Source organism: Coenobita brevimanus, chromosome 33 (genome assembly GCF_032717465.1).
Source record: "Coenobita brevimanus isolate Jiangsu-jjx chromosome 33, ASM3271746v2, whole genome shotgun sequence".
Taxonomy (NCBI): Eukaryota; Metazoa; Arthropoda; class Malacostraca; order Decapoda; family Coenobitidae; genus Coenobita; species Coenobita brevimanus.
Window position 1 is genome coordinate 11,042,158 of NC_136986.1, and position 144,179 is coordinate 11,186,336.

A 144,179-nucleotide genomic window follows, 5' to 3' on the forward strand; every position below is an offset into this window, starting at 1 on the left:
ACTCTCTAATGCAAGAGTTAACCATTACTCCCAGTCCTTCATTTATGCAACAGGTCACCTCAGGAACTGTCTCCCACTGTCAGTATTTCCTACTTCCCATGATCTCCAGTCTTTCAAACGCAGTGTGTTCAAGCATCGAAATGAACAGATCTTGAATTTGGCTCTCTTTTGTATTTTTTTTTTCTTGGAAGGAACTGTTTTTGGGCTCCTGGCGTTTGGTTCCTTCTTTCTTGCATAAGAAAATATGCATGAACATAGATGGTGTGTGTGTGTGTGTGTGTGTGTGTGTGTGTGTGTGTGTGTTGTGTGTGTGACGTGGTAAGCGTTATGCCGGGCATTACACTGGCCTGCGGCAACATGACTGGAAACAAGCTATTGTCAATTGTCGGCAAAACCTAAAGATCAACAAACAAAACATACACCACTGGAATCAGCATGGAAAACTTAGTATAACAAGACCAAAAAAATCAAATAAACAAATTCTTTGTTATACAGTGTAATTTATCAAAGCAGTTACTAAACTCACTCTTGTATCTCTGGAGGCCTTCAGCAATCACTGGTCGACATCCAAAATGCTTTCAAAACTTACATAATTAATTTACACCCGGAAATACGTAAATTCTTTGACATTCTCAAATGTCAACATTCTCGAAATGGTAACAAGTTGAAGTTCCTGTTCTTGTATGATTCATATGTTGTTGCATAAATTCTGTAACTCTAGATTTACACAAAAACAAATAGCATATTCGGAACCTATGCATTGACATTGATCAGAAATAGCGTAAAAATCAACATAAACAAAAAAATGGTTAAACTTACTAGACAGGAGTGTGCTGTTGCAGATGACTGCGTGAAGACCATGAGTGAACAATTATATAAAAGAAGATGATGCCCTGGGATGAGGAAAATATGGGAAAATAAAGCAGTTGAACCTGATAATGAACATAGTGAAGAGTGTCCTTCAAGGTATAATAAGGGAAATGGTGAATATTCATGAAATGCAGTTTGGGTTTATGTCAGACATAGGGGCCAGTGATGCAATATTCATTGTCTAATACCTTCAGGAAAAAATATGATAGAAAGGAAGAGGGAGTTGTACTTTGTTTTTGTTGATTTGTAAAATGCTCTTGAAAAAGTGCACAGGGAGGTGGTGAAGTGAGAAGTTTTCAAAAGCTTTTCAGTTAGAGTGGTTAAGGCAGTGAACGAGAGTGCTGAGAGAAGTGTGGTATGAGTGATAAGTTTTCCATGAATATTGATGTGCATTAGAGGTCAGTTTCAAGCCGCTTATTGTTTATCGTGGTGCACGAAGCTCTCTCTATCTCATTACTACAAAACTGGATTCCTTTGATAAGTGTTGTATGCTGAGGACTAGGTGCTGATCACGGAGAGTGAGAGAATGATAGATGAGATTCAAGAGGTGGAGAAAGGAATGGGGCACAAACGTTCGAAAGTTAGCATGGATAAAACAAAAGTTATGTTTTCTTGTACAGGTGGTGGTGCTGTCAAAGCAGAAGGAGTAAGTTTAAGCTCAGTTTCCCACTAGAATGTGGATATAAATCCACATTGTGCAGTGATCATGATAAGTGGTGCATAAGAGATGTAACATTACTAGAGGCAGGCTGTGAAATACTGCTGATGTGGAGTGTGCGGTATGAAATTGAGAGAGGTGGAGAGACTAATTTTACTCAAGAGTATCCTGAGTGTATGCAGGAGATTTGTTATATGAAGGACATGATGTGTGCTGGAGGCACGATTGGAGCTACCCCAGCATCAAGGGCAAGAAATGGTAGAAAGAAGTTTAGGGACTTGTTGCCCCTCTTGGCACTGAGAGGGCTCTTCCATCGTGTTATGCGTTCCTTGTATGCAGCATGTGTTAGGAATTTAATGCTGTGAGGTGGTGAGATTCGGGCAGTAAAGCAGGAAGATATTGGTCTGAAACGTACAGAGATGAAAATTATGAGAATGGTGTGTAGTGCATCCTTGAATGACAAGCCTGGGAGGGCCGGGGTAGGACTGCGAATGAAGAGTTGAGGGGAAGGATGGGACTTAAATGCATTATTGTTGTGATGAGAAGGTAAAGATTGAGGTGTTTTGGGCAAGGGAAGAGGTTGGAAGAAGACAAATGAGTGCAGAGGGTGAAAGTTTGGAACAATGATAGTAGAGCTGCTAGAGGTAGATCGAGAAATACTTGAACGAGGATAATTAATGTGACCTTGGGGTTAAGGGACGGAACAGTCAGGCTGCTAGAGGTCAAGCAGCTTGATGAGGCGCCATTACGTTACCAAGGCTGATGCAAGCAGCCATGTCAGAGCCTTAATATGTGAAGCATTAGGCTATTTGGCCATTATTTTTAGGGTCAATAAAAGAAAGTGTGAATCCACATCTTTATTAGAGGAATGAAATATATTACATAGCTACACAAATGAAAAACGTAGGTTTCACTAGATCTTTACTCGAAAATCGTTTGCAAATTACAGAAGGTTTTGTTCTCACTTTTGTTTAACCTTCGAAATTAAAAATATTTCAGTATCTCCAGTCTACAGGCTAATATACAAACTGAATATGTTTATTATAATATTAAAGAAAATGCATATAAACAAAAGGAGGTGGTGGGACGTGCCACACACCTTCTTCAAGAAGTAGAGATCTATCTATCTATATACTTAGGCTGCTTCCCCCAAGGAAAGGGAGGTAGCCCAGACAGGACGACACATTCCCCACTTACTCATCCATTCAAACACATTCATTCGCATCTTAGCCCCAAAGGGGAGAAGGGACAGATCCTCACTACACCAAACCCCACGAGGGTCAACTGCGCAATGCAAACAGGGACATCCGCAGCAAGGCCCGACAGCAGAGCTGGTTTACCCCTGCCACATCATAATAAACCCATCCCCTTACCCGCACATGCCTAGCTAATAAAGTGAAAAAAAAAAATCATAAGCTATTATACATAACAGATTTAATATAGTAATGGTAAATTATTAAAGTCCAAGGTGTTATACACTGAGCAGTTAACAGAGGGGGGAAATAATACAATTCCATGAATCATATACTGAGTAAGCTAAATACATCCATTGGTGCCTATGGGTATCCTACTCACAGATTAGTCTATGACTGGCATAAATATGGATATATATCAAATAAATCCATTGGTGGCTATACGTATGCTACTCAGGGGTCTATCTATTACTGGCATAAAATGGATCATATATTTAGAAATATTGTTAATGCAGTGCTGAAATTTAATAAGTATATGTGCCATTAAGTAATTCAGAAAGAATTCTCTACAAACTTTGTGCAGATTCAGGGTATTTACGAAGAATTAACCCACGGCGTCCCGACGACGTTCTTTAACGTCCACATGTTTTGTAACTGCCAATCCCGTCGACGTACATAAATGCGAAAAAATTGCAAGGTCCCTAATTTGCACAATTTTCAATTTTCGCGAGTCATTTTGGTACATATACACATGACACCTTCCTCAACAAGATGCCAGGCAGGGACAATGCCTTACCCAGCATGACCTCGTCCCCCCCCCCCTTGCATGCCATTGTCTCAGCAATTCACCTGTTATCAGTGACCTGGCTAGTATAGCCATATCATGCCACGGTACGAAATTCAGGGCCAGAGTGATTCCCCAATCAATGACAATGTGGAGGACAAACTTTACATAGCATTAGAGGAAGAAACAGTTAGAAATGATCAGGTAATGTGGGAAAAAAAGGTCAGGTATTAGTGGGTGAAACAATGCTTATAATGCCTATATTACTGCTTGAAAACCAATATACTCTTGTACTACATATAAATTCGTACCAAGTAAATAAATAAATACCATTTATGAGTGGTGTGAAATATTTATCCTCCCACAGAACTCGTTTTCTTTGGTGCCAGCCTGATAGAAAACCCAGTAAGGTAAGGAGGTACTCCTACCTGTAATGAGTATTTTAAACCTCAGGTGAGCGATTTCTCTATGAATTTTCGATGTTTCTCACCAAAAGCGAAGGTTTGATCCAAGAAAAAATTTTTCCTAAAATGGTCGGGATTGGGGGGAGTCAGTGGTGGAAAAGTGGTCGGGATGGGGCGGGTTAAAATTAATATATTCTTCATTATTAGCCACGGAATTTGCAGAATGACTCATTCACACTGAGGAAGTCAAAATTTGGAATAATTAGAATTACACTTTGTTTACCTCTGGGGGTAGGGGGTGTTTTCAAGAATACTCCCCCAGTATCCCTGGTTGTCGTAAAAGGTGACTAAAAGGGTTGGCAGAGGGTTAGTGCCCCTTCCCAGAAAACAACTAACTAAAAAGACAAACAATAAGCCTCGAACAAGGACTGACCAAAAGATGATGACCAAGGACAGGACAAAGGACATGGTAATTGGAATGTGGAATGTAAGGGGAGCAAATGATGAGGTGAAAGAGAGAGAGATTGTCAAGGTACTTGAGGGTGCGAAAGTTGATGTATGCGGAATAACTGAAACGAAATGGAGAGGAGAGAGTGTGAGAGAATGGGAGTATGGATGGGGTATATGTGCAGGAGTAGGTGAGAATGAGAGGGCAAAAGAAGGAGTATGTATAGTTGTGAGTAAAAGATGGAAGAAGAGCATAAGAGAGTATGGATCAGTTGGGTCAAGGATTGTGTGGATAAGATTGCAAGTTGGAATACAAATGTGGGCGATTGTGTGTGTGTATGTGCCAATTCAAGATCGTGCAAGCAGAGTAAGAGAAGTGTTCTGGACAAATGTGGAAGTGTGCATGGAAAAGTTTGGAAGGAATGAGAGAGTGGTTTTGATCGGTGATATGAATGGTAAAGTAGAGAATATGAAGGTGGATGGAATAGTTGGTGAATGGGTTGTGCCTGCTGAGATAGATGAGAATGGGAGTGCATTAGTGGACATTTGTGCTGGGAGGGGGTTGGTGATAGCCAATACCCTCTTCAGGCACAAAATGATCCACAGGTATACATGGCGAGTGATGAGAAAGGTGGGTGGTGAACTGAACGAAAAGAAGGCAATGATTGATTATGTGTGTGTGGATGAAAGGATACGAAAATGTGTAATAGATGCAAGAGCTTATAGAGGATGGGGGAGTGGACTTTCTAACCACTACTTGGTGGTGGCCAAAGTCAAGGTCAATTAGGATGGAGAAATAGAAGAAGGGAAGGACTGGAAGAAGGAGTATTTGTAAGGAGAGTGGAAAGGTTACAAGAGGATGAGAAAAAGGCAGAGTATAAAAGAGAAGTGGTGGAACGATTGGGCAAATATAAATTGGAGCAGATGGGGGACGTGGAAGGTGTGTGCAGGATATTTACAGAAGAAATATGTGCAGCATGTGATGTCATGTGTGCGATGAAGAGAAGACGGAAGGGTGTGAAAGGAACAGCGTGGTGGAATGAAGAGGTGAGGTAGGCTGTGGCACAAAAGAAGAAAGCATACAATGAATGGATGAGAAATAGGGGCGTGGAAGAAGTTGAGAGGCGGAAGAGAGAGTTATATGTAGAAAGAAAGAGAGAGGTGAAAAGGTTAGTAAGAGAGAATAAGAAGAGAGCAGATGATTTTGGAAGGAACTTGAGTGTAAAGTGGAGGGACTGTAAGAAAATGTTCTGGAAAGAGGTGAAAAGAGTAAGACAGGGTGGAAGTGAAGTTAGCAGGGGAGTGAAAGATAAAAATGGTAGATCACTAGTGGAGAAGGGAGAAAAAGTGAGCAGCTGGAGAGAACACTTTAAGGAATTGTTGAAAATAGAGGATGGAAGTAATGCGAATATAAGTCGCTGGGGAAATGGCTGCGAGGAGGAGGGAGGTGACAAGACAGGAAGAAATCAGTAGGATAGAAGTTGTGGAAACAATGAAGAAAGTTAAATTGGGGAAAGCCCCAGGAATTGATGGAGTGTGTGGTGAAATGATGAAGTATGGGGGAGAGATAATAGTAGAATGGATGTGGAAGATGTGCAGAATGGCCTGGGAGGAAGGTAGAGTCCCTGAGGATTGGAAGTCAGGTACAATTATTCCCTTGTACAAAGGAAAAGGGGGAAAAGAAGTGTGTGGTAATCATAGAGGCGTCTGTCTTCTTACTATAATAGGAAAAGTGTATGGTAGGATACTTATTGACAAAGTTAGAGAAAGAACAGAGGAATTAGTTGAAAAAGAACAGGGAGGCTTTAGGAAGGGAAGAGGTTGTGTAGATCAGATATTCATTCTTAGATCTTTAGTGGAAAAGTTTCTGGAGTAGGGAAAAAAGTTGTATGCGGCTTTCATGGATTTGGAGAAAACATATGACACGGTGGATAGACAAGGATTGTGGAAAGTATTAAGAATATATGGAGTACATGGGAAGTTGTTGAATTCTGTGAAGGGTATGTATGATGGTGCTAAGGCTGCAGTGCGTGTGGATGGTGAACTGAGTGAATTTTTCTCTTTGAAGGTTGGGTTGAAACAGGTATGTGTCATGTCTCTATGGTTGTTCAATCTGTACATGGATGGGGTAATAAAAGAAGTACAAGGTAGGGTAGTGGATGTGGCCTTGGTGAGAGAGGATAGTGTTTGGAAACTCCCTGTACTGTTGTTTGCAGATGATACTGTGTTGTTGAGTGAAGACGAAGGAGAGCTGCAAGGCTTGGTGGATGAGTTTGGGAGAGTGTGTAAGAAACGGAATCTAAAGGTGAATGTAGGGAAGAGTAAAGTGATGGTCTTTGAGAGAGGTGAAGTCAGTGAATGTACAGCGAGGTTGGTTGGTGAGGAATTGGAAAATGTGAGTACGTTTAAGTACTTGGGTAATGTGATGAGTAAGGATGGAGGTGTGGAGGGTGACGTGCTTGAAAGGATACAGCAGGGAAGAAAGGTTGCTGGTTCTTTGAAAGCAGTGATAAGAAGCAAGGAAGTGAGCAAGGAAGTGAGCATGGAAATGAAAAAGTTACTACATGACAGTATTGTGATATCAACTCTAACATATGGAAGTGAACCTTGGACGTTGTTGGAAGGACACAAGTCAAGAGTGAGAGAATTGGAAATGAGTTATTTAAAAGGACCCTGTGGGGTCACATGGAGAGACAGGCTTGCAAATTTGGATATAAAGGAGCATTGTGGTGTGGATGTGGATGTGATAGGAAGCGTTAGGAGGAATACACTGAGGTGGTTTGGCCATGTGGAGAGGATGGAGGGTTAAAGACTGTCGAAGAGAGTGTATGTGAGTGACGTGAAAGGGAGAAGAGGGAGGGGGAGGCCGCGGATGAGATGGAGGGATGGGGTAGAGATGTATATAAGAGAGGGGGGTGTGAGTTGGGAGCGGGGCAATGAAATGGCGGGGGACAGGGCGACGTGGAGGCGATTTGTTTGTGGCCACCCCGAACGTGATTGAGGCGTCTGGCAATAGATAGATAGAATAGACCCTTCGTTTCCAGTTACTTATGGCACGCAGATGATGTCCATTCTTTACATTAAAATGATGTTCCTTCTTTATACAACAGTACAGTTCAAACTAGAAGAATCTGGTGTCTCTCAGGAGCCAGTACCAGTCTAGTCGATAATCATTGCTGTTTCCCCATCAGCGCCTCCTTTTCCTGCCTCTCTACGTCCTCGTCTGTGAGGCCAACAACCAGGTTATCCGAATACTCCACTGGTGGCAATCAAATGCTTATGCACTTGAATTTCTGTGAATGGGACAAACTGTGAATGCTGTTGATAAGTACTTAGAACACTTTGAAAAACTGTTGACATTATTACACAGTACTAACCACATAGCCGAGGTTACACTTTGGATAAAGAAAAGTACTGATCAGGGGGCTCGTCATCGTGGTAAGTGTTCTCGTCGATGATGTAGAAGCTGCCTCCCGGCTTCATCCACCTCTGTGAAATACATTGTGTTAATGACCAGCCTCTCGGCAACAGTGTCAGTGACTCATCTCTGTGTACCAAACTGTCTTACTGACCCAGCTCTATGTAACATACTCTTACTAAACTACCTATGTATAACACTCTCTGATCCTGACCCACATCTGTATAATACACTACTTCTAAAGAATCTGTGTATCACATTCTAACACAATGAACAGAGTCCGTGTTAAACTCTGTTAATGATAAAGCTTTATTTTAGGCTGTCAGGTATCATGCTCTGTGTAACAGTTACTGATCCACCTTTACTGACATACTGATACTGACCCACCTTTGTTGAATCGCTGTTACTTACCTAACTCTGTCTGATAAACTTATATCCATCTCTCCATAGCACACTGCTCATCACCCATATCTTTTTAATATTCTGCTGTTTATCCAATTATTTCCAACAATCTGTTACTGACCCAACTCTATGCTACAAAATTTATTTTCAATCAAGTGATTCGGATCTGCCTAATACTGACTCATCTCTGTATTATACAGTATGCTGGTTAACTAGCCTGTATGGTCCATCTTGTTACTCAGCCAGATCAATGTAGCACATTGTTACTCATTTGCATTACTCAGGTCTCCATTACACACTTTGTACAGACCCAGCTTTATGGATCACGATGTTTTAGTCACCAAACTGTAAAACAACTTAATCCAGCTGTATGAAACTTGTTGGTGACTCATTTAATTCCTGGAAACAGCTTTTAACCCGCCACATCCCGTCGACATATGGGTAAGTTGCAACGATTTGCATTTGCCAGTCCCGGCGATGTACCAGTACGTCGTACAATTGCAAAGTCCCTAATTTGCACAATTTTCAATTTTCGAGCGTGATTTTTCGTATGTATACACGGGACACTTTCCTCTATTCCTCTGCAAGATGCCAAGCAGGGACAATGCCTTACACTGCATAACCTCCCCCCTCCCCCCCTCATGCCATTGTCTTGGCAAAGGAGCTGTTACCAGTGACCTGGCTAGTAAAGATATTCAGGGCCAGAGTGATTCCCCAATCGATGACAATATGGAGGACAATGTTTACATAGCATTAGAAGAAGAAACAGCCAGAAATAATGATCAGGTAATGTGGCAAAAAAAGGTCAGGTATGGTGATTAGTTAGTGAGTGAAACAATGCTTATAATGCCTTTATTACCGCTTGAAAACCAATATACTCTCATACTACATATACATTCGTACCAAGTAAATAAATAAATACCGTTTATGAGTGGATAAAATAGTTACCCTCCCATAGAACTCGTTTTCTTTGGTGCCTGCATGTTAGAAAACCCAGTCAGGTAAGGAGGAACTCCTACCTGGATTGGGTACTTTAAACCTCAGGTGAGCGATTTCTCTATGAATTTTCGATGTTTCTCACCAAAAGCGAAGGTTTTAGCCAAAAAAAAAAAAAAATTGAAAATACCTCGGGACTTTGGGATATCGGAGGTGCGGAAAACCTCGGGACGTGATGGGTTAAAGCCTCATTCTGCATAAAAATGTGGTGTTCGCATCACCCTAACCTCTGTGTAATACATATTAAAGTCATTCTTCAGATACCTGGTCGTTGAGACTGTGGACGTATGGAAACCAAGTGTAATTCTATTTGCACAAAAGGAGGAGGGACACCAGCTATGTACTGTATGTCCCGTTTCCAATGTGCTGCTTTGCACAGGACTGTAGTTTCATCAGTATCATACTGATGAAAGCATACAGCAGTAAATCACATTGCAAACACACACACACACACACACACACACACACACACACACACACACAGAGGCAGTCAAAGGAGGCAGACGTGCGACATCGGCGCTCCATACTGAACCAACATAGCCAGTGGCATTACCTAAATTAGTATCTCTGTATGAGTCAAGCTCTGTACCAGGTTAAACTAAATGATTTTTCATTATTAAAAGAAAAAAATAATAAGAAGGTTAAACAAGACTTGTTCAAACAGAAAAGAGAACCAAGACGAAAGAATGATCTCAGTCAGCTGAGGTTTGTTTACAGCAGCACGGGGAATGTAAGTACATACTCTGTACTTTTAGTATTGCAAAATGGATACATACTTTAGTAAAGCAAATTTGGGAAAGAAAAGGGATAAAGGTAGAAAGCAAAACGATGATTTCTACCAAGAACTGGTTGAAGTGGAGACTCACAATAGACTGGTTGAACGTGTACACAAACTAGAAATGGCTTTCAAAAATGAAATTGATGAAATAAAGAAGCAGATGCACTTGCAAAAGGAAGAAATAGAAAAACTAGGAAGGGAGGCCAACAAGAAAGACTCAACCATCAGTGTACTAACAGTGGAACTGAGTACACTTAGGAAGAAAATGAGTGAAATGGCAAGTACAGTAGTCAATCACGAGAGTGTTATGGAAGAGTTCAAAAATGACACAGAGACAATTAGGCAAGTAAGCAGTCTTATAGACCAGAGCAGTGATATTGAGGAGAAGATAACACAGGTGAATGAAGCTGTGCAAAGCTACAAAAGTGATGTGGAAACCACGTATGCTGAAATGGTGAAAGTAAAGAAAGACTTAGAAACAAGGGTGAAGGAAAAAAGCATTAAACAGGAAGTGAAAAGTATAATCCAAAACAATCCAAAGTTAGTCAGAGATTCAGTAGATATAAATAAATCTATAGTAATCACTGGTATAGAAGAGGAAGAAGTAAAAAACAAGATCACAAGAGACAAAAAGGAGATGGCAAATGTAATGAGCTTACTGAAAGAAGTATCAGAGGAAATCTGTAGTAAAGACATAGAGGAACACAAAAGGTTAGGGAAATACGAGAAAAGCAAGACAAGACCTCTAAAGGTGACTTTCCAGGGTGTAAACACTGTGGAGGAGATACTAAAAAATGCAAAGAATCTTATGGAAAAAGAGGAGTTCAAAAATGTATGGATAAAAAGAGGCCTACCACAAGAGGAACTGGAATTACTGAAAGAGAAAAGGGAGGAAGCAAAATCAAAAAATGAGGGAAGATCAGAAGAGGAGAAGAAGAAATTTTTTTACAAAGTAATAGGATTGCAGGTACGAAAGTGGTACACAAACAGGATGGAATAAAAAGGAGGAAGATAGTAAAACCACGTCATGACAAGTATATAAACAAGATGATAAAGTTGATGTACTCAAATGTGGATGGAATGGTATCTAAATTACTAGCGACGAATGATTATGTCAGAGAAAATGAACCACAAATAATATGCCTAACTGAAACAAAATTAACACCAAGGATATCCAGTGACATACTAAACTTAGAGGAATACAATATATGGAGAAGAGACAGAAATTTAAAAAAAAGGAGGAGAAATTATAATATTAACTAAGAAAAATCTAAAAGTCAATGAAATAAAACTAGATATACCATCACAAGTAGAACTGATTGCAGTAGAGATTAACACATCTGAAGGGAAAGTAATTGTAGCCAATTTGTACATGCCACCCAGATTGAACACATGGGAAAGAGACGAATATGAGGACCTGGCACAGAGTACAATTCAGAGTTTAAGATCATTACTACATAAAATGGAAGAGAAATCGGAAAGAATTATACTAACTGGAGATTTTAATACAAATATAAATTGGGATACTCTAGATATAATTAGCCAAGAAAGCTGTTGGGACCAAAAGCTCCTGGATCTCGTGCAAGAGTTTTTCCTAACGCAACATGTGAGGGAAACCACAAGAAAAAGAGGACTCGATGTACAAATCAGGATATAAAGGAGCGTTGTGGTGTTGATGTGGATGTGATAGGAAGCATTATGAGGAACACACTGAGGTGGTTTGGCCATGTGGAGAGGACGGAGGGTGAGAGACTGACGAAGAGAGTGTATGTGAGTGAGGTGGAGGGGGGAAGAGGGAGGGGGAGGCCGAGGATGAGATGGAGGGATGGGGTGGAGAGGTATATGAGAGAGGGGGGTGTGAGTTGGGAGCAGGGCAGTGAAATGGCGGGGGACAGGGCGACTTGGAGGCGACTTGTTTGTGGCCACCCCAAACGGGATTGAGGCGTCTGGCAATAGATAGATAGATAGATAGATGTACCTTCAGTGCTAGATCTAATATTTACTAGGCAAGAAAATTATATTGACAGTTTAATATATCTCCCTCCACTCGGCAAAAGCGATCATGCAGTACTAAATTACAACTTCAGGATAGCATATGACATAATTAACAGCAATGAAAGTTACAAAAAGAGCCTAAACTATAAAAATGGAAATTATCAAGAGCTAAAGAAGTATTTCTTAGAAGTTGATTGGGAAAATGAGCTTAGAGGACAAGATTTAAATGCTGTATATAAAAAAATCTGTGAATTTTATGAAATAGGAGTCCAGAAGTACATCTCACAGCACAAAGAAGCAGATAAGAAAATACAGAAATGGTTCAATACGGAATGTAAAAAATCAAAAGAAAGAAGAGATTTATTGTGGAATAGATACAGAAGACACAATAGTGAAAGGGCGTATAATAATTACAAACAGGCAAGAAACGATTATACAAGAATAAGGAGGGAAGCCCAAAAACAGTTTGAGAAGGATATAATAAATAAAAGTAGTGATCAACCAAAGCTGTTTTACAGCCATATCAGAAGCAAAACCAAAGTAAAAGATATAATACAATCCATTACGGACGAGGGAATCACTTATACACAAGAGAAAGATATTTGTGAAGCACTAAATAAGAATTTCCAATTAGTTTTTACAGAAGAAAAAAATTTTGAGAGGGACTATGTGGAACATGCATGTCCACACATACTACCAGATATACAAATAGCAGAAAAAGTAATACAGGAGGAGTTAAGTAAATTAGACAGAGGAAAAGCAAGTGGTCCTGATGAAATTTCATGTTGGGTACTACAAGAATGTGCAAAGGAGTTAAGTAAACCATTATTTTTAATTTTCAAGAAATCCTTGAGTCAAGGTAAACTACCTGATATTTGGGAAAAAAAAAAATATTGTCCCCTTATTCAAGAAAGGAAATAGACAAAATCCACTGAACTACCGACCAGTATCACTGACCAGTGTTGTAAGCAAGGTATTAGAAAAGCTTATAAGAAAAGCTTGGGTAAATCATCTAGAAGAACACAGTATGATAACAGAAAGACAGTTTGGTTTCAGAAAAGGAAAGTCATGTGTAACTAATCTGTTGAGCTACTATGACAGAGTAACAAACACAATACAAGAAAGAGAAGGATGGGTTGACAGTATCTATTTAGATTTCAAGAAAGCTTTTGACACAGTACCACACCAAAGACTTTTATGGAAACTGTACCATCAAGGAGGAATTCGAGGCAAACTATTTTGTTGGTTGCAAGATTTTCTCATAAAAAGAGAAATGAGAACAGTACTAAGAGGAAACTCCTCATCATGGAAAGAAGTGACTAGTGGAGTACCACAGGGTTCAGTGCTGGCACCAATCATGTTTTTAGTGTATATAAATGATATAAACAGTAACACTGGAAATGAGAGCTATCTGAATATGTTTGCAGATGATGCAAAAATACAAAGGACTAACACAGACTCTTGTAAAGAGCTACAAGACGAATTAAATAAACTTCATGAATGGAGTAATACATGGCAAATGGAATTCAATGTGGACAAGTGTCATGTAATCAAGTTTAGTAAAAGTGGAAAAATACCTGATTGGGATTATAAGTTAGGAAATAAAACCCTATACACATCAAAAAGAGAGAAGGACCTAGGTGTGATTATCAATAACAGACTATCTCCGGCTGACCCCATCGGCGAGAAGGTACGGAACATGTATACACTGCTTGCAAATATGAGAATAGCATTCACATACATAAATGAAGACATGTTAAGAAGGATAATAACATCATTCATTAGACCAACCCTGGAATATGTATCGGTAGTCTGGAGTCCTCATCTCAAAAAACACATAGACAAGATTGAAAAAGTTCAAAGGGCCACTACAAGATGGATACCAAGCTTAACCCCTACACCGCGGGCTTGTTTACCAATGACTTGCTTGTCCCGCGGGGTTATTTGGGCTCCGACAGACTCTCAAAAAATATTTGCCAAAAATCAGTTATTAGTCCTAGAATAATAAAATTACATATGCTTATGGCACATACCTTCAGCTTTCTCCTGGAATGATTGTTGAGCCTTCGTCGGTTACCGTAGGACTTGTGGAGACCTCTGAAGTAGGGTAACGAAGTCTCCACTTTACACTTCCCGACAACCCGTAATATGATTACCACAGCCAGATACAAACACTATTAACACTGTTCTACAATTTTCAAGTAGTTTGGGATCATACTAAAAAAAAAAAAACACTGTGAAAGCAATGGAAATTACGAGCGCGTCTGATCGTCGCACTGGCACTAGTTTGCTCTTGGTACTCTGTCATTTATTATTCATAAAACCCCTCACACTTTATATTTCTATTACTATATAACACATATATATATCTACAGTCTTTATCCATAAGTTTCCTTCAGTAGTATTAGTTTATTGTCACTGTAGGGATTCAATTTCTTTCAGTAAAATACGTAGCATTCACTTTCTCGTCCTGTATACTGGCATTGAGAGTGAATGTCACTTTAATCTTCACTCTCATAACTCATAGCATTCAGACATGCTAGAGTGAAACTTTGACTTTCATTACTCCTAGGGTATATACTCGTATTCTTATAATACTACTCATTTACATTTCTATTTACGTTCTCTATTTTATTTACGTTATTTACATTTCTATTTTATTTACACTGTGTTATGCACTGTCACTTGAAATAACTTATAAAACTATTTTCCATTGTTCACGTATACTTACATTCATTACATTCACTTGCTGTTTACACATTATTTACACATTATTTACAATTCCACTTGCACTGTTTTACTCAATAGAAAGATCGTAGTCACTCTTTTATCAATTGTCAGCCCTTTACCTCTTTCCACACGAGGTTTAGTAGGGAGTAAAGGTCACAGGGCCATTTGCATGGGGGTGAAAAAAGGCCTTGAAGTCAGCAAGAAGAAACATACGTACCCTTGCTTCGGAAGATGAGAGTAAACTGATAACGGAGGGCCAGGGTGGAGGCCTGCTTAGGGGTTATTCAGAGTTACCAATATTAGTTCTTGAAACAGCTAAGTCTAGCACTGAAATGATTGGCAGGAAATCTAGACAATATATTATAAATTTGGTAGTTCCAGGTGAATGTAAATATCACTTAGGCTTCTCCCTTCCCTCCTTACATGTATATTTATTACGAAAATAGATTAGAGGCCTACTTAGGAGATATATATTCAGAGCTACCAATGTTAGATCTTGAAACAGCTTTGTCTAGCACTGAAATGATTGGCAGGAAATCTAGACAATACATTATAAATTAGGTAGTTCCAGGTGAATGTAAATATCACTTAAGCTTCTCCCTTCCCTCCTTACATGTATATTTATTACGAAAATAGATTATACGGCATATTTCAAGGGGGAAAAAACAGCGAAAATTAGCGAACGAGTGCACGTGAGGTGTTGTCAGGTGATAATTAGCCAATTCCAGGTGTATGGCACTCTCACTCACCTTATTTCTTTCTTGTATATATTATTTGGTAGAAGAATAGGACATAGGGCTTATTTCAATGGATGAAATCAGTGAAAAGTTCCAGGGAAGATTTACTTAGCGTAGCACGGCCGGGCAGGCGAGAGGATAGGGTAATGGAGGGGGGGTAGGGAGGGGAGTCAAGAACGGGGAGAAATGGCTAAATTGTTAACAATGGATGGGAGTACAGCTGAGATTAGGAGTGCTGACTAGTGTTGGATATTGGCAGTACTGATAGATGATACAAGCCCCCACTTGGAAGCCCGGGTGAATTCAAAATAACACAGAATCACAAAAGCGACGCCCCGCGGTATGATCCCTTGCTCCCAAGCGTCGCGAAAGTGACGCGGGCGTGACGCCCCGCGGTTAAGGGGTTAAGGGACCTAAGCCACGAAGAAAGACTAAATAAACTGAATCTACCAACACTACAGGAGAGAAGGAAAAGAGGTGACATGATAATGCTATATAAGTGCATATCAGGGAAGGAGAAAATAGACATAAATGATTACTTAACATATGGAGAAGCATCAGCAAGAGGACACTGCAAAAAACTGCATAAGAAGAGAGGTGATAAAGACGTAAGGATATTCAGTTTCCCAAACAGAGCAATTGATCAATGGAATGCACTACCGAATGAAATAGTGTGTGCCAAAACAATTCACAAATTTAAGGATATGTACGATAAATATGGTTTAAGACACGGGACAGTACGAGCTTGACTCATTCCTGTTAAGATACAATTAGGTAAGAACAATTAGGTAAGAACACACACACACACACACATATATACACCACATACACACACACACACACACAGGCTGTGATCGTACCTGTTCTCCTCTCTGCAACTCCATCTCCTCTCAAGAAACACTACAACACTGCTAGAGGACGTGAGAAACTAGCTTAGTTGTCTAGTTTTTATACTTGTGTATTGTAAGATATAAATCGTTTGTTTACCATATACTTCTTATAGGGAAAATGTGGTGCATTTCATTGCTTTTCTGTCATTTTACTCGTAAAGTATAGGTCACATCAAAAAACTGAAGAAAGCATGATCAAGCTGATAATTTCTTATGCATACTTTTGTAAAGCAATGTAACCTATGTGTGCAAATAGTTATTTAGGGAAAAGATCCGAAAGACGAACATACTCAGCCTACGGGCTGGAGTGTACGAGCTGTCACCGCACGCAACCCATCATAACTTTTCAAAATGCATTGTCTCAGCGACAATGAGGGTTATAACACTGTGAATTATATCAAGGGCTTCCTTAAAATTTTGGCTAATAAATTGGATAGAATTTACATATATGTTTGTTACAGTGTCACAAATAACGTAAGAAATTACTACTATTTTCGTAGTTTTTTTTTTCGATTTACCTGAAAACTATTGGACGTATCAACTCAAAACCGGACTCATTTGAAAGATTCTGAAATTCTGCATATAGACATGTCCTCTGCAACTGCGCATCACGGGAACAAATTTTCAAAGTGGTGTTGGGAAGTTATCAAAAGCTAGTTTTCACCTAAATAAGGTTTATTCTTCATTTCTGTACATTTATTTATTTGTTTTATGTTTTTTTTTCTTATCTGATAGTATAGTCATCAGCGAAGATGATGGGATGTGATTTATAACAATATATGCATTTTCTGAGGGTAAATTTGGCCACATAATTTTTTTTCTTTTATGTGCGAGTGGAGGCAGCCTGAATGGGGTTTTGGTTCTGTGTGGGGAACCAAAATTGGAAACATATGGTGCGCAAGAGGGTTAACATCAGGCCCTATATCCCCAACCCAATTTGCTACTCCAAATGCCAACTTCATGGGCATAATGAAAAGTCGTGTCGGGCTGACAAACTCAGTGTCCAGGAAGAATGCAGCTGTTGGTCATGATGTACACAACTGTACATCTTAGACACAATGTTGCTTTCACTGCAAGGGTGCTCACTCCATTTCCTTGAGGGGCTACTAGAAGTGGACGGAGGACAAGGAGGTCTGCACAGTGAAGGCAATGGAGAGCAGATTCTGATGCAAGGAAGAAGTGTGAGAACTTCATGATACTCTCAAGCCTAATGTCTCCTATGCATCAGCAGTTGTGTCCTGTCAGCAGCTGTGTCCTTCTGTGAGACCCAACTCTCTTATTTCGCTGATTTTTCCGATCCTAAATTTGCTTCTTACATTTCCACTAAGTGAAAACAGAAGCCAGACAAGTCTGGTAAAGTAAATCTCACCTCCATTTACCCCAGGTCACGTTATCATGTCTTACCAGCTCCCACGAGGGAGTGAAGAGGCTGCTCTTCCTCAGGGGAGTCTAGGAGCTCTTAACCCTTACACCGCGGGCATGTTTCCCAATGTTTTGCATGTCCCGCGGGGTTATTCGGGCTCCAACAGACTCTCAAAAAATATTTGCCAAAAATCAGTTATTAGCCCTAGAATAGTAACATTAAATATACATATGGCACATTCCTTCAGCTTTCTCCTGGGATATTTGTTGAGCCTTCGTCGATTACCGTAGGACTTGTGGAGACCTCTGAAGTTGGGTAACGAAGTCTCCACTTTACACTTCCCGACAACCCGTAATATGATTACCACAGCCAGATATTAACACTATAAACAGTACTCTATGATTACCAAATAGTTTGGGATCCATACTCCAAAATAAAAAACACTGTGAAAGCAATGAAAATTCCGAGCACGTATGACCTTCCCACTTGCGCTAGTTCGCTGTTGGTATTCTGTCATTTATTCATAAAACCCTTCACACTTTATATTTCTAATACTATATAACACTTATATATATCTACAGTCTTTATCCATAAGTTTCTTTCAGTAGTATTAGTTTATTGTCACTGTAGGGATTCAATTTCTTTCAGTAAAATACGTAGCATTCACTTTCTCGTCCTGTATACTAGCATTGAGAGTGAATGTCACTTTCACCTTCACTCTTATAACTCATAGTATTCATATATGCTACAGTGAAACTTTCACTTTCATTACTCCTAGGGTATATACTCGTATTCTTATAATACTACTCATTTACATTTCTATTTACGTTCTCTATTTTATTTACGTTATTTACATTTCTATTTTATTTACACTGTGTTATGCACTGTCACTTGAAGTAACTTATAAAATTGTTTTCCACTGTTCACGTATACTTACATTCATTACTTTCACTTGGTGTTTACACATTATTTACACATTATTTACAATTCCACTTGCACTGTTTTACTCAATAGAAAGATTGTAGTCACTCTTTTATCAATTGTCAGCCCTTTACCTCTTTTCACAAGAGGTTTAGTAGGGAGTAAAGGTCACAGGGCCCTTTGCGTGGGGGTGAAAAGTTCCTGAAGTTAGCAGGAGCAAACAGACGTACCTTCACATTGGAAGATGAGAATGAACTGATAAGGGTGGGCTGAGGTGGTGGCCTACCTAGGGAAATGCATTACTGCCAACGTTAGCATCTGGACAGCAGCTAATATATAGCAGTGAAATGACTGGCAGGAAATCTAGACAATACATTATAAATTAGGTAGTTCCAGGTGAATGTAAATATCACTTAGGCTTCTCCCTTCCCTCCTTATATGTATATTTATTACAAAAATAGATTATACAGCATATTTCAAGGGGAAATAAACAGAGAAAATTAGCGAACGAGTGCACATGAGGTGCTGTCAGGTGATAATTAGCCAATTCCAGGTGTATGGCACTCTCACTTACCTTATTTCTTTGTTGTATATATTATTTGGTATAAGAATAGGGCATAGGGCTTATTTCAATGGATGAAATCAGTGAAAAATTCCAGGGAAGATTTACTTAGCGTAGCATGGCCGGGCAGGCGAGAGGATAGGGTAATGGAGGGGGGGTAGGGAGGGGAGTCAAGAACAGGGAGAAATGGCTAAATTGTCAACAATGGATGGGAGTACAGATGAGATTAGGAGTGCTGACTAATGTTGGACATTGGCAGTACTGATAGATGATAAAAGCCACCACTTGAAAGCCCGGGTGAATTCAAAATAGCACAGAATCACAAAAGTGACACCCCGCGGTATGATCCCTTGCTCCCAAGCGTCATGAAAGTGACGCCCCACGGTTAAGGGGTTAATAGATGAAGCAATGGAGGTTTCCATCAGGAACCACTGGGGCAAATCCCCCAGTGGTCACTCACCTGAGGGCAGTTGACATAAGCAAGCTAAGTGCTACCATTCTCTCCAGAACTTCTATTCTGCTGACAAACAGAGTGGAGAGTGGACAGACAGGCTTAGTGACTGACAAGCAGTCAGAGACAAACAAGTTGAGGGGGTAGTTGACAGACAGATTGAGTGTGACAGACAGTCGGGTGTTCAAACTCAGTATATATATATATATATATATATATATATATATATATATATATAAGACTCTAGTTATCCGCGGGGGTTAGCTTCCAGAGACCCCCGCAGAAGGCAAATTTCATGTATACTCAAGTCATGATCACAAAATGGCATATTATTTCCACATAAGCTAAGCACATCCCTGAAAAAATAAAAACATGTTTTAGAATATTACAAATACATTTTAGCACTCACCAAATGACTGTGTGTTCTCTTCATAAACTTCGTACAATTATGACGATTGCTGTATGACGATGATGATTGCTGTATAGATGACGATAATTGCTGTATGATGATGATGATGATTGTAGTGCAGTTCCTACAGTGCCAATATGGTGAGGTGACAAGATGTGTGGAGGCACTGTTGGTAAGCTGTGAATCTAGTCTGACCCTTTTCTCTGCCAATGATAACACCTTACACTCTGTCTTTGGCTCACTGTAGAACGAATGCTCTTATCCTTTACTTGTTTCTTGGGAGCCATTTTTCTCTTACACAGTGAAAGTACAGTAGAGTTGTAAACACGAGAAGGGCAACGACGACTGGTGTTTACAATAAGATTGGCAGAGTGGCGGGAATGCCTGTGGGTATGGCAACGGTTATGCCAACTACTAACTGTAGCGACAAAAGAAGTGTGCATTGAGCAACAATTTCAAATTAATTTACAGTGTATAGTCCACTGTTAAAATGAGTTTGATCCGTGGAAACTTAAATCCGCGGATACAAATTCCGCGGATAATTAGGGTCTACTGTGTATATATATATATATATATATATATATATATATATATATATACCAAATTCCTGGTGTCCTCCAGTCATAAAATATCTGTAACAGCTGGACTTGAACAGCTGTAGGTTGAAATTTTGGAGGGGAAACAACTCCGGGGAAGCGACTTCCAGAGAGATGCAGTTTGAGAAATAAAAGAATTCTGGTAAGCAGAAGTTCTGGAATATGGCTGTGTGACATTCCACTCATGAACACTACCAGATGCCAGTGTAGCATCCACAAGGGGTGGACACAAACAAATCTCCTCCATGTCACCCTGTTCTCTCTCTTGACTTGACTTGTGTCCTTCCAACAAGGTCCAAGCTTTGTGGCCCCCCCCTGGGGGGGATCAAGTTACTCAATTATATATACAGAATATAATGTTTGGTCTTTGAGAGATAATTTCTCTCAAAGACCAAACATTATAATCTGTATATATAATTGAATAACTTGATCCCCCCCAGGGGGGGACCACAAATGCCCCCACCATCCGCCCCTCTCCCAGTGACGACTCTTTGAGCTGCCTGGATCCACTGTCTGACTCCCTTCTTCATTTCTGCAACATTCACGGCCTTTCCTCTAACTTTCTGTCTGTTGAACAACACCTCTCCTCCTCTAAACCTCACCTTCTCTTCCTTACTGATACTCAGCTGTCTGAGGTAACTGACAGCAAACCCTTCTTTGTATCCTACTACTTTCGCTATACTCATTTCAAAGCCAAAGGTGGATGTTGCGTATATGTACGCAAAGACCTGTCTTGCTCTCATGATCCTCAACTTCATTCTTCTGAATTTTCTACTCTGTGGCTTCGGCTCCCCTGTCATTCTCTGACTAAATATATCTGTGCTGTTTACTTATCTCCTAATTCTACTATCAAGAATTCTTCGACTATCTTACTTCTATGACAGAACACATTCTATTCATTTCTCCTTTCTCTTAAATATCCTTTCTAGGAGATTTCAATGTTCACCACAACCTTTGGCTCTCCTCTCCTTTCACTGATCCACTGGTGAACAAGCCTTCATCTTTTCATTCCTAAATGACCTAGAGCAGCTTGTACAGCACCCTACCCATGTCCCTGACCGCCTTGGAGAGAGCTCCAACATACTTGGCCTCTTCCTTAAAATTAATCCTTCTCCTTACATTGTTAATCTTTTCTCTCCATTGGCCTCCTCCGATCATAACCTTGTTAGTCCTGTCACTCCAATACGGCCTGTGGACCCTCCAAAGAAACGTCGTCTGTGGCACTTTGGAGCTGCGGATTGGGAAGCCCTCAGGCAGTACTTCTTTGACTTTCCCTGGAATGATTATTGCTTCCAAGACCGGGAGCCATCTGAGAGTGCCTTGCACATTACGGAGGTTATTCTCTCGGGTATGGAAGCATACATTCCTTTCTCATATCCTTTGACTAATGCAAGAAAGCCTTGGTTTAAACACGCTTGTTCCAATTCTGTCCGCAACAAGGAGAGGGCCTATAAAAGGTACCGAAGCCAACCCACCCCTGAATCACATCTTTCTTATGTTTCTGCCCAGAATCATGCTAAGTCTGTTCTTCACTCTGCTAAAAATAATTTCATCCGTACTAAATGCTCTCAACTCTCCAACTTGAATTATTCCTGCTCTTTCTGGCACCTTGCCAAAAACCTTTCTAACAACTTTACCTCATCAACCTTCCCTCCTCATTTCTACTCTGATGGCTCTAGCTATTTCTTCTACTGATAAAGCAGGTCTCTTTGCTCAGACTTTCTCCTCCAATTCCACCTTAGACGATTCCGGTGCTGTTCCTCCATCACTTACCCCCCCTCTAACTTCCTCATGACTGACATTAAAATTTCTTCAGCTGATGTATTTTCTGCCATCACTGGCCTCAATACTAACACGGCATATGGACCTGATGGAGTCCCTCCTGTTGTCCTCAAAAACTGTGCTTCTGTGCTTACACCCTGCCTAGGTAAACTTTCGCCTTTGTCTTTCAACTTGTACATTTCCATCTTGCATGGCTGGAGGCCGTCACTGGTGTCTTGTCCTCAGGACTGCTACCGACCCTGCGGGTAGTCCTGGTGGAGCTGCCTAAGGGTGTTTCAGTAGGTGAGCAGCTTGAGGCCGTCTCTTGTGAGGTGCGGCTTGAGGCTGTCTCGTTTGAGGAGCAGCTTGAGGCCATCTCTGATGTGGAGGGGCTACAGGCCGTCTCTGATGTGGAGCGGCTAGAGGCCGTCTCTGATGCTGTGTGGCTGGAGGCCACCTCTGACGTGGAGTAGCTGAAGGCCATCTCTAAATTGGAGCGGCTGGAGGCCATCTCAATTCTGGAAGGGCTAGAAGCCGTCTCAGATATGGAGTGGCTAGAAGCCGTCTCTGATGCTGAGTGGCTTGAGGCCACCTATGATGTGGAGTGGCTGGAGGCCATCTCTAAATTGGAGCGCCTTGAGGCCGTCTCCGTGGGGCTGTAGGGAGCATAAGGTTCAGCTCCATTCCGATCCTGACACAGGCTGGGCTGGTGAGAAGGTAGTGTGCCCGGAATGGGGTGTACAGGTCGGGTCAATTCCGAAGAATAGGGGCGCATGGCAATCCAAGACTTGTGACCATATGGTATGGACACCCCGTATGTTGCATCTAACCCTCTGTTGTCGCCTACTGAGAGTGTCGTGTCGTCTTCTGCTGTTATCATTTCAATTTGGTTTTGTACAAAACTTGATGTCACGACCTCCCAAGCTCTTATCGATTCTTAGTGTCAAACCGACATGTTAGAAGTGTATTTCTTTACATGATCTTGATTCGTTATGAGATACTTAAAGTGTGGAATATGAGGTAAGAAATGAACATTCATCTATCGAACACACACACACACAACACACACACACACACACACACACACACACACACACACACATGCCAGCTGCATGAGGGCATTGCTACCTGTCGGTAGTTCTGTAGTACTTGTGCGATATAACGCGAATTATAAATGGCATGTTCCATTGTGTCCTACATAAATATTTTGCATGAATTAACCAAATGAATAATCTGTTAGTCACTACTATGCATATAATTTTGGAACAAGCATAACTACATGGAGAAATAAAACTATGTTCATTTACATTTACATGACAACGTACATGAGCTGGACTACGACAGATGTGTGGCCAAAAAATTCCTCCAAATACCATAGTATTTATTTTCAGGACTCGATACACTAAAGGAAGAATAAAAACATCAATGATCATTTCTCTTGGGAGACATTTACTGTTTTTTCTAAGGTAAGTGTGCTGTTTTTTTCCTCATCACATTGTTTATTCATCCCGGAAAACAAAATGTCAACCCAAGGCAAATGCGGCAGAGCAGAGCATGTTCTGCGTCGTCACTCTGTGCCTGGCGCTGATGTATAAAAGTGAAATGATCGAGAAGACACTCAGTAGGGAAGGTATCCGAGAGATGGAAGTTTCAGCTGTTTGGAAACCTTACAAAGACAAGGTAGGCCCTGCCATGCCCTTAACTCGCCGACTTCCATTGACGTATGTATACATCCATACGTATGTCACTGTGGCTCCCGTTGATATATATAAACACGCAACAATTGCAAGGTCCCTAATTTGCATAATTTTCAAATTTCATGAGTGGTTTTTGGTACATATACACTGGACACCTTCCTCTACAAGATGCCAGGCAGAGTCAATGCCTTACCACACATGACCTCCCCTCCCCCGCATGCCATTGTCTTGGTAATTCACCTGTTACCAGTGACCTGGCCAGTAAAGACATGTCGTGCCACGGTACGAAATTCAAGGCCAGAGTGATTCCCCAGTCGATGACAATATGGAGGACAAAGTTTACATAGCATTTGAGGAAGAAACAGTCAGCAATGATGATCACCAAAAAAGCTCAGGTATGTTGATGTGTTTGGTGAGTGAAACAATTCTTATATTGCCTCTATTACTGTGTGAAAACCAATATACTCTCTAAACTACATATAATTTCGTTCCAAATAAATAAATAAGTACCGATTATGAGTGGTGGGGAATAGTTACCCTCCCTCAGAACTCGTTTTCTTTGGAGCCAGCCTGATGGAAAACACAGTTAGGTAAGGGATACTCTTACCTGTATCCAGTATTTTAACCCGCCCCATCCCGACGTTTTTGGACCTTTTTTGGGGGAGTCAAACATCCGCTTTTGGTGAGAAACATGGAAAATTCATAGAGAAATCGCTCACCTGAGGTTTAAAATACCGGATTTAGATGCGAGTACTTCCTTACCTGACTGGGTTTTCTAACAGGCTGGCACCAAAGAAAACGAGTTCTATGGGAGGGTAACTATTTTATCCACTCATAAACAGTATTTATTTATTTACTTGGTACGAATTTATATGTAGTACAAGAGTATATTGGTTTTCAAACAGTAATATAGGCATTATAAGTATTGTTTCACTCACTAACTCATCACCATTCATGACCTTTTTTTTCCCACATTACCTGATCATCATTTCTGACTGTTTCTTCCTCTAAACTTTGTCCTCCACATTGTAGTCGATTGGGGAATCACTCTGGCCCTGAATGTCTTTATTGGCCAGGTCACTGGTAACAGGTGAATTGCCGAGAGAATGGTGTGCAGGGGGGGAGAGAGGTTATGCGGTGTAGGGCATTGTTCCTGCTTGGCATCTTGCAGAGGAATAGAGGAAGGTGTCCCGTGTATACGTGCCAAAAATCACGCGCGAAATCACCCGCGAAAATTGAAAATTGTGCAAATTAGGGACCTTGCAATGTTGCCGCGTTAATTCACGTCGCCGGGACGGCGCGGGTTAAACCTCAGGTGAGCGATTTCTCTATGAATTTTCGATGTTTCTCACCAAAACCGGAGATTGGAGCCAAAAAATTTTTTTTCCAAAATTGTCAGGATTGAGGAAGGGTCAGTGGTGGAAAATTGGTTGAGACGGGGCAGGTTAAAGAGGTGTGTTAAAACTTCATGTTGTGATTTTTTTACAGTCCCAACAGTCCCAACATCTCTCTCTCTCTCTTTCTCTCTCTCTCTCTCTCTCTCTCTTACACACACACACAGAAAAAAAAAATCCAATCACACATTGATGTAACGGTTGGCTGTATTATTGATTTTACAGTACGTCGCCAAAATTACTGGTGTAATTTTTCTGTTGTCATGTAACTGGCTATGTATGCAATGAGTATAAATATAACAGACTGGAAGCAAATCTATTAAGTTAGTAACGAACCTAGTTAGTTCATCGTTAACATATTCCCAAATATATACACAATACTCCAATCTGCAGTGGGGAATCATATGTCAGCCTTACGAACGGGTATTATTTTCACTTCTTTGTTTGTCTGTTAACAATTTTACACAAAAACTACCAGTGCGATTTTGGCTAAAATTACAGGGATGTTGGGCTATGACGTTCTGATCACCTGATTAAATTTGGGACCTACCTGGGCCAAGGCCCAGGCTGTACGCCTCCCAAATATAAAATGTATAATTTGTCTTTTCAACATAACTTCTTTCAAATTCGTCATATCGACATGAAACCAAAACCTAAAGATGCATCGTTCAAATCTACATCCTATAACATGCCTTATTCCATCAAGGGGGTCACCACCCAGTTAGCGGTAGGGAGGTCAGTGTCCGGTATGTCAAATGGACAAAATCGCCAATTTCCACCAGATTTACTTGATATGTGACATCTTTGACTAGATATCCTGTTGTGTTTATATGCCAGCACTAAAACGACTGCCGGGGATGGGTTTGCTGTGCCAGGCACCGCTTCTTGTTTTATCATGTTTATTCCTTGACCATACATAGACTTGAAACTTCAATTTAGACACCGTTGGTTGTAATGCCGTTTCATCTGGTCGCATGATCTCTCTCTCTGGTTACAGAATGTTGACCGCAACTCTCAACTGTCTCTCCTCCCCAGATATCAGTCCATTCCATTCCGTTTTGCTTCATACCCGCCTCACCTCCCCCTAGATATGCGAGACTCTGTACTTCGAAGCCTCTGCCTCTTTCACACCGTCATTCCATCTCCTCTTCAGTATCGCTTTTCCGTCATTGCCTCTATGGCTAATTGTCTTTTTTCTCTGGTAGTCTCTCATCACTCTTATCACAAGGCCCCTGTCAGATGTAAGCCTGTATTCTTGTTGGTTAATGAAGTTCTCAAACACCTCTGCCTTAGCGATATAATTTTGGATATGGCTAGTTAAAATCACTTCCTACATTTTTTATGATGGATGTCGTGTTATTTCAGTGATTTAAATGACTTAGAAGATGATAATAAAGACTAATATGCAAAATAAATCACTTAGATGATGTTAGGGAGCTTCCTTAACCGATGGGAAAACAGGCTATAGTGTTACAGGGAAAGGAATCGCACTATGAATGTTGACTATTCCAGTTCAATACAACTGTACTAATATGCATAAAGGAATGAAATTAACCATTACTAAATTGATTTAAAATATGGGCAAAAGAAAAAGAGGACAGTGTATAGACTGATAACTGTTTCTGACCCGGTTTTGATGCAGACTGCTTCTAACACAATCACTATGAAGGTTTTGATTACCATTAATAATGTCGCCTGAAGGTACAAGGAATACAAGTACAGAAAACACCATATTATTGAACAATCGAATATGAAAGCAAGCAGCAACAAAAGAAAAAGTTAGAAGAATGGTGTCTTCATAGCGAAACAATAGTGAAGTATCATTACAGAGAATTGAGTCCAAGATGTGACATGTGATGGTGTGTTTTTCTCTGGCAAAGTTTATGCATTGCTGAGTCTGTGTTCAAAGTTACATAAATGACTATCCCCTTACCTTTAATGGAATGGCTACTATGTGCATCAAAATCTAACTCTCCTTATTTTATTAATTAATTCTGATAAATGTTCTCAGTGTTGTACTGTCTCTGGGAAAGGTAATATTATTGCTCTTGAAAATTGGACTTCAATGAGATTGTGGGTACTGGGGGTGTGGATGCTTGGTATTCCTCCAGATCAACGTTTCTCAACCGGGGTTCCCCGGAACCCTAGGGTTCCGCGAGAGGTCGCTAGGGGTTCCCAGAGAAATAGTGATAATAGGCTAATCATATGTAAATGCATTTCTGAGTCCTTTTTGTGTTTAATTTCATTTTCGTAATTTTACTATACACATACGGCGTATTCTCGGAAAATTCTTAGGTATTATAGTCTTAACCTGTTATATCATTAAAAAGTATAATAATTACAGGAAATATTCCTAGCGACGTCTTTACGGCACCAGTTAAACCGCTTTTAGTGGTCAGTAGACTGGAGCTACACATGACGGATTCGTGTATCATCAAGTGACTCACTCGAGTACAGGACACATGCACTGTCTCCATCAGTCCTGTATGTACTTCCTAGCGTGCTGGTACAGTCCCTTATTCATCCACGTTATTTAGTAAATGTTACCCATGATTTAGGGATTTTATATGAATTTTAACAGTTTAATTATGTTTATGATTTTGTTGTTAGTTGATGAGAAGCTTGTGTGCTCTCTCTCTCTCTCTCTCTCTCTCTCTCTCTCTCTCTCTCTCTCTCTTCCAAGGTTAGTTCTTCTGTTTGCCTTTATTTTCTCAATTTTTTTTTTTTTTGGTTAAGTTTTATTTATCAGGTTATTGTAGTAGTAGTAGTGGTTATTATCTATTTTCATTCATTTATATGTGTTCTATATGATATTGGTTATTTACGTTTATTATTTTGTGTGAATGAAAACTTCCGTATGTCTCTTGAACAAGCAGTTTGATTTCAGTTATTTATTTGTATGTATTTATTTATTTATTTATTTTTTGCAGTCAATAAACTTGAGATAAATGGAAGTTATTTTTTGCTTAAACCATTTCAGAAAAAATATGTTCTCCTTATGAACTTTATACAAGAGAAAGAAAGATAATAATGATATATAGAACTTTTTACGTAAGGGTTCCCTGAGACATGAAATTATTTGAAGGGTTCCATAAGGGTAAAAAGGTTGAGAAACGCTGCTCTAGATCCTTCATAATGACCTACTCTATACAGGATCCGTATTCTCCCTTGTGGAGTGTACGGATGTCGTGTATGGGTCATATCTGCTTTATAAAACATGTTGCCCTCTAAGGCTTTTCCATTCATGGACTTCAGTCCTGTCTTGGACATTAATACTGAATCATCTATACGCAAACATTCTAGCTTGTATGTGATGGAATTAACGGGGGTAGCCTATATTACATGACGTGCCGGTTACTCCTTTGAAAGTTTAGTAAACAGTCGCAAAGAAATGCAACTCCTTAACTTATTCCGTGATCCAGCTGGGACTTATCTCACGATCTTACCATCAGAAATCCACTCCTCTCGCGTACTATAATCAACCTTCTATATATATATATATATATATATATATATATACAGCACATTTTCTGAATTGTGAATGAATTTGAGACAGTGTGTAGGAGGAGGAATCTGAAAGTTAATGTAAACAAAAGGAAAGTTATGGTGTTTGAGAGGAATGAAGTCACAGAGTGTGCAGTGAGGTTGGATGGTGAGGATATGGAGAATGTGAGTGTATTCAAGTACTTGGGTGGTGTGATGAGTAAGGATGGAACTTTGGGGGATGAAGTGCGTGAAAGGGTACAGCAGGGAAGGAAGGTTGTTCGTACACTCGAAGCAGTGCTGAGAAATAGGGGGGTGAGTATGGAAGTTAAGAAGTCACTGCACGATAGTATTGTGATCCCTACCCTGACGTATGGACGCGAGGCGTGGACCTTGCAAGAGGGGACCAAGTCAAGAGTGAGAGCAGTGGAAATGAGTTACTTGAGAGGAGCATGTGGAGTGACGTGGAGGGACAGGTTGACGAATGAAGAAGTGAAGGAACGTTGTGGGTGGATGTGGATGTGGTTGAGAAGATTAGGAGAAATACACTGAGGTGGTTTGGACATGTGAAGAGAATGGAGAATGAAAGACTGACTAAGAGGGTGTATGTAGGTGAGGTGGAGGGAGGGAGAGGGAGGGGTAGACCGAGGATGAGGTGGAGGGATGGAGTAGAGAGGTATATGAGGGAGGGGGGGTGAGTTGGGGGGAGGGTAGTCAAATGTTGGGTGACAGAGTGACTTGGAGGCGTTTTGTCTGCGGCCACCCTTTGCAGGATTAGGGCGTTGGGCTATTGATAGATAGAGACATTACCTGACATATTTTTTTCCCCTTCCTTAACTCCCATATGAAGTTTTATCACTTATTTGCTGCGACATGTCGACCAGACTTCGTTACCTCTCATAAGCTCCGCTAAATTCTTGTTTCACACACATATGAGGTCTTCAGAATCATTATAAAGAAAAAAATACCATGTCACTAATAAATAAAGTGGGTGGATGGAAGAAACATGAACAGAAATTATAAAATAACCATTAAGCAACGACCAACGAACTAGGCCACAGATCCTCTCAGATATCGATATTCTCTTATTCATTTTACAGGGCAAACGATCCACAGAAAACTGGACTTCAAAATGGCTGTGAAATAAACCAATGCCGTCGATTGCCAGGTTAACAAGTGGATACAACCCTTACTGAACTTGGCAGCCGACGGTGTGGCTCCATCCCACAAGCAGAATAACGTGGACAAAGAAACCAAGAGGAACAGATGAGATTATTAAGGATAAGGGTTTTACCTGTCTCGGTGACCATTCATATTCTCTGACTGCCTGCTGCCTAGGACTCGGAAGGAGGGAAACTGGGCTGCGTGATATTCAATATATCACCTAGCCAACGCCTCATATGAAACTAAAAATAATAATAATAATAATAATAAAATAAACAGTGGTTGGTTAATTCGGTCTTGTGATTCCTAGCACCTTAATTCAACTTGTGACTCTTAATATAAAACCTTTCGATACTATTGTTATTTTTTTTCATAGAAGCTTTCGGCTCACAGCTGGGAGAACCTGATTTTTTATCACCACTGTATTAGGGACCTGGATGTAAACTGATACTGCGGGTCATATCCTGTGGGAAAACAGATACGGGGATAAAAGTTGTCTGCCTTAACCATCCTCGAGCTGTTAATAGACAGATCTAAAGCTCGTACTCTGGAAGCTCCCTAACACCTTTTCTTATCGATTTAATTATGGATATTGGTGGTTAATATTTTTTTTCATTATTAATGCTAAGTATGGAGATACTGAAAGTATTTAGGTAACAGCAGAGGACAGTAAGGTGTAAAAAACAGAATTAATCGCCTACGTAAAGATGTTAAGGAGCTGCCTCAGCCGACGAGATGCGGGCCTAAGTCGTTTAAATATTTCATCACGGTACCGTCTTAAATTAGTTTTCCTGCTGGCAGGTAATATTATTTTGGGAGAGACCACTAGTAGAGGTGAAGTTAATAAAGACTATATTTCACTCTCCCAGGGTCACGTTCTCGACATGTAAGGCAGCTCCCTAACACCTGTTCCTTAACAACTTATTTTTGAACATGGCTGGTTAATATCAGTTTCTATGAAATTTGTGCTGTAAATGATTGTATTTCAATTAACTTAATGAACAGAAGAGGACTGTAAGGAGGATCTTGATAAGCAATATAAATTGCCAAGGAGCTTCCTTAACAGACGAGAATACTATACAGTCACCAACATGAAAAGTTTATACTATTGCGAAAAGAATTATCTGGAGCTGCGAAAGTAAAAAAAAAAAAAAAAAAAAAAAAAAAGTCTTGGTAGTTAAGGAGTAAACAGAGAAACTTTGGTTTTCCAGGTATAAGAATATATATCTTTCATAATAAGGTCTTGAAATCTCCGGGCGATTTTATGGAGGCTGGGAGAAAAAAAAAAATCATAGCCTGTACTTGGGCAGTCAGATGTATGTTTCGTGAACCCCTTGAATAAGAGAACTTCTTCCTGAGTTTAATATTATTTTCTGGAGGCAACCATGAACTTATGACACAATCGTAGTAACCAGGTTAATCATCTTGAAGGCTTTATGTAGATTATAATAGACAAGATGTAACCTTCATTAAACTCTTCAGTCCTTCGTACTTGCAGTGAAACTGTTTAGTGATTGTCTGATAAATCTGAAAAAGACATCATCGGATTGAGGTTAACCCTGTCCCTCATGTTACGTCTCCTTTACGTTATTACTAACACAGCCCGGTGCTTGGAGAGGATGCTTGTGCTATGGGGAGGGATGCGGGAATCCTCTTCCTTGTGCAGACACCCAGACTAATTCGTAAGTTTTAGTGTTTACCGCACTTAGTGTTTTACTTTTATTTGTTTTACTTTATCATATCGTTTTTTTTTCTCTCTCTCTGCTGTCCAGTGCCACATGAGGCAATTGCGCCACCATTTACTCAGTTTCATCAATCAATCGCTCAATCCTAAAGGCAGCACACGATTTCATTAAGTATTAGGAGTGGTTTCCCAATCTATCTTGACTGGATATACCAGTAAAAAACTCCGTCATAATTTGACTAAGTTGAAACTATGTTATTTGGATTGATCACAAATACACTGAAAGGGCGACGGTGGTCAGGAGACAAATACAATATTTTATGGCAGGTCTGCCCGCATTTTCGATGCACAAAGTTTTTCGTCATCTTGATCAGCAGCAGCATCACTATCTATACCTCTTTTTCCCTCCCTACGAAGGGGTGTGGCTAGGATCCACAGAACAATATATATATATATATATATATATATATATATATATATATATATATATATATATATATATATATATATATATATATATATTGTTAAACATCTTGAATCCAACAACTTAATTAGTGATAGACAATACGGTTTTCGCCACGAAAGATCCACCATTGACATACTCAATCTCTTAACTCATACCATCCGTCAATCAATTGATCTTTTTCGAGAAACTCATGCAGTAGCTCTTGATATCTCTAAAGCTTTCGACAAAGTATGGCACCGTTCCCTGCTGTCCAAACTCCCTTGCTATGGACTAACGTCTTTTGTTCCTTTGATTTCTTCTTATCTTAGTGACAGGAAAATAAGAGTAAAGTAGATGATGTATATTCGAATTTCCACTCAATTAACGCCGGCGTGCCGCAGGGATCAGTTCTGGTGCCAACACTATTTCTGGTTCATATTAATGATCTCTTATCTGTCACTCACAATCCCATTCACTCATATGCAGATGACTCAACACTACATAGTTCATTCACACTCAGACATCCATTTACAAAGTCTAATATCTCTACCTCTCAACTCAGTACAGCCATCTCCATAAATCAAGATCTATCTACAATCAGTGAATGGAGACAAAACAACCTTGTCTCTTTTAATGCTAGTAAAACTAAATATATACAGTTTACTAATAGACAGATATTACCAGATTCGTACATTACCTTCAGTGCTACTAATATTCCCATCTCCAAAAATATTGAAATTCTTGGTGTCTCACTTAACAGTGCCCTCAGCTGGACTTCTCATGTCAGATCACTTGCTAAAACCGCCTCAAAGAAACTTGGATTATTGTACAGAGTCCGTAACTTCTTCGCCGATGAGCAGTTAGCTATAATTTATAAGAGTCATGTGCGCTCTCAGCTTGAATATTGCTCACCATTGTGGAATGGTTGTGGAGAGGTTGCATTAAGACAACTAGATAAAATTCAGAATAAAGCTGTTAGAATCATTAACAACCCTGCCATTACATACAAACTACTTCCCCTGCAAGTAAGAAGGAATGTTGCCTCCCTTGCATTATTTTACAGATATTTTTTTTTTGCAAATGCTCAGACGAAGTTGCGTCCATGGTGCCACCTCTCCATGCCTTCCCTCGTGCTACAAGGGCATCTGGTAGCGCTCATGACTGGAATGTCATTCAACTATACTGCAGAACTTCTGCCTATCAGAATTCTTTCATTCCCCGAACTGCATCTCTCTGGAACTCGCTTCCCCAGAGTTGCTTTCCTCCAAATTTCAACCTACAACTGTTCAAGTCTAACCGTTACAGATATTTTATGAACAGAGGACACAAGTAATCTGGTGTATGGATTATTTTTTTCTCCCCATTTGTTTTTCCTTCCTCCGTTCTGTTATTTAAAAAAATAATATATATACTTTGGGAAGCGTTCACCAAGCCACTTGCTACTTTGGCGGACACAAGGGGTGCTGTGGTTGAACCAGTGTCGCGTACTAGTATGGTTGCACCCAATCGGCTTAAGGCGGGTCGCTTACACTTGGTTCACAGATTACACACACATCCAAAGCCACTACAATACTACAATCACACTCACAAGCACTTCTCACCCTACATACAGTCTCTACCAGACAGACTAAGCCACTAGGTAGAGATACATTGGCTGTATCGTCCCTGCTTCGGTAGGGATAAGCCGGTCCTGCAGTGAATCTCAACGGCTGGTGATGATGATTATATATATATATATATATATATATATATATATATATATATATATATATATATATATATATATATATATATATATACACACTCTTATGTTGATGACTCGACCTTTCATAGTTCTTTCACGTTTAGTACTTCCTGTACACAAATTGATATTATAAATTCCCAAATAAACACAACAATTTCTTTGAACCAGGACCTTTCTAAAATAAATCGATGGGGACAAACAAATCTGGTCTCATTTAATGCTCAGAAAAGTAAATACATTAATTTCTCCGAAAGAAAGAATCTCTCAGACTCTTACTTAATTTTAAATGATGTCATTATTCCCATATCCACTACAATTGATATCCTAGGTGTTACTCTAAACCCCTACCTAAGCTGGACAGCTTATATTAAATTCCTTGCTAAAAATGCTTAAAAAAAATTGGGACTTATGTACAGAGTTCGTGAGTTCTTCACTGACGAGCAGTTGGCCACGATATACAAAAGTCATGTGCATTCTCGGATCGAATACTGTTCACCACTTGTGGAGTGGATGTGGAGCGGTTGCATTGAGGCAATTGGACAAAATTCAAAATAAAGCCATTAAATTAATCAAAAATTCTGCCATCACGCATGACCTTCCTCCATTATCAGTACGTAGAGATGTTGTTTCTTTAGCATTATTTTATAGATATATTTACCGTAAGTGGTCTGACGACCTGGCTTCAATTGTTCCCCCCCTTCACATTTTCTCCCGAAATACTCGGGCAGCTGGGAGCGCCCATGAACTCACACACTCTCCCCCGCAATGCAGAACCTCTGCTTATCAAAATTCATTTATCCCCAGAACTACTACTCTCTGGAATTCACTTCCTGGGAGTTGTTTCCCACAAACTATCCACTTCAATTCAAATCCAGTTGTTATAAATATTTTATGAATGGAGGATGCCTTTAGGCACATGGACTTATTTTTTTTCCCTTTGTTTTTCCTTCCTCCATTCATTATTAAATATATATATATATATATATATATATATATATATATATATATATATATATATATATATATATTCAGTATCCAATCCTATATTGCCTCATGAGGAGCGTAGGAGCCCAGGGCTAGGCAGTTTGTTCCGACATTTAAGATGAGAGTGACCAACCTCACTCATCCGTGAGCTGCATTACATGAGCAATCAACCCCAACCATCCCTTGGATATAAACCTTCACTGGCTCAATCCGATTGGAGCGCAAAAATTACCCACTAAGCCAACAGGCGCCAAAGTTTGTTTATATGGATACCACCAAGCGTATTAAATGGTTTCCTGGTGTGCAGGAAACCATTTGGCTTGTCACTCAGTGTAGAGCCACCCACTGGCAGAAGGAAGGGGAAACGATGAAGGAAAAAAAGACGGAAGAGGGAATGTAATGTTAATGAAAGAATGAAGAAAAGGGAGACAGAAGAGGATGGAAGAAAAGAAGGTTGGAGGAGAAGAAAGGGCAGACACTCAACAGCAGCACTACATCAAGTGAGTGGATGGTGAGCGCCCCCACCTAGCACTAAATATATATATATATATATATATATATATATATATATATATATATATATATATATATATATATATATATATATGAAGCATAGACTAACCAAAGTCTGCTCAGTTGAATGGGCCTCATTCACATTCACTCACTGTTAAAAGTTTTGGAATCCTGACTCCATCTCACAGATATCAACATCCACATACGTCCCTCTTCAGCCAAGAAACACGCCTCGCCTGATGGCTCAGAAATATCGAAATTCGCCAATTCGTATGGTTCGTCCTCCAAAACTGACTCCATTTAACTGCAGCAAACAGTGTAAGTAGGCCAATTGGTTGTAATGCTCATCGGTTTATATAAATTTGCCATTTGGCCCACTATTTTTTTTTTTCATTTGAAGGTCATGTTCATATTACTTTGGAATATAACTCTGGCAGTTGCGCTGCAAGATTTTATTTCAGTTAATCAGTCAATCAATAATTTATTTTTTAACAGAAATCTGTCAAGATTTATTGCCTGAATGTGGTGGACATAATATTTAGGAGGGATGGTTCTTAGCCTACCTTTCTTCACCTACCGGCTCATTGTTGATAAGCTCATTTCTTCAAATGTCAGTGATCCTCACGTTACACAGAAACCCTCAAAGAAAGGAGTATTCCTTCCTGAGCAGTATAGGGATAACATTAACAACACAACAGCACCAATTTCACACACCTCGAAATTTTTTTTTTTTTTTTTTTTTTTTTTTTTGCGAGGAAGAAAGAACCAAAGGCCATGAACCCGCAATAATACAGTTTCCTCCAAGAGAAAAACAAAATACAATAGAGAGCCAAATTCAAGATCCGATCATTTTGAGATGCTTGGACACACTGCGTTTGAAAGACTGGAGATCATAGGCAGCTGGAAACACAGACAGAGGGAGACAGAGAAGGACTGGGAGTAACGGTTAACTCTTGCATTAGAGAGTTGGACAGAAAAGGGATGAGAATTTGTTGCTAGATGGGTGCTACGCGCCAGTCGTAGAGGTGGAGGGATGCATACAGACAGTTCAGAGGAGCAGTGACCCCTAAAGTAGCGATAGAAAAGAGATAACGATGCAACAGTGCAGCAAAGAGACAGAGGCTGAATGGAGTCAGTAAGAGGAGGAGAGATAATGAGACGAAAAGCCTTTGACTCCATCCTATTGAGAAGAGCTGTATGTAGGGAGCCTCCCCACACATGAGAGTTGTACTCCACACAGGGGTGGATAAAACCCCTGTATGGAGTCAAGAATTGTGCAGGGGTAAAGAAAGAACGGAGTCGGCTTAGCACACCTAGTCTCTTGGAAGCTGATTTTACAAGAGATGTAATATGATCTTTCCAAGTTAAGTCCCGAGTAAATGAAACCCGAAGCATGTTCAAAGATGATGCAGGATTAAGCTGAATATTATTAAACATTAATGGGTATACCTGTGGAAGATTTTGATGGGTTGATAGGTGTAAGAACTGAGTCTTAGATGCATTAAAAACAACCAGATTATTTTTACCCCACTCAGAGATACGAACCAAGTCAGACATTACGTGTGCCATAGCCTCATCCCTTGTTTGTTGAAGTAACTGCTAGAGATGGGCGTTGCGTGAACCGAATGGAACGGTGAAGGGTGGAGTCATCAGCGTATGAGTGGATAGGGTCAGATGTACAGCTTAGAAGGTCATTGATGAATAAAAGGAAGAGAGTTGGTGATAGGACGGAGCCCCGAGGAACACCACCGTTGACAGGTCTAGGAGATGAACGATGGCCGTCCACAACGGAGGCCACAGAACGAACAGAAAGGAAACTAGTGATGAAGGCACAGATGGAAGGATAGAAACTGTAAGAGGGCAGTTTGGAAATTAAAGATTTATGCCAGACTCGATCGAAAGCCTCAGAGATGTCCAGTGCAATGGCAAAGCCTTCACCAAAGTCCCGAAAGGAGGATGACCAGGAGTCTGAAAGGTAGTTGAGAAGATCACCAGCAGAGCATCCCTGATGGAACCTGCACTGATGATCAGAAAGAATGTTGTTATAGAAAAGATGCCTTAAAATTTTTCTATTGAGAAATTGTAATGTAAGTGCTTGTTACTCCAGGTTTATCAGATTGGGAACCCGGTGAACTGCAGGATGAAACTGTGTTGTATGTAAAGTCCACCATCCTCGTGTCGTGTGACAGGGAGATTAGCTGAGTAACATTTTAACAAGGAAGTGGAGTCACCCAGTCATATAGCTGTAACCGCGCCAATATATCCCTGTGCCAATAGGGAAAAAAAAAACAGACTCTTACTCTTAGTGGAGTAGGATATTCTCTGAAAGAGTGGAATATGTTTCCTCTATTTTCCTCGAGGATCAGAGGTCAGACTTAGGATTAACCCTGAAGATTTATTTGTCATTAGACAGATCTGTTTCTGCAGGAAGAAATACAGGCATAGGGAGGTTGTGTACTCACATTTCCTTATCCTTAAACAAAGAATAGGTAATACTAGTATTGTTACCTCTATATCAATGCAGCAATATCTCCTTGTTCCAGCTTAGTATGCATTGTACATAAATAACCTTTAATTTACGGTAAGTTGGAGGAAGTAGTCGAGTGATGGAGTAGCTTAATTAGGGTTAAGGCACATTCAGATCTTTTGAACTTGAGATAATCTGCATGAGCATAGATGAATATATGCATATACCATACTGTATATACCGGATCTGATACAACTTTGGCACAAGTGAACCTAAACCTGGTGGACAGTAGACTAATGTTTCTTCTACTGTAGTCTAGTATCCAGTGGTAGGATTGAGAGTGAGTTAAAGGAAGTTTGTGCCGTGCATGCTTTCTTTGGCTTCATATCACCAGCACCAGATGTCGCAGGGCGTTTACAAGACATCACGGTGGTGGCACTAGGGGGGCAAAATATGAAGAACAGGAAAAACAGTAATATCCTGAGCACTGATGCACACAGATGCAGAGGTTGTATGCTGAGTGAGCACGTGGGTGGGACTGGCAAAAGCGCGGGAAACTGTGTGGGCAGGGCGGGTATGCCACACAACTCTTAGCTGATCTGCCTGTGAGCGCGGTATTTCCACATGCCCAATCGTAAATGCGAGGGAGCTCAATCGTAAAATGAACACTAAGAAGGATCGTAAATGCGAAATATCGTAAAACGATACAGCGTAAAACGAGGGAGACCTGTATGTATATATATATATATATATATATATATATATATATATATATATATATATATATATATATATATATATATTATGTGAGGAAGAAGGAACCAAAGGCTGAGCCCACAAAAGGTTCCTTCCAAGAAAAAAAAAAATACAAAAGAGAGCCAAATTCAAGATCCATTTCATTCCGAGATGCCTGGATACACTGCATTTGAAAGACTGGAGATCCTAGGAAGTAGGTAATACAGACAGAGGGAGACAGTTCCAGAGTTGGCCTGTTGCATAAAAGAAGAACTGGGAGTAACGGTTAACTCTTGCATTAGAAAGTTGGACAGAAAAGGGATGAGAGTTTGTTCGTAGGCAAGTGCTACACACCCGTCGTAGAGGTGAAGGGATGCAAGCAGACAGAGAAGCAGTGATCATTGAAGTAGAGACAGAAAAGAGATAAAGAGGCAACAGTGTGGCGAAGAGACAGAGGTTGAAGGGAACAGTAAGAGGAACAGAGTTGACGAGACGAATAGCCTTTGACTCCATCCTACTGAGAAGAGCTCTATGCAGAGAGCCTACCTACACATGGAGTTGTACTCTAAACAGAGGCGAATAAAATTCGTTTATACTATAGAGTCAACAACTGTGCAGGGGTAAAGAAGGCACGGAGTCGGCTTAGCAACCCAATCTCTTGGAAGCAGATTTTACAAGAGATGCAATATGATCTTTCCAAGATATGTCCCGTGTGAATGAAACCCCAAGCATTTTCAAGGATGATGCAAGATTGATCCGGATATTATTAAACATTCGTGGGTACTCCTGTGGAAGATTTTGACAGGTTGATAGGTGTAAAAACTGAGTCTTTGATGCATTTAAAACAAGAAGATTATTTTTACCCCAGTCAGAGATACGGGCCATGTCAGACATTCGGTGTACCATAGCCTCATCCTTTGTTTGTTGAAGTCACTGCTGAAATGGACATTGCGGAAACTGAATGGAAAGGTGAAGGGTGGAATCATCAGCGTACGGGTGGATAGGATTAGATGTACAGCTTAGAAGATCATTCATGAATAAAATGAAGAGGACTGGTGATACGACAGAGCCCTGAGGAACATCACTGTTGATAGATCTAGGGGAAGAACGATGGCTGTCTACAACAGCAGCTATAGAATGACCAAAAAGGAAGCTATAGATGAAGGCACACATAGAAGGATAGGAACCGTAAGAGGCCAGTTTGGAAATTAAAGATTTATGTCAGACTTGACCTAAAGCCTTTTAGATGTCAAATTCAATGGCAAAGCTTTCGCCTAAGTCCCGAAAGGAGGATGACCAGGAGTCTGAAGAAGAGGCGGTGGCTGAATCGGTAGAGAGGCGGCCTGCAGTCCTGATGGACTCAGGTTCGAATCTCGGCTGTGGCAGGGAACATTTAAGGATTTGAATTTCGTAAAAGCAGACTTTTCTGATCTACCAGATGACCCACCGACATGTCATAAAAGTATCTCCGTTAATACCAATGCACCAGTCCTGTATGACAGAGCCCTAGCATGTATTCAATATGGACGGTGGGTGTTAGCGCTGAAGTGGTGACATGTAAAGGTGTAGAAGGACTACTGGGCCTTGGGATAGGCTACTGCCCCAGAGATATAGGCACTGAAGCCTTTGCCAAGAGTCGTACACATTAAAAAAAAAAAAATTGAGATCACCAGTGATGGATACCTGACGAAACCCATACTGACGATCAGAAAGAAGGTTGTGATAGGAAAGATGGTTTAATATGTTTCTATTAAGAATAGACTCGAAAACTTTTGAGACACAGGATGTTAAGGCAATTGGACGATAGTTAGAGGGTTGGGAATGGTCACCCTTCTTTGGGACTGGCTGGATGAGAGCAAACTTCCAGCAAGAAGGAATGGTACAAGTTGAAAGACAAAGGTGAAAGAATTTACTTACGCAGGGTGTAAGCACAGAAGCACAGTTCTTAAGGACAACAGGAGGGACTCCATCAGGCTCATATGCCTTATTAGTATTGAGGCAAGCAATGGCAGAAAATACATCAGCTGACGATATTTTAATGTAAGCCATGAGGAAGTCAGAGGGTGGACGTGATGGAGGAAGAGCACTGGATATATCTAAGGTGGAATTGGAGGAGAAAGTCTGAGCAAATAGATCTGCTTTATCAGTAGAAGAAAGAACTACAGAGCCATCAGAGTAGAAAAGAGGAGGGAAGGATGATGAGGTAAAGTTGTTAGAAAGATTTTTGGCAAGGTGCCGGAAGGAGTGGGAAAAATTCGAGCTGAAGAGTTGAGAGCATTTAGTACGGATGAAATTATTTTTAGCAGAACGAAGATCAGATTTACCAGGATTCTGAGCAGAAACATAAAAAAGATGTGATTCAGAGGTGGGTTGGCTCTGGCACCTTTTATAGGCCCTGTCCTTGTTGAGGACAGCATTAGCTCAAGCGTGATTAAACCACGGCTTTCTTGCATTAGTCAAAGGATATGAGAAAGGAATGTATGCTTCCATGCCCGAGAGAATAACCTCTGTAATGTGCAAGGCACACTCAGATGGCTCCCGGCCATGGAAGTAATAATCATCGTAGGGAAAATCAAAGAAGTACCTCCTGAGGGCCTCCCAGTCCACAGATTCCTAGTGCCACAGATGACACTTCTTTTGAGGGTCCACAGTCTGTACCGGAGAGATAGGACAGGTTAAGGTAAAGAGGTTGTGATCAGAGGAGCCCAACAGAGAGAAAGGATAACATTGTGAACAGAAGGATTAGTTGTAAGGAAGAGGTCAAGTATGTTGGAGCTCTCTCCAAGACAGTCAGGGATATGGGTAGGGTGCTGTACAAGCTGCTCTAGGTCATTAAGGTGGTAAACACTGAAATCTCCTAGAATAATTTTTGATAGTAGAATTAGGATATAAGTAAACAGCGCAGATATATTTAGTCAGAGAATGACAGGAGAGTCGAAGCCAGAGCATAAAGAATTCAGAAGAATTAAGTTCAGGAACATGAGAGCTAGATAGGTCGTTGCATATATATATACACAACACCCACCTTTGGCTTTGAAATGAGTATAGAGAAAGTAAGAGGGTAGAGAAAATGATTTGTGTCAGTTGCCTCAGACAGCTGAGTCTCGGAAAGAAAGAGAAGGTGAGGTTTAGAGGAGGAGAGGTGGCGTTCAACAGAAAGTTAGAGGAAAGGCAGCGAATGTTGCAGAAATGAAAAAGTGAGTCAGACAGTGAATCCAGGTAGCTCAAAGAGTCATCACCGGGAGAGGGGCGAATGATGGGGGCATTTATGGTCCTCCCCCTGGGGACTCCGAGGCATGGTATGGGTGCGCCACTTTCCTTTTATTTAAATATTGAAAAGGAAGTGTAGTGTGTACTGTGCATGTAGATTGGAGTTGACAGTTAGAGAAACTTGTCTTGGAGAGCATGCTGGCCTACTCTCTGTGTTAATGAAACACTGAAAAAGTTCACCAAAGGGGGATGGTCAGGAACTAGACCTGAGGGCTGATGAAACGGGAGCTCCAGCTCTCCCTGTCATCAGCTTTCTATCCACCGTGGGAGAACTGCCCTGCTCGACTGGTGCTACAGTCTACTCCTCACACAAACACACACACACACACACACACACACACACATATACATACACACACACACACACACACACACACACACACATATATATACAGTGTATATATATATATATATATCATCATCATCATCCGCACCTCTTTTCCCATCCAAGGGCAGGGTGAGGAGTAGCAATGCCAAGACAGCACAAATTTGCCCAATCCAATAATCCACGCTTCCATTCACTCATCATTCAAGCCCCCGGAATCCTGGCTCTATCAGATACGCCAAAAACATTCACCACATTCTGCAGCTTCACAAAAACGCATCCGATTGAGTCAATCTGGACGCTGCCATGATCATAAGAGGTGCCAAAATCCCTGATCATGCACTTTTCTCAACATTCATCCAGCCAGCTCGATCTCATATCAGTTCCCTAGCCTCGCTGACTTCCAAACCTCTCTTCCTCAAACACTCATCCACCATATCTCTACACCTTCTCATTGGCCTACCTCGCTTCCTCCCTCATTCAAATTTCCTCAGGTATACCTTTATCACCACTCTACTGTTATCCATTCTTTCCACATGACCATACCATCTCAGGACACTCTCTTCGACTCTGATGTCCACTGATTTCCTCACTCCACATCTTTCACGAATCACATTATTTAGTATCTTATCCACCCTCTGTACTCCACATACATTCCTCAGCAGTCCCATCTCCACTGCACTTACTCTTGACTTTTCATTTTCATGCTACACCAGTCTCACATCCATATGTTAAAGTTGGCACTAACACTCCCTCATGTAAGTCTCGTGAAGCTGCAACACTCAAGCCTGTGTTTCTTATCAAGGCCTTCATTGCACCTGCTACTTTCTTCCTTGTGTCACTCTACTTTCAAATACTTTTGCACATTTTCCTCTCTTTTCTATCACTGTACCCAAGTATTTGAACTCTCTCACCAATTCCAGTCTCCATTCACTGTGACATCACAGTGGGAGTCACCTTCTCTCTTAATAACCATCACTTTACTCTTCTGTACATTTACTCTCAAGGCACAACGCTCACAGACATCAGCAAAACTCTACACTAGCCTACCAAGTTCTTGTCCGGTAATTGCAAGCAGTACTGCATCATCAGCATACAACAAATTTGAGATATTCCATCTATCACTATTCATTACCAACACCATCCCTCTCTCCATTACTCGTGTTTCTACTTTTCTCATCATCTCATCCATATATATACTGAACAACCTTGTCGCACGCCTACACCGATCGTGAACGATTCACTTAGCTGCCCATTAACCCTTAGACATGCTTCGTTACCATCATAAAAATTCTTGACAGCACCTAGCAGCTTACCATGTACACCATACATGCGCAAAACTTTCCACAATCCCTCTCTGTCTACTTTGTCATACAGTTTTTTCCAGATCCATGAATGCCATAAAAACCTAATGTCCTTCTCACAAGCCTTCTCTGCTATCTGTCTCACTGTAGATATCTGATCCACACATCTGCCACTGCTAAAGCCACCTTGTTCATTACTCACTAGGACTTCTGATATCTCTCTTACTTTCTCTATAGTAATTCTTCCATATTCCTTCCATACCATACTCAATAAATTAATGCCACGATAATTCTTGCACTCACTTCGTTCACCTTTATTTTTGTACAGGGTACAGTCACAGCCTTTTTCCATTGTGCTGGCACAGTTTCACTCATCCATGCCTTCTTACATATCTCCAACAAGCACTTCATTCCACTCTTTCCACTACACTTAGGCATCTCTGGATACACCTCATCAACACCAGCTGCTTTCCCATTTTTCAGTCATTTCACAGTGCTCTTCACTTGTGCAAGTGTCACGTCTCCTGGTACTACATTACTTCTCTGCACACCCCCAATACCAATCATGTTTACAGCCGCTCTACTCTCTCTCTATTCCCATTCATCAGGCTTTCAAAATATTCTTTCCATATGGTCCTTACTTCATCTCCATGGGTTAGTAACCTACTACCTGCATCCCTCACACCATCATATTTCTTTCCGCTTTCGCATCTACATTTCCGCACCTCTTTTCCAGAATAACTTCCTATTTTCAGAGTAGTTCGCATTCATCTTTCTTCCCAGATCATCATTTACCTCCTTCTTTTTCCTCTTCACTAGTCACTTGACATGCTCCTTGCTCTCGATATACTCACTTCTTATTTCAACTGAACCCCTATCTTGTAACCACTTTAGCCACTTTTTACTCTTTTCCTCCACCGCTCTCTTAACCTCCTCATCCCACCATGCCGTGCCCTTCTTTTTTGTTGATACTCTTGCCACACCACACACCACTTTAGGATTCCTAACTAAGCAATCCCTATATGCATTCCACGGGCTGTCCACATCCAATTCATTCCTTTTCACTGATTCTAACTCGTTCTCTACATTGGTCCTGTAATCATCTGCCATTTCTTTGATCCTCAGCTTCTCAATTCTCAGTCTTTCTCCCTGACTGCTCCTCTCTCTCTTGATCCATCTCACTCCTCTCAGTTGATCTTGCATACCACGATCATACAGTATGATCTGACAGACCTCCACATCGTCCTCTCACAGCCCTCGTATCAACAGCCATTCTCATCATCGACCTCTCTACGAGCATGTAATCAATCAGGCTTCTTTCAACACGATCCCCATTTCCTTTATACCATGTAAATTTACGTGCATCTATGTGTTTGAAATACGAATTACAAATGCACAACCTCCTCTCCTGACACATATCCCTTAGTTGATGCCCATTATCATTTTCTCCTGGCACTTCATAACATCCCATTATGTCATCCTCAGGACCAGTGCCTACTTTTTCATTCATATCCCCCATCATGATCTCTTTACAGCTCCTGGGCATTACTCCCACTACTTCACCCAGCTCGTCCCAAAACCTGTCTTTCTCTCTCTCACTCCTGTCCTCACACGGTGCATACCCTACAATCACTGCCACTTTCACCTTCTCAAACTTGAACTTGACCATCCACCTCGAGCTGAGACAGTTATAGTCTCTCATTCCACTCTGCCTCACCTCATTCATCAACAAAGCAACTCCTTCCTTACATCTTCCTCTCCTATTCATTCTCAATCTTACACATTTCACACCCTCCCACTCCTCCACTTCGCACCCTTTCATCTTCGTTTCACACAATGCCATCACAGCATATCTCGTACTCTTGAACACATTCATCATTTCCACCCTCTTGCTCTCCTCATTCACACCTCTTACATTCCACATGGCCACGTGAGTCAGCCCATTTGGTTGGGGCCCTGGGCATGTATTGGGCCCTACGAGGCTCTCTGAAATGACTGCCATGGTTAAGTGATTTTGGATAGGGGAATCTGGGGGACATTTAACCCTGCCAGAAACCCCGGTTATATGGTTACCACCCAGCGTAGTAAATGGTTTCCTAGGTACAGGAAACCATTTGGCTTGTCACTCAGTGTAGAGCTCATAAGGCAGCACTCCACATTGAGTGAGTGGATGATGGGTACCCCCACCTACCATTCAGCTACAAATTGTTCTAAGTACCACAAAGTGATAAGACCACTTGCTTGAATTATTTATGATATTCATGAATGTTTGGTAAATAGTACTGTTTCAATTTCATTGTGACTTACTTGGTGTTGTTAAGCCTGTAGAAGTGAAGTTTCCCATGGGAGGTTGAAGAGAAGGTCTTCCCATCAGATAAGCTGACTCCCCCAGTAGTCCAGGTAAGGAAGCAAATATTGACCGTGTATTGTTGGGTGGTGTGGCCATGAGAGAGAGAGAGAGAGAGAGAGAGAGAGAGAGAGAGAGAGAGAGAGAGAGAGATAATTTTTATTTAAAATAGGTAATGTGTAATTGAATAAATTAATAAATCTTATGGAACATATATTACAGTGTAAAGATCGAAAAATAAGTCGTAAATGTGTATTATTTATCAAAACTGACAAGGACATAGTGTTTTATAGTGATGTTCGGGAGCACATCTACGCAAAGGCACGGAGTGGTCACGTAACATGCAACGTGTGGGGGTGGATTGGTCTCCATGGTGTTGGTGAGGTCACAGAGATAGAGGGAAGGTACAGGGCTGAGCAGTATCTGGAGATACTAGAGGAGGTGATGCTGCCTACTGTCCACGCATAAACCCTTCTGTATCCTGAGAACATCATTTTCATGCACGATAATTGTCCGGTGCACACAGCGAGAGTTGTGCGAACATGGTTTGGGGATCAACGCCACCTAGAATTTTTGCTTTGGCCTAGCAACAGCCCTGAACCAAATCCCATTGAGAACGTTTGTGCCAATATTGTTAATGTTTGGGAGCCCAACAAGGAAAGGACGCCACAGCGACTGCTGCGCCACCTGATGAGGGAGTGGCAGGTCCTCAGGAGAAAGCCTCACATCAATCAAAGTCATGTGGCGTCACTACCTGACCGCCTTCACGATGTCATTACCAGCAATGGTCTCTGGACAAAATATTAAGTGTAATTAAAGTGGCAGATTTATTTTGAGTTAATTATTTCATCCAATGATGTTGTCATGATATATTCGTTTGGACAGTTTTCCGAATAAAACAGGAGTATTATTTATTTTCATATATAGATCACACGTCATTTTGGAGACAATGTTATTTCATAATGTTATGAGGAATGAATAATTTGTCAGGGAATAAACTTACTGTAAATTATTATGATTTTGTTCAATGCCTACCGATGATGAGATATAGAGAATAAACTTACAGTAAAATATATAGAGAATAAACTTACAGTAAAATATTATGATTTTGTTCTATGCTTACCGATGATGAGATATAGGCTAGTAGAGCTGAAACATTATCAACATTAGTGACGAATATATGGCAGGAAAAAAACAAACCCTCATAATTGATTATCATGCCGTCCCTGTATTCATTTTCACAACATTAGAAAACATGTCCTATTTAATGATTGCGATGGGTTTTCTTGGAAAAGATAAGAGATAAAACCATTGTGATATGTGTTGGAATCAGTGCCGTGCTCACCTCGTAGCTATATCGCACACTGTAAACATCCTGGCAATCGATAGTGATGCCGGTAAGCGATACACAAATATACTAAGCAACATATCAATGCAATCATATCATCTTAAAGCCCGTCATCGAACACTTTGTGACAACTTTGATGGGCAAACCAGCGGACAGCCAACGCCAGTAGCTGAGGGAAATCATCAGACATTTGTCGGTGGTCTGGCGCCGGGCATGAGCCAAAGACCTTGCCATTCTCAGAAAGTTGCCTCTTAAACCATATTGTTTTTCTGCATTCTTCATTGTTTCTTCATTTTCCAATTATAGCAATTTATATGCCATACTGAGTTATTTCTTTTTCTTTTCAACAGCATTGCGCATGGTCTGGTCATATCCCACTCAATCGCTGCCGACCACCTACTGACTACTGGTCGACTTTACTCCCTGACCAGCTACTCAGCAGTTTGGACAACATCACACTTATGCCTGACAGACTGTCCTCGATGAGGGCACAGTCCACCAGTTACTGCCCGATAGGCGAGTGTGGATTGGGCTTTACAACTTCGCCTACATCCGAGGACTGACTAACGTCAAGTAACATAATTATGTATTCAGATGAGGAACAACCCCACGGCTGCCAGTGTTAATTGACGCTAGTTACCCATTTGGTAACCTCTTCATTCCACTGTCTTCATTGCTGTCTCTTTTCTACCATCTCGAAACACTGTGGGGGAGGGATCGGTGTGGGTTAGATGCTGCATATTAAAAGCTACGGAAATATGATAGGGGAAGAGAAGGACAGAAGGGGAATAGGCGGAAGGGAAGAGTACACTCAAGGAAGAAAATGGAGAGAAGGCAGAATGAAAAGTTCACATAGGAGATCGAACATGGAAGGACAGGTTAAAAAGGGGACATAGGGAAACAAAGGAATTAAAGTAAAAGAAAAACGACAATTGGACAACGACAATGACGACGACAACGAGGAAGATAAGAATAAGATTAAGAATATGAGGAAGATGAAGAGGAAGAAAAAGAAAATGAAAAGAAAAAGAAATAAAAGAAACAAAAGTAAAGAATAAAAGGAAAAAAGAAAGAAAAGAAAAGAGGAGAGAAAGAATAAAGAAAAAGAAAAGAAAGAGAAAACAGAAAGAAAAAGAAGGAAAACATGAGGAAGAAGAAGAAGAAGAAGAAGTGGGAGAGCGAGGAGGAGAAGGAGGGGGAGGTAGATTAGAGTGAAGGATAACATTAATAAGGCAACTCTAAGATGGAGGAGCACTAAAGTTATGGGGAGAGGGAGAGTTTAAAAAATGAGACAGAAGAAGGTCGTGAATAAGAGGGAGGGGGTGGAGATTGGTGTGTTTGTAGGGGAGGGGGTCAGGGGCGTGGGTGTTCAAGGGGGTGGGAGGAAGGGAGTACTAGAGAGTAACAGGGGGAAGGAGAGAGGTAGGATAAGGAGAGTGAAGCGAGAAGTGAGGCAGGGGATGGAGTTACAGAGATACAAAGACCACACAGACAACATAGTCGCAACGAGGTCCAGTTTTATTTATTATTACGTTATTCTTACGCTGTTCAAAGAAATAATGTCAAGAAAACAACACGATTTCCCCAACACCCAAACTTTCAGGCAATGAGCCACAGATAATGAAAAACAAACATGTAGCATTCTGTAGTATGAAAATACCGAACTCAAACTTAGGAACGGTTGAGGTAGCCTACTATATGTGAATATTGCTACTACGCCAACTAAAAATCAATCTTGCGGGCTTCCAGCCTTTTGTTCCTTCTTTCTTGCATTAAAAAACCAAGATGTATTCTGATGTACTAATAACACATACTGTACACATACACCCTTTACCGGTGAAAGCGTAAACACGTATACGTGTATCTAGATGCAAGGATGATGAGGGAGAGGTGGGTCACAAGGCAAGCAAAGAAATAAGGACTGCTGCTGTACAATGTAAACTTGAACCCCACAACTCCTCAGATGGTGACGGAGGGGAGAAACCTTCCCCTCCCCTCCCCCTCTCTCTCTCTCTCTCTCTCTCTCTCTCTCTCTCTGGATTCCTGATGTTGTTTACCTGTTTACCTTTGGGGAAGGGAAGCGAGAAAACAAACAGAAACAAAATCTGCATGATTCCTTACTGCTTTAGATCAATTTGGTTTGAATGTTTTCAGTTGGAATGTGTATGTACGCTGTGAGTACCGTTTGCCTGTGTCCTTATTGCACGCACGCGTGTGTGTGTGTGTGTGTGTGTGTGTGTGTGTGTGTGTGTGTGTGTGTGTGTGTGTGTGTGTGTGTGTGTGTGTGTTAATTTAGAGAAGCAGTAAAGTAAAACGATGGTCGGAGGAAATGAGGAAGGGAAAAGGGGAGAGCTAAAAGTGATGATGGGAATTGGTAATAATAACAGAAATGGATAATTACGCTAATGAAGAAGGCGAGAAGATTGGAGAATGAAGAAAGTGATTAAGAAAAGGCCAAAAGTAGCATTAATTACATGTGTAATAATAATGTAGTTACATAAATCCGCAAATGGGTGTAAGTTAGAGAGAGAGAGAGAGAGAGAGAGAGAGAGAGAATGATGACTGGGAGGTTGGTAGGTACTGGTGTGTAGGTAGATAGGTCGGCTACTATTAATAGGTCGGCAAGTAGGAAGGTTGGCTGGACGGTAGGTACTGGTAGTTAGGTAGGTAGGACAACAGGTTGGTTGGTTGACTGGTATATAGGTAGGTCAGGTTACTTGGTTGGTTGGTAGATGGGAAAGTAAACAGTATGTTAATTGACTGTTAGGTAGGTAGGATAGTCATAATACTAATAATGATACAAATAAAAAAAAATAATAATAATAATAATAACCTATCTATCTATTGCCAAACTCCTTAATCCCGTAAGGGGTGGCCACAAACAAATCGCCTCCATGTCGCGCTGTCCACCGCCATTTCACTGCCCTGATCCAAACTCACACACCCCTCTCTTATATACCTCTCCAATCCATCCCTTCGTCTCATCCTTGGCCTCCCCCTCCCTCTTCCCCCCCTCTGCCTCACTCACATACACTCTTCTCGTCAGTCTCTCACTCTCCATCCTCTCCACATGGCGAAACCACCTCAGTGTTTTTCCCCTAGTGCTCCCTAACATCCACATCCACACCACAATGTTCCTTCACTTCCCCATTGTCATTCTGTCTCTCCAAGTGACTCCACATGCTCCTCTCAAATAACTCGTGTCCACTGCTCTCACTCTTGACTTCTGTACCTCCAACAAGGTCCAAGCTTCACTGTATACGTTGGAGTTGGTATCACAATATTATCATGTAGTAACATTTTCACTTCCATGCTCACTTCCCTGTTTCTTAATACTGCCTTCAAGGAACCAGCAACCTTTCTTCCTTGTTGTACCCATTCAAGCACTTCACCCTGTAAATTTCCATCCTTACTCATCAAACTACCCAAGTACTTAAAAGCACTCACATTTTCCTTTTCCTCATCATCCAATCTCACTGTACATTCACTGACTTCACTTCTCTCGAAGACGATAACTTTACTCTTCCCTACATTCACCTTTAGATTCTGTTTCTTACACACTCTCCCAAACTCATCCACAAAGCCTTGAATCTCCCCTTCGTCTTCGCTTCACAACACAATATCATCTGCAAACAACAGTACAAGGAGTTTCCAAACACTGCCCTCTCTCATTAGGGTCGCTCCAACATCCACTGCCCTATCTGGTACGGTATCTTTTTTATAACCCCATTCAAATACAAATTGAACAACCTTAACACATCCCTTTTTCAATCCAACCTTCAAAAAGAAAAATTCACTCAGTTCACTATCCACACACACTGCAGCCCTCGAACTCTCATACATACTCTTCACTGCATTCAACAACTTTCCATCTGCTCCATATATTCTTAATACTTTCCACAATCCTTGTTAATGCACCCTGTCATATGCTTTCTCCAAATCCATGAAGGCCGCATACAACTTCCTTCCTTTCTCTAAAACTTTTCCACTAAAGATCTTAGAATGAATATCTGATAACACAACCTCTTCCCTTCCTAAAACCTCCCTGGTCTTCTCCAACTAATTCCTCTGTTATTTCCCTAAGTCCATGTACCCTTCCTAATACACTCAAAAGACAAATGCCTATGATTACCACACACTCCTTTTCCCCCTTTCCCTAGTACAAGGGAATAATTATACCTGACTTCCAATCCTCCGGGACTTTACCTTTCTCCCAGGCAAGTCTGCACATCTTCCACATCCATTCTACGACTATCTCTCCCCATTGATTCAGCATTTCACAACACACTCCATCAATTCTTGAGGCTTTTCCCGTTTTGACTTCCTTCATTGCTTCCAGAACTTCCATCCTACTGATTTCTTCCTCTCTTCTTACATCCCACCTTCTCCCAGCCATTCCCCAGCCACTTATACTCACATTACTTTTATTCTCTATGTTCAGCAATTCCTTAAAGTGTTCTCTCCATCTGCTCCCTTTTTCTCACTTCTCAACTAGTAATATACCACTTCATCTGTCGCTCCCCAACTAATTTCTTTAACACCCAGTCTAACTCTCCTTAATCTTTTCACTCTCTCTTCCTCTCTACATATAACTCTCTCTTCTGTCTCTCAACTTCTTCGACGCCCCTGTTTCTCATCCACTCACTATATGCTTTCTTCCGTTTTGCCACAGCCTCTCTCACCTCTTCAGTCCACCATGCTGTTCCCTGCATCCCTTTTCGTCTTCTCTTCATCCCACACACCACCTCACATGCTGTACAGATTTCTTCTGTGAATATCTTGCACACACCTTCCACGTCCCTCATCTGCTCCAATCCATATTTACCTAATTGCCTACCCACTTCTCTCTTATATTCTGCCTTTTTTTCCCTCCTCTTTTAACCTTTCCACCCTCCTTGTATGAACTACTTCCTCCTGTCCTTTCCCTCTTCTATTCCCCCATTTCATTTAGACTTTGATTCTCACCACCCCAATCACTATATGTTCTTGCATCCATTACTCACTTTCTCATCCTATCATCCACACACAGAAAATCAGTCATTGCCTTCCGTTTCTTCAGTTCACCACTCACCCTTCTCATCACTCGCCACATATACCTAAGTATCATCTTGTGTCTGAAGAGGGTATTGGCTAACACCAACCACCTCCCAGCACAAATGTCCACTGAAGCACTGCCATTCACATCCATCTCTGCAGGCACACCCCACTCACCAATTACTCCATCCACCTTCACATCCCTACTTTCAATTCATATCACCAATCAAAAACTGTCTCATTCCTTTCAAACTTTTCCATGCACACTTCCACCTTTGTCCAGAACTCTTCTCTTGCTCTGCTTACACGATCTTGCATTGGCGCATACACACACGCAATTGCCCACATTTGTAGTCCAACTTTCAATTGTACCCACACAATGCTAGAGCCAACTGATCCATACTCTCTAATATTCTCCTTCCATGTATTACAACAATATACACTCCTTTCTCCCTCTCATTCTCACCTACTCCCGCACATATACCCCTTCTATACCCTCATTTTTTCACACTATCACAAAAACCATTTAGTTTCAGTTAATCCACATATATCCACTTCTGCACCCTCAAACAATTGGACAGTCTCTCTCTCTTTCACCTCATCATTTGCATCATTATTATTATTTTTTTTTACACAAACCAAGACCAGAGCTGTAATTAAACATAAGGAGATATATATATATATTTTTTTTTTATGCGAGGAAGAAGGAACCAAAGGCCATGAGCCCGCAGTAACAGTTCCCTCCAAGAGAAAAACAAAATACAATAGAGAGCCAAATTCAAGATCCGATCATTTTGAGATGCCTGGACACACTGCGTTTGAAAGACTGGAGATCATAGGCAGGAGGAAATACAGACAGAGGGAGACAGTTCCAGAGCTGACCTGTTGCATGAATGAAAGACTGGGAGTAACGGTTAACTCTTGCATTAGAGAGTTGGACAGAAAAGGGATGAGAGTTTGCTGCCAGGCAGGTGCTACGCGCCCGTCGTAGAGGTGGAGGAATGCAAGCAGACAGTTCAGAGGAGCAGTGACCATTAAAGTAGCGATAGAAAAGAGATAAAGATGCAACAGTGTGGCGAAGAGACAGAGGTTGAAGGGAGTCAGTAAGAGGAGGAGAGTTAATGAGACGAAAAGCCTTTGACTCCACCCTATTGAGAAGAGCTGTATGTGGGGAGCCTCCCCACACATGAGAGTTGTACTCCACACAGGGGCGGATAAAACCCCTGTATAGAGTCAACAATTGTGCAGGGGTAAAAAAAGAGCGGAATCGGCTTAGCACACCCAATCTCTTGGAAGCAGATTTTACAAGAGATGTAATATGATCTTTCCAAGATAAGTCCCGAGTAAATGAAACCCCAAGCATGTTCAAGGATGATGCAGGATTAATCTGAATATTATTAAACATTAGTGAGTATACCTGTGGAAGACTTTGTCGGGTTGATAGGTGTAAGAACTGAGTCTTAGAAGCATTAAAGACAACCATATTATTTTTACCCCAGTCAGAGATATGAGCCAAGTCAGACATTAGGTGTGCCATAGCCTCATCCCTTGTTTCTTGAAGTAACTGTTGAGTTGGGCGTTGCGGGAACCGAATGGAAAGGTGAAGGGTGGAGTCATCAGCATATGAGTGGATAGGGTTAGATGTACAGCTTAGAAGATCATTGATGAATAAGAGGAAGAGAGTTGGTGATAGGACAGAGCCCTGAGGAACACCACTGTTGATAGATCTAGGAGAAGAACGATGGCCGTCTACGACAGCGGCTATAGAACGACCAGAAAGGAAGCTGGCGATGAAGGCACAGATAGAAGGATAGAAACCATAGGAGGGCAGTTTGGAAATTAAAGATTTATGCCAGACTCGATCGAAAGCCTTTGAGATGTCAAGTGCAATGGCAAAGCTTTCGCCAAAGTCCCGAAAGGAGGATGACCAGGAGTCTGAAAGGTAGGTGAGAAGATCGCCAGTGGAACGTCCCTGACGGAACCCATACTGACGATCGGAAAGAAGGTTGTGATAGGAAAGATGCCTTAAAATTTTTTTATTAAGAATTGACTCGAAAACTTTTGAAATACAGGACGTTAAAGCAATTGGACGATAGTTGGAGGGTTGGGAGTGGTCACCCTTCTTTGGGACTGGCTGAATGAGAGCAAACTTCCAGCAAGAAGGAAAGGTACAAGTTGACAGACAAAGGCGAAATAGTTTGCCTAGGCAGGGTGTAAGCACAGAAGCACAGTTCTTGAGAACAACAGGAGGGACCCCATCAGGCCCATATGCCTTGTTAGTACTGAGGCCAGTAATGGCAGAAAATACATCAACTGAAGAAATTTTAATGTCAGCCATGAGGAAGTCAGAGGGGGAAGTGATGGAGGAACAGCACCGGAATCGTCTAAGGTGGAATTGGAGGAGAAAGTCTGTGCGAAGAGATCTGCTTTATCAGTAGAAGAAATAGCTACAGAACCATCAGAGTAGAAAAGAGGAGGGAAGGATGATGAGGTAAAGTTGTTAGAAAGATTTTTGGCAAGGTGCCAGAAGGAGCGGGAAGAATTCGAGTTGGAGAGTTGAGAGCATTTAGTATGGATGAAATTATTTTTAGTAGAGCGAAGAACAGACTTAGCACGATTCCGGGCAGAAACGTAAAGATGATGAGATTCAAGGGTGGGTTGGCTCCGGTACCTTTTGTAGGCCTTCTCCTTGTTGCGGACAGCATTAGAACAAGCGTGATTAAACCAAGGCTTTCTTGCGTTAGTCAAAGGATATGAGAAAGGAATGAATGCTTCCATGCCCGAGAGAATAACCTCCGTAATGCGCAAGGCAAACTCAGATGGCTCACGGCCATGGAAGCAATAATCATTCCAGGGAAAATCAAAGAAGTACTGCCTGAAGGCCTCCCAGTCCGCAGCTCCAAAATGCCAGAGACGACGTTTCCCTGGAGGGTCCGCAGGCCGTACTGGAGCGATAGGACAGGTTAAGGTAATGAGGTTGTGATCGGAGGAGCCCAATGGAGAGAAAAGATTAACAGAGTAAGCAGAAGGATTAGTTGTGAGGAAGAGGTCAAGTATGTTGGAGCTCTCTCCAAGGCGGTCAGGGATACGGGTAGGGTGCTGTACAAGCTGCTCTAAGTCATTAAGGATAGAAAAGATGTAGGCTTGTTCACCAGGTGGATCCGTGAAAGGAGAGGAGAGCCAAAGGTGGTGGTGAACATTGAAATCTCCAAGAATGGAGATTTCAGAGAAAGGAGAAATGGACAGAATGTGTTCCATCGTAGAAGTAAGATAGTCGAAGAATTTTTGATAGTCAGTAGAATTAGGGGATATGTATAACTCAAGTGGTTAATGAAGGTAAGACCTAACCTGTTCAGTTGGAAAAGCAGCTGCTTAACTGAATATAGTAGTTGGGATACTGCAAGGGCAATATAACAGTAGTCAGCGTATTCAAAAGGTTAAGAGGCAAAGGCAGCTGGTAAGGCCTACATGATGTGGCTCTGTCTTTTGAGCATGGAGGTAGGGGTGTTATGTGGTGCAAAATTAAACCCTTCATTATGATCACGTGTTTTCTACACGGCGTTTCTTCCAACCCAACAAAGTTCCCTAGCCTGTTTTAGCTCAGTTGATCGCCAAGTGCAGCCAGAATGGAGGATTGATTTGGCTAGTAACCAAGGAGACTCATTCCTTCCTCATAACTAGGACTAAGTAAATAACTTGCAACTAAGACTTAACAGTCAAATAGTGGGAGTGGCCCAGTTCCGATTGATGAAAATAAACCCATGATAATGCATCCTACTTTTTTTTTTTTTTTCTTTTGGCTTTGTAGAAGCTTTTCGCCTTGAAGGGGTCAGTAACGAGTTCCACTGTGCTCTACCAATTAACTTGGCCTAAAATTGTCAGCTGTCCATCCTGAATGTTAAGCCATAAACAAAAAAGACGAACATAGAAATATGCCAGTCACGAAGAAAATCTGAGGAAGGGATGTCAAATAATATTACTGTGTTTACCTATTACTGGGCTGCGGAAAATAATCTGGAAAAGCACATGAAAAAAAAAAAAAAAAAAAACAAGATGAATGGGATGAAGTTAGCCAATTATGAGCTTGGGACTACTATAGGAATTTGAAAATATAGGCAATGGTAATTTTCGTAGTATCACCATAAATCGCATATTAATAAATGAATACCTTTGAATAGCTTTGACACACGATCAGGTAGTTGCTGAGCAATGTTATGTTTCAGTTTAGTCGTAAGTAAGGAAGATAATATGTAAATTTTTAAAACATGGTGAAGAGGTGAACGGTCCTCGATACTGTACTTTCCTTATGTGCGGCCAAGTTGAAGCATACAGTTATTCAACAGGTGTTTGATATTATGTTAGAGGTTTTTCACATGGTATTTCTACCATTTTAAACGCGATTTGTGTTAGTACAACGAAAATTATTAGGGCAGATCATTCAAATTTCCTTGTAGCACAAAACTTGCAAGTGGCCATTTCCTTCTCAACAATGGAAGTCTCCATTAAGCTAAAAAAAAAAAAAAATCACGAAGATCAGTATTAGCAAGACCTCCTGTAGCTGAAGGGGATAACACTGTGACAGTATAATAATATATTCCGTAATGCTGGGTAATGAAACAATATATGAATGAATGAGGATATAATACTGAAAAACTTCATGTCATACTGGGTACTGGTCACTACATGAAAGATCCATAACCATAAAACACTGTAATATTTTCCTTATTTACCTTGTAACCTGATCTTCAAGTATATTTACCTGAACTTCAAATGATATATATAATCTAATGTTTTTCCAATCTTTTCATGTTCTCAAATATTTCCTTATAATGGAGTATTCCGAGAAATATTATATGTGTCAAGTGGGGTTGGTGGAGGATTAGTGCCCCTCCCTGTAAAACAATTAACTCCAAGCCCTTGACCACCCCGTTTGGGATACATGGCGTCTGGCAATGAATGAATGAAAATTATATGTTTAGGTTCTTACATATATCCTGACTACATAATATGTCATTACAAATTGTTTTTAATAAAGTTACAAAATCTTATCTTCTTGCATGTCTTCTAGGTTGTTACCTGTATCCTTAGAATAAAATCTTTCAATAAACATTCTAGTTGCTGAATGTATCAGCACAACATAATATTACAACATACCCTCAAGTTTATATGTATACTGTATATCATAGTAACCAAATACTACAGTACATCTTGATTTTAAATATATGTAGTCTTCTATGTTCAGGAGTGTATTATGACGCCTTTCTATTTGGTAGAATTTCCTGGTTCTTGATTATACTGTATAGTATATTGAACCCTAATTTTGTGGGCACTGCTGGTTCTTGAATGGTTTACAGGTAACTAATATTCCAATACAGTACTTGCTTTTGTTTTTTGAATATATTCCTCTACAGTAATATAATATTACAGCATATCTTCAAACATGTTGAATATAACCTTAAAACTAGGCCTTCTAAAACATCATTATTGTTTAAAATATTCTTATATCTTAAAACTATTGCATATTTATGTTGCTGAATAATGAATATATCTTTAGACACTAATATTCTAGCATATCGTGTAGGTTGGTAGCCATAAGCTCATGCGCTAATATTCCGGGTAGCTCTCGGCTCTGAACATATCTTAATAACAAATTTTACTATAACAACTTGGGATTCAGATATAACATATTTTTTTAAACAAATCTCTCTTGAAGATTCATCATTCTAGTTCTTGAATATCTCTTTATAATTTAAAGATCCACTATATCTTCATTGTTCTCTTAGCTATTCAGAATAAACCCCTAAAGACTGCAAATCTCCCAGCACCCCTATTTTAAAAGCTGCAAGAAGGGTCAGATTTTTTAACTTTCACCAAGGTAAATTATTTTTCTTACTGTTTTCAAGAGCTTGAACTTACACACCTGCAAATGTATCTTTCACTCTTATATGACGTACACTTACCGCAATATCGATCGTAAAAGAATGCTAAAAATAACTGTTACACCCCGTGAATAGAAAGAGAGAGAAAAATTTGCACCAAAGTAAAACTTGGTCTGATGGATTTGAAGAACTTCATCTTACACACCAGAAAAGGTAAATTTCACTCCTAAATGTCTAATGGTTACTGCACAATTGACTGTCAAAAAAAAGTCACTCCTCACTCTGAGCCAGGATGGGACGTCCTTGAGAAGCAATGGGGAATAGGGAGGCGGAGGGAGTGTGGGGGGTATCAAGAAGGGGGGAAAGGGAGGGCAAAAATCTACCACACACACCCAATATGGTCTACAGGGGGTATGTGGGGTAGTTTGAATGGGAGGGGACACAGAAAGCAGGATCCAATGAGGCAAAGGGAGATGGAGAGATGGCCTGGGGAGGGAGGTATCCCCACACCCAGGGAGGGGGCCGGATCATGCCTCCCATCACATGATCTCGTAGTTCCCACTGACCAGATTCCATATGTGTCATAAAAGAGGAAGTGCTACCTACTGCCAGTGTTTGGTAGCCTCTATACCATCGACAGCCATAGGATTTTTTGCGACATTTTCCGAAAATGTCGTTCAACAGTCATAGGTCTTTGGGGCAGATGTGCCGAAACTATGTGCTAAAGAGGGATGCCTTCGTGTGGTGACATCGATATGAGCAGGTGGTGGAGCTGGCCAGTTATGCAAATGTCCCTGACTCACCTTCCTAACCCCCCAAGGAGGATGGTGGAATGTGGAAGAAGGGTAATTTTGGCATGCAGTCTACCGAGTTCAGGTTGAAATGAGCATGAGATTGCAACTACCATTACTACTACTGCTACTGCTAGTACTACTACTACAACCAAAACACATGGAGTTTCATTGAATGTAGGAGCTGGGATATGGGTTGTGTTGGTTGAGGTTGTTGGTGTTCCTGGGTTGGCATCTGTGGGAGGCACTGGGACTAGCCTGGTCCAAGTCGAGACAGGCCTGCAGCTGTTGGCATGGAGTACAAATATTTAAAATCACTTTATCTCTTTGTTCTTGGGGTGTAGAACACACATTTGTAATTATTTTAATTCTTTGGTCTTGGTGTGGAGAACAATCATATACAATTATTTTTATCTCCTGGATCTTTGTGTGGAGAACAAACATTTAATTATTTTAACTCTTTGGTGTGGTGTGGAGAACAGACATTAAAAATAATTTAAAGTCTATGGTCACTGTGTAGAAAACAGACATACACAATCATTTTTAAATCTGTTATTGCCATGTTTCATTTAGATGGACAAGCTCTCTTAAGATAATTGTAATATAGTGAAATTTTCTTGTTTCTCTTCCTCTACTAGAATATTAATCAACGTAGTTATTATTTCTTTCCTCAGTAATACAATTCGTGGTACGTAGGGCTGTCCACCATCCACTCACTCGATATAGTGCTGCTTAGAGGTGGCTCTACTGTGAATGACTAGCCAAATGGTTTCCTGTAAGTCAGGAAGCCACTTGTTCCATTGGATCGTAACGATAAAAGCACATAACGTCTTGTGGATTAGCGAACTAAGGCACTCCAGCCTGACTGAGCAAGTAATGGTTTAAATCAGAGGGACTGTTGGAGTTTATTGCTCATATAATGCCACTAGTGGGACAGGTCATCCTCGCCTTAGATGTCAGGACATAAGCCAAGCCATGGACAACTACACTCCTGAAGGGACAACAAAGGGTTGGGCGATGGGTGGATGATATATACACTGGATGTCTCGGGATTATAAACAATAAGGGCCCTCCCCATACGGGCCACTTTTCAGTGGAAGGTGGCTGCAACTTTTTCATGGTGCCACTAAAAAGTGGAGAGGGATGCTATGGCATCCAGCACATGGGCCACTTTTTCGTGGCAACCACAGGCAGGAGGCGGCATGTGTCATCACTATGCTCCTCAAAATAAGAAAAGAAAGACGTACAAGAAAGTACTGGGAGCATCCAAAAATCAGCCAAAAGCTTATCAGGGGTCAATTTTATACCCTATTTGAAAACTTAGAAGCATACCTAGAGAAGTTACAAAGTATTTTAGAATGACCTGCTGACTGCAATTGGACCTTCAGTTTCACGTCTGAACACAAACAGGAGGAAGTGTGTACCAGCAGAAGAAAGACTTAAAGTTATATTAAGGTGAACATACAAGTTATGCAAGAATTTTAATGAGAAAACTTGAGCAAAGTAACCACATTTCATAAAATAAATGAGACATTGTATTTTTGCAAGTGTAAAGATGTTAAAGTGAAATAAACTTTATAAAACAGGAAAACATTCCACATATATTTAACCCGCCCCGTCCTGGAGACGTGAATTCACGTCCTCACATGATGTGCACTCATATCCCGGAGACGTAAATTAACGCGGCAACATTGCAAGGTCCCTAATTTGCACAATTTTCAATTTAATTTGCACAATTTTCAATTTTCGCGAGTGATTTTTGGCATGTATACACGGGACACCTTCCTCTACAAGATGCCAGGCAGGGACAATGCCTTACCCAGCATGACCTCCTCCCCCCCCTGCATGCCCTTTTCTCAGCAATTCACCTGTTATCAGTGACCTGGCCAGTAAAGCCATGTCATGCCAAGGTACGAAATTCAGGGCCAGAGTGATTCCCCAATTGATGACAATGTGGAGGACAAACATTAGAGGAAGAAACAGTCAGAAATGATGATCAGGTAATGTGGCAAAAAAAGGTCAGGAATGGTGATGAGTTAGTGAGTGAAACAATGCTTATAATGCCTATATTACCGTTTGAAAACCAATATACTCTCGTACTACATATAAATTCGTACCAAATAAATAAATAAATACCATTTATGAGTGGTGTGGAATAGTTATCTTCCAATAGAACTCGTTTTCTTTGCAGCCATCCTGATAGAAAACCCTGTAAGGTAAGGAGGTACTCCTACCTGGATCGAGTATTCTAAACCTCAGGTGAGCGATTTCTCTATGAATTTTCGATGTTTCTCACCAAAAGCGGATGTTTGGGCCAAAAAAAAAAAAGGTTCAAAAATGTCGGGACTGGGGCGTACCACTGCCCAGAAAACGTCGGGATGGGGGGGGTTAACCCCGCCGTGTGCCAGTGCCGTTTTAAAACGGTTTAAAATAAAAAATCCACTGTAATCGCATTCTTCAAGATTTACGGGTAAAAATTGGCAGGGATGTAAGGTAACTGTTCCTCTACCATCCCCTAGGCTGTCAAGGCCATACACTCACTCGCTCCCTCCTCACACTCGCTCTGCCTCACTCTGCCTGTGTGCCTCACCCAGTGCTGTACATAGTGAAGGCATTTTGTAAATATTTTCATGTAAGTGTAAGTTGTAAATATTTTCTTGAAAGTGTAAGGACTATATAGTGAAGTCAAGTTGTAAATACCCTCTTGTAAGTGCCAGGACTGTACGCAATGAAGTCAGGTTATATCTATCTTCAAGTAAGTGTAAGATAATGCATTCACAGTGAGAAAGACACTCAAATTGTGATAGATGCTGAAGTAATAAGTAATAAGAAAAGTGTACTGAACATTGTTATACCTTCCCAGCATAAATACCTGAGTATACCATACATAGAAAACTGCTTTCTCTCACGTACATGGTAAGCATGAGAGAGCAGCTATACGTGTACACGAGTATGCAGGACTCAATATAACCCATTTTCGAGCCTCGGTGAGCATTCTAATGGAGAAATTCGTTGTTTCCACATCAAAATCTATCATTTTATCCCCCTCCAAAAAAGGTCAAAAAATGACCAATAGGGCTAATAATAGCTGGCACGTGGCAGGTTAAGAAAATGGCATAATATTTTGCTTTTCTGAAAATGATGAAACCTAGTGGCAAACATGTTGATATTAACAAAACATGCAAAACTGATTATCAAAAACTGTGTCACTGCTCAGAAAAATCCACCAACATGCTACCAATAAACAAATTATATAAATGAATCAGTCAGACTGTTCAGCTTTGCTTGGAATACCTGACATTCTGTCTGGCACTGGGGAGGACACATTGATAACGTTTCCCGGTATAAACTGTGGACTTTCGCGTCTGAACCACTTTGTAGTGATTTTGGGAATGATCTTGTGTATTCATGTAACCTTGCGAAGGAAGATGGCCTTGGTTAGGGAGAAGACCTGGGGTAGACACATGACTTTGGGTAGGGAATGGACCGTGAACAATGCCAGTCCGTTCACCAGTGCCACCGCAAAGTCGACTGTGTGCGGGCTGCCATTTGAATTAATGGCATCCGTCATCGGTCAACAGTGGCGAGCCACCATGGTGTAGCAGGTAAAATGGACCCGTTTACCATATTTTGCGGCTGCCACAAAAAATTGGCTCATGTGTGGGCTTCCATAGAAACAAGAACATTTTATTTCTTGCCTTGAAAAAGTGGCAGCCACTGTCCACTGAAATGTGGCCCGTGTGCGGGGGGCCTAATCTCAAGGGTGATTCTAAGGTTGATTTTGAGTTAAAAATGTTATATCAACATAGGTCCCATTCTCAACCATTACAGAGGTACATTTACTAATCACCTTATGGCTGAATTATGAAGCTAACCATTTTTGTCTGCAGTAATATTATTAATAATTGTAACTACACAACAGCTGAGAACTGATCACATGCTGACATAGCATTAATAATCCAGATTCAGCATTAGAATCACCTCCTGAATATGTCCACCAAGTACAGGGAAGTACAGTGACACACACACACACACACACACACACACACACACACACACACATTGATATATACCTATAAAGAGTTAGTTCTGTAGGATTTCTAATTAACAGAAATCTTGCAAAAAACACTGTTAAATCCATCAGAGTATCTAACAGAGTAGGATGGACTGTAATTAGACAATGCAAAAAATACACCCTGAAACTAATACAAGTACATGCACCGACTTCTCAAAGCTCAGATAGAGAAACAGAAATATTTCATGATGACATCTCCCAGATTAAGGAAGATGAAAAGACCACATATGCTATACAATACTCACAGGAGACTTCAATGCAAAAGTTGGGATATCAAAAAATGGAAAATCATGTATGGGTAAATTCGGAGTGGGTGAAAGGTATGAAAGAGGAGAAATGGTGGTAAATTTTCCTGAAATATATAACATGAGAATAATGAACACACTCTTTTCTGAAAGAACTGAGAGAAAATTGACCTGGAGGAGTCCAAATGGAGAAACAAATAATGAAATCGACTTTTAAAGCAGATAAGAATATGACGATCATAAATGTCACAGTTATCAACAAAGGAAATATAGTAAGTGACTATAGTATGGTGGGTTGCATAGCCAGACTCAAATTCAGAAGCGAAAGATGATCAAAAATAAAAAAAAATATATATATATATATATATATATATATATATATGCCCAGTCAATGTTCATGAAAACAATGAAGCCTTACAGATAAAAATAATCAACATATTTCAGGCTCAAAGTTAAGCTGAATGTGACATTGATAAGTTGAATGACAGACTAACAAAAGTGCTAAGAGAATCAATGGAGGTAGTAGGAAATGTTAATACTTCTAAGCCAACAACAATTTAAAAAATACACTCGAGCTCATGATATGAAGAAAGGAGATGAAGGCATAAAACAGAGAAAGATGAAATAGAAAGAGCGGAATTAAATAAGCTTAACAACATGAGACAGAGAGAAGAAAAATGAAAGGGAAACATGGATGAAATCAAGGAAATCATCAAAAAAGGAAAAGTCTGAAATAGGTCAGAAGTATAATGGCAATAGGAAAGCAACAAATTATATAATTGAAATACAAAAATGATCAAGTCTTTAAATGCAGAGATAGGATGGTGATGAGAGTTAAATAATTTTACAAAGACCTGTATGCATCAAAAACAATAGTCCTAATAGCTGACTTTTCAGTGGACGTAAGTGAAATACCTGAGGTAACACCAGACAAAGTCAACATTTCTCTTAAATGTATGAAAAGTGGGAAAGTTCCAGAAGATAGAATGATAGCAGATTTAATATCTGATGCACGAGTAGAAGTATAAAACAGGCTTCCCCACTTGTTTACTGGGGATATAAAACAGAAGAAAACTCCAAAACCATGGTGTAATGAAATAGTTATTTTGTTTTACAAAAAAGGTGACTCAAAAGATCTTCGTACTATCGATCCATTTGCTGATCATCAGTTATTTACAAACTCTTCACCAAAGTCCTTACGAACAGAATAACAACGATTTTGGATGAAATTCAACCCCATGAATAAGCAGGATTCTGAAGCAGGTATTAGATTAATGATCATTTACCTACAATGAATCAGCTAATTGAGAAAATTACAGAATATATTAAACCAATGTGCTTAGATTTTGTTCTCTCCAACAAGGAGAGTATGCTTGTACCCTTGTTTGTTTGTTTGTTTGTTTGTTTTTGCATGATTACTCAAAAACCTAGAAATTTTTACAAAATTTGGTGGGTAGATAGCCTACATCCCAGGAAACAGTCTCTAAACTTTTGGAACCGATTCGGATCGTATTACAGATTTTGCCCGTGTTGGAGAGATGCGCTAGATTGAGTGCCTCTCTAGTTGATTACTACAAGGCTTTCGACTCAGTAGAGCACACAGCAATTAAAAGTGCATTGTGGGAACTTAAAGTGAATGAGAAAATTGTAAAGCGAAAACATATAGCAAGAGGGAACTGCTACGTTAAATTACACAAAGACTTGGAAAGAATTAAGTTTGAGAAGGGCATGCATCAGGGAGATGCAGTTTTTCCAAAATTATTTGCAGCATGCTAAGAAAGTATTTTCAGAAAGCTGGACTGGGAGAACAATGAACTATACATAGACGGAGAAAAGCTAAACAATTTAAAATTTGCAGATGACACTGTACTAGTTTCAGAAAAAGTAGAGGCGTTAACAAAAAAGTTAAATGACCTGAACAGAGACTTTCTCAAAGTAGGGTTAAAAATGAACCACATTAAAACTAATGTTTAATCCAAATACATCATCTAAGCTAAATACAATGAAGAGTATCATCAAAATTAGGGAAGAAATTCATGAAGTTGAGGAGTACAATTTCTTGAAGAAAATACTAAAAATAACGAAAGACCATGATAGTGAAATAAAGAGCAACATTTCAATTTGATGGAAAGCTTCCAGTAAACATTCAGACATCATGAAAATTTGCTTGCAGATATGTATGAAACAAAAAAGTATATCTATCTATCTATCTATCTATTGCCAGATGCCTTGATCCCTTACGTGGTGCCCACAAACAAATCGCCTCCATGTCGCCCTGTCCCCCGTCATTTTACTGCCCTGCTCCCAGCTCACACTCCCTTTCTCATATCATTTTACACGTAGGTACAGTTACACTATGACTGTTACAATTACACCGTGTATTACATACATCACGCTACATAATAATTAGTTGTTAATGTAAATATAGCGAACTTTTCGCTCAGTTTGACCTGAGTACAGGATTTTTCACCATCGTCACGGAGTTTTTTCCTAGAGCTTGCTTCTGTTAACGTAAATATGAGGTTTTTACACTCATGGGCGACTGTGATTTTCTCCTGTAGCAGGATAGTATACACACCACAGTGTGAATCTTGTGTGATTGAGTTAGGATTTATATGTATGTATATCGAAAAAATTTTCTGAAGAAAAATTTGATATGGATGGGGCGTAATATCACGAATTCGCCCGAGCGTCTTTATATAATTTCGAGACATTGTGCTTTGATGAGAAAACCACGAACTCTAGAGAATGACCCACTGGGCATCACTCAGTTCAACCGTCCTCGTATTCACTTCGAATGGAATGGTGTTCAGAACACTTGTCACTGTTTCACAAGTGACCATTCTTATCCACGACATTAGTGCTTTCACTGAGTGATTTATTGTGAACCTATATCATTCACCTTCCTTCCGTTGACCGTTGAAGTTAGGCCATGCCAATTTCCGGCGAACACGGCCATCTCTCTCCCCCTTTCCTAGTTTGAAGTCAGTCAGCTTGGGATCATCGCGAGAATAGGATCGTTTTATGCCCAGCGTAGAGCAGCATCTCTGTTGTACAGTGACTTCCTAAATCTCCACCTAGACAGTGATTGGCGAAGCGGGCTTGGAGCGAATAGTAGCGTTGGTGTTCATGACAGGCACCCAGACTTTCGTTTCAGCTCCCTTCCACTGACCAGTTTTTCTGTTCGTTTTTCTAGGCTTAAATTTTATTAGCTTTTAAATGAGCCAGTGAGTGTATTCTCTTGTTATTTGAATCCATGAGTCCACTAGTGGCCGCGAAACTCTCCTTCTGAATAAATTTTGAGATTCATATAATGTAAATCTATTTAATTGTAATCAATAAATTTACGGTTCTTTTCTTCAAGCTTAATGTAATTAGACTCGTGTTTTATTTCTCCACATTAAGCTTATTTTAGTTGCCACTCATAGTTTGCACAAACTCTTTACATTATCCTTAACTGGTACTTAGGCCAGTTCTTTTGTATCAAACTTAAATCTGTTGTGCCAGCCAGGAGTTAAGCACCGGCAAGAACCTGTTTATTATTATTAGCATTAGTTATTGATTGTCAGGGGTAGAGTCACTATCTCGAGAGGCTAACAGTACTACAAACAGCACACTTGAGTAATTAGTCTCTGCTGTGAACTGTTGAGAAAGTTCATAACTTCTCATCCTTAGAGAATCGGTGAAGTAAGCCGGCATGAACTAAAACTTACTGCTAGATTTTCACAAGTTAATTACTTGTCTCTATTTTCAAGTAACATCCAGCATTTTTTATTCATAAATTCACAACCCCTCGTGATATATATATATATATATATATATATATATATATATATATATATATAAGAGGTCCCACCCAGGAGGGGCTCGGGGACAGGTGTTGTCTCCACTCGGTTTGTTTTTTTATGTCTGTCTGTCTGTCTCCTAACAACTTTATGCAAAAACTACCAGTGCAATTTTGACTAAAATTACAGGGATAATGGGCAATGACCTGATCACTTGATTAAATTTTGGGCCAAATTGAGCCAAGGCCTAGGTCGTAGGGCCAGAAAATATAGAACAAAAAATGGTCGTGGGTAATAATCGTTTTTACGTCAAGACTCCTTTCAAATTCGTCATATCGACGTGAAACAAAAACCTAAAGGTGCATCTTTTAAATTTGGAACCTATAACATGCCTCATTACTTCAGGGGTGTCACCCCACAGTTAGCGGTATGGGGTCAATGTCAGGTGAGTCGGGCCTAATATTTGAAATAGGCATAAACTCGTCAATTTTCAATCGATTGAGTCCAGATTTGATATATGACATCTTTGACTAGATATCCTGTAATGTTTATACATCAACAGTAAAATCATTGCCAGGGACGGGTTTGCTGTGCCTTCGCACCGCTTCTTGTTTCTGTATTTTATTATGCAACAAACAACCAAATTAATCATAGAAATTTTGTTGAGTTCTTTTGACTGTGCCAGAGGATCATAAATTTACCACGTATAATCTTACAGTACACTGTAATTCATTATGCCTCTGGCCAACTATGGTGGAGGAGGCATTACGTGACTGGTCTGTTTGTGTGTGCATGCGTGGGTGCATGTGTGTGTAAGTTGTCCATAACTCTTTTCTGGACGTGGTATCTCCGGAACTCTTAGATGGATTCCCACCGAGCATTTGTCATTGATGCAGTGCGAGGAGATAATGAACTGATTAGGTCAATTAGGTCAAGGGGTCAAAGGTCAAGGAAATATGGGTTTGACTTCGTTTATCATTGTGGGCGCGATATCTCGTGAACCGTTCAACGGATTTCGACCAAACTTTTCCCAGTGATACATTATGAAGGGATGATGAAATGATTAGGTCTGCAAGGTCAAGGGGTCAAAGGCCAAGGTCAAATGGGTTTGGGTGAAGTATCTCCTGAACCCCTTGATGGATTCCAACCAAACGTTTATCAGTGATGCATTATGAAGGGACAATTAACTGAACAGGTAAATAAGATTACGAGATCAAAGGTCAAGGTCATATGGGTGTGAGCAAGATATATCCTGAATCCTTTGACAGATTTCTACCGAACTTTTGTTACTGATACAGTATGAAGGGGTGATGATCTGATTAAGTCAGCAGGATAATGGGGTCAAAGGTCATGGTCATATGGAGTCAACTTAGTTTATCTTGAGCTTCACTTAAATCCACAATGAAACCTGTAATGGACATTGTGTGGTGAATCCGTACCAAAGGCATGGCGGAGGCACATTGGGTAACACCTTGTGTCAACAGCGGTCCCTGTGTTCTCGGCCATTCATTTATAAGATGAAAGTACCTGCAAACTGTGTTAGAGTTATAATTAGACGACTCTGGAATTAGTAACTGCTATGAAATAGATTCGTGACAGTATACAGCCACACATCTTCCAGTGTTTATATCTCCTGAAAGAACTTTAATCAGTTAAACTGCACTCTGCTAAATACTGTTTATTAATTTATAACCAGGATTTTTAAATGCAATCTTTATCATAATTAGGAAAAAAAAAAAACTAAATATTTCAACCATTTTTTGCTATTTTACCCTCGAGATGGATAAGATGATTGTGTGTGTGTGTGTGTGTGTGTGTGTGTGTGTGTGTGTGTGTGTGTGTGAAGATGACAATGATCTTTCTGAAGCAACAGTTTCATAAGTGCATATTAACGGTATCCTTTACTACTCCTACAAACCTTCTTATTGAATTTATACTCTTACATTGACTTTCATAGCTTGGACGATGCTGAAAATGTTTAGCATAATAACATTTCATAGTTTTATAACTCTGGTTCTGCGTGACACTTACTTCTGGCATAATAACATTGTACAATTGGAAATTTTTCCTTTGTCGCATCCCAATCCGTCAGTTATTTCAGTGTGCTCTATGGCATTATATCCCCGAATAAGTGGTTTTTCCCTACGGCATTTACGTCCCAACTGAGTCTTTATGGGGGTTTCTATACCGTCCCATAAGTAATTTCTCCGATCAAGACACACGACCTTAAGCCTGTGATATTTCCAATCGCAACGGTGTCAAGGCAGCTGAAGATGCCTAAACTACACCTTCTTCCTAAGGTAAGCTGCTTTTAGTTGAATTTTTCTTATTTTCATTTTTTTTTTTTAAATAAAGATTTTTAAACTTAATTTCATTAATTATAAAACAATCTTGTTGTAAATGACTCTTACCCCCACATGAGTCATAAGTTAGATACGGAATGAAAACCAAGTTGATCATGGTATATTAAAACCCCATCCGATTCTAACTTAACCTACCAAAACAAGCTAAACCTAACCTTGTTTTATTTGGGGGCAGAGTCCTCCCGGACACACCGAGAATCGATATTCATTCCAAACTTAACCTAACCTAAAAAGCCACTGAAATCTTGAAAAGCAGGTTACCTTAGGGAGGTGTGGTTTAGGCCTCCTTAGCTGCCTTGGCACCACTGGGAATGGGAGCTAACCCAGGCTGAAGATCGCTCGTCACGATTGGAGAAATTACTTACGGGACAACATTGAAACCCCATGTAAGACACGTTTAAGAAGTAATTTTTTAGGGAAGACCTCCCCAGTTTGGGGATGTAATGTCATAGAGCACACTGAAATAACCGACGGACGTGGGTGCAACGAAGGAAAATTAAACTTCACAGTCTTATATCTCTGGCTTTGCATGGCATTTACCGCGGCATAAACAATTATGTCACAGTCTTTTAACTCTGGCTATACGTGACACTTACCCCAGGCAAAATAACATTTATCGTGATTTAACTGTGACTTTGCATGGCACTCACCTTAGGCATTAATTGGGCACATTCTTTAATGAATGAGACGCAGTTTTCCTCGCAGGTCGGGGAGGCGTTACTCATACAATCTGCAAAGTAGAATAGAGTCTGACTTTGTTTAACAGTCAGGTTCTTCTGAGTCTCAATAAAAGCGTCTGATGCTACGTGCAAGATAAAACTAAAGTTGTCCCGACAATGAGAGCACTAGTTGTGATAGTGATAATATTCTCAGTGTTGTCTGACTTTTTAACGGCTGATTAAAAGGATCTGGTGTTAAGTAAAACACCAGAGCTATCCCGTCCTTGAGAGTTAATGGCATCAGCACTGCTCCAACACCCATATGACTCACCTTCGGCTGAATAAAATGGTCTGGCTTTAGCTGGAATATAATACTAGAGTTGTCCGAACCGTGAGAAGATATGTTGTCCAATATTTATGTTCTCTCTCTTAATCCCTTATTTCTCCTTGTTGCAAAACTCCATCAGACTAGCCAGAAGAAGGATCAAAAAGACACATTATGATATTTCTAGGATGATAATCGCAAGCAGCTACGGTTAGTGTGAAACATGATGGTTGCAGAGGAATGGGTGACAATATTTGGAAGGTGGTGTGAAGTTCGTTACAGGTTGTGTATCGTCTGCACCTGTTCATACTCCTTATGAATTCAGCTTCTCCTTTCAAACTATGTATCACTTAGCTATTTGAACCTCTACTACCCCATGTGTCTAATAAACTGAGTGAATACAAGCTGGCGTGATCTTTCCCCTCCCCCCCTTTTATTTTTTTGCTCATCGACCTTCAGACCAGAGGCCCAGGTCAGTAAAGCAATTTTATATACCCATCTATCTATCTATCTGTCGATCTATCTATCCATAGATAGACAGATAGATAGATAGGTAGAGTATATTTATAGTTTCTTCAATAAATGATTTTGAGAGAAAAATACACCTAACTGAAGAACCTGTTATTAATAAACCTACCAAACAAATCGCTACCCTACACATAAGCCTAAAAATACAAGTAGCTAAACCTATTTATAACATTTATACTAACAGGGAGAGTACTGTGCCTCTACCAACAGAATACCACGAACTGCAGATAGGTAATGTCTTGCTACATAACACATCAGCACCCACCACCTGCTGACTGTCAGTTGAAGCACATAAACTAATATTGCGGACATCAATATATGAGATCGAGAGAGAGTGAGGGAGAGGGGGAGTAGACTGAGCTACGATGAAGGTCGCATCACCTGCTAAGGCCTGCGACCCACTGAGGGGGGGAAACAGTAGGCCACATTTACTGCTAGCCAAGACGAAGATCAGGGGGACTGTGGTTTGTAATGTGGGAGGGGGGACGGCCTCATCAAGCGCCAGGATACTGGTGTTGGTGTTTTCATGCACAACCAAGCTGTCATTAAACCTAATCCATGGCACCTCCAATGCTCCCTTGGGGGTGGTGGAGCTTAGTCTTTTCAGGACTCCTAAGGGTCCTGAGGCTTGGGACGTTAATGTGTCGGGAGGCGTTGCCATGCAGGGTTCTGCCCATGCACAGCGACATCTTGCAGCCTGGGGACGCCAGGCCAGGGGTCATGGAAGTCCTCTGGAGATAAGCACCATGGTGGAAATGTGCATCGCTATGGCGGAGGCTTTTTGTGCAGGTAATAATGAGGCTTTGCGTGTTCTCCTCCCCAAGATCCTTTTGGAGTGTGGGCTGCCTAACCTTGTCATCCCCAAGTGCTTCCCTCACGATGTACATTCTGCCTCTCACCACTGAGAGCATTGGGCCCAGCAGCTGGAACCTCCCGACCACTGCACAACACAGAAGAGGCTACTGCTTGAGGCTTCCCTCAATAGGACGACTTCCCAATCGATCACTGACCCAGCTCTGGACGTGGCCACAATCAAGACTGCTGCCGATGTGCACCAACCGCCGTCAGTGACCGAGGAAGGGCGGAACTCTTCTGACTCCGTCTCCATGGGCGAGGATGCATTGACCGGCTCCTAGGTCATGAAGAGGGTTGATGAGTCCTCCCCTCCTCGGGTAGAGAAGAGCAGCCTATCTTGCCCTCCTACCATGAAAGCTAAGGATCGGCTAGATGTGACCACCTACCTTCACCTCCTGACACTCGACCCCCACACCTGGTCATACCACCTTGAAGCCACGACTCTCTGTACCTTCTACGATCTGCTCTGGGTAGCCGACATGAGTGAGGGGATTCAACCCATTCTGATTGTCAGGGGGGAGAAGGTCTGTCTAGCCAGTCTACAAGCATTTGATATTATGCTGCCTCCACACCTGGCCCCATACCTGACCGTCTTGTGGCCAGTGAGTGAGTTGCTGCTGTGTGTTTATCTTTTAGTCATCTTTGGCCTACTGCCTCTCATCATGGGCGATTGGCCTACTACCTCTCATCATGGGCGATTTCTATAAAGCCATATACATATATATATATATATATATATGAAGGAGAACCAGATGAGTCAGGAGCTATTCCTTATACATCAGCTGTCAACCCTAATTAAGGGAACTTATGCAAAAGGATGGAAAACATTTACATATATACAGAAAGTGAGACACTTTGCCCAACAGAACATTACCAACCAAAAATACCTCAGACCTTTCTATATGAACTCATTCATTTATCATCTGGGCACTGTTAGGCGAGGCACATGGTTTAATATAGGGGACATTAATGTAAAAAACAGAACTAGAAGCAGGAACTATTCCAAATACGTCAACTGTCAACGCTATTTAATTAATACAATATACACCAATGTCTATCTATCTATCTATCTATAGCCCGACGCCCTAATCCCGCAAAGGGTGGCCGCAGACAAAACGCCTCCAAGTCGCTCTGTCACCCACCATTTGACTACCCTCCCCCCAACTCACCCCCCCTCCCTCATATACCTCTCAATTCCATCCCTCCACCTCATCCTCGGTCTACCTCTCCCTCTCCCTCCCTCCACCTCACCTACATACACCCTCTTAGTCAGTCTTTCATTCTCCATTCTCTTCACATGTCCAATCCACCTCAGTGTATTTCTCCTAATCCCCACAGCGTTCCTTCACTTCTTCCTTCGTCAACCTGTCCCTCCACGTCACTCCACATGCTCCTCTCAAGTAACTCATTTCCACTGCTCTCACTCTTGACTTGTTCCCCTCTTGCAAGGTCCATGCCTCGCTTCCATACGTCAGGGTAGGGATCACAATACTATCATGCAGTGACTTCTTAACTTCCATACTCACCTTCCTATTTCTCATCACTGCTTTCAGTGTACCAACAACCTTCCTTCCCTGCTGTACCCTTTCACGCACTTCATCCCTCAAAGTTCCATCCTTACTCATCACACTACCCAAGTACTTGAATGCACTCACATTCTCCATATCCTCACCATCCAACCTCACTGCACACTCTGTGACTTCATTCCTCTCAAACACCATAGCTTTACTTCTGTTTACATTAACTTTCAGATTCCTCCTCCTACACACTGTCCCAAATTCATTCACCAAACCTTGCAACTCCCATTCATCTTCACTCAACAGTACTGTATCATCAGCAAACAGCAACACCGGAAGCTTCCAAGTCTCACCCTCATTCATTAGAGCCAACCCCACATCCACCGCCCTACCCTGCAACTCCTTTACAACCCCATCCATGTATATATTAAACAGCCATGGAGACGTCACACAACCTTGTTTCAGTCCCACATTGAGATCAAAGAACTCACTCAGCTCACCATCCACTCGCATCGTAACCCTAGCTCCCTCATACATACTCTTCACAGCACTCAACAATTTTCCCTCCACTCCATATATTCTTAATACCTTCCGCATACCTTGCCTATCTATTCTGTCATAAGCTTTCTCCAAGTCCATGAAGGCAGCATACACTTTCCTTCCCTTCTCTAGATACTTCTCCACTAAACATCTTAGAACAAATATCTGATCTGCACACCCTTTTCCCTTCCTAAATCCCCCTTGTTCTTCTCCAACTAGCTCCTCTGTCATTTGCCTAACCCTATCAATGAGTATTCTACCATATATTTTACCAGTCACACTAAGTAGGCAAATACCCCTATGGTTACCACATACTTCTCCTTTTCCTTTGTATAAAGGAACAATTATACCTGATTTCCAGTCCCCTGGAACCCTTCCCTCTTCCCAAGCCAATCTACACAACTTCCATATCCGCTCCACAACAATCTCACCCCCATACCTAAGCATTTCACCACACACTCCATCAATTCCTGGGGCCTTTCCCAACTTAATAATCTTCGTCGCTTCCACAACTTCCGCCCTACTGATCTCTTCCTCCCTCCTCTCATCTCTTCTTCTCCCAGCCATTCCCCAACCACTTATACTCGCACTGCTCTCACTCTCCACATTCAACAAATCCTCAAAGTGCTCCTTCCATCTCCTCAGTTTCTCTCTCTTCTCCACCAACAATCTATTATTCCTATCTTTCACTCCCCTACTATTTCCTCTTTCACACTGCCTTACTTTCTTTACCTCCTTCCAAAACAATTTCTTACTCTCCCTCCATTTCACACTCAGATTCCTCCCAAACTCCTCATCCACTTTCTTTTTACTCTCCTTCACCAGTCTCTTAACCTCCGTTCTCCTGCTCACATATACCTCTCTCTTCTCTCTCTCATCTTCTACCCTACCTCTACTCGCTAACCATTCACTATATGCCTTCTTCTTTTGTTTCACAGCTTGTTTCACCTCATCATTCCACCATGCTGTCCCTTGCACACCCTTGCATCTCCTCCTCACTCCACAAACCGCCTCACACGCTGCGCCTACCTCTTCTGTGAATATCTTACATCTTCCACCCCTTCCATCTGCTCTAGCTCATACCTTCCCAATCTTTCTTCCACTATGCTCTTATACTCTGTCATTTTCTCACTATCTTGCAATTTCTCCGGATCATCTTATGCCGAAAGTAGGTGTTGGCTATTGCCAACCCCTTACAAGCACAGATGTCCACCAAAGCACTTCCATTCCCATCAACGTCAGCTGGCACACCCCACTGACCAACCACTCCATCCACTCGTTCATTCCCAACTTTGCCATTCATTTCTCCAATCAACAGCACTCTCTCGCTCCTCTCAAACTTGTCCATACACGCTTCTACACTCCCAAAACTCATCTTTCACTCTTGCCACTCGATCCTCTGTCGGAGCATACACACATACAATCGCCCATGCTTGTATACCTACTTTCATCCTCACCCATACAATCCTTGCACCCACTGTTCCATACTCTCTTATATTCTCCTTCCACTTCTTGCTTATCATCAGACATACGCCCTCTCTTGCCCTCTCATTTTCATTGACTCCCGCACATATACCTAAACCATATTCCCATTCTCTCACCCTTTCACCTTTCCATTTAGTTTCAGTCAATCCACATATATCCACTTTTGCATCCTCAAGCACTTGAACAATCTCTCTCTCTTTCACTTCGTCATGCACTCCTCTCACATTCCACGTTCCCACCCTAAGAATGTCCTTCGTCCGTTCCTTAGTCGTCAATGTATGGTCCGTCCGGGTCCGAGGTGCTTTGTTCGCTTTTTTAGTTAGTTCTTTTTACGGGGTGGGGCACTAACCCAGTGAATAAAAATCCTAACCAAACAATAAAAAAGTCACATCACTCTGATCAATCTGGTCTCCCTAAAGAAAGCTACCAATTTACTAGTCATAAGAAAATCCCCATCATCCAGGATGGTGGAAAGGGTGAAGGGAACGCCTGTTGCACTTCAGTAGTTTATAACTGAAACACATTCACAAATACATCACCAACAGCGCAGGATGATGTAACCGATAGATAACACCGCACTGCAGATGTCATAGTGTGACGGAAATGGTCTGGCAGTATATGGCAACTTATGGGTGATGTGCGTATAGTTCATCCTCAGCTTCGCCAACACTTTTATTCCAGGTGACTGGGTCAATTGGCAGAATTCCAGTTGCCCAGGTATGGCTTGCAAGTTGGAGTATTAAACCACCCCATCCCGACCACTTTCCTACCACTGACTTCCCCCAATCCCAACCATATTTGGAAAAAAAAATTTTTTGTTCAAACCTCCGCTTTTGGTAAGAAACATCAAAAAATCATAGAGAAATTCGCTCACCTGAGGTTTAAAATACTTGATACAGGTAGCAGTACCTCCTCACCTTACTGTGTTTTCTATCAGGCTGGCTCCAAAGAAAACGAGTTCTATGGGAGGGTAACCATTCCACACCACTCATAAACGGTATTTATTTATTAATTTATTTGGTATGAATCTATATGTAGTACTAGGGTATATTGGTTTTCACACAGTAATATAGGCAATATAAGCATTGTTTCACTCACGAAACACATCAACATACCTGACCTTTTTTGGCGACATTACCTGATCATTATTTCTGACTGTTTCTTCCTCTAATGCTATGTAAAGTTTGTCCTCCATATTGTCATCGATTGGGGAATCACTCTGGCCCTGAATTTCGTACCGTGGCATGACATATCTTTACTGGCCAGGTCATTGGTAACAGGTGAATTGCCGAGACAATGGCGTGCTGGGGTGGTAGGGAGGTCATGCTGGGTAAGGCATTGTCCCTGCCTGGCATCTTGTAGAGGAGGGTGTCCCATGTATACATACCAAAAATCACTTGCGAAAATTGAAAATTGTGCAAATTAGGAACCTTGCAATTAATTCGCGTTTATGTACGTCAACAGGATTGGCAGTGACAAAATGTGTGGACGTTCATTCACGTCATTGTGATGCGGCGGGCTAAGTCTGGTCCACCTACATTGCCAAAGAAGACATATTTCATTTTATTTCCGAGGGAGAGACTGGACCGTAACTCACGGGGAAAGTCCCAAGTCTCCTTGAGTTCTACAGCCAAGTTTACAAGTCAGCCTGCACATTGCCATAAATACGACAATGACCAGGGACTCAACTTAGCTTGAAGGACTTGTTGTATGAATGCAGTGTATTAAACATGCGGCCCTGGGCCCAGATTCTACAAACCGTCATAGCTAAGTCCGTCGTACATATCTAAACAAAATGGCGCATTTTAGACATAACTCCTTCAGAAACTCGTATGGTCGACCATAAACTCCTATGGACGACCATAATAAGACGCGCGATGGTATGTTTGGGTTCCCCCTGTCTTAACGCCGCCTATGACCGTCAGAAGTGTGTCAACATGGCCGCACCACAGCAAGCAGATCCCCAGCCGAGGAATATTATCCGAAGAAGGGACGTGCTTAACGAGCTCAGTGATGCTGAGCTTATCAAGAGATACCGGCTAGACAGGGATGGTATTTTGTATGTCACCAGTCTTGTGAGAGATGCCTTATCGAATGACACCAAGAGGAGAAACCCACTCACCCCGGAGCTTAAGGTCATCATAACACTACGTTATCTTGCTACCGGAAAAATGCAGATGTGCAGAGTTTGGGCTTTACAGTACTTGTAGGGCTAGCCCCAGCAGGTTAGGTTAATTATGGACGTCTAAAAAATATTAAATAATAAATAATTAAATATAATAAAATAATAATAATGGGATAGGTAAAGTCTAGACTGGTCGAAAAAATAATACTTTAGGTTAAGGTTAGTGTAAAAAAATATGAAAATATTAAATAAACCAGAAACAAATTATAGAAATATATAACTCAACCTAACCCAGATGAACTGGTTATTGTCCCATTGCTGTCCATAGCAATGAACATTTTCTTTAACTTTCTTTGGACTTAAGAAAATATTTGTAATGTAGGTTAAGTATATTATAATAAATAATGATATGAATAAAAAAATAAAAAAAATATATATATATATATATATAATAAAATTTAACCTAACCAAGTTTAGCCTAGCCAACAAAAAAATACTAATATGAAATTAGATGAAATTAATAAGGTAGGTTAAGTTTACACTAGTCAGACAGTGTTTTTGGTTACACACTGTTCAACGGGAATACGTTTCAGCGCATTTTCTCACAAACGAATTCCTATTTTACTATGTCTAACTTCCCCAAAAGTCGTAATATGAAGTTAAAACAATTTAAGTCCAAGAAAATAATGCCAAGAACCTATTTTATTCCATAAATTTAAAGTTGACAAATTGTGAGCGGTGCGTTCTAGCAGCTGACGGTGTTGTTGGATTAGTGAGGTATGGCCGACGACTTCCAACGGCCATAAGACTGACTGTCATAAATTTGCTTAGCTATGACGGTTAGCTAGGGTCGACCATAAGCACTATTCAGAATACAGGCCCTGGATCTCATTAGAGTCAGTAATTAAAGAAGCAATTGCTTAAGGGCTGATTTGGCATGATCTCTGCCCTGCAGCTGTTTACATACTCTCTATTGATTCAGCTCCTATTTTCAAGCTATAATATCACTTAGCTTTTTGTGCCTCAACTTCCCTGTGCATGTAATACATTGAGTGCGCGTAGGGTGGCATGATGTCTACCTGAATGGCTAAATCTGTGGTTGGGATAAGCCACTGGATATCAAACTGGGAACCATGGCACGAAGGAGGCCATTGCAAGATGTTAGGGGACCAATGAAAGGCTACTGGAAGTAGCAAATCAGTGTGTTTGTGAAATCGCACTTACAGTCCTCTTGCCATTTTCCACAACATATGTATGTGAATCTGGTTTTTCTTCCATTCAGCACATAAAATGTAAAATCCAATACCGGTTGGATGTGGCCTCAGATATGAAATGTGCATTGTCAGTGCCTCAACCTCGAATCAGTCGACTTACTGAAAGCAAACAGTGTCATCCATCCCACTGATATGTAACAAATATGCGTTCTGATTGAGTGTTGTAAGCATTAAAATAAATGGAGAGGACCAAAACACTTTTTATCTTTTTTTTTTTCATAATCATTTGAGGGGCTTGAGACAAAACTGAAGGAGAGATGTAAGATCCTCACAAGTGGACAATGAAATGAAAAGTTTGAGAATCACAGGGCCAAACGATGGAAGTAATACACAAAGTACTTTGGCTAAAGAAGCCTGTGAAATGAGCAAAACGAGCCATTGTGCACCAAAGCATCATCAAGATAAATTTCAGAATGAGGCACACCATGATGGAAATGTGAGTATCACATAGCTGTCTGGTCTTACATGCAAAAATATCAGAATGACACACAGTTGGATAGAAATGTGGATATCACAAACTGGTCTGGTCTTATCAGCAAAAATTTCAGAATAAAGCACAGCAGGATAAAGCTGTTTGGTTGCTATGCTAATTACAAACAGATCGACTTAAGTGCACAGTTTAAATATTTATGTTTTACCACAAAGTCAATCTTTAACTCACTGAATTCAGGTGACTCTCTTTTTTAAAAACTCTCCCGACCTTCAAATTATTTTATTAAACTTCGGAAAGGCCGCTCGTCCTGAATGTCTGCACTGGCGCTGTTTCTAACCCCTGCAATGTAAAGAGTCCATCCTGAGCTGAATAAAAGTCAGGAGTTGGTCAGATTAGAATGAAAAAAGACGTCCAGTGACTGAATTGGAAAAATATAGATAAGAAAAAATATATCTGAATATGAAAACAAAAAACGAAAAGATATTTGCAGATAATTGAAGGTAATAAAGCTAAACTGAGAAATATAATCCATTATCTGCAAAAGAAGCTGCATTTTCATATTTTACTCCTATGTTGTTACCATGTTCCTCTGGCCATAGATGATTCTCGTTCACAGAATATGTCAGAGAGGAAAGTGTAAAACATGCCTTGAGTGTAAAGCTAATGGAGTGAATCTACAAGGCCGAATCCCTTAACTGTGATGACGTATTTTTTCTAGGTAAATTAAAAATTAGTAATTTAAAAATGGAGAATAGGGATCGCTAAAAATAGTAAACAAACAAGGAAGGATCTCTGTAGAGCATGCAAAACCAGCAAGGATTCAAGTGACGTTGACAATTTAAACCCACAAATTCCTTTTGACTCTGGTTTTGACAGCTTGTAAAGATTCAAAAGAGATTTGTGGGTTTACATTATCAACATTACTTGAATCTCTGCTGGTGTTCCATGCTCCTCTGTGATCCTTCCTTGTCTGTTTACTTATTTTAGCAATCCGAATTCCCCATTTTTAAAAATTGCCATTTTTTAAATTACCTAATTTGCTTACTTTTTTTTATAATCCTTTTATGAATTAAACAATAAAAATTCTTGTGTTTCAAGTACCAATAAAGCATTTATGTTATGACACTAAACATTTGGGATTTTCTAGGCTACTAATTTTCATTGTTGTGGTGTTGTGGCTTTGCAGACACTGATTGTTGGTTTTTATTTCAAATTTTGGTGTTCATTTTGTTTACTATAGTTGTGAGACCTCTTAGAGTGGACATTGATTGCTTCAGAATCTCTATATTTTGCAAACTGATTAAAGAAACAAAATTATTAAGAAATTGCATAGAGTAAAATCTGGAGCCTTATGTATTCAGACTGACTACAAGACAGAATAAAAATCTGCTCTTGTGTGCATTGCACGACCATTTTGCATAATGATGAATATTTTCTTATATTTTTTTGTGAAACTGAACATGCAACATCTCTACATTAGTTGCCTTCCCCATGCTCTCTTCGTCCCCTTCCTCTGTCTCTTCCCTGACCCCCTCCTCCATCTCTTCTTCTTCCCCCTCCCCTGTGCCCCCCTTCAGTTGATTCATGAGATGGATACTGTCACAATGAATTCCAATAGCGTTGATAAAGCTGATCCAAGTTTGGTGTTAGTCTGCTCTAACCCGCCCCATCCCGTCGACGTATGGGTACGTTGCAACGATTTGCATTTGCCAGTTCCGGCGACGTACCAGTACGTCGTGCAATTGCAAGGTCACTAATTTGCACAATTTTCAATTTTCGCGCGTGATTTTTTGTATGTATACACGGGACACCTTCCTCTATTCCTGTACAAGATACCAAGCAGGGACAATGCCTTACATTGCATAACCTCCCCCCTCCCCCCCTCACGACATTGTCTTGGCAAAGGACCTGTTACCAGTGACCTGGCTAGTAAAGTTATTCAGGGCCAGAGTGATTCCCCAATCGATGACAATGTGGAGGACAATGTTTACATAGCATTAGAAGAAGAAACAGCCAGAAATAATGATCAGGTAGTGTGGCAAAAATAGGTCAGGTATGGTGATTAGTTAGTGAGTGAAACAATGCTTATAATGCCTTTATTACTGCTTGAAAACCAATATACTGTCATACTACATATACATTCGTACCAAGTAAATAAATAAATACCGTTTATGAGTGGATAAAATAGTTACCCTCCCATAGAACTCATTTTCTTTGGTGCCAGCATGTTAGAAAACCCACTCAGGTAAGGAGGAACTCCTACCTGGATTGGGCACTTTAAACCTCAGGTGAGCGATTTCTCTATGAATTTTCGATGTTTCTCACCAAAAGCGAAGGTTTTAGCCAAAAAAAAAAAAAAATCGAAAATACCTCGGGACTGGGGGATGTCAGAGGTGCGGAAAACCTTGGGACGTGACGGGTTAAGGAATGGTCACGATATCACAACGTAATCACTTCCAGTTAGTATGCAAAGCACAAACCCGAGCTTTTCAGTTGTCTCGCGTGATGTCTACACACAAGCCTGCTGGGACTTCAGGGATGAACTGAAAAAAGCTTAATAAAGCCTTGAGTTAAAAATTAACGTAATTGTGTAAAATCACACCGGTGAGTGTTGATCATGCAAACACCCTTTCCCACAATTGTGCTTCATTTTCAGTGAAAGTAATCTACCAGCTGGAGTTTTCCACTCAGAAATAATGAAGTTTAATGTACAATTTAATATAGTTAAGCTGCTAATGATGCACTCTTAATACTTGATGACAATTCCATACTTGAATGACTTCTCAAGTGCTAGAAATGGCGTAGAGGAATCTCTGTGTAGCAAGAAGGTGGATGATCATCTTTCCATTAGTTGTTATAAAATTGGTCATGGACATGCGCAGTGACCTCATTAAGTATGAATGGATAGTTTTTATCCCGATATACCTAACAGATTTTCTTGTAGACCTGTGAAATAATAATAATAATAATGATAATAATAATAATAATAATGATAATAATAATTATGTGAACAAACTGCAAATTTCGAAGGAAATAAACTTTCTTATAACACTTCTTTTCCACATTATCAATGCTTGGCTGACCTAAACTATTGAAAAGGAACCCCCTGGATGTTGTTTCAAGAATAGTTTTGCTTTCTAACATGGTTTTTAGGTGAATGTTCTATTAGGGTTTTCAGCAAAATCCTGGGCGATGTCTATTATGAACCACTGCCATGGTTCATGATATTATATTCTTGATACTTTCACACGATGTACACAGTTTAGGAGAAGCTTTTCGAACAGTACAGAGTTAGATGTAGCCTTCACTGACCCTTTCAGTACAAGAGGGATCCATATATTTATGTGTTCAGCTCTGGGCATAGGTTTAAAAGCCCATTTCCAAAGTCCCGGCAGTCCTCTTACGTTTCATGCATCACTGCCTGTCACCACATCAGCGCTAACACTCACCGTCCATATTTAGTACATACTAGGGCTGTCTCAGACATATCTGGTGAATTGGTATTAATGGGGATAATTTCCTGACCACGGCGAATTTTATGGTAGGATAGTAAAATATGATTTAACGAAATTCAGATCCGTATACTGTTCCCAGCCTCAGCCGGGACTCGAAATCTTGTTCGTTGGGGCAGCAGAACCTCCTCTACCGAGCCGGCCACCACCTCTCCTCAAGAATATAATTAGATACGTCATGGAACCGCAAGGCTGAACTGCGTCCATGCTGGGAAAAATAACGGGGTTCTTACACCACTGAAAGTAAAGGTGGTTCCATTCTTACGGCAATGCCATTTCTATACTCCTTTTACTCTAGCCCGGCCTAAAATTACCACTCATCCATCTTGAATATTGAGTTATGTTATACTAATGCTAGAAAGTGGAGAGTCATAAAGGAGGCTGTGAAATGAATGAAGAACCATAATATTGCCTTTTCCTACCGCTGAGCTACCTGAAATGGGCTTAAAAATAAATTTAAAGTTAAAATAGCATTATAAAAATTGCTACTTGGGTAATATTGGTCTCCTCTGTTCCAGTTGCCCTTCCATCTATAGGCAATGATAGAATGATGGATGGGATGAGATGCGGGAAGAGGAGAAATGAGAAAGATAATGAGAGGAAGCAAAATCAATAGGGAAGGAGCAATGGATATAACCTGCAATATCAATACTTCATTATAGATCAAGAGGGAAGGAGCAGTGGACATAACCTGCAATATCAATACTTCATTATAAATCAATAGGGAAGGAGCAATGATCATAACCTGCAATATCAATACTTCATTATAAATCAAGAGGGAAGGAGCAATGGACAACCTGCAATATTAATACTTCATTATACTCGATTCACTTTGTCTTTGCCAAAACCTACCATCTCCTAAACACAAATATCGAGTGTAAAGATAAATTAACACTAGAATATGGTGCTTGTCACAAAGAGGTGTTATGGATAATGTGTTGGCCTCGGTACTGTCATATACTGCCATTGAGCTGCGTTAAGTATGCTATAAGTATAAGGAAAATCTGCAGGCAGTTAAGTTGGGTGAAGTATAATGTACGGAAGGGTGCGACTGTCTTACCTCTCAGTGCAGTATTGTTTTCGAAGAACAGTGGAGTCAGGTCCATGACACATATCTTACATTCCCGCGTCTCGCATATATTTGCTGTAACAAGAAAATGTATTACTTAATACAGTCGTACTGTTTTCATCTGACGGAACTATGCAACTCTCATACAGATAACTTGAATAAAGAGTCGTGGTTACATTAAGCGTCATGAGTATTAGTTATGAGGTAGGAGTGAGTTTCTCAGTTTTTTGTCAGTTCAGCCCTCCATTCCGACTATCTTTGGTCACAGACTGAATTAAATGGGTCACTGATCTGGTAAGGCCAGAATGAACGTGCTGTGGTCAGCTTACGAATAATAACTTAATCATAAGAAAAAATAAATTATTTGTTCAACAGAAGTAGTACAGAATAGGAGGGACGTTGCTCAATGAGTTGTTCTTCCTAGAGGCAGCCTTTCGGTGTGCAACAAGACCAGCTGAGTCGTTGTAAATAAACACTGGCTTCTTAAGTTCACTGCCTTTATTTTCCAAACAATTACACTTAATGTTTCCCAACTTCACTTCACTATATTCAAAAACACCAAAGATACACAAACTGCAATAACACATCACTGTTTGCCAACAACACTTCACTATTTTCGCAAGTACCGAAAATATACAAACTGCACTGCACTGACACTGAACTATACTCAAACTGAACTGAAACTGAATGAGCCTGCTCTAGTCTCTTCCCCATCCTTATATTAGCGTCTAATATTCTATAGTGTTCTACACTTCTCCACAGTTCTTGTGTATTCCCGACAAAGCAATGGTTACAACAGTTACCAACTCGGAGAAGTCCAAAAGATGCCAGAGTTTTCTTACACTGCATAACACTTTAAATTATTTAGCAAACAAACTTGAATTCCATAATTTAACAAACAACCACGTAAATAAAACATCATAGAGAAAAAGAATATAAAAATTATTGTACAATTTACAAAATAACTACACTCACAAACAGCAGGCTAACTAGCAACTATGACTTGCAACAGAACTATGAGAAACAGTGAGCAGCTTCTAGAAAATCCTGCTTCTCAACCCTCCATCCTCCCTAGTTCTTTTATTGTCTCGACAAAACTACACAATGGATACAAACATAATCCTTAATTCAAAGTAAACATATACTTATACACAGAATAATCCTTCAACTTGTTAGGTCTTCTCCCATACCGCTTCCGATGACATCCTTGCTCTTCCACACAGTCACTCCTCCTGGAAGGTCTTGGTCCCTTTCCTGATGCACTTCTCTGGGGAAACTGTCACCATCCTCCTGTACTTCAGCTAATTGGTCCTTCTCAACATCTTCAGCTACAGGTGAGCACGATTCCTCAGAGACGTCCCAGCTATACTGTCCTGGCCCATGATACTGCCACAGACGATTCTCATGTACCACCTTTGGGCGAGATTTTCTCCCTCCCTGAAATCGGTACATTACGTCTGATAGGAGGTCTAACACAGTGAAAGGCCCGTCCCATGGGTTCTGCAGCTTCAGTGACTCTCCCTTCTTCTGCTGACAATTGTATAACCAAACTTGGTCACCATCCTTGAAGCTCACCTCTCTTGCCTTGGCATCAAACTTGCACTTCATCACCTCTTCTGAAAACTTAAGGGTTCCTCACACTTGATATACCTCAGCCAGCCTTTCCTGTACATGATTTGCATAGCTGCAGGTGTCTGTAGGCAGCTCCTCACCAGTTTGTCTTCCCATTAACAAGTCAATGGGTAAGCGTAACTCGTGGCCCAACATCAGCTTTGCAGGTGTGTAGCCAGTAGACTCATGGGATGCAGACCGATATGCCATTTGCAGCGCAGGTAATTTCTGGTCCCATTCTGTTTGTCCCTCTGCAGTGCTTAGCCAGTTCTTGTCCTAGGGTCCACTTGAATTTCTCCACCATCCCATCTGACTGTGGCCTTAGTGAGGTCATCCTGGTCTTCTTGACTCCCACTAACTTGCAACACTCACGGAATACAGCAGACTCAAAGTTTCTACCCTGGTCTGAATGTAGCCCTTGTGGCATCGCAAAATGATAGAAGAACTGGTCAACCAACAACTGAGCAACAGTTGCAGCCTTTTGATCACGGATGACATAGGTTTCTGGCCACTTTGTGAAGTAGTCCATGGCGACACATACATATCGGTTTCCTCTTTCAGTGAGAGGCAGAGGTCCAGGAATGTCCACTCCTACTCTTTCCATCAGTGCACCCACTTGGTACAGCTGAAGATGGGCGCAACCATATCTCATGGGTCACTTCATAGCACAACATACATCACAGGTCCGACACCACTCTTCAACATCCTGACACATTCCAGTCCAGTGGAACCTCAATTGCAGCTGACTTAAGAGTTTTCTTCACTCCTTGGTGCCCACTAGTGATCAGGTTATGAGACTCATTCAAGATCCCAGACCTCAATTTCTTAAGAAAGACCAGTTGCCAATTCTTGCTGAGGTCATCGGGTGTCTCCCACTGACGCTCCAGTAGTCCGTTCTTCAAACGATGAAGGTCCCACTGATTCCAGTAGCTCTAGGTCACAGGGCTGATTTTAGAAACTTTTTCTCAAAATGGTCTCACTGTACTCTGCTGCAGCCACTTTAGCACTAGTTTTAAATCTGCATCCTCCTTCTGCATCCTCTTCAGGTCTTCTGCCTCTGATGCTGGTCCTGACAATGCGGTACGGGTGAATTTCTTGTTATGATCTTTTTTACTACACTGCCGGTACTCTGGGTCACAAGGCCGCTGACTCAGGTTGTCAGCATTGCCATGTACCTGCCCAGGACTGTGCTGCAACTCATAGTTGTGCTGCTCCAGCATCCCGAGCCAGCATGCCAGTTGTCCTTCTGGATTTTTTAACGTCCTCAGCCACTTGAGTGCCGCAGGGTCGGTCCTGATGATGATGTGGGACCCATACAAGTAGGGATGGAAGAAATCAAGGCTCTTCATCACTGCAACGAACTCCTTATGGGTCACACAGTAGTTCTGCTCTGGTGGCCTGAGTTTCTTGCTGCAGTATGCCACCACATACTTCTTGTCATTCTTCTTCTGCGACAGGACTCCACCAATACCATGCTCTCTAGCATCACAGTCCAAGATAAATGGCTGATTCTGATCAGGGTACGGCAATACTGGAGAACTTGCCAACGCATACTTGAGTTCGTCGAAGGCTTTCTGAGTCATTGCAGTCCATGTAAACTTCTGCTTCTTCCCCAGCTGCTTGTGAAGAGGTGCAACTATTGTTGCAAAGCCCTTGACAAAACGCCGATAGTAGGTACACAAACCCAGGAAATTTCGTAGCTCCTTCACGCAAATTGGATCAAGCCAGTTTTTCACAGCTGCCACCTTCTCTGGATAAATACAGACGCTGCCCTTGCCTACAATGTGTCTCAGGTACCTCACTTCCTTCTGGAACAAGTAGCACCTCTTGGGGTTCAGCTTGAGGTACACTGCTTGGATCCTGTTGAACACCTCTGACAACTTCTCTAATTCCTGTTTGAAAGTCCGTCCAACCATAATTACATCGTCCCGATAGATGAGGGCCGTCTGACAGTGCAGGGCTTCCAGTACACAATCCATTATACTGTCAAAAGTAGCTGGGGCATTGCATAGACCAAAAGGCATCACCTTAAACTGCCATAAACCCAGCCCATACGAAACAGTTGTTTTCTCCTTGTCCTTCTGTGCAACCTTGACCTGATGATAGCCTGCCTTCATGTCTAGGATGGAGAACCACGTGACACCTGACAGAGCATCCTGGGTGTCATCAGTTCTTGGCAGTGGGTATGCTTCCTTCACTGTCACATCATTCAGGGCTCGATAATCTACACAGCACCTTACTGAGTCATCCTTTTTCCTTACCAGAACCACTGCTGATACCCAAGGAATGCTTGACTTTGGAGATTCTCCATCACCTTCTCCATTTCTTGCTGTTGGGCTGGCGCCATCCTCCATGCTGGCTCTTTAACCCGCGCCGTCCCGAGGACGTACTTCCACGTCCTCACGTTTTGTCACAGCTAATCCCGAGGACGTACTTCAACGTCCTGCAATTGCAAGGTTCAAAATTTCCACAATTTTCAATTTTCGCGAGTCATTATTGGTACGTATACACGGGACACCTTCCTCAACAAGATGCCAGGCAGAGACAATGCCTTACCCAGCATGACCTCCTCCCCCCCCCCCTGCATGCCCTTTTCTCAGCAATTCACCTGTTATCAGTGACCTGGCCAGTATAGCCATGTCATGCCACGGTACGAAATTCAGGGCCAGAGTGATTCCCCAATCAATGACAATGTGGAGGACAAACTTTACATAGCATTAGAGGAAGAAACAGTTAGAAATGATGATCAGGTAATGTGGCAGAAAAAGGTCAGGTATTAGTGAGTGAACCAATGCTTATAATGCCTATATTACTGCTTGAAAACCAATATACTCTTGTACTACATATAAATTCGTAACAGTAAATAAATAAATACCGTTTATGAGTGGTGTGAAATAGTTATCCTCCCATAGAACTCATTTTCTTTGGTGGCAGCCTGATAGAAAACCCAGTAAGGTAAGGAGGCTCTCCTACCTGTAATGAGTATTTTAAACCTCAGGTGAGCGATTTCTCTATGAATTTTCGATGTTTCTCACCAAAAGCGAAAGTTTTAGCAAAAAAAAAAAAAAGGTCGAAAATTGCCCGGGATTGAGGGGTACCAGTGGTCGAAAAGTGGCCGGGACGGGGCGGGTTAATCAGGTGGTGATCCCTGGTGTCTGTATTATGTTGCACCAGATCAGTGCAACCCAGGTCTAGGTCTCATCTGGAGAAGACATCAGCAAACTTTGTCAGCAGCTGCCTCAACCTCAACATTTTTTAGTCATCCAGGCATTGGCAACTCCTTGAAAATAGGTCTTACAAGTGGTCTGGCAGATACCCATCATCTTTGACAACACTCCTTTTACAGGCCTTCTTCTGATGCCATTCAGGAACAACGGCTTGGCACAGTCCCAGAATTTCTTCCACCTTGATATTCTGTGGCTCACGGAAGAAATTGGCCACAACAACCAGCACTTCACCTGCACCTGTTTCCACCAAAGTTTTCCCCACCATCACTCCGGCCTTCGTCTTGCACTGTATATCAGGCTTCACTACCTCAGGACAGCTGTCAATAGAGCCACTCACCTTACATTGAAGCAGTAGTTCCGACCTTGGGGTGTATCAGTGTGGTGTGGAGTGTCCTCACCTCACCACCAGAACTAGTACGTCTTACTGCAGTGACAGGAACCAACTTTCCTCGAACTTTCAGCTTCATGAAAGAGAAGTCCAGCTCACATTCCATGGAACATCAGTTAGTTCAGACCAGGAAGGCAAGGATCCTCCATCTCGGCTACATAGACTGAAAGCATGGTCTCTTGCCCTGCCACTTCAATCCGGACGTCCAAGGGTCCCCTCAGTTCTGCATGGTGCCCAGTTATGCCACACAGTTGTTCTGATGACTCAAATACTGACGATGTAACACATCAGGCCTCACAAAAATCTGCTCTGAGGCCAATTTTTTCTGTGCCTCGTACTTGCCCCTTAACCCTTGAATCCTGCACTATGACTAGCCTGAAAAGTGGATGTACTGGAACTGACATAGGATTCAAATTCTAGACCCCTGGCTAGTGTTTCTTACATGCTTCTGGGATGTGCCTGCTTCACTTGCACTTTCAACTCTGCATTATCAAGAATAGCCAACAGATTAGGTGCTGCCCCAGGGTACGCCTTGCATGCCATACTCTCCAGGTCATGAGCCAGCTGCTGGAGGGATTCGCCTCGAGCCCGTACATGGCTCCGAAATCTTGCTCTGTAAACCAGTTCTTGCTATATATATATATATATATATATATATATATATATATATATATATATATATATATATATATATACATATATATATATATATATATATATATATATATATATATATATATATATATATATATATATATTCTATCTATCTATTGCCAGACGCCTCAATCCCGTTTCGGGTGGCCACAAACAAATCGCCTCCAAGTCGCCCTGTCCCCCGCCATTTCACTCCCCTGCTTCCAACTCACACCTCCCTCTCTCATATACCTCTCCACCCCATCCCTCCATCTCATCCTCGGCCTCCCCCTCCCTCTTTCCCCCTCCACCTCACTCACATACACTCTCTTCGTCAGTCTTTCACCCTCCATCCTCTCCAAATGGCCAAACCACCTCAGTGTGTTCCTCATAACGCTTCCTATCACATCCACATCAACACCACAACGCTCCTTTATATCCTCATTCGTCAGCCTGTCTCTCCATGTGTCTCCACAGGCTCCTCTTAAATAACTAGTTTCCACTGCTCTCAATCTTGACTTGTGTCCTTCCAACAACGTCCAAGCTTCACTTCCGTACGTTAGAGTTGGTATCACAATACTGTCATGTAGTAACTTTTTCACTTCCATGCTCACTTCCCTGTTTCTTATCACTGCTTTCAAAGAACCAGCAACCTTTCTTCCCTGCTGTACCCTTTCAAGCACTTCACCCTCCAAACCTCCATCCTTACTCATCACACTAACCAAGTACTTAAACGTACTCACATTTTCCAATTCCTCACCATCCAACCTCGCTGTACATTCACTGACTTCACCTCTCTCAAAGACCATCACTTTACTCTTCCCGACATTCACCTTTAGATTCCGTTTCTTACACACTCTCCCAAACTCATCCACCAAGCCTTGCAGCTCCCCTTCGTCTTCACTCAACAATACAGTATCATCTGCAAACAACAGCACAGGGAGTTTCCAAACACTATCCTCTCTCACCAGGGCCACTCCAACATCCACTACCCTACCTTGTACCTCTTTTATTACCCCATCCATGTACAGATTGAACAACCATGGAGACATGACACATCCCTGTTTCAACTCCACTTTCAAAGAGAAAAATTCACTTAGTTCACCATCCACACGCATTGCAGCCTTCGCACCATCGTACATACTCTTCACAGCATTCAACAACTTCCCATCTACTCCATATATTCTTAACACTTTCCACAATCCTTGTCTATCCACCCTGTCATATGCTTTCTCCAAATCCATGAAAGCCGCATACAACTTCTTTCCCTTCTCTAGAAACTTTTCCACTAAAGATCTGAGAATGAATATCTGATCTACACAACCTCTTCCCTTCCTAAAGCCTCCCTGTTCTTCTCCAACTAATTCCTCTGTTCTTTCTCTAACTCACTCAATAACTATCCTACCATACACTTTTCCTATTATACTAAGAAGACAAATGCCTCTATGATTACCACACACTTCTTTTTCCCCTTTTCCTTTGTACAAGGGAATAATTATACCTGACTTCCAATCCTCCGGGACTCTTCCTTCCTCCCAGGCCAATCTGCACATCTTCCACATCCATTCTACTACTATCTCTCCCCCATGCTTCAGCATTTCACCACACACTCCATCAATTCCTGGGGCTTTCCCTGATTTAACTTTCTTCATTGCTTCCACAACTTCTATCCTACTGATTTCTTCCTGTCTTCTCACCTCCCTCCTTCTCCCAGCCATTCCCCAGCCACTTATACTCGCATATATATATATATATATATATATATATATATATATATAAGTATATATATATATATATATATATATATATATATATATATATATATATATGTATATAGCCTATATATATATATATATATATATATATATGTATATAGCCTATATATATATATATATATATATATGAGTCTCTGTGGTACAGTGGTACAGTGTGCGTTTCGCACGCTGATGAGCGCGGGTTCGTTTCCTGCCAGAATTGTAAAAACTTTGGGAAGCATTCACCAAGCCACTTGCTACTTTGGCGGACACAAGGGGTGCTGTGGTTGAACCAGTGTCACGTTCTAGTATGCTTGCACCCAGTTGGCTTCAGGCGGGCCGATTACACTTGGTTCACAGACTACACATACATCCAAAGGCACTACAACATTACAAACACACTCACAAGCACTTCCCATCGCACATACAGGTTCTGCCAGACAGCCTAAGCCACTCGGTATAGATACATCGGCTGTATCGTCCCTGCATCGGTAGGGATAGGCCGGTCCTGCAGTGGACCTCAATGGCTGATGATATATATATATATATATATATATATATATATCCATCATCCAATCCTACATTGCCCCATGAGAAGCGTAGGAGCCCTGACCTAGACAGTTGGTCCCGACATTTAAGATGAGAGTGACAAGCCTCACTCATCCCTGAGTGGCATTACATGAACAATGAACCCCAACCATCCCTTGGATATAAACCTTCACTGGCTCCATCCGATTGGAGTGCAATAATTACCCACTAAACCATAAGGGGCCAAAATTTGGTTATATGGTTACCACCCAGTCTAGTAAATGGATTCCTGGTGCACAGGAAACCATTTGGCTTGTAACTCAGTGTAGAGTCACCCACAGGCTGAAAGAGGTGAAAGAATGAAGGAAAGAAAGACAGAAGAGGGAGTGTAAAGTCACCCTTAGCCAGAAGGACAAGGAAAGAATGAAGAAAAGAAAGACAGAAGAGAATGGAAGAAAAAAAGGATGGAGAGGAAAGGGCAGACACCCGAGAGGAGCGCTACATCGAGTGAGTGGATGGTGAGCGCCCCCACCTACAACAATATATATATATATATATATATATATATATATATATATATATATATATATATATATATATATATATATATATATATATATATATATATATATATATATATATATATATATATATATATATATATATATATATATTTATGTCTTCATTGCTGAGTTCTGTCCTATGATGAATTTATCTTCGTATGTTAGTACCTGAGCTATTTTATTAAATTTGTTGTTTATTTCTTTAAGGTCATTCTCTGCAGCCAATCCAAAGATGTTCCGAAGAACCGCGCCACCCAGGTCGAACAAACCGCGCTTTTGGCGAGTGCGTGTGATGTTGTTCCTGTCGCTCAATACCTCCGTTCCATAAGATGGAAGATCTTGGATCATGACGAGCATAGTTGACTTTGCCTGTTCTGTTTTCCATTTCGCTAACTTCACTATTTCATTCACTTTGTGTTATGTGCTTGTGAAACATAGCTTCCTATTATGAAGTCCAGGGTTCGCATAGGCTTAGCGAGATTTTCTAGACAAGAAAGTAATTCATACAAGTAACCCAGACTTATTTCAGTACTCATGACGTCTTTTACGATTGAAGTCGTGGCCGTTGGAGCTATGAGGCATCCTTGTCGTAGTATGTGTTGGGGGTCTAAATGCGCATATCCTCTTGCTATGTAGAGGAGAATCCATAGCATAAGTCCCTTCATCGTAACCTACCGAAAAATAATCTATTAATTTCCTAATATGGTCATGCTGTGGTCGATGATAGTGATGATGTGCGTTACGGTTGATTGTTATTTTATTTACAGAAGGAGTTTAAATCGATATTTAATGATGTACTGTAGATTTTATTGGAACAGTTGCACCTATGTTCGATTGTTTGGTATATGACCTTAATTTCATTTTGTAATCATTGTTGTTTTCTTGCTTGGTTTCTTGAGGTACGTTCGCCTGTTCGGTTGTATCTGATGCTGAATAATTATTGGATAATTCCCTTGAAACTCGTTTTAAATGGTCAATATGAACTTGTTTCTCTTCGCCAGTTGACAGTGGCTTAATTAAAACTTTGTTTGCTTTTATGTTAATTACTCTGTATGGGCCCTCAAATTTTGGGGATAATTTATTGTTTCTCGTATGAATGATACCGTAAACAATGTCTCCTAAGCTGATAGGTGAATCTCTTGCCTTCTTGTTAAATGTCTCCGCCATTTCTTCCTTGGACATCGTTAATTGTTTTTTGACTCTTTTGTGTATGTCCTGGAATTCACGTAAACGGAGTTTAGAGTAATCATCGTAATTGTATATGGGCAGACTGTCACCTTCTAGGAGCTCATATGGTAATTTTTTATCTGTCCCATATATAATGAAATGTGGTGTGTCACCTATGGATTTATTTATAGATCCATTAATTGAGGCTTCTACTCTAGGAATCCAATCATCCCAGCTTGCATAATTTTCACTGAGAATGTGTCACAGCACATCTAATACCTTTTTATTTTGTCTCTCTACCAACACATTCGATGCTGGGTGATAGGCTAAAACGTTAACCTTTTTGATGTTGTATTGTTTACATATTTCTTGTAAGATCTCAGAATTAAATTCTCCTCCATTATCACTTATTAGTACCTTTGGGGTAGTAAAGCGACATAATACATTATCTGTTATTGCCTTTGCTACTGTCTCTGCTGTCTTATCTTTAATTGGAGCTAAAATGACATAACGGGAAAAATGATCCGTTGCTACGAATAGGTATAGGTCATTATTGTATGATAATGGCATCTTGACTAAATCAACAGCGACAACGTCCCATGGTTGATGTGGTACAGGGTAATTACCCATCGGTGCAGGTGTGATTAGGTATCCTTTGTGTTTTGCACATGATTCGCATCTGTCTATATGAATGTTTATATCTTTTCATAATGAAGGCCAGTAATATAACAGCAGAGACCTTCCAGGATGTCCTGCATGTGGGCTATCGTGTATCGTTCGTAATATTTGGGGTATCATGTCATTAGGTACTACCAACTGGTTAGTATTTCTTTGGCGTTTTGATTGTTTAGAGTTAATCTTGTATAAATTATTATATTGACCATTGTGCATTGTTCGAGTGGTACATGCAGTTTGGGTAATTGTATGTCATCTCCACATTCTAACTTGTATATAACACTAGACCATATTGCGTCAAGTCTTTGTGCCTTAGCGATATCATCATGGTTTGGGATATTACCTTTGAGATCTAGTGCCGCGACCTGAACTGTGTTCGGGTTCCTAGATAATGCATCAGCTACTATGTCATTTTACCTTGAATATAATGAATTTGTACACTGTAGTTTTCAACTGTACATTTCCATCTTGCTCTCCTCCCAGAAAGGAGTTTTTCTTTAAACATACCCACTAGTGGTTTATGGTCGGTGAATAAGTGGATTTCGTAACCATATACCAAATCTCGAAACTTTGGTAATGCAAAAACCACTGCAAGTGCCTCTAAGTCTGTAGTGCAATAATTTTTCTCTGCTCCTCTTGTTTGTCTGCTGGCAAATGCAATTGGTTGATTTTTTCCTCTTTTATCTTCCTGCATCAGTACAGCCCCTAATCCTTTAACCGATGCGTCTGTACAAATAAGAAATGATTTTGTGTAATCTGGATATCCTAAACAAGGTGCATTTGTTAGTTTAATTTGTAGATTATTAAATGCCCTTTTTTGTTCTTACCATTGGTATATAGCATCTTTTTCGAGTAGTTGGATTAGAAGAAAGGCTATATGAGAGAATTGTGGTACGAATGACCTATAGTACCCAGCTAGACCTAAAAATTGTCTAACTTCGTCAGTCGTAGTGGGTTCAGGAAAATCTCTCACTGCCTGTATTTTGTCATCAGTGGTGTGAATACCATTAGAACTTAATTTTTGGCCTAAGAAATTTATTTCCTTAAAGCAAAATTTGCATTTTGAAAGCTTAATTTTTAAACCAGCATCACTAAGCTTTTTAAGAGTAAGTCTAATTTCCTGAGATGATCCGTAATATTCTTCGTTGCGACGATAATATCGTCAAGATAAACAAATATTCCTTGTCCTAAATTTCCGGACAATACGTAATTCATAAGACGCTGGAATGTGCCTTGGGCTGTCCTCAGTCCCATCAGCATCGTTGTGTATTGGTAATGGCCTCTGTTTGTGGAAAAGGCAATGTATTTACGTGACTCCTCTGAAACCGGTATCTGATAATAGCCGTTTAGGAGATCGATGGTTGAGAATATGTTATTCTCAGGTCCAATATTCTGTAGAACGTCGCTTAGCAATGGCATGGGAAATCGGTCTGGGATTGTGTGATTGTTTAGTTTACGGTAATCTACTACCGCACGCATTTCTCCATTTCGTTTGGGCACGAAGAATAATGGGGCATTCCACGGGGAGACTGAAGGCTCAATAATTCCAAGTTTTAACATTTCATCGACATACTGATTTGCATGTGTACGTTGGGAGTGTGGGATGCGGTAAGCTGGTACGAAAATTGGTGGTGTTTCTGGGTGCACATTAATCTTGTGATTAATCAGGTTGGTACACCCTAATTGTTCTCCGGGTAATGCTACGGTGTCCCTGTGTGTTTCCAGCAGGGTTAACAAATCATTTTCTTCATCAGATTCACCTGAGTGAATTAAATTCTCTTTTATGCTTTCTCTATCCATAGATTTTATCTCCCTTGTCACTCCAGCTATAACTATTTCCTTCACAGGGGCCGGGCATTTTTCAATATTAACTATGCAAGTCCCCTTTTTCAACTGAACTTCCCCATTCATGTGATTATGAATAGCTGAGTTTGCCCTTCGTCGTTCATCTGACATAATGCGTTTTCTACTGACAATCCCTTTACATAATTCTTCTAAAACAAGAACAGTACTATGCCGTAATTTACTCTTTATGGTAACTTTCATGTAGGAATTAGGTGGTATAACTAAATCATTGGTGAGATGGGCTGGAAAAACTGATAAATCAGTACTGTTATCTGGGTCACTAATTCTGGAGGATGGGGCTGGTGGTGGGAGTGGATCTATACACTCATCTGTTTGTGTATGTTTGTTTAAGCCTTTAATATTACCAATTCTTTTTGGTTCTCTTTTAATAATCGGTGAGGGCTCTGATGGTATTTCCTCTATGAATTCATTGTCAAAGTCTATTCTATTATGTTCTCTGCTCTCATGGATCTTAAACCCAGTAACATATGAGCTTTAATTGCTAAGTTTTCAACGATATAGAAAAATGCAGAGAATGGTCTTGTAGTCTCTGTGAAATTGATATTTAACCTTATCATACCTTTCACTGTAATTTTTTTTCCATCTACCGTATATAAATCTAAATCAGCTTCATCCAGAAAAGTTACTTTCTTCTTATTTTTAAGAATTCTATTTATTTCTTCATGTGTTATTAAGTTCACTGGAGAGCCTGTATCTAAAAATAAGGAAACGTTTTGATCCTCACATACAGCTGGTATCAAGATACACTCATTTCCCAACATGCCTCCTATGTGAATTTTAGACTTGTTTTTCTTTACGTTTGTTCGTTTTTTGTCATGACTTGGTCTTTCCCCGATTTGAACATAGACAATTTTTTCTACTGTTTTGCAGTCACTGGTCAAGTGCCCTTGGTATCTATGATGCCTATAGTAAGGACCAAATCCTTGTGTCTTTTGTCTATCCTCTTTTGTTTTGATAAAGCATTCATACCTTGTGTGTCCTGGTTTTGCACAGTAATGACATAGAATGGACCTATCTCTTGACTGTGACCTACGAGGTGACTTCCCATAAGTAGTGTTGTTTATGGCGCAAGACCTGCTCGGGCTGCGTGAAAACTTATGAAACTGCCTGTAGCCTGGTGTTTGTGATCGAACCCTCGTCACGTTTGGTTGTTTGCTCTGCCTGCTTTCGGGTCACGATCGATTTTGTTCTCTGTTTGGGGTCGGTGTAGATGTTTTCACAGCTGATACTGTCTCAGGTACTCTCATTCTACTAGAATATGCGGGTGTGTCGACCATACCTGCTTTACTGCACTGCATCTCTACCTCGTTCATTAAGTCCAGTAAGCACATGTCTGGGGTGTACACGATCGTCTTGGCGATCTTAAGGGTCCTATCAGGTAATTTACACAAGGCAGCTACATAACCAATGATGTCCACGACGAGGTCTGGGGACATCTTTCCATCATCTGTTATCCAATTTGAGTTTTCCAAAGTAATCAACAATGTTCTTTTGATTGTGGAGACATCAGCAGTTATTTCAGTGAGCACATGGTTTGTAGTGTGCTCCCTTACAAGATCTACAATCTTATGTAATTCTGGAATTATACTTGGCAAGAAGTTCAAACCTCCAGAAAATTTTTTCAAAAATTCAGTTTTTAATTCATCATATGTCCTTGCCTTGAGGAGCTTGTCAGATCTCAATAAATTGCTTGCTGGACATCTTTCCTGGCTTATGCAAGATGAAAAAATGGCAATTTTCTCTTGTTCATCAAGTATGTGGCGCTTGATGAACATTTGTTCACACTGACTGACTAATGAAATGACATCAATGCGATCTTTTTCTGTGCCAGAGAATTTTGGGGCAGTTTTATCTTCATGGTACACGTACACATGGGGTGGGGTTGTTAGATCCGCGGTATTTGTTTCGTGATTCATTTTCACTGTTTGCTCTGTTAATTTAACTTGGACTTGTTTATCGTTGTGTGAGGGAATGGTGGAATATATTCGGCCGGAACGGTGAACCCTGTTAAGTGTATTGGCATATGTATGCAAGTCAGCGACAAAGTCCTCACTTGCTACGTCAGAGGGGGTTTCCCACTCATCATCTGGAACTGACGTATTTGTTTCTTGATTTTTAGTTTGTGGTAATGTTTGTACAATGGGTGTGTTGACTTGGTGCTCTCCTAATTGTGAATCTGTTGTTGGAGCTAATTGTGTTTCGTCTGGTATTAACGTGGGTGGTGGCGAAAATATCCCTGTCATTAAGATATGGTATTATGAAATACGCCTTTTGTTTATTTATGTCCTAACTAAATAGATGAGTAAATGAGTTGTAATAAATGATAGATAGTGAGTGTATAAGTGTATATACAGAAATAAGTAAAGGAGTTGAATACACCTAATTTTAGCACTGAGAAGAAAAGAGTAAGTATAATTTCACCCACTTGATACAGATCGTAGAGGCGTGTCAATGCAAATGTCGATCTTGGAAGAAAAATGCAGGGTTGACTGAAGATCTCTTGATAATTCTAGTGCTGTGTTGATGGACGATATTACTCAGGAAATTCCATGGCCTGGTGCTTGTGGTGGTTAACAGCTGTCACAGGCAAATCTCAGTATAGAACGTCGAATTTCCAACTCAGTACTGTAGAAATAAATGAGTATGAGTAGGAGCTATGTGAATAATGAGTAATGAGTAGTGGGTGAGAAGTGCCTGGTGTCAGTCACACGTTGCCTGGATGGCCCTAAGTCAGCAAACTCGCATTGTGTTGTCATCTCAACACATGGTGACGTCGGCTTCCCACACTGGTAGCTGTGGTGAATACTGAGTAGCGATGCGTAACCTGGGTGAAGAAAGGTGAGTAAGACGCGTTATAAATGTGGCTCTGGTGTTTTGCTGCATGTCTTGACCTCTGCGTCAGCGATGGAGGTAGGCGGGAGAGAGTGGTGGGGGTTTGTTTGCTTGTTGCTTTGGTTTTTCCTCTTCTTTATTTGCTTTGTTTTTTATTCTTCTTGCTGCTGCTTGAAGTTACGTGAAGATTATAGAGTTGTTTTGTATACTTGTAGGCTATTTGCATTGTAGGTTGTATTTTGTAGGAATTCACTGTAGAACTGAAGCTAATCTTGTAGAGTCTCGCCTGCTTTTGTAGAAATTCGCTTTTGATTCGGAGACGATGTCCGTAGTTTCGCTTGCCACCAAATATGTCATAAAAGACTTTGTAGTAACTTGTAGAGAAGTTTTGTGCTTAGTTGTCACTCTCGATTTCTTGTAGTAGGAATTATAGATGAATACAGTGAGTTGATCTTAATTTATTATCTTCCGAGAAAATCTAAGTTGAGCAGGGTATGTCTTACAGAGACAATATAATAAGTAATTCTAGTTGAGCCCCTCTTTCTTGTTCACTCTCTCCACTACCTGTCGGTTCAATCGCTAGCCTCCTTCTGAGCTCTGCTTCCTAAAATCTGGTGAAACAGGGATCGTGTCACGTGTGTTACACTGTGGTTGGAAAGTTCCAGAAACCTGTGTGTGAGTATGTGTGTATGTCACTAGGCTTTGTTCGTATGCTATCTCGCTGACACACTACCTACATCATCCCCTGACTTTGCTACATCCTGTGTAATGGTCAACATTTCCTCAGTTAACTTGCAAGATCATTTCCCTTTCCCAGACTTGCATGGAGCTGTCTATCTATCTATTTATCTATCTATCTATTATGATTTGTAATTATAATATGGACTCATAACATATGTATACATATATATGTATATAAATATTCATATAGATATATATATATATATATATATATATATATATATATATATATATATATATATATATATATATATATATATATATATATATATATATATATATATATATATATATATGGTATACTGGTTGGTGGGGGCGCTCACCATCCACTCCCTCGATGTAGTGTGGCTCAATCGGTAGAGAGGTGGCTTGTAGTCCTAACGGACCCGGGTTCAATCCCGCTGGGGCAGGGAACAGTTTAAGGATTTGAATTTCATAAAAATCAGACTTTATCGATCTACCAGAAGACCCGCCGACATGTCGTAAAAATACCCCCGCTAATACCAAAACACCAGTCCTGTATGAGACAGCCCTAGCATGTATTCAATGTGGACGGTGGGTGTTAGCGCCGAAGTGGTAACATTTAGAGGTGTGCGGTATGTAGGAGGGCTACTGGGCTTTCAAAGCAGGCTGTGAAGCCTATGCCCAGAGTCTGACACATAAAATATATATATATATATATATATATATATATATATATATATATATATATATATCAGTCAGGGAATCTGTGTAACCAGCGATTTCATGAAATCCGTCGTGAATTCGTGCAGTGTGTTTAAACTGGGATGGATTGATATTGGTTAGGTTTAGGTTGTGGTTAAGTTAGGCAGGGATAATTTAGGTTGAGGTTAGGTTAGGTTAGGCTAGGTTAATTAGGTATAGATAGATTAATTTAATTCAACGTTTAACATAACTTAGCATTCATCTAAATTAACAAAACATAACATAACATGACCCAGATTTATCCTAGATTTTCACAGCGTAACCTAACTGCAGCATAAATTAACCTAACGTAAACTAACCCATCTCAGTTTAAACTCATTTCACGAAATCACTAGGGATTTCATGTAATCGCTGGCAACACAGTCTCTGTAATATATATATATATATATATATATATATATATATATATATATATATATATATATATATATATATATATATATATTCTTTGTATGTTTGTTTTTATGTTTGTTTGTCCTTCAGTCACGCCCAAACCAAGGGCCAGAGACCCCCAGACCCATATGCATTCTGAATCAGGGTGACCCAAGGATGGTTTTAGGTGAGTCAAAATTCAGATCTGGGTCATTTGAGGTCACTAGTAGAGTGTTTGCCTATTTGGCCCGGGCAACGCCAGGTACCACTGTGGCCCAATTTTTGGCATTGAAACTCACGTGGCCTCCATTTCTCCCATAGGCTGTGAGAGGTTGACCTCTGAGGTCATCTGAGGTCACTTGTAATTCACGCTCGAACTAGACCCAGCAGCCGAATATTTGGCAAGAAGACTCACATTACCTGCAGTTCGGACATAGGTTATATGAGGTTGACCTCCGAGGTCATTTGAGGTCTCCAGTCGGGGGTCATTTGAGGTCACCGATAATACATGGTCGAACGACTGCACCCAGCAGTCCAATTTTTGTCAAGGAGACTCACATGACCTCTAGTTCGGACATAATCTAAGTGAGGTTGACTTCCAAGGTCGTTTGAGGTCACTGGTAATAGTAAACAAGTGCACACAAATACTGTGCATTTGTCTGCGAAGGCTGAAATAGAAAGTTCCAGGACCACTTACAGTCCCTCTTCCAAAGCATATCAGGTACATGGTCTTTCTGGAGTAGAAAGAAAGATTGAACCAGAACCAACAGGATTAGAGTGTTCGCCTGTTTTGCCCGGCAACGTTGCTTACCCTTGCTAGTATATATATATATATATATATATATATATATATATATATATATATATATATATACAGAGAGAGAGAGAGAGAGAGAGAGAGATGGATGGATAGATAGACATAAATAGATAGATGTTTAGACAGACAGACAGATAGATAGATGTTTAGATAGACAGATAGATACATTTTGACAGATATGTAGTTAGATATATATTCAGTCAAATAACATCATCATCAGCCATTACAAGATCATGGCTGAACAAAGGCCTCCCTCAACCTTCTCCACTATTTCGCTGACTGAGCCAGTCTCTGTCAGGTTTTGCCTGCACACTTCTCTGTCTTATCTCGTCACCTTCTGTCCGTCCTTTTTCTGCTACGCTCGCAGTCTCTTGGAGTCCATCCAGTCACCATATTGCTCCATCTATTATCCCTTATTCTTGTCCATGACCTGCCCACCTCCATTCTGTTATTTTAACTTCAGTAATGTCTTTGGCTTTAGTTGGCTCTCTCGCCCAAGGTGATCTCTTCATGTCGCCCAAAGATGTTTCCACCATTCACCTTTTTAATGCTTTTTGAGAAAGGATTAACTGTTTTTTACTGACTTTGGTACATTCCAGGCCTTACAACCGTACGTCATAACTGAAATTATACATTCGTAATGTCATTTTCGTTCCATTCTTACTGGAAAGCTGTTTCATGATGTCTCAGTTTTACCGAAAACTTCCATCCACTTGTAATGAGTCGTTTTCTTTTCATCTTTCATTAGTTTTAGTATTTGCCCCAAGTAACTGTACTCCTTAACTTCTTCAGTTTTAGTATTTGCCCCAAGTAATTGTACTCCTAAAATTCTTCGTGAGTTTCAGTACTTATTTTGATAACCCTTTCATCTTTATCCCTGCTTTCTGACTTTCTCAGTTTATATCACTTAATAGTTCTTGCAATGTATCTGCTGTTTCTGAGATTATGACAGTGTAATCTGCAAATCTTAAGTGGCTTAGGTTTACTCCTTTGTTCTTCCATTCTAACTGTCTGAAAATGTTTTCCAGGCACGCTGTAAATAATTTTGGTGAAACTGTATCTCTCTGATGTACGCCTATCTTAGTCTTATTTTTTGAGTAGTTATGTAATTTACTGTAGCAGTTCCCTCTTTGTATTTTGTTTCCAGGAACTATTACAATGTTGTTATTTACTCCTTCTTCCAACAATGAATTTACAATTCATTTCTGCTACACTGAGCTGACGGTCTTGTTTAACTCGACAAAACCTAAGCAATGTGGTTTATTACATTCTGTAGTTTCTCATTTACCAAATTCATTATTTATCAATAGTCAGTAATAGAATACTCATTTCGGAATCCTGGCTCCTCACGAGTTTATTTATTATTTTCTCCCAAATTTGTTATTCTGTTCGTAAGGACTTTTGTGAACAGTTTGTAAATAAGTGATAATAAGCTAATATGTCGATAGTTGCTAAGATATTTTGAGTTCCCTTTCTTGTAAAGCAAAATAACTTGCATATCACCATTCGAGGGGAATTTTCTTTTTTTTACACTGAGTAAACAAGTGAGCACGCGGGTTTTGTACTTCTGCTCCTGCATCCGACTTTCAAAAAATCTGCTGCTGTTCCATCTTCTCCTGGGGCCTTCCCTCTTTTCATACTTTTAAGAGACATGTTTACTTCGTCTGGTGTTAACTTTGGTATTTCCACTTCTGTCATCTGAAAAGCTATCTATTGGTACTGTTGTCTTTGTTGCATACAGTTCTTTGTAAAATTCTTCATCTCATTTTCACCATCTTCTCCTTGTATTAAATAACTTTGCCACTTCTGTCGTTTAGTGATATAATTTTGTGCTTTCCTAGTGCAATTTTGCTTTGAACCTGTTTCAGAATTTTTCCGATTTTGATGGTTTCTTTGATCTGATCTATATTTTTTCCCATTTTGCCTCTTGTTCATAAGCTTATTTAATTCTGCTGTTTTTGTTTCATCTTTCTTTGTTTTTAGTTTCATCTCCTTTCTTCTTTCCATGAGCTTGAGGGTCATTTTTGAGTACTTGTTAGCTTTGGTTGAGTAAGTCTCCTCTACTACCTCCGTTGATACCCTTAACACTCTTGTTAGTCTAGTATTCAGTTCATCATTGCCACACTCATCATACAGCCTGAAATTTGTTAATTTTATCTAACTGAAAGGCATCTATGTATTGGCATACTATTATTGGGAGTATCCTTTTCTTTACAATCAGTTTCTTTCTTCCATTTCTGAAATTAAATCAGACTGTGCAACCTACCATTCTACGGTCACTTCCTCTATTTACTTTGTTGATAACTCTGACATTCGTGATCGTGCTGTTCTTATCCTCTGCGATGAGCTCAGTTTCGTTCTTTGTTTGTCCATTTGGGCTTCTCCAGGTTCATTTTCTTTCTCTTCTTTTATGGAGGAATGTATTCATTATTCTCATGTTAGACAATGCAGCAAAATTTACCACCATTTGATTTCTGTCATTTCTCTCTCCTACTCCAAATTTTCTCATGTACTGTATGCATCTTTTTTTTTTTTTTCGATTTACCAACGTCGGTCTCGAAGTCTCCCATCAGTACAGCACATGGCGTCTTTTCCTCTTCCATAGTATGGGAGATGTCGTTATACAATGTCCTAGATTCTTCATCTGTGCTTTGTTGGGTGGGTACATATACTTGTATTACTTCCAGGGTACATTTTGCTTACTACATTTTGCTTAGTTTAATTACAATCCGTGGTATTATGTCAGTCACATCGCTGATTTTGACAATGTTCTCAGCAAGAGTTCTGTTAGAAGTGCTACACTAGTAACTCCTTCATTCTGCCTTCCTCTGTAGTAAGATAAGTTGTTGCTGTCTTGGAGCGGAATTAAATTTTCTTTTCTTTGGTTCTCTCTCTGACCTACAATATGCCAACCAAGGTTTTACAGCTCTGTCCTTTGGGTTTCTTGATTGTAATATTATGCGAGGCTTCTTATACTGACTGTGTGGATTTTCATGTATTTCTGTTTGGTTTATTGCCTGGGCTTTGATTTGCCGAGAGAGTGCCTACTTACTTTCGGTGGTATACTGCTCATAGTGAGATGTAATTCTTGTAACACCTAATGCAGTATAATGGGTGGAGCCCCATATATCTATAGGGGGTGCCGTGGTCTGCGCCGTCTAAGACTGAACCTTGTATATCCTATGAGGCATTACCCAAAGCCACCCAGGGATGCACCTTGTATCAACTGAGTCCTGCCCCTGGTGTGTGTGTGTGTGTGTGTATATATATATATATATATATATATATCATCCATCCATCAACCAATCCTACGTTGCCCCATGAGGAGCGTAGGAGCCCGGGGCTAGGCAGTTGGTCCTGACATTTAAGATGAGAGTGATCAACCTCACTCATCCCTGAGTGGCATTACGTGAGCAATAAACCCCAACCATCCCTTGGATATAAACCTTCACCAGCTCAATCCCATTGGAGCACAATAATTACCCATTAAACCACCAAGCGCCAAAATTTGGTTATATGGTTACCATCCAGCGTAGTAAATAGTTTCCTAGTGTACAGGAAACCATTTGGCTTGTCACTCAGTGTATAGTCACCCATAGGCAAAAGGAAGAGGAAAGAATGAAGGAAAGAAAGATAGAAGAGGGAGTGTAAAGTCACCCGTAGGCAGAAGTACGAGGAAAGAATGAAGGAAAGCAAGATAGAAGAAGATGGAAGGAAAGAAGGATGGAGGAGAGGACAGAGCAGACACCCGAGAGCAGCACTACATTGAGTGAGTGGATGGTGAGCGCCCCTACCCCACACACACACACACACACACACACACACACACACACACACACACACACACATATATATATATATATATATATATATATATATATATATATATATATATATATATATATATATATATATATATATATATATATATGTAATATGTTACTTGCTGCACTTGTGGATAGAGTGTTCCAGATCTGATGTTCACAGAAAAGAATGTGTTACTTGCTAACAGCAGCATTATTGCAGATTGACTCAGAGATTTTTTTAATTGTCTGTATGCGGTGGAGTTTGAAAGTAAATGTAAGTAAAAGTAGAGTGATGGGTATTGATGAGAGAAAAGGTACTTCTCAGTGTCATGTGCTAGTGACTGGGTAGAAATCTGAACAGGTTGAAGGATTTAAGTATCTGTACCTCGCTACAGCACAAAACGAAAGATAAAGGTATAAGAAATATATGGAGAGTAGCTCAAGGTACAAAGGCGGCCGATGTTATGGAGTCCTTGATAAGCAACAGAGGACTGAACATGGAGACTACACGATTATTGCATGAAGCTGTGGCAGTGCCCACATTAACGCATGATTGTGTGGTTTTGGTATGGCGCGAGTATGAGAAAATCAAGAGTGAGAGCAGTGCAACTGGTTCTGTAAAGAAATATGTGTGAGTTACTAGAAATGATAGGGAATGAAACAAAGTTTCATGAAAGATGTGGAGTAATGAAGACTGTTGATGTGGACGTTAACTGGGTGGTGAAAATGTTATAGGCCTATGTGTGTGACTTTGGTGGAAAGAGGAGGCGTGGTGTGCCAGTAAGATGCCTAACTATGGTAAATGAGTGTGTTAGAATACTAGCTATCGAAGCGTAGGAGGCCAGAGAATGGACAAGGGTTTGCACAGGATGAATGACGTCAATCTGCAGGTGCGCATGACACTGAGTTCCAACTTTTTTCTTTTAACCACTTCAGTCCGGTGACGTCTTTTTACAGCTTGCTCTTGCTCCCTGCAGTCAATTATATTAAATTTATGGCAGATTCCTTGTACAGAAGGGGTATATGAAGGCTATATCAAACCTCTACAGAAAAAAAGTCTGTTCTAAACTAAATATAGTAACTCTGTGAAGGAAGAACACAAAATAATAACATGTCATCAAGTTGAAACAGTTATCTTCATAGTTGTCGGAAGGACTCTGTCCCACAGATGTAGGGTATGTGATGCGCATGAGAAAGTAGAAGGTATTTTTTTTATTGCGACAAGACTCAGAACAAAGACTAAGATGATGTGTCAATGCTTACGTGGACCATTTCAGTGGGCACGCTGTGTCATTGTTCTGTTATTAATATGGTTGTGTTTCTCTGTACTGTATTTGTATCCTGCCTCACTACATCTATACTCTGCTCACGTTAACTGGTCGTAAAACTGGCACTACTTCATCCTGAATGCTGAGCTACGACAAGAGATTAACACCAGAATATGTGATGCTAGTCACGAAAAAGTGCTATGAAAAAAAAAATGCAGCAAGGTAATAGCACTGTCTTGTTCTGCCATTTGGTTTCAAGAAATAGACACACACAAAAATAAAGAACGAATATCTCAGCCTAGCTAAAGTGAATGAACTATAATAGATGGGAATTAGGTTTAGGATAATAATGATGATGATGATGATGATAATTATGATGATGATGATGATGATGATAATTATGATGATGATGATGATGATGATGATGATAATAATGATCAACGGTGGCAGAAAAATAGTACTTTATTTGTCCTTGTCGTCGCAGCCATGTCAGTTTTTTTAAAATATATCTCCCAAGTATTGTACAGTTGGGAACCAAAGAGTACTTACAATTTCACTCCATCAGCTTCACACTCAAGGCATGTCTTTCACTTTCCTCTGACGTATTATATGTAAGGGAATCATCTATGGCTAGAGGAACATGCTAAGCCACTCTCAGCTTAATAAGAGTGTCAGCCACGAGAGCAGAGCCCAATGTACAAGAGGAAAAATGGGTTAGGCGAATTTTTGTCCACCACCATAAGTGTAGTAGAAACGAGTCATGATAAGTGGAGCTGTGACACGTAAGAGGATTCTGGGGCCTCAGGGAACAGACTGTTGAACATGTTGTACAGGACAAGACATATCAGGGACAAAAAGGCAATATGAAGTTGAGCGATACTTACCAAATACAAGCTTGACAGCTGAGCCAAACAGAAAAGACATCTTGGCCGGAATTGGTCCACACTCACAACAGGTACTATTCAACTCCCCGTCTCCCTCAGCCTGGGCCATGAGGGCGATCACCACTACTGCCACCCCTGCCAACACTCGCATCATGGACTCCGAGTGGCACCTGCACAGGGAACATCATTATCATCATCATCATCATCATCATCATCATGATTATTACTATATTCAATGTTATTATTATTAGCAATATTATAAGATGATCAAACAGGGGATATCATTACCTATGCCATTAATGTATTCATTGAATCCCACCCAATTTCTCCTTAGTGGCGGTGTTTAGAGAGAGAGAGAGAGAGAGAGAGAGAGAGAGAGAGAGAGAGAGAGAGAGAGACATACATACATATACTGTATATAAATAAATACTGATATATATATATATATATATATATATATATATATATATATATATATATATATAGATAGATAGATAGATAGATAGATAGATAGATAGATAGATTAGATAGATAGATAGATAGATAGATATTTGTGGTAGGTGGGAACGCTTAGCATCCACTCACTCGATGTAGTGCTGCTGTCGGGTGTCTGCCCTTTCCTTTCATCCATCTATCTTTCCTTCCATCCTCTTCTGTCTTTCTTTCCTTAATTCGTTCCTTGTCCTTCTGCCTACGGGTGACTTTACACTGAGCGACAAGCCAAATGGTTTCCTGTACACCAGGAAACCATTTACTACGTTGGGTGGTAACCATATAACCAAATTTTGCCGTCTGGTGGTTTAGTGGGTAATTATTGCGCTCAATCGGATTGAGCCAGTGAAGGTTTATATCCAAGGGATGGTTGGGGTTGATTGCTCATGTAATGCCACTTAGGGATGAGTGAGTCTGGTCACTCATCTTAAATGTCAGGACCAACTGCCTAGCCCCGGGCTCCTACTCTCCTCATGGTGCAATGTAGGATAGGATGATGGATATATATATATATATATATATATATATATATATATATATATATATATATATATATATATATATATATATACTGTATATATATATTTACGTGTCTGACTCTGGACAGAGGCTCAGGGCCTATTTCTTGGGGGCAGTAGCCTATCCCAAGGCCCAATAGTCCTCCTACACCTCCACATGTCACCACTTCGGGGCTAACATCCACCGTCCATATTGAATACATGCTAGGTCTGTCTCATACAGGACTGGTGTACTGTTATTAGCGGGGTTACTTTTACACGTCGGCAGGTCATCTGCCAGATCAGGAAAGTCTGCTTTTTAGGAAATTCAAATCCTTAAACTGTTCCCTGCCCCAGCCGGGATTCGATCCTGGGTCCATAAGGACTGCAAGCCGCCTTTCTACCGATTCAGTCACCGCCTCCCCCATATATATATATATATATATATACTTTATATATATATATATATATATATATATATATATATATATATTTATGTATGTATATATATATATATATATATATATATATATATATATATATATATATATATATAATATGTCAATCTATTATTTCAACTGTATCTATATCTATCCATCTATCTGTCTATCTATCTATATTCTAGATAGATAGATTAATAGATGATTAGATATAGATACAGTAAATAGATAGATTGACAGATACATACATACATATATATATATATATATATATATATATATATATATATATATATATATATATATATATATATATATATATATATACTTACCAGTAAAACGTTTTTATCGCTGAGGTACTATCACGATCCAAAGTTTCTTTACCCCCCTGAGTGGAGGAAGGTCGAAGCCAAGGTTGTAGCAAGACCAGATGATCGGACACTGCCAGTATACAAGACTAATAATGATTCATGATACCGTGATTCATAAATAGGCTCGTGTGTTTCATCCGCGTGATTCTTATTATCCTAAGCTTCAGGTTAGTGAACCCCTCCATCATGAACTGGCTCAGTGTTCGGCGGCCCGTCATTTCTTCAACCTTGGCTTCGACCTTCCTCCACTGAGGGGGGTAAAGAAACTTTGGATCGTGATAGTACAAGTGAAGGCATTTAAATCCCAAAGCACTGAAATATCGCCTTACACCCCGAGGATGCCTAGAGTATATTGATGCTATCTACCTACCAAGTTTCATGCCATCACAACAAACTCTCTAGCCTGTGGGCCTCTTTTGAACATATTCGACATACTGCTCTTGGCGCATGTCACATGTCGCATGCACCACCGGGGTGTGATGAAACCCATTAAAATCAAATGTTAAAGAATGGGGCTACCATTTGGTGCAAACCACGCCGTGATAGGCCCAGAGGTTGCTGAGATATAAGCTTCTCAAAAGCGTTACGGTTGGGCTGGGTCGGGCCAGGTCTGGTTGGGCCGCTCGTGTGTGAGAAAAGGCCACTACTTGACGAGAGACTCACAAGGGCTTCGCCCTCGCTCGTAGTAAATAAATGAATAAACAAGTAAATAACAATAACTATATATATATATATATATATATATATATATATATATATATATATATATATATATATATATATATATATTCATTCACTCATTGCCAGACGCCTTGTATCCCAAACGGGGTGGCCAAGGGCTTAGAGTTAATTGTTTTACAGGGAGGGGCACTAATCCTCCACCAACCTCACTTGACACGTAGGGATGCCAACAGCATCTGGTGTTCCCAGGCGGTCACCCATCCACGTACTAACCAGACCCAACGTTGCTTAATATATATATATATATATATATATATATATATATATATATATATATATATATATATATATATATATATATGTGTGTGTGTGTGTGTGTGCTTTAAGTAGTGCTGCCTTCCGATATGTAACAGTTCAACTTATGTGCATTGCACTATGTTACCAATTGTCTGGAAGTTATTTTATTCATTTCAAAGCTAACACTGCACCATAACAATAAACTCTGAAGAACCTGGTGCTGGTTGAGACTGTAATATACCTTCTGTAAAATGAAAGGAGTTAAATTAGACATGAGGAAAGAAGAACTGACAACTAAGAATGAGTCTTCCAGAGCGGATGGTCAATTTCTATGGATGGAAAGCAATAAAGATAACACAGCAAATGTGACGTACACAACAGGTGGAGGCATCACCTGGTTGAGAGCTGAGGACTTGAAGAGAGAAGTGCAGTGGAGGTGAGTACTTGCCTTGAGGGAACCAGACTGTGGATGATCCAGTGACTGACTGAGTTGGCCACTGCTGCTTACATGCCACACCAACCACTTCCCTCCAACCTCACACCATCTTCACTCCCCTCCTCGCCTTCCTCTCTTCACCCTCAACCCCCCGTCCCTTCTCTCCATCGTAGTAGCATCTACCCCCACTCCCCCCCCCCGTCCCTTCTCTCCATCGTAGTAGCATCTACCCCCACTTCCCCTTCCTCCAGTTATGTTTCAATTCCGTCCACCCAATGTGGCAGCTTCTCTCCCCTCCCTACGTTCCTCCAATTTTGCCGCATCTCCTCCCTTCCATCCTGCATTACAGCTTCTCTCCTTTCCCTATCCTTTTACAATTTTGCCTAACCTTCTTCCCACAGCAGCATCTCCCTCTCTTCACCTTCCTACAATTCTGCCTAACTTTTTCCCCACAGCAGCATCTCCCCCTTCCCACCTTCCCACAGTTTTATCTCACTTCCTCCCTGCCATCCAAACCCCCATCCTTCCCGTCTACGTTTTCTGTTGCCTTACCCCCTTCCCTTCCCTCCACGTGCGTCTCTCCATCCCTTCCTTCAAACGTTGCGTCCCTTCCGTCCTTCCTTTTCCTCCTCCACTGCACAATTCCCTCCTCTCTCTCTCTCTCTCTCTCTCTCTCTCTCTCTCTCTCTCTCATATATATATATATATATATATATATATATATATATATATATATATAGATATATAGATATATAGATAGAGATATATATATATATATATTACATACATTATTACATACATATCCTCTCCGTTCCTTCCTTCCCCTCCTACGCTGCCTCATGTCCTCCACTCCCATCCGTCGTGACCTTTCAAAGTAAGTAGTACTTACCATCAACTTCACACTTGCATCAGACACAGATGTGAAGAGTATACATTAACCTTAAGCACAAGTGTGTGTGTGTGTGTGTGTGTGTGTGTGTGTGTGTGTGTGTGTGTGTGTGTGTGTGTGTGTGTGTGTGTGAATAATTTAATCAGTTTCTGTGCGTGGGTCTCTGTGAGAGAAAATAATCTAAAACAGCTCTGACTTAATTTAGATCAAACTTGGTGGAAGGGTTGAGGATAAGTCAAGGGGTTGACCTATTTTGTTGCAAACAATAGGTAAAAGATCAAGGTCACACGGCAAGAACAGGTTAAGAATCTATTTTAGACCAAATTTTCTGAAAGGGTTAATGATAAAGCAAGGATGATAGAGTTTGATTTCGAGAACAGTCCTTCAAAAGTCAAGGTAAGGTCAAATACTAGACCTTATAACTCAAATAGTTCTCCTTAGATTTGTAACAATCTTTATGCAAAGACTTAAGGGAAGCCAAGGATGAAGATAATCGATATTAAGAGGAATAGTCCAAAGGTCAAAGTCACAGGGCAAGATTAACTCAAACCTTTTTATCAGAGGTTACTCAAAGTTGGTGGAAGGGTCAAGGGTAGAGCAAGAAGAAATAATTCCATATGAACTTAAGGATTATTGAAAATATGATGGCTGCATAACAGTACCCCTCCTCCAAGAACAGAGCTTGGCCTCACATGACCCTCCCCCCCAGTTATACAGACCTGGCTACGCTACTGGGTCGAAAGTCAAGGTCGTGAGTGAAGTCAAATGTTCAGCCCTTGGACCAGTTGGTGGTTTGGGTGTTGCACTCTTTTAGTTCTCCTTTTATTATTATTATTATTATTGTTATTATTATTATTATCTCGATTTCTTGGCAGTTACTTTTTGAGTTTAAGATGAACTTTTCTAACTGAAAGAGGGATTAATTACACCGTTGAAGGAGCCATTCACTGCCAGGGGACTTTCCTAACCTGAAAAATGCGCCTCGTTGCATCAGAAAGAAAATAAATATGATGTGGGTTGAAATTATTTTATTTTTTTAAGGGTGAAGGAGAAAGGTGACAAGGGAAGGAGAATAAAAGACACTCAGCCACACACACCACTATAATCTCTGTCCGTCTCTCAACACTTGTGGCTGTGGAAAGATGAAACAGATAAATATTCTGAGAGAGAGAGAGAGAGAGAGAGAGAGAGAGAGAGAGAGATTGCCTGTTGGTAGTACTAGGAAGCAGTGTTGCGTTTTCTGAAGGGGATATATATTTTTTCTTGTTTCTTGTTAGTGTTGGTGTTCTCACCAGCGCTCCTTGTCACGACCAAACACTTGTATTTCTGGGCCGATTGATGATAAAATTGCTGTGTATGTATAGTCAAAGAAACAAATACGAGTATCTTCCCAGTTACGTCTGAGGAAAATTTACATCTGGTGAAATACAATGAAAACCATATCTATAACTAGTGCGTGTTGTAGATGGTTCCGTTTTGCCGCTGTGTATTCGTCACACTTTGGGAAGACACTTATTTCTCTGTCTGTACGGTTGGGCCACACGAGATGGGGGGCATCGAGTCTGTCCTATCATTACTGGACTGCGAGTCACTATCTCGACTACTTGCTACAATAAACTATACTCGTTTTACTCAAACCTGACCTAAAGTTGCCATGTAGCAGTGCTGAATGCTGAGTTGTTATGATACATTAACACGAGACAGTGAGGCTAGTCACAAAGGATTCCTCTGAAAAGGTTGTAGAATTATAGTATTGTCTTTTTCTGCCTTTAAGCTATGAGAAATAAGCTACAAGATGACGAAAATTAGGGCCAAGTTAGAGTAAAACGAGTATAAGGTCGATGTGTTTTATGGCAGAAACTGGTTTGACAGCAGTTTAAACAATATATAGTTGCATTGATGTCATGGTATAAATTCACTGGTTTACAGCAAAAAGCAAGGGATATCGCGACCTCACAATTGCAGCGTTTCGTCCCTGTGATTCTGTGGTTCGGGTAAATGTTGACCACTCTATACAACCGCGGTGACCACACGTCACTTAATTATGTTTTGGTGTGACTTCACATTCGATAGTCCCTCAAACACTGTGTTGTTGGTGAGCTCCCCGGTCTGTCTGGCCGAGTAGACCCATGAACCGCAGGCAACCAACCTCCACCGCAGGCCCGTCCTGTTCAGTGAGCCGATGTTTCCTTGCAGCGCGCAGCGCCTCGACACAGTGAGGTGCGGGAAAGAGTTTGAATGTTTGGTTTCCTGATGAGAGCACATATGCAACTCCCCACCCAGTTAGCAGAGGGGACCATAGTTGGCTCCACATCAACCCACTATTTGTTTATATTGTTACCACCCAGCATTGTGACTGGTTTCCTTTGTTTCAGAAAATCACAAGGCTTGTCAGTAAGTGTAGAATAACCTGAAGGGGAAAGAATAATGATAAAAACTGACAGAAAGTGTGAGGGATATACGAGGAGAGGAGGGCAGACACAGAAGAAATAGTAGAGGTGAAGGAAGAAGTTGGCAGCACTACATTTAGTGAGTGGTTGAAGGACTCCACCACCTACCACAAATCAGACATTGTCAATGAAATTTCCGTTCATCTGTACACACACACACACACACACACACACACACACACACGTCTGTGTGTACATGTGTGAAGGTCGTGGTGGGGCTATTGGATTAGGTGTTGCGCTGTGTGAAGGAACAGAGCTGTGAGAATGGAAATAATTTTTAAATAGTATTCGTACCCTTGTCGGGTTACTGTAGCATTGGTGTGTAATTACATTGGTGAACATATTTATACCAGTATTTGAAACAATAATTTATAATGAAATAAGTAGGGGATAATTTGCTTATTGTTATATGATGGGACAATAATAACTATCATCTTCATCATCGAAGCCTGTCTTGCCCCATCAGGACGGTCATAATTAATGAAACCCTTGTGTAATCCCTGACTTGCTCTGATTGTTTACACAACCCGTCAGATGATGCCAGTCAGGCTAACCCAGAACATTTCAAGCCATCAGAAAGGCAGCTTGTACCCATATATATATATATATATATATATATATATATATATATATATATATATATATATATATATATATATATATAATGGGGCATACATCATCCACTCACTTAGTGTTGTGGTACTATATTATGGGTAACTCGGCACTGAGTGACAAGCCGAGTGACTTCCTGTACACCAAGAAATCATTTAATACCCTGGGTGGTAACCTTATAACCAACACGTAATCCTTACTTGCCATGAATTGGGTTGGTGGAGGGTTAGTGCCCCTCCACAGAAAACAATTGAAAATACAAACAAGAAGCCTCGGATCAAGACAGAAAAACAAACGACGACATGGTATGAATGATGAGATGAAAGAGAGAGAAATGTCTAGGTGGATGAAGGCGCAGAAGTGGACATATTTTGATTAACTGAGACTGTTGAGGTAAAAGTGTGAGAGTGCGAGTATGGATGGGGTGTATGCGCGGGAGAAGGTGAGAATGAGATGGCAAAAAAGGGTGTATTTTCTTTTTTATGCGAGGAAGAAGGAACCAAAGGCCATGAGCCCGCAGTAACAGTTCCCTCCAAGAGAAAAACAAAATACAATAGAGAGCCAAATTCAAGATCCGATAATTTTGAGATGCCTGGACACACTATCTTTGAAAGACTGAAGATCATAGGCAGCAGGAAATACAGACAGAGGGAGACAGTTCCAGAGCTGACCTGTTGCATAAATGAAAGACTGGGAGTAACGGTTAACTCTTGCATTAGAGAGTTGGACAGAAAAGGGATGAGAGTTTGCTGCCAGACGGGTGCTACGCTCCCGCCGTAGAGGTGGAGGAATGCAAGCAGACAGTTCAGAGGAGCAGTGACCATTAAAGTAGTGATAGAAAAGAGATAAAGATGCAACAGTGAGGCAAAGAGACAGAGGTTGAAGGGAGTCAGTAAGAGAAGGAGAGTTAATGAGACGAAAAGCCTTTGACTCCATCCTATTGAGAAGAGCTGTATGTGGGGAGCCTCCCCACACATGAGAGTTGTACTCCACACAGGGGCGGATAAAACCCCTGTACAGAGTCGACAATTGTGCAAGGGTAAAGAAAGAGCGGAGTCGGCTTAGCACACCCAATCTCTTGGAAGCAGATTTTACAAGAAATGTAATATGATCTTTCCAAGATAAGTCCCGAGTAAATGAAACCCCAAGCATGCTCAAGCATGATGCAGGATTGAGCTGAATATTATTAAACATTAGTGTGTATACCTGTGGAAGATTTTGTCGGGTTGATTGGTGTAAGAACTGAGTCTTAGATGCATTAAAAGTAACCATATTATTTTTACCCAAGTCAGAGATACGAGCCAAGTCAGACATTAGGTTTGCCATAGCTTCATCCCTTGTTTGTTGAAGTAACTGTTGAGATGGGCGTTGCGGGAACCGAATGGAAAGGTGAAGGGTGGAATCATCGGCGTATGAGTGGATAGGGTTAGATGTACAGCTTAGAAGATCACTGATGAATAAAAGGAAGAGAGTTGGTGATAGGAAAGAGCCCTGAGGAACATCACTGTTGATAGATCTAGGAGAAGAACGATGGCCGTCTACAACAGCGGCTATAGAACGACCAGAAAGGAAGCTAGCGATGAAGGCACAGATAGAAGGATAGAAAGCGTAGGAGGGCAGTTTGGAAATTAAAGATTTATGCCAGACTCGATTGAAAGCCTTTGAGATGGCAAGTGCAATGGCAAAGCTTTCGCCAAAGTTCCAAAAGGAGGATGACCAGGAGTCTGAAAGGTAGGTGAGAAGATCGCCAGTGGAGCGTCCCTGACGGAACCCGTACTGACAATCGGAAAGAAGGTTGTGATAGGAAAGATGCCTTAAAATTTTTCTATTGAGAATTGACTCGAAAACTTTTGAAATACAGGACGTTAAAGCAATTGGACGATAGTTGGAGGGTTGGGAGTGGTCACCCTTCTTTGAGACTGGCTGAATGAGAGCAAACTTCCAGCAAGAAGGAAAGGTACAAGTTGACAGACAAAGGTGAAAGAGTTTGCCTAGGCAGGGTGTAAGCACAGAAGCACAGTTCTTGAGAACAACAGGAGGGACCCCATCAGGCCCATATGCCTTGTTAGTACTGAGGCCAGTGATGGCAGAAAATATATCAGCTGAAGAAATTTTAATGTCAGCCATGAAGAAGTCAGAGGGGGGAAGTGATGGAGGAACAGCACCGGAATCGTCTAAGGTGGAATTGGAGGAGAAAGTCTGTGCGAAGAGATCTGCTTTATCAGTAGAAGAAATAGCTACAGAACCATCGGAGTAGAAAAAAGGAGGGAAGGATGATGAGGTAAAGTTGTTAGAAAGGTTTTTGGTAAGGTGCCAGAAGGAGCGGGAAGAATTCGAGTTGGAGAGTTGAGAGCATTTGGTATGAATGAAATTATTTTTAGCAGAGCGAAGAACAGACTTAACATGATTCCGGGCAGAAACGTAAAGATGATGTGATCCAGGGGTGGGTAGGCTCCGGTACCTTTTGTAGGTCCTCTCCTTGTTGTGGACAGCATTAGAACAAGCGTGATTAAACCAAGGCTTTCTTGCTTTAGTCAAAGGATATGAGAAAGGAATGTATGCTTCCATGCCTGAGAGAATAACCTCCGTAACGCGCAAGGCACACTCAGATGGCTCACGGCCATGGAAGCAATAATCATTCCAGGGAAAATCAAAGAAGTACTGCCTGAGGTCCTCCCAGTTCGCGGCTCCAAAATGCCACAGACGGCGTTTCCGTGGAGGGTCCACAGGCCGTACCGGAGTGATAGGACAGGTTAAGGTGATAAGGTTGTGATCGGAGGAGCCCAACGGAGAGAAAAGATTAACAGAGTAAGCAGAAGGATTAGTTGTGAGGAAGAGGTCATGTATGTTGGAGCTCTCTCCAAGGCGGTCAGGGATACGGATAGGGTGTTTTACAAGAGGCTCTAAGTCATTAAGGATAGAAAAGATGTAGGCTTGTTCACCAGGTGGATCAGTGAAAGGAGAGGAGAGCCAAAGGTGGTGGTGAACATTGAAATCTCCTAGAATGGAGATTTCAGAGAAGGGACAAATGGATAGAATGTGTTCCATCATAGAAGTAAGATAGTCGAAGAATTTTTCATAGTCAGTAGTATTAGGGGATAAGTAAACAACACAGATATATTTAGTCAGAGAATGACAGGAAAGCCGAAGCCAGAGTGTAGAGAATTCAGAAGAATCGAGTTCAGGAACACGAGAGCAAGATAAGTCGTTGCGTACATATACACAAAAGCCACCTTTGGCTTTGAAATGAGTATAGAGAAAGTAGGAGGATACAGAAAAGGGTTTGCCAGTTGCCTCAGACAGCTGAGTCTCAGTTAGAAAAAGAAGGTGAGGTTTAGAGGAGGAGAGGTGGTGCTCAACAGAGCGAAAAGCCGCGAATACTGCAGAAATGAAGAAGAGAGTCAGACAGTGGTTCCAGGCACCTCGAGTCGTCACCGGGAGGGTGGCGGATGGTGGGGGCATTTATGGCCCCCCCCCCTGGAGACTCCGAGGCTTGGTGATGAGACGCCATAATTTTTTTAATTTTGGAAAAGGAAGTGTAGTGTGTACTGTGCATGTAGTTTGGTGTAGATAGTTAGAGAAATTTGTACTGGAGAGCATGCTGGCCTACTCTCTGTGTAACTGAGACACTGAAAAAGTTCAGCAAAGGGGGATGGTCAGGAACTAGTCCTGAGGGCTGATGAAACGGGAGCTCCAGCACTCCCTGTCACCAGCTTTCCATCCACCTCGTGAGTACTGCCCTGCTCGACTGGTGCTACAGTCTACTCCTGTATTGTTGTGTGCAAGAGATGGAAATATGATATAAGAGAGTCTGAATTATTTGGTTCAAGGATTGCGTGGGTAACATTGAAAGTGGGAATACAACTGTGAACGATTGTGTGTGTGTGTGTGTGTGTGTGTGTGTGTGTGTGTGTGTGTGTGTGTGTGTGTGTGTGTGTGTGTGAAAATGCAAGATCGGGCAAGCAGAGCGAAAGAAGAGTTCTGGGCAAATCTGGATAACTGCATGGAAAAGTTTGAGGGGAATGAAAGAGTGTTTTGATTGGAGATATGAATGAAAAAGTAAGGAATGTGAAAGTGGATAGAGTAGTTGGTCAGTGGGGTGTGCCTGCAGAAATGGATGAGAATGGCAGTGCTCTAGTGGACATTTGTGCGGGGAGGGGGTTGGTGATAGCCAAAACCCTCTTTAGGCACAAAATAATCCACAGGTACTGTGTATGTGACGAATGATAAGGGGGAGTGGTGAAATGAATGAACAGATGGCAATGATTATATGTGTGTGTGTGGATGGTTGAAAAAGAATGAACGTAATGGATTTAAGAGCATTCCTTGGTTGGGGGAGTGGACTTTCTGACCACCATTTCGTGGTGGTGAAAGTAAAGGTTCAAGTGCAATGGAGGAATAGAAGCAGGGAAGGACAGGAGGAAGTTGTCCATACAAGGAAGGTAGAAAGGTTGCAAGGGGAAGAAACAAAGGCAGAATATAAGAAAGAAGTGGAGGAGCGATTGGGTAAATAAGATCTGGAGCAGAAGGGGGAGGAGGAAAGTGTGTGCAAGATATTCACAGAAGAAATCTGTGTAGCATGTGAAGTGGTTTGTGGGGTGATGGGAAGACGAAAAGGAGGTGCAAGTAACAGCATTGTGGAATGAACAGGTTAGACAAGCTGTGACACAAAAGAAGAAAGCATATAGAGAATGGATGGGTAGCAGAGGCATGGAGGAAGTTGAAAGACGAAATAGAGAGTTAAATTTAGAGAGGAAAAGAGAGGTGAAAAGCTTAGTAAGAGATAGTAAGAAGAGAGTGGATGAGGAACTTGGAAGGAATTTGAGTGTAAAGTGGACCGAATGTAAGAAAATGTTTTGGAAAGATTTAATTAGAGTTAGACTGACTGATAAAGAAGTTAGCAGTAGGGAAGTAAAAGATAAAAATGGTAGATTGCCTGAGAAGAAGGGAGAAAACGTGAGCAGATGGAAAGAACACTTGAAGGAACTGTTAAACACTGAGAATGAAACTAATGCGAATGTAAGTGGCTTGGGAATGGCTGGGGGAAGAAGGAAGGTGAGAAGGGAGGAAGGGATCAGTAGGATAAAAGTAGTGGGAGCAATGAAGAAAGTCAAAAAGAAGGAAAGCCCCAGGAACTGATGGAGTGTGTGATGATATGATGAAGCATGGGGGAAAGATAGTAGTAGAATGGATATGGAAGATGTGTAACTGGCACGGGGGTAAGGTAGAGTTCTGGAGGATTGGAAGTCAGGTACAATTGTTCCCCTGTACTGTACAAAGGAAAGAGGGGAAAAGAAGTGTGTTGTAATCTTAGGATTATTTGTCTCCCTAGCATAATGGGCAAAACTGTATGGTAGCATCCTTATTGACAGAATTAGTGAAATATCAGAGGAATTTGTTCGAAAGGAGGTTTTAGGAAGGGAAGACGTTGTGTAGATCAGATATTCATCCTTAGGTCTTTAGTGGAAAAGTTCCTAGAGAAGAGAAAGAAATTGTATGCGGCCTTCATGGATTTGGAGAAAGCTTATGACAGAGTGGATAGACAAGGAATGTGAAAAATATTAAGAATAGAAGAAGTAAATGTGAGGCTGAATACCGTGAAGAGTATGTATGAGGACTCTAAGGCTACAGTGCATGTGGATGGTGAATTGAGTGATTTTTTTTCTTTTTGAATGTGTCATTGAAACAAGGATTGTTCATGTTTCCATGGTTATCTAATCTGTAAATGGATGGGGTTGTAAAGGAGATACAAGGTAGGGCAGTGGATGTTGGCACGACCCTAATGACAGAGAGCAGCGTTTGGAAACTTCCTCTTCTTCTGTTTGCAGATGATACTGTATTGTTAAATGAAGACGAAGGGGAACTGCAAGGCTTGGTGAATTAGTTTCGGAGAAAGTGTAAGAGACGGAATCTAAGGGTGAAAGTAGAGAAGAGTAAAGTTGTGAGCTTCGAGTGAAAAAAAAAAAAAAAGTTATTGAATGCACAGTGAGGTTCGATGATTAGGAAATTTACAGTGAGAGTGCATTTAAGTACTTGCGTAATGTGATGAGTAAGGAATGGAAGTTCAGAGGATGAAGTGCTTGAAAGGGTACAACAGAGAAGAAAGGTTGCTGGTTCTTTGAAAGCAGTGAAAAAAACGGTGCGTCTTAGCCAAGTAGACCACCAGGCGCAAAATTGTTGTATGGTTGCCACCTTACATAGTAAGTGTATTCCTGGGTAACAGTCACGTATGGTATATTGGTCACAGCGTCCCATTTCCTCATCGTTTATTGTCATATAAATGAAACCCTTGTGTAATCCCTGACTTGCTCTGATTGTTTAGGCAACCCGTCAGATGATGCCACACGGGCTAAGGTGTACACACACACACACACACACGCACACACACACACACACACACACAGATATATATATATATATATATATATATATATATATATATATATATACTGTATATATATATATATATATATATATATATATATATATATATATATATATATATATATATATATGTATGTATGTATGTATGCATGTATGTATATTACATACATCTCTTTTCCTTCCTTCCTTCCCCTCCCCTCCTACTCTGCTTTATGCCCTTCTGTCTCTCTCGTCCCTCGTGTCCTTTCAGCGAAATAGTTACCATCGACTCCACACTTGCATCAGACACAGGTGTGAAGAGTATACATTAGCAGCAAGCACGTGTGTATGTTTTAACCTAATTATGGTTACCTAATTGTGATACACAGGAAATGAGCTACGCTCGTGGGGTCCCGTCTCTGTTTCTCAGTAAGTCAAAAGTTTATAGGCTGGACGATCTCTTTCTCCAGGCTATTCCACAGGCCTGTACATCTATAAGGAAAACTATATTTCTTGATATCCTTCAAGCAGCTTGGTTTCTTCAGTTTCATTCCGTGTCCTCTTGTTACTCTCTTATCCCATAAAAATAGACCTTCTTTGTCAATTTTAACTACTCCCACCATGGTCCTGAACACTGCAATCATGTCTCCTCTCTTTCTCCTTTCTTCTAAGGAAGGCAAACCCAGCTTTTCCAGCCTCTCTCTGTACGACAGATCTGCCTGACTGGGGGCCATTTTGGATGCTGTTCTTTGTATTCCCTCAATCTTGTTTACATCTTTCTTTTTGTGTGGGAACCACATTACTGCTGCATATTCTAACCTAGGGCGAATCATGGCGACTATCAATTTTTTCATCATATCCTCATCCATAAAATAAAGGCTACTCTTATATTAGTCAGGAGTTTATACGTCTCCCTAACTGCCTTGCTAATGTGTTTTTCAGGTGACAAACTGTCCTTGACCAGCACTCCCAAATCTTTCTCTTCTCTCACTTTTGTGATTGGTTCATTACCCATCAAATAATTCAATGATGGCCTCTTGGTACTTTTACCCATTTCCAATATTTTACATTTCTTTGCATTAAATTTCATTTCCCACATCCGGCTCCAATCGTGTATCCTATCCACATCCTCATGCAGCATTTTACAATCCTCCCCAACCTCTACCTTCCTCAAGATCTTTGCATCATCAGGAAACAGATTTGCATAACTATTCACTCCATCTACCATATCATTTACATAAATCAGGAACATTACTGGCTCCAACACCGAGCCCTGTGGGACTCCACTTGTTACTTTCCTCCATCCAGACATCCTATCCTTTATTACTGTCCTCCTTTGTCTGTCTCTCAAAAAGTCTCTCATCCATTCCTGAAGGTTCCCCTTCAGTCCTCCTATATGCTCTACTTTCCACATTAGTCTTCTATGAGGTACCTTGTCGAAGGCCTTCTCCAAATACACACAATCCACCCAACCATCTCTCTCCTGTAGCACGTCAATCGCTCTTGAGTAAAAACTCAACAAGTTGGAAACATGACCTTCCACTTCTAAATCCAAACTGACTATCAGCCAAAATATTCATCTCTTGCAGATATTTCATCCATCTATCTTTCAGAAATCTTTTGCACAATTTTGCGACCATGCTGGTTAGGGACACTGGTCTATAATTCAGGGGTTCTTCCCTGTTTCCTCCCTTATAAATTGGTACCACAATTGCCCTCTTCCATTCTTGAGACACTTTCCCCTCTTCCAGAGAACACACAATTAAACTGTGAATCATATCCGCCAGTTGTTTTCTGCATTCCTTCAGTACCCAGTTAGAGATTCCATCTGGTCCTGGGGCTTTCCTTAGATCTTGAGTTTCCAGTATTTTATACACTTCCTGTACTTCCACTTTTATATCTTTTATCATTACATTTCTAGTCACTCCCGCCTCTTCCTCAAACTCCTTTTCATTTGTGAAAACTGATTGGAAACATTTGTTCATTATTTCTGCTTGCATTGCTGCATCTTTATAGACCTCTCCTTCTACATTCAGTTTGGTGATTCCTTCCATTTGTTTCAATTTGCCATTTACAAATCTATAAAACAGTTTGGGTTCATCCTTATATTTGTCTATTATACCTTTTTCAAAATTCCTTTCTTCCTCTTTACGTATCTTTGTGTATTCATTTCTAGTTCTTTTATATTCCTCCTTTGTTCTGTTGTTACGTCTCTTTCTCCAATTGTTCCACGTCATATCTTTCTCTTCTTTTACTATCATACACCCTCTATTTAACCACTTCTTTTTCCTGTTTTCTTTCCCCCTTACTCTTGGCACAAATTTTTCCACTCCTGAATTATAGAAGCCTAGAAAAATATCCCACTTCTTCTGTATCTCTCTTGATTCTCTGAATTTTCTCCAATCTGCATTTTCGAAAAATTTTCTCAAACCTGTAAAGTCTGTTTTCCCAAAGTTGTATCTTCCCTGCCTATAAAGCTCGTCTCTTGGCACCACATTCCCTATTATCATCTGGAACTCAATGGCAACATGATCACTTTTTCCAATAGGACACAGATATTCCAATGATTGTATTACATCAGGTTCTTTGGTAAACAATAAGTCTAGTCTTGCTGGTGTGTCCTCACCTCGGAACCGTGTCTCTTCTTTGACCCATTGCGTCATCACATTGTTCATTGTTATATTTAATAATGTATTGCCCCGTGAATCTTCCCTGCCTTCTGAGTCCCATTCCTCCCAGTTCACCTCTTTACAACTGAAGTCACCCATTAAAATTATGTTGTTGCTTTTCTCAATCATTTTCTGTACATAACTAGCCATGTCTGACAACATTTCCTGGTATTCATCATCACTCCATGCTCTTGTCTTAGGGGGAACATACACTACTGCCATATCTCACTTGCTATTCTCTCCAGTTTCTAATTTCATATTCATCACTTCGGCCCTGCCTTCTCCCGTTTCCGCGATATCTACATTCATGTTGTTCTTCACTGCTATCATCACTCCTCCTTCCGTTTTTTTCTTTTCTGTCTATTCTCCACAGTTTGTATTTACCATCTCCCATATGAACATCAGTATCTTCTCTTAGTTTGGTCTCTACAAAGCACATAACATCAGGTTCATGTACTCTCAAAAAATCGTTGATTTTTAGCCTTGCTGATATTAAACCATCAACATTAGTATATGCCACCCTCCAATTATTTTTGTTTTTTATACCCTCTTTTCTCTTCTCTCTGCCAGTACCATTTCCTTAATTTCTGATTCATGACTCTCCAATAAAACACTGTCTTCTCTTCCTCCGTTCTTTGCTCGTTTTTTACCTTTGCCTCCTTTACTAACTCCTTTATTTTATCTCTTTCTTCCTCATTTGCATCTCTCCTTATCCAAACATTTTCTAACCCTTCCTTGTCTGATAATTTCCATGTTCTGCTGATAATTTCGTTTACTGTTGCCTGAGACAAACTTTACCTTCAATGGCCTTGCCCCTCCTTCCTCGTACTTTCCTAACCTAAACACCTCTTCAATCTCTTCTTGAGCTTCGTTGTTTTCCTCAATGACTACTGATATTATTTCTTTAACCTTACTCAGTTCTTCTCTTTCTCTTTCTGATCTTATTGTCATACGTTTTTCTTTAACTCCTGAAATTATTACACACTTTTTCTTATCTGCTACATCCCTAACTAAAGATTCTCTACTCAGCACCCTAAACACTTCCCTCTCCACCTTTTCCTTGCATTGTTGTTCTATAATCTCTTTCTAATTTACATTTCCCTCTTCCTGAATTTTCTTCCACCCCTTATGTTGCTTCTTGATTTCTTTAATGTGCTCGTCCTGAATTCTTGATTTGGATTTACACATCTAGTTTGCTTTTCATCCTGTCTCTTTCTACTTCCAACCTCTTTTTCTCCCTCATAAGCTGTTTAATTTCATTTGAGGCTGATTCATTGCTCACTTTTAATTCAGTAACTTCTCTTTCTTGTTCGTCACTACGTGTACAAATTTTTTCCATTTTATTTTGCAGATTTTTGATCTCGTTATCCTGCTCTATGGTCCGTTTCTGTAACTCTTTCATTACTGCCCATACCTCTTTTATCTCCTGGACATTCCTCTCCGCTGTTTTCTCTACACCTGCTATTCTTGTTTGGTTCAACTTAATACTTCCATTTCCCACGTCCTCTTCAGAGAAGTCCTCGAACTCTCTCTCGCCACTTGTAAACATTGCACCGTCCCTTTCCGCCATGAATCAACCATATGGAGACTTTCTATTTTCAATGTATCTTCTTGTTTTTATGAAGGAAACCGCGATTTTTAAACTACTATCCGACGGGACCACCACTCACGCACTCATTAACATAATCACAAATAGGCTGGTCTTCTTTTCATCGCTGATTCAGCAATTATTTCCCCACGATCCAGGAAGAGCTCCGTCTCTGTCAACGACCTGTGTGTGTGTGTGTGTGTGTGTGTGTGTGTGAATAATTTAATCAATTAGTTTCTGTGCATGGGTCTCTGTGAGAGAAAATAATCTAAAACCGTTCTAACTTAATTTAGATCAAACTTGGTGGAAGGGTTGAGGATAAGTCAAGGGGTTGACCTATTTTGTTGCAATCAATAGGTAAAAGATCAAGGTCACACGGCAAGAACTGGTTAAAGATTTTATTTTAGACCAAATTTTGTGAAGGGGTTAATGATAAAGCAAGGATGATGGAGTTTGATTTCGAGAACAGTCCTTCAAAAGTCAAGGTAAGGTCAAATACTAGACCTTATAACTCAAATAGTTCTCCTTAGATTTGTAACAATCTTTATGCAAAGACTTATGGGAAGCCAAGGATGAAGATAATCGATTTTAAGAGGAATAGGTCAAAGGTCAAAAGTCACAGGGCAAGATTAACTCAAACCTTTTTATCCGAGGTTACTCAAAGTTGGTGGAAGGGTCAAGGGTAGAGCAAGAAGAAATAATTTCATTTGAACTTAAGGATAATTTAATATATGAAGAGTGTGTAACAGTGACCCTCCCCCAAGAACAGAGCTTGGCCTCACATGACCCTCCCCCCCAGTTATACAGACCTGGCTACGCTACTGGGTCGAAAGTCAAGGTCGTGAGTGAAGTCAAATGTTCAGCCCTTGGACCAGTTGGTGGTTTGGGTGTTGCACTCTTTTAGTTCTCCTTTTATTATTATTATCATTATTATTATTATTATTATTACTATTATTGTTATTATTATTTCGATTTCTTGGCAGTTACTTTTTCAGTTTAAGATGAACTTTTCTAACTGAAGGAGAGAATAATTACACCGTTGAAGGATCCATTCACTGCCAGGGGACTCTCCTAACCTGAACAATGCGCCTCGTTGCATCAGAAAGAAAATAAATATGATGTGGGTTGAAACTATTTTATCTTTAAGGGTGAAGGAGAAAGGTGACAAGGGAAGGAGAATAAAAGACACTCAGCCACACACACCACTATAATCTCTGTCCGTCTCTCAACACTTGTGGCTGTGGAAAGATGAAATAGATAAATATTCTGAGAGAGAGAGAGAGAGAGAGAGAGAGAGAGAGAGAGAGAGAGAGAGAGAGAGATTGCCTGTTGGTAGCACTAGGGAGCAGTATTGCGTTCTCTGAAGGGGAGATATATTTTTTCTTGTTTCTTGTTAGTGTTGGTGTTCTCACCAGCGCTCGTTGTCACGACCAAACACTTGTATTTCTGGGCCGATTGATAATAAAATTGATGTGTATGTATAGTCAAAGAAACAAATACGAGTATCTTCCCAGTTACGTCTGAGGAAAATTTACATCTGGTGATATACAATGAAAACCATATCTATAACTAGTGCCTGTTGTAGATGGTTCCGTTTTGCCGCTGTGTATTCGTCACACTTTGGGAAGACACTTATTTCTCTGTCTGTACGGTTGGGCCACACGAGATGGGGGGCATCGAGTCTGTCCTATCATTACTGGACTGCAAGTCACTATCTTGACTACTTGCTGCAATAAACTATACTCGTTTTACTCCAACCTGACCTAAAGTTGTCATGTAGCAATGCTTAATGCTGAGCTGTTGTGATACATTAAAATTAGATGGTCAGGCAAGTCACAATGAATTTCTATGAAATGTTGTAGAATTATAGTATTGTCTTTTTCTGCCTTTAAGCTATGAGAAACAAGCTACAAGATGACGAAAATTAGGGCCAGGTTAGAGTAAAACGAGTATAAGGTCGATGTATTTTATGGCAGAAACTGGTTTGACAGCAGCTTAAACAATACATAGTTGCATTGATGTTAGGGAACAAATTCACTGGTTTACAGCAAAAAGCAAGGGATATCGCGACCTCACAATTGCAGCGTTTCGTCCCTGTGATTCTGTGGTTCGGGTAAATGTTGACCACTCTATATAACGGCGGTGACCACACGTCACTTAATTATATTTTCGTGTGACTTCATATTCGATAGTCCCTCAAACACTGTGTTGTTGGTGAGCTCACCGGTCTGTCTGGCCCAAGTAGACCCATCAACTGCAGGCAAGCAACCTCCACCGCAGGCTCGTCCTGTTCAGTGAGCCGATGTTTCCTTGCAGCGCCTCGACACAGTGAGGTGCGGGAAAGAGTTTGAATGTTTGCTTCCCTGATGAGAGCACATATGCAACTCCCCACCCAGTTAGCAGAGGGGACCATAGTAGGCTCCACATCAACCCATTATTTGTTATATGGTTACCACCCAGCGTTGTGACTGGTTTTCTTTGTTTCAGGAAATCACAAGGTTTGTCAATAAGTGTAGAATAACCTGAAGAGGAAAGAATAATAATAAACAATGAAAGAGGAAAGAATAATAATAAACAATGAAAGAGGAAAGAATAATAATAAACAATGAAAGAGGAAAGAATAATAATAAACAATGAAAGAGGAAAGAATAATAATAAACAATGAAAGAGGAAAGAATAATAATAAACAATGAAAGAGGAAAGAATAATAATAAACAATGAAAGAGGAAAGAATAATAATAAACAATGAAAGAGGAAATCACAAGGTTTGTCAGTAAGTGTAGAATAACCTGAAGAGGAAAGAATAATAATAAACAATGAAAGAGAAAAGAATAGTAATAAACAATGAAAGAGGAAAGAATAGTAATAAACAATGAAAGAGGAAAGAATAATAATAAACAATGAAAGAGGAATGAATAATAATAAAAAATGACAGGAAGTGTGAGGGATATAGGAGGAGAGGAGGGCAGACACAGAAAAAATAATAAAGGTGAAGGAAGAAGTTGGCAGCACTACATTTAGTGTGTGGATGATTGTCTACTCCGCCACACACACACACACACACACACACACACACACAGGTCTATGTGTACATGGGTGAAAATCGGGGTGTGGCTGTTGGATTGGGTGTTAAGCTGTGTGAAGGAACAGAGCTGTGGGAATGAAAATAATTTTAAAATAGTATTCATACCCTTGTCGGGTTACTGTAGCATTGGTGTTTAATTACATTGGTTAACATATTTATACCAGTATTTGAAACAATAATTTATAATGAAATAAGTAGGGGATGACTTATCATTTTATGATGGGACAATTATAACTATCATCAACATCATCGAAGTCTGTCATGCCCCATCAGGACGGTAGGGACCTGGGCTAGGCTGCTCAATTCCGACATTTATGGTAATTGTGATCAACCTCACACGCCCCTGAGTGGCATTATTTGAGCAATAAACGCTCACTCTCCTCAGACGGAAACACAGCCACCATCGGGTTGCAGCGCCTTAGCCAAGTACACCACCAGGCGCAAAATTGTTGTATGATTGCCACCTTGCATAGTAAATGGATTCCTGGGTAACAGTTACGTATGATATATTGGTTTTAGCGTCCCATTTCCTCATCGCTTATTGTCATATAAATGAAACCCTTGTGTAATCCATGACTTGCTCTGATTGTTTACACAACCCATCAGATAATGCCAGGCAGGCTCAGCCAGATCATTTGAAGCCACCAGAATGACAGCTTTTACCCTAAAACAATTTATAAATTTTTTTTTCCTTGAAATCACCAAACTCATCCCATAAGATAATATATATATATATATATATATATATATATATATATATATATATATATATATATATATATATATATATATATATATATATATATATATATATATATATATATATATATATATATTACATACATTATTACATACATATCCTCTCCGTTCCTTCCCTCCCCTCCTACGCTGCCTCAAGCCCTCCACTCCCATCCGACGTGACCTTTCAAAGTAAGTAGTACTTACCATCAACTTCACACTTGCATCAGACACAGATGTGAAGAGTATACATTAACCTTAAGCACAAGTGTGTGTGTGTGTGTGTGTGTGTGTGTGTGTGTGTGTGTGTGTGTGTGTGTGAATAATTTAATCAATTAGTTTCTGTGCGTGGGTCTCTGTGAGAGAAAATAATCTAAAACAGCTCTGACTTAATTTAGATCAAACTTGGTGGAAGGGTTGAGGATAAGTCAAGGGGTTTACCTATTTTGTTGCAAACAATAGGTAAAACATCAAGGTCACACGGCAAGAACAGGTTAAGAATTTACTTTAGACCAAATTTTGTGAAGGGGTTAATGATAAAGCAAGGATGATGGAGTTTGATTTCGAGAACAGTCCTTCAAAAGTCAAGGTAAGGTCAAATACTAGACCTTATAACTCAAATAGTTCTCCTTAGATTTGTAACAATCTTTATGCAAAGACTTAAGGGAAGCCAAGGATGAAGATAATCGATTTTAAGAGGAATAGGTCAAAGGTCAAAAGTCACAGGGCAAGATTAACTGAAACCTTTTTATCCGATGTTACTCAATGTTGGTGGAAGGGTCAAGGGTAGAGCAAGGAGAAATAATTCCATATGAACTTAAGGATTATTTAATATATGATGGCTGCATAACAGTGCCCCTCCCCTAAGAACAGAGCTTGGCCTCACATGACCCTCCCCCCCAGTTATACAGACCTGGCTACGCTACTGGGTCGAAAGTCAAGGTCGCCAGTGAAGTCAAATGTTCAGCCCTTGGACCAGTTGGTGGTTTGGGTGTTGCACTATTTTAGTTCTCCGTTTATTATTATTATTATTATTATTATTATTATTATTAGCTCGATTTCTTGGCAGTTACTTTTTGAGTTTAAGATGAACTTTTCTAACTGAAGGAGGGATTAATTACACCATTGAAGGATCCATTCACTGCCAGGGGACTCTCCTAACCTGAAAAATGCGCCTCGTTGCATCAGAAAGAAAATAAATATGATGTGGGTTGAAACTATTTTATCTTTAAGGGTGAAGGAGAAAGGTGACAAGGGAAGGAGAATAAAAGACACTCAGCCACACACACCACTATAATCTCTGTCCGTCTCTCAACACTTGTGACTGTGGAAAGATGAAATAGATAAATATTCTGAGAGAGAGAGAGAGAGAGAGAGAGAGAGAGAGAGAGAGAGAGAGAGAGAGAGAGAGAGAGAGAGAGAGAGAGAGAGAGATTGCTTGTTGTTAGTACTAGGAAGCAGTGTTCCGTTTTCTGAAGGGGATATATATTTTTTCTTGTTTCTTGTTAGTGTTGGTGTTCTCACCAGCGCTCGTTGTCACGACCAAACACTTGTATTTCTGGGCCGATTGATGATAAAATTGCAGTATATGTATAGTCAAAGAAACAAATACGAGTATCTTCCCAGTTACGTCTGAGGAAAATATACATCTGGTGAAATACAATGAAAACCATATCTATAACTAGTGCGTGTTGTAGATGGTTCCGTTTTGCCGCTGTATATTCGTCACACTTTGAGAAGACACTTATTTCTGTCTGTACGGTTGGTCACATGTTGCTGTGGATGGAAGAATAGATGCAGAAATGAAGTTTAGAATAAATGAAGTAGGAAAGGTGCTGGGGGGAATGAAAAAAGTGTTTAGATGTCGTTCGCTTAGAATGGATGTAAAGAGAAGGCTGTATGAGGGTGTTGTGGTACCGACTGCATTATATGGGGCTGAAACATGGAATATGGGTGTAGCAGAGAGGAAAAGTTTGAATGTAATGGAAATGAGGTGTCTGAGGAGTATGTGTGGAGTGATGCGTATGGATCGAGTGCGAAATGATGAAGTGCGAAGGAGAACTGAAGTTGTTCGGGAGATGGCTGGTAGAGTTGACAGAGGGTGTTACGATGGTTTGGGCATATGGAGAAAACGGATAATGAGCGATTGGTGAAAAAGATAACTAGATCTGATGAGGTGTAAGGCTGAGAGGAAGACCACGAATAGGATGGATGGACAGTGTGAAGAGAGCGCTGGATGCGAGGGGGATGTCTGTTGAGCAAGGAAGAGTGGCTGTGCGTGACAGAAGTGAATGCAGAGAAATTGTGAATGAATAAGTGATGACGCAGCCCTGAGGGGATATTCTCCCGCATTTGGTCTGATCAGCTATTTCAGGTCAGGTGTGGGTAAGGGGATGAGTCTGTTATGATGTGGCAGGGGTAAACCAGCTTTGCTGTCGGGCCCTGCTGCGGATGTCACTGATTGCATTGCGCAGTTGACCCTTGTGCTGAGTGGTGCCGTGAGGATCTGTCCGTTCTTCCCTTTGGGGCTAAGATGTGAATAAATGTGTTTGAATGGATGAGTAAATGGGGAGTGTGTCGTCCTGTCTCGGCTGCCTCCCTTTCCTTGGGGGAAGCAGCCTAGGTATATAGATAGATAGATAGACGGTTGGGCCACACGAGATGGGGGGGCATCTAGTCTGTCCAATCCTTACTGGACTGCGAGTCACTATCTCGACTTCTTGCTACAATAAACTATACTCCTTTTACTCCAACCTGACCTAAAGTTGCCATGTGGCAGTGCTGAATGCTGAGTTGTTGTGACACATTAACACGAGACAGTGAGGCTAGTCACAAAGAATTCCTCTGAAAAGGTTGTAGAATCATAGTATTGTCTTTTTCTGCCTTTAAGCTATGAGAAATAAACTACAAGATGACGAAAATTAGGGCCAGGTTAGAGTAAAACGAGTATAAGGTCGATGTGTTTTATGGCAGAAACTGGTCTTACAACAGCTTAAACAATATATAGTTGCATTGATGTTAGGGAATAAATTCACTGGTTTACAGCAAAAAGCAAAGGATATCGCGACCTCACAATTGCAGCGTTTCGTCCCTGTGATTCTGTGGTTCGGGTAAATGTTGACCACTCTGTATAACGGCGGTGACCACACGTCACTTAATTATGTTTTCGTGTGACTTCATATTCGATAGTCCATCAAACACTGTGATGTTATTCAGCTCCCCGGTCTGTCTAGCCGAGTAGACCCATGAACCGCAGGCAAGCAACCTCCCCCACAGGCCAGTCCCGTTCAGTGAGCCGATGTTCCCTTGCAGCGCCTCAACACAGTGAGGTGCGGGAAAGAGTCTGGATGATTGCTTCCCTGATCAGCGCACATAAGCACCACCCAACCCAGTTAGCAGAGGGGACCATATTAGACTGAACATCAACCCATTATTTTTTTATATGGTTACCACCCAGCGCTGTGACTGGTATACTCTGTTTCAGAAAGTCACTAGGCTTCTCAGTAATTGTAGAATAGAGTAATAATAAAAACTGACGGGAGGAAGGCAGACACACAAAAAATTAAAGTGAAGGAAGAAGCTGGTAGCATTACATTTTGTTAGTGGGTGAAGGTCTCCACGGCCTACCACCAATCAGACATCGTAAATGAACTTTCCATCATCTGTATACACACACACACACACACACACACATACACACGCACACACACATAGGTCTGTGTGTACATGTGTGAAGGTCGTGCTGTGGCTGTTGGATTGGGTGTTGAGCTGTGTGGAAGAACAGAGCTGTGAGAATGAAAATAATTTTTAAATAGTATTCGTACCCTTGTCGGGTTACTGTAGCATTGGTGTGTAATTACATTGGTGAACATATTTATACCAGTATTTGAAACAATAATTTATAGTGAAATAAGTAGGGGATAATTTGCTTATTGTTATATGATGGGACAATAATAACTATCATCATCATCATCGAAGTCTGTCTTGCCCCATCAGGACGGTAGGGACCTGGGCTAGGCTGCTCAGTTCCGACATTTATGGTAATTGTGATCAACCTCACACGGCCCTGAGTGACATTATTTGAGCAATAAACGCTCACTCTCCTCAAACGGAAACACAGTCACCATCGGGTTGCAGCGCCTTAGCCAAGTACACCACCAGGCGCAAAATTGTTGTTTGATTGCCACCTTGCATAGTAACTGGATTCCTGGGTAACAGTCACGTATGGTATATTGGTTTTAGCGTCCCATTTCCTCATCGTTTATTGTCATATAAATGAAACCCTTGTGTAATCCATGACTTGCTCTGATTGTTTACACAACCCGTCAGATGATGCCAGTGAGGCTAACCCTGAACATTTCAAGCAACCAGAAAGACAGCTTTTACCCCTATATATATATATATATATATATATATATATATATATATATATATATATATATATATATATATATATATATATATATATAATGGGACGCCCATCACCCACTCACTCAGTATTGTTGTGCTATATTTCTGGTAACTTGACACTGAATGACAAGCCAAATGACTTCCTGTAAACCAAGAAATCATTTAATACCCTGGGTGGTAACCTTATAACCAACACGTAATCCTTACTTGCCATGAAGTGGGTTGGTGGAGGGTTAGTGCCCCTCCACAAAAATAATTGATAATACAAACAAGAAGCCTCGGATCAAGACAGAAAAACAAGCGACGACATGGTGCGAATGATAAGGTGAAAGAGAGAGAAAATGTGTAGGTGGATGAAGGAGCAAAAGTGGACACATGCGGATTAACTGAGACTAACTGTTGAGGTGAGAGTGTGAGAGTGGGAGTATGGATGGGGTGTATGAGCGAGAGAAGGTGGGAATGAGATGGCAAAAAAGGGTGTATGTATTGTTGTGTGCAAGAGATGGAAACAGAATGTAAGACAGTTTGAATTATTTGGAGCAAGGACTGCGTGTGTATAACTGAAAGTGTGAATACAACCGCGAGTGATTGTGTGTGTGTGTGTGTGTGTGTGTGTGTGTGTGTGTGTGTGTGTGTGTGTGTGTGTGTGTGTGTGTGTCAATGCAAGATCGGGCGAGCAGAGCGAAAGAAGAGTTCTGGGCAAATGTGGATAAGTGCATAGAAAAGTTTGATGGAAATGAGAGAGTGTTTTAATTGGAGATATGAATGGAAAAGTAAGGAATGTGAATGTAGATGGAGTAGTTGGTCAGTGGGGTGTGCCTGCAGAATAGAATGAGAATGGCAGTGCTCTAGTGGACATTTGTGCCGGGAGGGGATTGGTGATAGCCAAAACCCTCTTTAGGCACAAAATGATCCACAAGTACTCTGTATGTGACGAATGTTAAAGGTGAGTGGTGAAATGAATGAACAGATGGCAATGATTATATGTGTGTGTGTGTGTGGACGGCAGAAAGAGAAGGTATCTAATGGATGTAAGAGCATTCCTTGGCTGGGGGAGTGGACTTTCTGACCACCATTTGGTTGTGGTGAAAGTAAAGGTTTAAGTGCTATGGAGGAATAGAAGCAGGGAACGACAGGAGGAAGTTGTCCATACAAGGAGGGTAGAAAGGTTGCAAGAGGAAGAATCAAAGGCAGAATACAAGAAAGAAGTGGAGGAGCGATTGGGTAAATAAGATCTGGAACAGAAGGGGGAGGAGGAAAGTGCGTGCAAGATATTCACAGAAGAAATCTGTGCAGCATGTGAGGTGGTTTGTGGGGTGATGGGAAGACGAAAAGGAGGTGCAAGTAACAGGATGGTGGAATGAACAGGTTAGACAAGCTGTGGCACAAATGAAGAAAGCATAAAGAGATTGGATAGGTAGCAGAGGCATGAAGGAAGTTGAGAGAGGAAGGAGAGAGTTATATGTAGGGAAGAAAAGAGAGGTGAAAAGATTAGTAAGAGATAGTAAGAAGAGAGTGGATGAGGAACTTGGAAGGTACTTGAGTGTAGAGTGGAGAGAATGTAAGAAAATGTTTTGAAAAGAGGTAAAGAGAGTTAGACTAGATGATAAAGAAGTTAGTAGTAGGGAAGCAAAAGATAAAAATGGTAGATTGCCTGAGGAGAAGGGAGAAAACGTGAGTAGATGGAAAGAACACTTGAAGGAAGTGTTGAACACAGAAAATGAAACTATTGCGAATGTAAGTGGCTTGGGAATGGCTGGGAGAAGGAGGAAGGTGAGAAGAGAGAAGGGGATCAGTAGGATGAAAGTAGTGGGAGCAATGAAGAAAGTCAAAATGAGGAAAGACCCAGGAACTGATGGAGTGTGTGGTGATATGATGAAGCATGGGGGAGAGACAGTAGTAGAATGGATATGGAAGATGTGCAGATAGGCATGGGGAGAAGGTAGAGTTCTGGAGGATTGGAAGTCAGGCATGATTATTCCCCTGTACTGTACAAGGGAAAGAGGGGGAAAAGAAGTGTGTTGTAATCATAGGGGTATCTGTTTCCCGAGCATAAAAGAAAAAGTGTATGGTAGGATCCTTATTGACAGAATTAGTGAATTATCAGAGGAATTAGTCGACAAAAAAAAAAAAGGAGGTTTTAGGAAGGGAAGATGTTGTGTAGATCAGATATCCTTAAGTCTTTAGTGGAAAAGTTCCTAGAGAAAGGAATGACATTGTATACGGCCTTCATGGATTTGGAGAAACTTGATACAGAGTGGATAGGCAAGGAATGTGAAAAATATAAAGAATATAAGGAGTAAATGGAAGGCTGAATGCCGAGCAGAATATGTGAGACGACTCTAAGGCTACAGAACATGCAAATGGTAAATTGAGTGATTTTTTTCTTTTTGAATGTGTGATTGAAACATGGATTGTTCATGTTTTCATGGTTATTCAGTTTGAAATGGATGAGGTTGAAAAAGAGATACAAGGTATGGCAGTGGATGTTGGAACGACCCTAATGAGAGAGAGCAGCGTTTGGAAACTTCCCCTTCTCCTGTTTGGAGATGATCCTGTATTGTTAAGCAAAGACGAAGGGGAACTGGAAGGCTTGGTGAATTGCTTTGGGAGAAAGTGTAAGAAATGGAATCTAAGGGTTAAGGTAGGGAAGAGTAAAGTTGTGATCTTCGAGAGAAAAGAAGTCATTGAATGCACAGTGAGGCTGGATGATTAGGAAATTTTCAGTGAGATCCATTTAAGTACTCGCGTAATGTGATGAGAAAGTAATGGAAGTTCAGAGGATGAAGTGCTTGAAAGGGTACACCAGAGTGGAAACATTGCTGGTTCTTTGAAAGCAGTGATAAAAAATGAAGTTCCTTAGCCAAGTACATCACCAAGAGCAATATTGTTGTATCGTTGTCCCCTTGCATACTAAAGGGATTCCTGGCAAACAGTCACGTATGGTATATTAGTTTTAGCATCCCAATTCCTCATCGTTTATTGCCATATAAATGAAACCCTTGTGTAATCCCTGACTTGCTCTGATTGTTTAGGCAACCAGTCAAATGATGCTAGTCAGGCTAAGGTGTACATATACATTATATATATATATATATTATATATATATATATATAATCCTTCCTTCCTCTTCTGTCTTTATTTCATTCTTTCCTCGTCCTACGGGTGGCTTTACACTCCCTCTTTTGTTTTTCTTTCTGTCATTCTTTCCTCTTCCTTCTGCGTATGGGTGACTCTACACTGAGTGACAAGCCTAATGGTTTTCTGTACACCAGGAAACCATTTACTGCGCTGGGTGGTAACCATATAACCGAATTATGGAACCTGATGGTTTAGTGGGTGATTACAGCACTCCAATCGGATTGAGACGGTAAAGGTTTATATCCAAGGGATGGTTGGTGTTACTGTTCATGTAATGCCACTCAGGGATGAGTGAGACTGATCACTCATCTTAAATGTCAGGACCAAATTGCCTAGCCCCGGCCTTCTACGCTTCTCATGGGACAACGTAGAATTGGATGATGGATGGATATATATATATATATATATATATATATATATATATATATCTATCTCTATCTATCTATCTATCTCTATCTATCTACCTATCTATCTATCTCTATCTATCTACCTATCTATCTATCTCTATCTATCTATCTATCTACCTATCTACATCTATCTGTCTATCTATCTATCTATATCTATCTGTCTATCTATCTATCTATATCTATCTGTCTATCTCTATCTATCTATCTATCTATCTGTCTATCTCTATCTATCTATCTATCTATCTGTCTATCTCTATCTATCTATCTCTATCTACCTATCTATCTATCTCTATCTACCTATCTATCTATCTCTATCTACCTATCTATCTATCTCTATCTACCTATCTATCTATCTCTATCTACCTATCTATCTATCTCTATCTACCTATCTATCTATCTCTATCTACCTATCTATCTCTATCTCTATCTATCTATATCTATCTATCGATCTATCTATATCTATATCTATCTATCTATATATCTATCGATCTATCTATCGATCTATCTATCTCTATATAATCTGTCTATCGATCTATCTATCTCTATATAATCTATCTATCGATCTATCTATCTCTATATAATCTATCTATCGATCTATCTATCTCTATATAATCTATCTATCTATATATAATCTATCTATCTATCTATCTATATATAATCTATCTATCTATCTATCTATCTATATATAATCTATCTATCTATCTATATATAATCTATCTATCTATCTATCTATCTATATATAATCTATCTATCTATCTATCTATATATAATCTATCTATCTATCTATCTATCTATATATAATCTATCTATCTATCTATCTATCTATATATATCTTTCTATCTATATCTATCTATCTATCTATCTACCTATCTATCTATCTATCTCTATCTACCTATCTATCTATCTATATCTATGTCTATCTCTATCTATCTATCTGTCTATCTATCTCTATCTATCTATCTATCTCTATCTATCTATCTGTCTATCTATCTCTATCTCTATCTATCTATCTATCTATCTATCTATATATAATCTCTCTCTCTCTCTCTCTCTCTCTCTCTCTATCTCTCTATCTATATATATATATATATATATATATATATATATATATATATATTTATCACTTGCTTGGCTCTATACGAGAAACAAGTTATTAAATAATCAGTATGATATATTCGTGTTATCAGAGTCAAACCTTCATAGTAAATATTACTATTGCTTTCTCCAATAGTAGAAGCCCAAAGCTGAAGGAATATTTTTCTACAGAAATGCATCGAAAGCAACTTTTGTACTCGTAAATGCGACTCTCCCACATACACGGGTTGGCTGGACGAGGGTGGCTAAGAACTGGCCGCAATAGTACGTACTTATGCGTCTGTGTACATAGTTACAGACGCATCTACGTACACTCGGCAAGATTTCCGACTGGACCACCTGGTTGCGGGATTTGGCTAACGTGGCACAGCGCGCGCCCGTGTGTGTGTGTGTGTGTGTGTGTGTGTGTGTGTGTACATTCCCGACATTTTTTCGAATCGCTAAACTTCATCCTCCGAATTATATTGTGGCCATTGTATTATACTATGATATAGGCTAATAAATATTATGTGATTGGGATATTGGGCTGTGCACTATACTATTTGTAGTCTGAATTGTATAAAACAATTCTCTTGCCTTGTAGTGTGAACCACGATACAGGTTGAGTTGTGGTTCAGAAAGAAGAGGGCAAGTTCACCCAGAAAGGGCGCGCTGTAGGGAGTATGGGAGTAAGCAGCCAACAGCTATATATTCTTAGTTATTATAGTATAGTTATCAAGGTGTTAATGTTATCCTGTGCCCTGATTGATGATAAACCTATTTACTTTTATTTCTTTATATAGACCCGATTACACACTAGGATACCCCCTCCCTAGTTAGCGGAAAACATGCCCTGCTCCACAGCCTCGACTCTCTCTCTCTCTCTCTCTCTCTCTCTCAAACTCCTCAGCTGGCTATCAGTAGACACACACACACACACACATTATCAGTTTGTGCTAATGCGTAATGACGTTGCATTTAGTATGTTTACCTAAAATTTAATACTGTGTCAAAATACAAGTGCAATACATAACCACCTCACATGGCGGATTACGTTAACCAATAATCAATACTTATTTGCATAGTTTATGTTTCAGTAATAGTCATGGGGTAGCTAGACCCACACTGATATTTTCGTTAATGCTAAAGGTAATCGTGTGTTCAGTGGCGGATACCAGTTAGTGGGGAGGTGGCCGCTGACACCTCCAACCCTCATAGCTATGGTGGTGAGCTGTAATGTCACTGCAGAGGTTCCTGTTCCTCCAGTTATGTCAATAATTAAACTTAACATATGGATGAACAGCCATTTCTTATGAAAAATACAAACAGCCTATATGGAACTATGAAGCATACTGTGGGCACTTGCCAGCTTTCACGCACCAGTCACAGTCTTGGTCCTTTGTTTCAGTATTGCCAGCCTGACAGTGTGCAGTGTCAATGAACATGCTATTAATATTAGTTCTACATGCTTATTTATGTTTAGAACAACAGAATTCAAAGCAGGATTTCATTCAGTACACAGAATGCCAAATATAGCATGTGTGTGTGTGCGTGTGGGTGTGGGACAATACGTATGGTGGGGGTGGGTGGAGTATAGTGAGTATGAAATGTGTGTCATAATGGTAATATGGGTGTGTGCATACGTGGCTAAGGACGCACAAGATTGATATGTAATCTTTGCCTTTAACACTTGATGACACACACCTCAGTATTTATTTACATTCTGTTTATAAATCTGTAGCGTGTTACATTATTATATTCTTATGATTATGTTTTGGGGGTGAAACCTGAAACAGCATATGAAGACAAACACTAATATATATATATATATATATATATATATATATATATATATATATATATATATATATATATATATATATATATAAAATGCATTATGTGTGGCAAAATACATGAATAAAAATATTTCAGGAAGAAATATTACCGTATTATAACATCTGTTTAAATACGTTGTAGGTGCAGCGATTCTTAAGCTTAGATTATCGGATTTCCTTTGACCAGTATGTTACGTTATATTCTAGCTTTGAGTTATGTTATGTATTGTATTTTAAGTGATGTCACTGTGGACGTTCACTTAAAACTACATCGAACAGACAGCAAGTGCAGTTGTTAGTAGTTTACCGGTATTTGTTATTGAACACACACTGACCAACTTATTCCTGAGTAATTTTTTAAAATTTTTAGCACGACTGGAAAACAGCACCTTAGGCATGTGAACAGCTGGCAAGATGTCTAGCGAGTTGGCAAAATGTCTAGAGAGTTGTGATTGTGCCAGTCAAGAAAGCTTCATATTTTAAAGGAAAAAAAACCGCAATTGTAACATGAAAGTTGCGTTAAGAAATGCACATAAACGTCACTAATTCCTGTGTAAGTCCCCGTAATAAAAATCATGTCAATGAGCAAAATGTATAAGATAGTGATATATCAGTTATACTGTCAGGTAAGTTATAGTAAGTTATTAAAGTTACTGTTAGATTGTTATACTGCATGGAATAATATCCATTATCATCAGAGGATAATAATGAAAAAAAAAAAGATTTGTATGGAACTCATTCATTAGTAGGAGGTAACCCACCCTCCTTCTTGATCACCTCTCTCAGTCTGTTTGCATAGAGGCGACATGATACGTATGAGATGTTTCTGGCTTCTGAACTGTTCCCACTGGGCGTGATTATGGGCCAGTTCACTCTCAGGCTCCCAATAGTTAACCATATTCCCCCATACATTTTCTATGGGGTTCGTGTCTGCTTCCTTACTGAGCCAGTCGAGCAGCTACAAGTCCTCTCGACCTGCAAACCATTCAGAGACTCTTATCGCCGTGTGGATGAGGCAGCGGTCCTGAATAATAATTATAGGGCCGGGAGGAAACGGATAGGTCCGCTCCTGAACTGAGGGGAGGAAAAAATCCTTGAAAATTTCAATGTATTTTTTAGCAGTGGAACTTCCTTCTATCCTGGTGACGTCACACATACCATGGATGCAAACTCACTCCCAGACATTGCCGGTGACGTGTCCACTTCTGGCTTTCTCGTAGATGTTCATACGGTCGTAACTGCACGTGAATAGAATATTCATACATCTTTCATATAGTTTCATTTCTAATATCTTTGACGCTTTGTGAAAAACCACCGTTTTTCATGTTATGGTCCATTATCCACTATTTGTTTGGTATATTTTATGAGGATTGCAAGGCTTAATAAACAGTGGTGCAAGTGCTGGTAATATGCGTTCATCTAGACGTATTATTACTATGAATTTCAATTGATCCCTAAATGTTTTTTTTAATAATATTAAATCTGTTTAGTGATACAGTATAAAAATATGGTAGTTAAAAATATCGTCAGTAAATTTATACACATGCATTAGAATACTGTCGCCTGCAGAAATCTTTTCTCTGTCATTAAATTTTATGAATACTCAATTCCTGGTAACAGTCATATGAAGAAGACTATCAACGCATCTCTATACTCTGGCCTTTATCTACCTACTGCTCTTCCACACTCTCTACTTTTTCCTCAACCTGTCTGTTTACCATAATTCTTACAATTCACCACCAAATATATACAGTATATATATATATATATATATATATATATATATATATATATATATATATATATATATATATATATATATATATATATATTCTCTGTCTCTGTCTGTCTGTCTGTGTGTGTGTGTGTGTGTGTGTGTGTGTGTGTGTGTGTGTGTGTGTGTAGGTTCTCACTTTTATCTGATAACAATTCACCCACATATCTTATTAATCAAGAAACTTCATACTGGCTAGGTTATATTCAATAAATCCACGTGGGCTATCGTGTCATTTACTCATATCTGTTCCAAGTGGCCCAACATTAAAATAAATAAAACAAAGATTCTGGGTGTGGTCATTCGGGAGGGTCATGCAGTAATCATATATTATTATCAGTGATCATTTTCAAACTACTATGCGACATAGGGTATTGGTTTTACACTTGACCACTCTCATTTTATAAGGAATTACATTGGCCAGTAAAGGACAGCTGGATTTATAACCACACCAAAAAATACGTGAACTTCGTATCCTATTAAACACTGAACTTGCTGCCTTTTCGAAGTAGTTTACGTGAAAGTCCACTGTGTGAGCCTTCATGACATAGTTAATACAATATATAACAGATATATTGCATAAATCTATGCTATAATATAACTTAATAAACTGAGCGCTTGGAATCCGGTAAGCTACCATTAAACACAGATGCTCCTACAGTGTATTCTTATAATGAACATTAAAATAACATTATTTTCTCCTGCAAGAAATAGTTATTCATATAATATGGATTCCACATCACAGTTTTATAATACTTCAGTGTTTGTCTTTATATGAAGTTTCAGGTTTCACCCCCAAAACATAATCATAAGAATATAATAATGTAACACGCTACAGATTTATAAACAGAATGTAAATAAATACTGAGGTGTGTGTCATCAAGTGTTAAAGGCAAAGATTACATATCAATCTTGTGCGTCCTTAGCCACGTATGCACACACCCATATTACCATTATGACACACATTTCATACTCACTATACTCCACCCACCCCCACCATACGTATTGTCCCACACCCACACGCACACACACACATGCTATATTTGGCATTCTGTGTACTGAATGAAATCCTGCTTTGAATTCTGTTGTTCTAAACATAAATAAGCATGTAGAACTAATATTAATAGCATGTTCATTGACACTGCACACTGTCAGGCTGGCAATACTGAAACAAAGGACCAAGACTGTGACTGGTGCGTGAAAGCTGGCAAGTGCCCACAGTATGCTTCATAGTTCCATATAGGCTGTTTGTATTTTTCATAAGAAATGGCTGTTCATCAATATGTTAAGTTTAATTATTGACATAACTGGAGGAACAGGAACCTCTGCAGTGACATTACAGCTCACCACCATAGCTATGAGGGTTGGAGGTGTCAGCGGCCACCTCCCCACTAACTGGTATCCGCCACTGAACACACGATTACCTTTAGCATTAACGAAAATATCAGTGTGGGTCTAGCTACCCCATGACTATTACTGAAACATAAACTATGCAAATAAGTATTGATTATTGGTTAACGTAATCCGCCATGTGAGGTGGTTATGTATTGCACTTGTATTTTGACACAGTATTAAATTTTAGGTAAACATACTAAATGCAACGTCATTACGCATTAGCACAAACTGATAATGTGTGTGTGTGTGTGTGTGTGTGTGTGTGTGTGTGTGTCTACTGATTGCCAGCTGAGGAGTTTGAGAGAGAGAGAGAGAGAGTCGAGGCTGTGGAGCAGGGCATGTTTTCCGCTAACTAGGGAGGGGGTATCCTAGTGTGTAATCGGGTCTATATAAAGAAATAAAAGTAAATAGGTTTATCATCAATCAGGGCACAGGATAACATTAACACCTTGATAACTATACTATAATAACTAAGAATATATAGCTGTTGGCTGCTTACTCCCATACTCCCTACAGCGCGCCCTTTCTGGGTGAACTTGCCCTCTTCTTTCTGAACCACAACTCAACCTGTATCGTGGTTCACACTACAAGGCAAGAGAATTGTTTTATACAATTCAGACTACAAATAGTATAGTGCACAGCCCAATATCCCAATCACATAATATTTATTAGCCTATATCATAGTATAATACAATGGCCACAATATAATTCGGAGGATGAAGTTTAGCGATTCGAAAAAATGTCGGGAATGTACACACACACACACACACACAGACACACACACACACACACACACACACACACACACACACACACGGGCGCGCGCTGTGCCACGTTAGCCAAATCCCGCAACCAGGTGGTCCAGTCGGAAATCTTGCCGAGTGTACCTACTTACGTACACATCCAGGTACGCA

General features: G+C 40.4%; 1 protein-coding gene across 1 annotated transcript; it reads right to left on the minus strand.

The window, feature by feature from the left end:
* Positions 1-56,941: 56,941 nt before the first annotated feature.
* On the minus strand, positions 56,942-110,848 carry LOC145395726 (uncharacterized). Its single transcript, XM_080269264.1, has 5 exons — positions 110,794-110,848; positions 107,622-107,791; positions 83,755-83,838; positions 70,092-70,171; positions 56,942-59,258 (listed from the first exon to the last, which is right to left on the minus strand). The coding sequence occupies exons 2-5, from the start codon at positions 107,773-107,775 to the stop codon at positions 59,142-59,144; spliced, it is 435 nt and encodes a 144-aa protein (XP_080125390.1). The 5' UTR covers positions 107,776-107,791; positions 110,794-110,848; the 3' UTR covers positions 56,942-59,141.
* Between the last annotated feature and the right edge of the window lie 33,331 nt (positions 110,849-144,179).

Bases quoted from the DNA above. Each gene is read 5' to 3' on its own strand.
- LOC145395726 (XM_080269264.1), bottom strand. From the start codon at position 107,775: ATGATGCGAGTGTTGGCAGGGGTGGCAGTAGTGGTGATCGCCCTCATG. The intron at 83,839-107,621 runs GTAAGTATCGCT...TTCTTGTTACAG, and splicing joins AGCTGTCAAGCTTGTATTTG to CAAATATATGCGAGACGCGG. The intron at 70,172-83,754 runs GTAAGACAGTCG...TCTACTTTGCAG, and splicing joins AAACAATACTGCACTGAGAG to ATTGTATGAGTAACGCCTCC.